Source organism: Scleropages formosus, chromosome 16 (assembly GCF_900964775.1).
Source record: "Scleropages formosus chromosome 16, fSclFor1.1, whole genome shotgun sequence".
In the NCBI taxonomy this organism is placed as follows: Eukaryota; Metazoa; Chordata; class Actinopteri; order Osteoglossiformes; family Osteoglossidae; genus Scleropages; species Scleropages formosus.
In genome coordinates, this window is record NC_041821.1 from 21,328,696 (window position 1) to 21,450,591 (window position 121,896).

Sequence of the window (121,896 nt, forward strand, 5' to 3'; positions counted from 1 at the left end):
AAGGTGAAGAGTCAAACAATGGTTTTTAAAGAGATTTAAACAGCATACCCCTCTGTTTCTTGTGTCTGGGATTATTAAATGTGTTTTAGAATAAAGATGACACCGCAAGTTGCCTTAATATGATTCTTCTGGCCGTTCTTCATTGGCACTAACGGTAGGGGTCCTGTTGTAATAAAGGATATTGCTTCAGTAAAATATGCAACTGCATAAGGAGGTAAAACTTGGGTCCGGAGTCGAGATTTTGAATTTCGATGCACGAAATTCAGTAATTCAACATGAGGTTAATAGCATACAATGGCGTACAATTTCTGTGAACGTAATAACAAAATTAGCAGAGTCTGTTAAAAGTGTACCTTCAGACAAAAAGTAGAGGTTATTGCCGGCGCCTTGTTCGTGATTGTGACATTACCTAGATGAGTATTTAGATGGTGTTTATTGCTGTAATGTATGTACACGCTTACAGTCTGCCAGGGGAGGCGTGAAGCTCTCTTGTGTCCTCGTAACTAACAAGAAGAACAAATTCCAAAATTGCACGATGCAGCTGTGCTTCTCCGGGACCCCGAAGCACCGGTGGTGGGCAGGCCGACTGGGGGGAGCTGTCAGGATGGCTCGGCGGGCGCCGGCGCTGACGTGCACGTTTCCACGTTTTTGTCTTTCGGGGCAAGAAGAGGTCGCCTGAAGGGGCGAGACCTGACACTGCGTTAATAAACACAGAGAGGCTGCAAGGCCTTGGGCATCCACACACAGCTCATCGAGTCGAGTGGCTCCCGCAAGCAGGCGCACACGGGCGCACGAAAGCACCGCTCGTATGAAATGTCAGCATAATCAACTTTCTATCGTATTTGTGTGTGATGAAACTGTAATCAAAAAGTAGAAATTGCATCTTCGCATCTTATCTCTGATGCTTGACTAGTGAGGGTGAAAGGAAGGGTTTATGGAGGAACTGTTTTTTTTTTTTTTTTAATGCCATCATTACCGTCGAAAACCTTGCCCGTTTCCTCAGCGCCTCGCAGTTTAAGGTGCCGAATTTCACCGTGAAGCCCGTTAAGAATTAATTGAATTGTGGCGAGGAATCAGTCTGATACAAACGCCACATGCTCATTAGTTTACGAACAGAAATTCAGCCTTTGCTTGATAAGACTTTCCCTGGAGGGATTCTTGCAACCGACGCTTCTGCAAGACCCTCTGAGGAAAACTGCAGTCCTAACATGTTCGAATCTTCAAATTGTCTGTTATTGAGCGATTCAGTCGTATTCGGGGAACTTACAAAAATAAGATCAGTCATTGCAGCGTTCCGCTTGACTGAAAGTTATTTCATGGCTGGCACATTCATTTTGCTAATATTGTTCTCAACAGCGCTGTAGATAACGGTTCCATTTATTGTCGCCGCCAATGGAATTCGCGTGTAACTTCTTATATAACAATATTTGCCTGTAATGCAGCTATGACATCTGAAGATACTGCCAGCATTGTGGTGTTAAATGAAGTTCTTGCCCCCTTCGTGGTTCCCACCTTCTTTTCTAGTGTGCTCTCCAGGCAGCCCTCTCCTGCCAGGCACTTTCCTCCCCCCCAGTCCATGATTTGCTCTCCAAGTGAACTGTTGTCTTACAATTTTAAGCTCTTTTGAGTGTCCTGCAATGAACTGGCTTCCTGTTCACTGCCTCCTGTACCAGACTATGTCTGGATCTTCATGGCCCTGCTTATCAAACTCATTTCAAGGAAATGAAGGATTTGTTGTTATTGTTTTCATTTGGTGGGCTTTAATTAATAGGTCCTTCCCACCAGCCACTACCGACGCTCTGTCATGGGCTTTAACAAGCATAACATTCAGTTATGCCATAATAATTGCTGTTTAAATTCTTAAACTGCATTTTCTGTTTAGCTGAGTCCCTCATGACCGATAGAGAAGGAAAATGTAATTTTTACATCCGCAGGACTGTAGGTTTATAGCGCTGTAAATTGGAAGCTTAAAAGTAAGGAGGGGGTTCTGTGTGAAAGAATTTTCCTGATTTTTGTTAACAGTAAAATAAGCATGGGTAAGGATGGCGGTTCTTGGCATTTTGATGGATTAGTGCGTGATCGGCTTCTTTCTGCAGTCCGCAGTCATAATCACCTACCAACCACGTATGCATCTATGTATATATTTATTTACTTATTTATTGGCTTGTTTGTTTGTTTGATTGGTTTCCTCCTAAATCCGTATACAAGTCTCGATACAGGAGTTTCTCTCCCACTGATTTTTTTTTTTTTTCTAGCCTTTGCAGTCACTGTTGGCAGGCAGGTCCATGCCCACCATACAAGGTGGCTCTGCTGCAGTAAATCATGACAGATAGAATAATCAAAATTTTGGCCAGACAGTTAGCAGTGATTGATCCATTTGTGACAAACTCATGCCAGTCATGTCCAGACTGTGGGAGGAGGCAGGTGGATTTGGCTCTTCCATGAAATGTTATCCCTGACACCAAGAAGATGGTTTAATGTCATTTGCTCTTTCAGACTTGTTTTGCTGGCTTTAATGTGCCCTGTAAGCTACACTGATATATTTGTGCATCCAATTATTTGTGAATTAATGCTGAAAGTGATTTATTTCTTTTATTGTCTGAGCATAATGACCAGTATGGAAACTTTTAACGAGTTTGCAAATAATAATGAAAAACAGTGTTTGCACTTTTTCTCATTTGCCTCAATAACACAAATACAGCAGGGATGTAATTGCTATAAAAATGGCAAGACTAATTTACTTTTATCAGAAAACGGGTAGCAAGTGACATAGGGGTTAAGGACCAAAAGGTTACTGATTTACTCCATGCTGTAATAGATTTCACAGAAATGACACATACAAAGCTTATTTGTTCATTAATTAATTTAATTGGACCTGTTTTGTGAAGGGACTGACATTTTTCATAGCAAAGTAAGGTCTAAAAGTTTGTTTTACTGTTATTAAATACCATAAAAGGCACAAGTACTAAAACACAACCTAAATCTCAGCCTCACTTTTGTTCTAAAAAAACTACCGTTTAACACCTTTTACATTTACCTTTACATTTGTTCATTTCACCAAAGCGACGTACATAAAGAAAAATACAATGAGTACATTACATGAGTGCATTTTACGTTTCCTGTGTCCCAGTTCCAGCTCAGGATAACAGACATTAAACATTTTCTTGTGCTGGGCTCTTCCTAAACACTGACAAGATTAAGTCCAGAAACACATGACCAGCATGGACATTATCACCATGGTGATATTACATTCCATTTGCCGAACAGATTGAACACAGATGAGAAAAAATTCAGCTGCATCTGATAATATGACAGTGTATGAATGTGCTTTAAAAAATCTATCTGTCAGCTGCGGCACATGTTAAAATGTATTCATGTTATAACCTGGGACATCATCTCTGCAGATCTCAGCCTTTAAATATTGCGTTGCAGAATGTATTGAAAATCAGAGTAAATTTTGTGGAATTAGAATTAGTTTTTTCACAAGACATTTGGTGAACAATTTTGTGTAGGAAATTAGCTGCCCTGTCTTCCCAGCTCTTCTGCAGCAAGATGAGCAAAGCAAAGCTGTAGGACACTCCTACGTTGATTTGCTTTCACTCTGCTGTCCAGTTCATCCCATACCGGTACTCTCCTGGGCTCACACTTTCCCTTGGAATCAAGTAAAGTGTTTCTTTTTTTAAATAGCAATAAAAAGGTGATATAATGCATGTGAATCCAGTCAGCTAAAAGAATGAGAAAATGCAGCTTCAACTTGTACAAGATAATAATAATAATAATAATAATAATAATAATAATCACGCACGCACATTGACTGAAGCTTCTTGTCCCTCGCAGGGTCGCAGCAAACCGGAGCCTAACCCAGCAACACAGGGCACAAGGCTGGAGGAGGAGGGGACACACCCAGGACAGGATGCCAGTCCATCACAAGGCACCCCAAGAGAGCATGCACAGGCCAAACCCGCTGCGCCACCATGCTGCACCGAATAATAATAATAATAATAATAACAGAATAACACCTCAGGAGAAGAATAGAATGAAAAAAATTTCTTTAGTTACATAAGAGAGCTATTAGAAGTGCGATAGAAACTGAACTGCAACAACAGAGTGAACAAACTGCTAACTGAAGAGGCAAGCTGTTCAATCACACAATAGCATAACTGTCACAAAACATTGTATGTATTAATTGGAGCGTTTCCTTGCATCATTGCAGGGGTACATTATTACTGTATAATTTGTCCTGTTTAGACAAAGTGTCAAATGACTGAGCAGAAATGAAATGTTCCCTGTTACTTATTTTCATGTTAAAAATTCATGCCAAAACTCATAAATTCTAAGACTGCCAGTGAGCTATAATTTGTTTGTCAGCACTTTAGCTAATGACCTAATACAGTAACCAGCTACAACAAGTATGCGTTGCTCAGAAAACCTTGCATAAGGTCACAAAAGGATTTTATTTTCAGAAATATAAAATGAACCTTTTGAAAGTATGATAACATTGTAGGACACTATAAATAAAAAAATTATTTCATGTCAGAGATAAAAACATTGAACTGGGATAGCAGTTAAAGGTTAGATCTTAGGATTAGATCAGCAAGGCCTACTTGAGCTAAAGGCAGAGAGAAAGAAAGAATAGAAATAAAGAGAGACCAGTGAGTGCCCTTCTAGTGTGATGAAATGACATGAAAACACAGACACAACATAGCATGGGCAAGGACACAACTTGGACACAACACAGACACAACTTGCCAACAGGTCACCATGTGTCTAGAAGCTCTTGCCTCAGCATCCATATGGAAATTCTCCATTTCACGACCCAAAGTCCCAAAAATGCCCACCGGGACAGTCAAACCATCAGAAGAGCTTTGGAAGAAAGGAAACTTGAACATTTTTAAGCTCGTGGAAAACTTTCACCTGGTGCCGACAGGAAAATTCTAAACAAGCAAGAAATTTTGCATGACAGGGTACCGATAACGTGCTTAGCATACGATTCTCTACAGTTTCTTTGAGTTCAGTAAGATTATCCTCAGCAGAATGTACTTTATATTTCAGACAGTACTTTTCTGTTTGGAATTCTCGTAATATTTTTAGCCTTTTCGTAGAGCGGTGTTTAGACAAACCACATCAGGCACCGTCAGCAAATTAGAAGCCAGTGTTTTTACTTTAATTGGGGTCCTCTTAGAGCTTTTCATTAAACCATAATGGTTAAACAAAGCTTAAGAACAGGAAATCAATATTTCACAAGCCTTCGGTCTGTTTTCATTTGCAGGAGGGCAAGAGTTACGATTTTGAGGGGTTCGATAAAAGCTTCTGTTACAGCTTGTTGGTCCCCTTGACCTCTTGACAGAGCATATGAGCTACAAGTGTAATTTAGCCAAGGACTGCGCTGCGAATAAACCCCAGAACAAGGGGGAAACTCAGCCGCGCTCTAAGTCAACTCGTGCCACGGACTTCCAGTTTACACGTTCAATGGTTTCCGTGTACTCAAAGTCTTGGATAAGAACAAGTTTTCAATCCATATCAGCATTCGTCACCAGCAGTTGACCTGTAAGGAATTACAACACAGTATCTTAGTGTCCCAGAGGAGATATACCGCGTTATGCACAGCAGATCCATTTTGAGATAGTCCAGTATTGTTTTCGCTTGCTGTTGACCGCACCATACATCATCATCTGCTGAAAATGTGCAGCGCAGACGATTCTCGTTTCGTCGTATTCAACGTGCCCTGGTTTGTTTAATTAAATGGAGAAATTCCTTATTTTCGATTTTGGCCAAACATCTGTTTACAATCAGTGGGGGTTCAACTGGAGGTCATGCAGAAACACACAGATGCTGCTGCCGTTCTCGACTTAAGAGGATCTGTAGCGTGAGAAGAGCAGGATCCAGAGCTAAACCCCTGAAACTGTAAATGTAATTAAAAAAATTAAGAGACTCAGTATGTTTATCATAGAATAGATAAGTCAGGTCAATACAAAAAATCCAGTTTCTCAGTGACCAACTACAGTAATCCGGTTTGCCAAGAATTATGGTGCAGAGAACTGAACATCACATAAGTAGATATGAAATAAGAAATTGATTTCACACTGATGCAGAAAGCAATTCACCTCCACACAGCACCCACGTTCACCATTTTAGCCCTTTCTGAAGAGAAATGTAAAAATGCTCGAAATTTGGGTTATCAATAAGGGCGAGGGCGCGAAATAAGATTGCACATTAACTTTAAATAATCAAAGTACACACACAAACACAAGGGCAATTAAGAGTTGCCAGTTCACTTGAAAGACATGCAAATACTGGGAGAAAATTAAAATTTGTTTTTGACTCTGCCAGGTTCAAACCCATTACCATTTGGGTATCCATACCTGCATTTCAGGTTTCCAGTTCGGAAAGTTGTGCTTACATTTAAATTTATTGATTTAGCAGATGGATTTCCCCAAAGCCACATTTGGAAACACTAATAATAATAATAATAATAATAATAATAATAATTAATGGTAATGTTCTGAAGTCATTATTCTGACCCACAAACTCCTGAATCCACAGAGGACACGTTCCCTAATGGTTGTGCAGTCGGATGCGCAGTCATCTCAGGGAGCCCTGGAGGGCCACGCTGACCTCACTGGTAAGGAGTCATTCATCAGTGGCTAATTCTTCTGAGTGCCTGGGGAGGTAACGGGTGGCTGGGGCAGCCTGGCAGCAGTGAGGACATGCTGGGATGCTGCAGATCAGCGGGGGCCTGTGCGTAATGCTGCCAGCTCCCTGTTAGCTAACTCACATTTCCATGGCTCTTGTCTGTTCTTCTCATGGTCACGTTACCTAGCGGTGATTGTCTGAATCATGCTCGCCACCACCGGATTCAAATAATTCGCTCATTTCTTGACTCGAACCAGGTAACTAATTCGTTTTGTGAGGTCCGTGATTCAGAAACCTGCCGTTGCTGTGCTGCACTGATATAAAAGGCTGAAAAGCCTTTGTGCCATATTTATATATTCCCTTGTCCAGTCATTCTCCGGAGTATGTTATAGTTTTACCATAGAGCGGTTTCCTCACAGCAGAAGATCCTTAACTGTTGTTGGCGTTCTTGTGTGCTTGAATCACCCTCTTAATTTACAAGGATAGCTGTCTTTTATTGATTTATTGATGACAATATGTACAGATAAGGAATCAAACATATTACTGCGTTATTGTTGCATTGTTTCATATCTTTTAATTGCCTGACAGATTGTACCACAATAATATAAGGAGAGTGGAACAGGTGCCATGAGCACTTCATTACATTTATTCAGACAGGCTTCCAGACAATGAGGAAGGAACAACACCGATAAACTCCCGAAAAAGAAGGCATATGAACTTATAGAGAGATTTTAATGTAAACATTTACATTTGCATTTATTCATTTTGCTGACGCTTTTCTCCAAAGCGACTTACAATGTTAAGGTTGCAATTATCATATTCTTACAGTCATTTACCCATTTATACAGCTGGGTAAACACCAATAGATCAAAATTTAAGCACTGGAACAAGTGACTGATCTCTTCATCCATTTATGTGTGTTGAATTCAGGGGTGAGGTGGTACCAAACATGGGTGAAAGGTTAAAAAAATACAGTGAAATAATGTGGAATTCCATGGTAAAATACCAAATGGTACTGGCTTTGATTCAAGCAAGTTGGATTAAAACAGTTCAATAATAAAAATACTGTGATTTATATTGACCCAGAACTAGGCTACTTTTGATACAGTATTTTTTTCAAGTGCTGTGGGCCTGAGAATAGAGTCCCCTATTAAGTATGTGTGTATGAATGTACGTCTGTATGTATGTATGTATGTACTCACTCACGGCATCATCCATCAAACAACATCCTCCCACCAGGAACATAAATACTCTTACCCACTGTACATCTGTCACGCACTCGTTACCCTAAAAATGTGGTTTTCCAGCAATATTTTTGTAGTTACCACAAACATTCCTGCAGGACATGACTTTTCAAGGTTCTCAAAGAAAGACAGCCAACCTTGTCGACAGATGGGGTACTTAATGAAGAACGAGGCAGCGGAGCCAGAAGTCAGAGTAAAGGGGATTTATCCAGTCAGTGCTGTAAATACAGTGCTGGGTAGACACGAGGGCGACATCGTTACCCTCACCCTGCTCTCCGCCTCCTGACGCTCGTCCGTCTTATTTACAGCCGAAGGACAGAGGTGGGCGATGAGCACTTGCTGGGAATAATTAGAGGCATGGACTGAAGGCGCAGCGTGGGCACAAGCACTGAAGGGGACTTTTACACTGATTTAGGACCTTTAGGTCTACAGTGCGGATAAACAATTTCTTAGCCTGGTTGAGGATGTCAGTCATCCTCTTTCACAGGTACGATTACAATGTTGAAGTGCAGATGATCAAGTGATGACATGTGGAAGGGGGATCTATAAAGCTCTAGGCAGGTGATGTATCGGTTAAAACCAACAGCTTGTTGGTTCGACATCCAGCTGTAGTCCTGCGGTTGTAATGTTGAGGAAGGGCTAATGCGGGCAGCGATTTAAAATGAGCAGCATCATTAAAAACATCTAGTTTTGCAACTGGACAAAAAAAAAGTGAAATGACTTTTTACATAAGCATAAGCACGCACAAAACTAATAACAGTGAAAGACACAAGTTCAGTCTCAATTGCAGAACTGGGGATTTGCGGAACACAGCAATTGTGCAACATTATAATTAAAGCAGACAGGATCTCCGATATGTGTCTCTGGACAGATAAATGTGTGTCTGCGCACACGCGCACACACAAACACGTACACCTGTAGTCTTTGAACACAATGTTCTCTATCCTTAATGTGAACTATTAACTGTTGGGGGGGGCGCGGGGCGCGGAGGCGCAGTGGGTTGGACCGGGTCCTGCTCTCCGGTGGGTCTGGGGTTCAAGTCCCGCTTGGGGTGCCTTGTGATGGACTGGCGTCCCGTCCTGGGTGTGTCCCCTCTCCCTCTAGCCTTTTGCCCTATGTTGCCGGGTTGGGCTCCAGCTCCCCGTGACCCCGTATGGGACATGCGGTTCAGACAATGTGTGTGTGTGTGTGTATGTGTGTGTGTGTGTGCGTATGTATTGACTGTGGGATTTTTCACAGCTCATAACATTGCACTTGCAAATAGGGAATATGCAGATTCTGTAAAATATGATGAAACTAGGAAGGGCCCTTGTGACGCTTTCCTCCCTGTCACCATGGCTGCATATACCGTAAAGCAAGCTCTACTCTACCCTTGGCCAGGACCCCAAACCCCTGAGACAGTGGAACAGACACTCCTGGAAATATTTAATGTGAAACCCTTAGGCACTTTGCCGCCCAGGTGTCACTCAGCTGTCATCCTGTTGCTTTTTTAAATACATCTTCCTTAACACCTACCATTGATTATTACAAAAATGAGATAAGCTTAAGTGATTTCAGCTCATTAATTTCTAATAAGTGTACCCGTGCATGAGACGGTGTCTAACAACGCTTACTGGATTCCCATTTCAACCCCATTTAAACATCACTTTCCAGTCTCATCGGTGGCAATTGCAGTCATTACTTATTACAGAAAGTAGCATAGCAGTTAAGTGCACAAAGATTTCCTGTTTTAGGTCCACAATAGGAACCACTCTTTTACCTTTTACCAGTTATCCAGGTTAATTTCTGCTCTAAAAATTGATAAAGTGTATCTTATGCTGGTGTTTCAGGGGTGCAGAGGGTATTGCAGTTGTCAGGGCCGTTGGCATTCAGTAGAAGGACCTAGGTTTAAATGTCCTCCTGTTGTAGTATCCTTGAGAAATGTACTTAACCCAAATTGCTCCAGTAAAGATGACCCAGCTGTATAAATGGATAAACAATTCTAAGTTGTTCAATACACAATCCTAATGTTGCAAGCTGTTTGGGGTAAATTTGTCAACTCAATGGTAATATAAAGTCACTTCAGTGATTAATTACTGGAAAATTAGAGTGTGCTGTTGGCAGGCATACCGACCTACTGCTCTAACAAAGAGCAAATTATATTAGTAGTGTGTGTGGCCTCAGCAAACATCAACCCGGTTCTGTTGACTTCGCAGAGTCAAAGGTCAAACTGCCAAGGGGGATCCGAGCTGCAGATCTGACGATGACAAGGGTCTTGCAAATCATCACTCCTGTTAAACCGACCCCCCGGTCAGCCAATGGCTCTGCCCTCATAATTCACAGAAACCCCAGAGAGAAGATTAAATAAAAAGACCCTATGGATTCCTGTCCAGAGACCACCAGGTCTCCCCGGAATTACCTCTCGCCATTCCTGAAGGCTCTCCACCAGGTATATTCCTTAATACATAAAGGAACATTTTTTTTGAATCTTGTGATATTTTACCTTCTGAATTTTGAAGCGTATTTAATAAATTTATTTAATTTTTATAGTGCTGTTTCATCAATCCCTATTGCAAAGGAGGTGGAAATGTACTGGGATCCAATGAGAAAGCAAAACAATAGTAAACACAATGCCCATATCCTGGCCATATATTTCGGCGCCTGTAGATTTTCCTTTTTGCTTTGCCATCGAGGTTTTTTCCTCTACAGTTTTACTGCCATTTCCCCTGTCTGCCCAGACAATACACACACAGTCTGAAACCACCTGTCCCAAGTGGGGTCACGGTGAGCTGGAGCCTAGCCCAGCAACACAGAGTGTAAGACTGGAGGGGGAGGGTACACACCCAGAACGGGACACCAGTCTGTCACAAGGCACCCCGAGCGGGAATCGAAGCCGCGACCCACCGGAGATCAGGACCTGGTCAAACCCGCTGCACCACCACACCCCTGCCTACCCAGGCAGTAGTCTTTGCTTATTTCAGCTTCCTCAAACTACACAGAGCTTGAACTCTCACAATCAAATCTGCTCTATGTTTCCCTGAGGCTGTGTCCACTCATTCATCCCCTTCTTTCCATGCCTTGGTTGCTGCAGAGGTGCTACTCCACGGTACATTATTTCCACGAAATTTCAAGAAAAATTTCTAAACCAGTCCTCTTATGGAGTACAATGTTTCATAAGTCGTAAAATTGGCAGCTAAGAGTCCAATCTGCCCACGACTCAGTAACCTCATATATTTACATTTACCTGTATTAATTTAGAGGACGCTTTTCTCCAAAGTGACATGCAGTGTAACATTTACCTGATACTTTTATCCAAAGTGATACCGCCTGAACAGTATGAGGTCCGAACACTGAACACTGAACATCGGAGAGTTCTGATGACTGAAGATACAACAAATGAGACTTAAAACAAGAGGTTCAGATGAACCAATTACCTTGGTAAAGCTCTGATAGACTACACAGAGATTATATCTTCAAATGTGGTCTATTAAAGCAATTTAGGATAAAAATGGTCTCGTGTAATCCAGTTAATTAGGAGATGCTTTATCAGAGATGCATACGTTTAAGACTGAAAAGCACACTATAAAACAATACGTACTTTGATTCCCATCATTGCAGCAGACATTGCTTGGTGCTGTACAAGGCTCATTATTGAAATGCAATAGATGTGTTTGTTTTGATGTTGATTGAATAACAAATCTGTCAGGAGAATACCAGTGACACATGAGAGTGGTGTAAGAAGGGCCTCAAAATGTGTGGAGAACCAAGGAAGCACAATCAAACTAATTTCTTGTAAATCAAAACACTTAAAGAGGAAGCCCCCCCACACACACACACACAGACATGAACACAAAACAACATTATTTTCCCCTCCTTCCCTAAAGCCACACTCTAATTTGGTTCTGATGTCTCCGAACTGTATTTCACCCATCCCTACAAAGGAGAGGAACCAGATGTGTTTAATGCCCTGTCACCCCTCCATTATTGATTTCACCCATTAATTAGGACCCTCATACCTTGAGGAACTGCAGGAAAAAACATTTCTTCACCTCACAACCAACGGTGTCTACAGTCAAATTAATGGGCTGTGAAATACATTGCCAATGTGTCGTTACAATAATAATAGCGTGAGTCTATCCATCCAGCTATGACCTCTTATTTCATCATGTGTAATTGAAAGACAATCTTGGGGTGTGCATGTTTGGAGAGGGGCAATGTCAGACAGATCAAATCAAACACAAACGAGACTTCCCTGAAGCTAAACAGTGACGTGCAGATGCCTTTATTGAAAGCGCAGATTGCATAGATATATCAGCGATGTCCTTGTGAGGAATTATCACAAGCAAGACATGATGCAGGCATTGGTTCAATAATGTCTATGTAGCTGTTTATTAATGTGGACATCTTCGAACTGGGAGTTTGTTTCTCATTCCAAGGATGCCTGGATTCGTATTCTCATATTCCACTCCTCCACGTGCATTGCTGTTGCGCTCCATAGAACAGAGTACAGGTAAGATGAAGTATCAGTTAATTTGAAAACATTTGCAATATTGCCATAATGAGAACACAGAACAAATAAGAAATCTTTCTTTAGGCACTAGCAGAAAAATGGAAACCCATCCATCCATCCATCATTAACAACCACTTGTCCCGAGTGGGTTCGTGGCAAGCAGGAGCCTAACCTGGTAACACAGGGTACAAGGCTGGAGGGTGAGGGGACACACTCCAGACGGGGCCACGCCACCACGCCCCCCTTAAAAAGAGAAACCATATTTTAGTATATGTTAGTACCTATACTTTCCTCTGCTGCTTTACATTCGCAAAGCAGAAAGCAGAAGGTTCATAGTTTTAGTTAATCATTAAATTGCAACATTAAGCCATAATGTTTTTGCCTTTTATCACATGATGACATGCTCAAATAATATCATCCAGAAAGTACGTATCACTGCCCTCTCCTTCTTTTTCTCAGATGAAAACTCTAAAGATTATATAGCAATTTCAAAGGATATTATCTCACTTCTATTGCTTAATGTAGGGAATAATGTACAAAATCATTTTTGAGTCTGCTTAAAACACCATTAGGCATTATGTAGTTGCTTTTTTTTTTTTTTTTTTGATGCCTTTCTTTCGTTGTTTTGCTTGCACAGTTCCTAGATGTCCCTCTCAAGGTATGACTCCCATGCCAGCTGAGAAGAGTTGAATGCAGACTTCCTCCGACATTCTGCTATTCTCCTAAATGCTCTCAGAGCTTTGAAAGCACCAAGCTGACCTTGAGCATTGCCAAGATCAATGAGGAGGGATGGACACCAGCCTTCTGATGCACACTATAGAGCAGGGACTAGTTTGTGTTTCTTGAGACCCCACGACATGGGTGGTTCACGTGGTGGACTTTGCTCACATTGCATTTACCAAATTGTCCTTACGGTTTACAGCACTCATAACCACTGGGTCGCCATGCCTTGAATTAACATGGCATCTGTTATGCCCATCATCTTGTCAATGGCTAATCCAACTGTCTGTAGATACAGTTTACAATTTAGAAGTATTTTAGTGTGCAGCACTGGAAAAATAAAAAATAAATGCGATTGGCCCAAACTGTCACTGCTGCAAAGAAATGTGTTTGCTTGTTTATCTCAGTATTTAGGCAGACCTGCAATACAGAATGCAAATATGCCACAGAGGAAGAATGTAAACACTCTTTGTTCTGTACCAGCAAATGGTATTTATTAAATTCAATGTTACAATTAATACTGAGATTCTTCCAGTTTTGACAACAATTTTGTCCTGATCAGGGTCACAGTGATCCGGAACTTATCCCGGAAGCAGAGGGGGTACAGCCTGGATAGGACACCCATTCCATTGCAGCATAGCCGCAAACTCACAGTCACTCATCCATTCACACACTAAGGGCAATTTAGAGTCACCAATCCACCTGAACAGTATGTCTTTGGACTGTGGGGAGAAACCCACAAAGACAGAACAAGCAAAGAACAAGGAAACTCTATACAGACTACACAGAAAATTATCAAACCCACGTTCTCTTGCACTACCAAAGTGCTGTGAGGTGACAGTGCTCCTCCCTGTGCCGCTGCACCACTGTGCCACCACTGCTAAGATTCAGGGTTGTGAAAAAAGTACACAGAATACTTCTCAGGCCTTATGTTAACAATATTTCACATTCTAATATTCTGAGATTCATTTACGATATTCGAACTGTGTAACAGAAGTGTCAGTGTAGGCAGGTAAGCATACAGTAGGTGTTTATGCAAGTACGTTTAGGTGTTTAAACACAGAAATGTGCCTCATATGTCTTTGTAGACTTTTTTATGTAGTGGATCTGTCTCATAACCATAAGCTTGACCTTGTTACAGTCTATAGTCTGACAGGCAGGAGGGATGCACTCTATTTTATTACTCAGAGCAAGGTTTAAATAATACTTTAAGAGACAATGCAGGGAGACATCTGCTATTTTAATTATAGACCACATTTGCTCTCAGTGCAGCAATAATTGAAAGCATCCCAGTCTGATTTTTTTACAGTTTCATGATAAATTCAGATGAAGGATTCTGGAGGGAGGGACCAATACTGTTTTTTAAGACAAGTAGACAACACTTTTAGGCAACCAAGATTCATGGTCTGCATGAGGGACCAATGCAGAAGCTGGCAGCGTATTTCCATGGTAGAGAAATACACACACATACACATGCATATATATATATATATATATATATATATATATATATGCAAAAATATGGCAACAGTACCTCTAAGTCATAAAACATGAACCTGAATTGTTTCAGGTTAAAATATTGTGGAATGCATGGTGCAAAGTGTATAGTAGTCATTTTGAATCAAAGCAAAGAAATTAAATCAGCAAATAAAACTACAAAAAAAAAAAATTCCAAGCACGGAAAGGAACAAAACTGAGATCTGTGATTTTATGCAAAGCAACGTTTTTTTTTACAATTTATACATTTCAGAACTCAGGTCAAGTATTTCAACGGCGGCATCCCTTCTGGAGCTTGATCTGTCGGATTTTGGGCTGCAGTCTGCGTTCTCATCCACTGTGCTGCCCGTAAACCCTCGTGAGTGTAAAGGGAAACCCCTTAGGGAGGTTCTGCATGTAGACCACCGCTCAGATATTTGACGTGAACGGAAGCCGTGTCCGAACGCGGAACATGGAATACGGCGCAGAAAATACGTGTTCGCATCCGATGGCCTGTCTCCCGAGAGCAGAGCACTTACACTTATCTCGCTTAACCCTGACCACTGCTGCAATGGTTGCAGTATAAACATGCATCTCATTATACCCTCTGACAGCAGCTATTGTGCTTCAGCTGAAACAGCTTGGCACCACCAACAAGACTAACTACGTGGAAGAAAGGTGAAAAAGTTTGGTGCGCGCTCGCTTCTCATGCTCACGCATGTGAGTCCATGTGGAATCTTAATATGTTGTAATAGATGCTGCTCACCCAGGCTTGAAATACAGTGCAGTCCGTTTGATTAATGGCCTGTGATAGTGACTGATTCAAGCAAACATTTAGCTTGCTGGTCAATATTTTGATTTCATAGATTGAGATATGGCTGGTTGTACTCTTGGAATACTGGAACTCACATTAGGGGCTGTAGTTGTTTGTACTGAATGATCAGGCAAGGAACACCCATTCATTTCAGAATAGACAGCTGGCTCTCCCCGATACCATCCTCGGGAGTTCTAGCATAGCACAGATTTATAGGCCAAGCAATAGTTAGTTGTTCAACACACTCCACACCTCCACTTTAAACATCATTTTAGTTCTGTATTGAGATGGGTTGACTTGGAAGGAATGGGCTTGTTGTTTGAACTGGTTGCTCCATATGGGGTCACAAGGAGCCAGAGCATAACCTGGCAACACAGGGCATAAGGCTGAAGGGGGAAGGAACACACCCAGGACAGGACGCCAATATGTCGCAAGGCACCCCAAGCAGGACTCAAACCCCAGACCCACCAGAGAGCAGGACCCGGTCCAACCCACTGCGCCACCGCCCCCCATTGGGCTTGTTGTGAGTAGTAAAAAAAAAGTCTGTATTCAAAATGGGCCTCCAAGTCATCTTTTTTGGACCTGTTTCACTCCTGAGCTCCTGAAACCTCTGTAAAATGAGTGCCTCACCATCTGCTACTAACTGTTTCATATTCATATTTCATTTAAATAGGTAGCTATTGGAATATGTGTACTATGACAACAGCTGCACTGAGCAAACAAGTTGTGCGTCAACAATAATGCCCACATATCTAAGTCCTCTGACTGTCGTGAAATGTCTTCTTTTTTTTTTTACTTTGACTTGTACGCCACTTTGAAGAAAAATGTCTGCCAAATGCAGTGGTGTAAATGTACATGTAACCCTGAACCATGACTCATAAAGCAGGGTTATCACAACCAGCCTCAATAGCCTGCTGTTGTGTGAGGGGTCCTAAGGTGGTCCAAGAGAAAGCACCAGTTATGGACCATCTGCCAATGGAAAGAAATGATATCTTGTCTCCTTGGAGCATATAGGCTCCAGGCTGTGACTTGCAAGGCAGTTCCGGCTGCATGGCATCATACTGTGGGGCTACATCACACACAGAAAGTGTGAGTTTCATTTTTTAGGGGTTCTTTGTCCTGACATGACAGTCACTAACAGATGCCTACAGACATGCTTCAGCTTGCAGGGTCCTAGAATGAACAAATCAGTTTATCTGGTCTCATCAGACTCCTCAAACCTTTGGAAGTTGATAGTCTGAGGTTTTCAACAATACATGCATAATCAAGATAAAACCACCAGCATGTAGAACTTATCCTCCCAAACAACCAGTGCTGCATCTGTAGTAAACACTGTGCTCGTGACAGCGGTTGTTGTTAGGCGCCATCGAGTTGGTGTCAACGCACGGCGACTCTATGGATAGCTGTCCTGAAAAGCATCCAGTCTTCCACCAACTAGTTTTTGTGGCAAGATATGGAAGTAGATTGCCAGGCCTTTCTTCTGCACAGTTAATGTTGATGTTGCTGCCGTTGTCACTGAAATGTGATCCTCCGCCATCAACGCCGACCCATACTGCTACTGCCCAGTATGAGGTTGACTGCCCTTTGTCTGACTGCTAACCATCGGTTTTCCTGACAAGGTTGAACCCAAAGGAGTGTTACTCCAGTCAGTGTAGCCCTTCGGGTCACGGCAGTGCAGAAGCCCGACCACCAAGACGAATTGACCGCGATTGATCGGGCGTGACAACAGTACGTATTTAAATTTATCACACGCATTTCTCCAAAGTGACTTCCAATGAACACTGTGCAGAAGCGTCAGCCCATACCTTTTCACTCTGACTTTCAATGAGTCAGTCATCTATACACCAGTGAAACACACTATTTCTGTCACACACACTATAGTGAACTGAGAGTCTCCAATTCACTTTGGACTGTCTGAGAAAACTGGAGCACCCGGCCAAAAGCCATGCAGACACAGGAAAAACGTGCAAACTGCACAGATTGAGCAGGCATCAAACCCACATCCTTTTGCATCACCCAGATGCTTTGAGCTACTTGCTGTGTCACCGTGCAGGACATATGCCAGATTCAAGAATGACACAGAAAGACACATGCAAATGCTATAATTAAAAAACTGCAAAATAAGTATTTGAAGTGAGCCTGCATTTATTAAATGCCTTATGTTTAACAGATGGAGAGAAGCTTAATTTAATTTTAAAACTGAACAGCGGAAAGAAATACAAAGGAGAAAAAGTGATCAAGGCAGTCAGGATGTTCATATCCCAGCCCATTTCGAGTTGCAGTCCTGTTATAGATATGGCTTACAGAAACTTTTATTATTATTAGCTGATGCTTTTCTGCAAAGTGATTTAATGAAAGATCTAAGCCACTTACTGCAATGACTGACCCCATTTACACAGATGGGTAATTTTTTAATGTATCGGTTCAGCATAAGTACTTTGCTCAAGGGTACTACAGATGGAGGTGAGATCTGAGCCTACAAGAAGTCCAGAAGCTCTAAGCACCATATATCTGCTCTACAGCTGTGACAGATACCTCAATGATATATGTTACTGACATCATATTTCTTAAAAGGCAAAAGTGTTTGTTACACCTGACACAGGCAACAGGGCCTACAGTAAATCATAGTGCTAGAGGTCCTGACAGTGTCTCCTCCCAGTGAGGACCAACAATAGCTGTTCACCCTGCCTGAGTGATCTAGTGGAACAGGCAGTTTTTTCTTTGGGTTGCATGATGCCTGGACTGATGAGCATCCATCACACAGCCTTTACCCACAATGAGATTATGTTGTTTGATTTATTAATACCTTACATTTATATTTATTCATTTAGCAGACGCTTTTCTCCAAAGCAACATACATCTCATAGAAATACAATTTGTGCATTACATTAGGAGAAAGAGTTATAGCTGCAGATGTGTGATTCTTCAGTACGGATAGTTTGTTTCCTTCACCATATACACCGATGTTCATCACACTAGTAGCTGCGTAAAACTTTAGCAGAATAATTGCCGATTTCTAATCACCTTCCTAATAGTTTTTTTTTTTTTTTTTGGGAGATGCATACTTTTTACGTTACATTTCAGGAGTGGCACTGTAAAGGATTGATCCGAGTATAATCATGAAGATATACAGTATACCTTACAGGCATGAACGTTTATACCTTACATGAATTTAAGAGATCGTGGGCAAAGTGAGTCCGGAAGAGATCGGTTTTAAGACCCTTTTTAAATGTGGCTAAAGATTCAGCAATATCTTTCATTCATACTTGCAGTTTGTTATAAAAAATGCTGCTCGAGAAAATAAAAGTAGCATACAGTGAAGTGTGCTTTGATATTGCTGGTTTTTGCATATTTTCCTACGTAGTACGGGACGTTGGGTTTCTTATACCGAAGAAGTATTCAGCCCCATAAACCCCACACAAGTATTGTTTCTAGCCCCAGTATTATAAACGGGCTGAAAAACCAAATGCCCCATCTCCATTTAGGTTTAAATATATTTATCTGCATATCTAATTGCTTAAACAAATTCCATGTATAGTATGAAAGTATACTGAAAGGAAAATGTGGCAGTTTTATGAATAAAATCATTAACACTCTGTTCAAATTTATTCATCTAGCTGATGCTTTTCTGCAAAGCAAATTACAATGTAAAGCTGTCCAAAGTTATTTACCCATTTATGCAACCAGGTAATTTTGCTGGAGCAATTTAGGATAAGTATCTTGCTCAAGGGTAATACAACAGGAGATGGGACTCAAACCTGCAACCTTTAGGTCCAAAAGCAACAACTCCAACCACCACACTAGAAAGTGTCTCAGTTTGCCAGAATGACACATTGTTCTAGTAATAAAAACAGTAAGATTAAATACAATTTTCTTTAAATGTGAATATCTATTAACATTGCATTATATAGATACGGTATACACACACACATTTTCAGAACCGCTTGCCCCATACAGGGTCACGGAGCCTACCTGGCAACACAGGGCGTAAGGCCAGAGGGGGAGGGGACACACTCAGGACGGGACGCCAACCCGTTGCAAGGCACCCCAAGCAGGACTCGAACCCCAGACCCACTGGAGAACAGGACCCGGTCCAACCCACTGCGTCACTGCGCCCCCTATAGATACGGTATAGTGTAATATAAATGAATAGAAATGTAGCATGCTAACATGTTACTTTTTAATGAATTTCACCCATCACTGACAATTATAATTATTTTTAGAGAAGTAGAAAAGAGTGCAAATGAAAAAAGTGCAAATAATAATTAAAAAGTAATACTGACAGCACCGTACAGAACTCAGGTTGTCCTTCAACACCATAACGCAGTAGTGCCAGGTAACCAGTTCTGCATTTCAGGCGGGAAAATGCTGCTTTGTGATGTAGCTTCAGAGTGTTATTCGGGAGAGTATAAGCCATCAAAATTTAGGAGAAAAGGCAGACCCAAGCTGAAAGGAGACATGATTGCTGCTTCTGGCCCTTGTCAGACAAGGTAGTGTTGAATAAGGCAGCTTGAGTACACAGCTTGAGTCCTTACATACTCAAGGTCAGTGACCTTGACGGCTTTAGGATGTGATAAGGTTTGACAGAGTAGACAAATCTAACCATTAACAATCTCCGAGTCCGCATACAAGCAATTTTCGTACGCCTAAGTGACTGATAATTTGTTATTCTTTCATGTACTATGTATTAATACAAAATAAATAAAAGATTATGGGCTTGCTTAAAAGCAGCCAAGCACAAAGTGGATTTCAGTAACACCTGCAGACTCTTAAATTAATTAAATCTGCATTACAGATTCAAATCACAAACACTAATCACCGCTGACATGACATCAGAACCTTTTCTTGAATTTTTATTTGTGGTTTGCGGGTCACCACTGACAAATAATGGTGCGGAAAGTTCTTCAAAATATGGAGAGACTACTTTGATCCAATGGCTGTTCTGTTTCCTGCTTCTCACAGCTTCATTGCATTGCTTCTAATAACAGCCAGTACTTGACAAGGGCTATTCTCAGCCCAGGTCACAGGGTTGTCAAACAGTACTTGCTTACATTACAGGCAGATGGATGCTGCGGTGAACCCAGGTGAATAATGGAATATAAGTATGGGTGATGTACTTCTCTCGCAACCTATTAACTGATGTCGCTCATCCAAAACATTTTGATCACTGATGCTTCCTACTGGTGAGGGGTGTGGTGGTGCAGTGGGTTGGACCAAGTCCTGCTTTCTAGTGGGTCTGGGGTTCGAGTCCCGCTCGGGGTGCCTTGCAACGGACTGGCGTCCTGTCCTGGGTGTGTCCCTTCGCCTTGTGTTGCCATGTTAGGCTCTAGCTCCCCAAGACCCCGTATGGGACGAGCGGTTCAGACTGCATGTGCATGCTTCCCACTGAAGGTTTCATATAAATAGACTTAACCAGTAATCAACAAGTCCCAAGCACTTTACCCCACAGGGTGAAGCATTCAGGTCCTAGAAACAAGGTCCAGTGTCAGGGCTCTCAGTGAGAATTTTAAATTCGTTCATTCTGCTGCCTAACATATAGGGGGTATGCAATGTTTCTGAAAGAGCAAAGCTCTAAATCAGCAGTGGGCAAAACCAGCTCTCCTGAGGTCTAAGGTCAACTGTATTTTTCTCTTTCAGCACCTTGTTTGGTTTTCCGGGAGGTCATTTAAATCCATTCTGCATCATCCACTGGGGCAGCATGATGGCACAACACTGGTGTCCTCCAGATCATGGCCTGTGTATTTAGAGGCATGTTTGAATACCGCTCAGCCTGTATGGCGTTTGCATGCTTTTTCTATGTTTCCGTGGCTTTCCTCTGGGTCCTCCTGTTTCTTTCCACTGTCCAAAGACATGTGTTTCCAGTGAACTGGTTTCCTAAACTGCCCTTACAACACAAGCCTGTACTGGGCCAATGTTTATAGATAATGGAGAGATGAAAACCAGCACTGGGTTTGGATCTTAAAGATTGATCCTAACTACACCATTGTTCTCTCTGTTATTTTGAAAATTATTTCACAGAATATACAAATTCGATTCAGCTGAGAAGGGAGCAATAAAGTAAAAAGACATTCCTTGTTAGAAATCTCTTTATTTCTCAATCTTTGCCTTCTGATTTATTCAGATCATTTTAATATTGTTTCTAAAAGAAAGATTAATCCATCAAAGCACACACCTCCTCTCCTTCATAATGGCTGGCTGGATCAAAAGTGACAAGTAGTTTTTCAAAGTAAAGTACCAGAAGGCTTTCCCATCCAATGTGACTCAATCAGCTGTTTCTTTTCCTCACTCTGACTGAACAAAAGTATTTCTCATACACCACAATTTCATTTGGAAAAGAAGAATAGTAGGCATGAACTCCAAAGTCTGCTCTGTAAGGCTTAGAGTAGCAGTGTGTCTAAAAAAATAAAAAAAAAAAAAATAAACATATGAATTACACACGCACTACCTGAATCGCTTGTACCATACAGGGTCACGGGGAGCCTGAGCCTAACCTGGCAACACAGGACGCAAGGCTGGAGGGAGAGGGGACAAACCCAGGACGGGACACCAGTCCATCACAAGGCACCCCAAGGAGGACTCAAACCCCAGACCCACTGGAGAGCAGGACCCGGTCCAACCCACTTCGCCACCACGCCCTCCTTTAATATATGAATTAATGTAAATAATTTACAATAGATATACAGCATGTATTATGGTGCACTGCGAGTATGATAATGTAAGTCTGCTGCACAGATGAGAATCTGTTTCCTCTTTTTTAAAAAGTATGTTAGACTTGATTGCATCTCAGACGTTTTGATCTGTTATCGTTTATAACCACAATAAGTCCAAAACGGTTATTTGAGAATTAGAGAGTCCCCTGTCAGAGAGGCCACCACACCGCATCTGCATTAATACGTAGAATCCGGTCCCGTGTGCTGTGTTTCAATTCATGGTAAATGCCTTTGTCAACAGTACAGCAGCAAACTCAGTAGATATGTTTGAGTAGATGATTTACAGAGCTGGAGTGATTGTTTAGAGCCAGCTGTCAGAGACCCATCAGACCTAAGGCCTGGTGACATTTCCATCCTCCAGACATAGAGGTTCTTCTGAGCTGGGGGTCTGTCAACTCACTCATCCACCCGCCAACTGGTTCACTGAGATCCAAATGTACCATCGCTGGAGTGAATAGGGTATTCGTGGCAGATTGCTTTGAAATTGGCCAGCCTGGAACAAAACCAAAGAAGCCTTGGATCTGCCAGTGATTGGCTGCACTCCCTGTTAGAGATGGTGCAAGGTTTTGCCCTCTGACAGCTCCAAAACACAAGAGGCATACAGTGCAAATAATAGTTGAGGGAACTGTCCAGTGCACAGAAATAATAATCAACATATTCCATCTCTTTGTAAAAATTCTGCAAAAAATCAGTATAGATTATTTTTGCTCTGGCCCTAATGGCATTAGAGGTATTTTGTGAAATTATATAAAAGTCAAATGTTGTGTTTAGAGCATAATATGTTTCTTTATAAAGTTTATAAATTAATAGCATATTAGGGAAGAAATTCCCAGTCATAGAATATTATGCCTATGAAACGATCTTCACAGTCTTAATTAAATGTCTCTTGAAGAATGTGTGTCTTTCAGAAAATAAAATCCTTTCTTTAAAAGGCTCTGAATTCTCACAGAACACGTCACACTAGAACTTCACACGATGGTGCGCCACATGAGGAAAAGCTGGGGTAAAACTGCACCCGGCATTTAAGCTCTTTTAGCTATTTGGATGACATGAACTGTGAGCACAAGGCAAATCTTATGTCTTGAGCTCAAGAGGCAGCTCATTTGCAAATTGTTTTTCACACACACCGGTTGAAACCGCTTGTCCTGACCGGGGGGGGTCGCGGCAAACCGGAGTCTAACCCGGCAACACAGGGCACAGGGCTGGAGGGGGAGGGGACACATTAAGGATGGGATGCCAGTCCATCACAAGGCACCCCAAGCAGGACTCAAACCCCAGACCCAACACACAGCAGGCCCTGGTTAAACCCTCTGTGTCCCCTTGTTATACAAAGAGGACCCGGCAGAGAGCGGGACCCGGCCAAGCCCACCGCGCCACCGCACCCCCCAAAATGTTTTCCAATGGTTTTTAATTTTTTTTTTTCATTTTCATATTCTTTATAACATATCATACTGTACATATTTAAACTGCTTTTCCTGGGGTACTACAAAAAAACCTATTGATACCTTTGCATCTTAGTTGCCACAAGAATCAGGGTCTCAAGAGACTTTCTCTTAACCGCTAAGTCAGTGGAGCATAAACTAATGGATCGCTCACCGGAACATGAAGAGGACAAGTAAGGCAATTATCAGGACATTTATACATATATAACCCATTTATACCACAAAAGAAATGCTGCATTTACACTGACTTGGCAGATGTGTCCCAAAGTAACTCGACCATATTCAGAGTTCTGCAAAGGCAACCGACATTACTAAAGCAAACATTCAATTTCAAGCTTAATCAATTTCAAGACCCCAGTGGTTACCAACTAGCTAAGTCAGCTCAAGTTCCCTCTCAAGACAGTGTGTGCTGATATTAAAAGGTTGATTCGACACTTAGAGCCCGAAAGGTGGAGAGAATTCCAGCTGCCAGTTCCGTATTTCTCAAATCACAGAAGGTGAAACAAAGATATAACATAAACACATTATTCTCCTATCATAAGAGCACAAACAGATCATTTCCATCAGCACAAAACCTGTATTGTTCTTAAGAATATCTTTGGTCGAAAGGATTTATATACAACGAAATTTTTATACATGTATGAGAACAACGAAAAATGACCAGTAAACATTTGAGATGTAGTTCGCTTTTTTGGCCTGATGCTACATGTTGAACGAAAGCATTTCTTTGCTTCCATTTTAAAAAGCTAAATAATTATATTTATATATATAATTATATTTTTCCTTGACCTATGCTTTCTATAAAGTTTACCACATAATATTACCAAATTAGTCAAAAATTTTCTTTGTCAATTTCCTTTTAATCATTACTGTGCTCCAGAAAATTCTGCATGCTTTATTTTAAATCTTCCCTGAAGTCATCCATCCTCTTTTCTTGTGCAATGTGTTTTTAGAGGTATGACTGATTAAGATACATGAATTTATTTTCTCATTTGGGTGCAAATCTCCTTAACCTGCTTCAGAGCTAGTTACTCATAAAGTATAGTGACTTTCTCTGTTATGACAAACTTAGTGATTTGAATAATCCTGCGTTGAAACACAAAGTTAAATCACTTCTTACTATATCCTGAAGTGTTTCTCACATTTTTTCACAGTAACTAATACAGTGACAGGTAGGTGTAGCTGTTTGCATGTGTCTGTTTGTGTGGTTTATGTGGTTTTATTATTTTATCAAAGTCTCAATAATGATCACTTAATATCAGGGTTTTTAGACCAGGTCTCTGCTGGATGAGGAAATTACATCAAAGACACAGCTGCTCATAACAGGATTGCGGCCATCTGTCCGTATAAACCTCTATATCACTGTTGTCTGTCCTTCTAAACCCTCGGATCACAGCTGTCTCTCCTTCTAAAACTGTGTCAAAGTTGTCTGCCTTTCTAAACTTTTGGATCACAACTGTTCATCCTAAACCTCCGTATCACAGTACTGTCCTAAACTTTTGAATCATAACTGTCTGTCCTTCTAAACCTGTGTATCAGAGTTGACTGTCTTTCTAAACCTCAGGATCACTGCTGTCTGCTATTCCAAACCTCTGAATCATACATGTCTATGCTTCTAAACCCTGGTGTCACAGCAGGCGGTCCCTTAAACCTCTACATCAGAGCAGTCTGCACTTCTAAAGCACCGGATCGTGGAGGCTAAACAGGTTCTTGCCAAACTTTTCCTACTGCTAATGTTTGATATGGAGTTCAGACCACCTACTGTGAAATTAGTGTTTTAAAGCAAACGCGAGACATCTGAGACATGGTGAAGAACAGCACTCTGCACCTACAAATGATTCACTTCAGCGTAACGTTGGGAAAATACGAGACACCTTTTGTGATACTGTGGGGAGAGATAGGAGAGATAGGCCACGCTTCCTGTGTCGGGGTTTTTTGCGACTTGCTCGCGCTGGCATCCGTGGCTTGGGTTCCTCTCGAGGGGGCCTCTCGAACCCTGCTGCGTGACGACTCCTCTGAAGAGTCCAGGCCTATAGGCAGCAATCAAGGCAGGGACCCAGCTGGTCTGCAATGTCACAACCAACACCAGCAGGGATCCAGCATCACTCAGTGGGAAGGTGATTGTTGTGGCATTTGTGTTTGTGTGCATCGTGACAAATGTACAGCTTTGTGGGACAAGAGGACACTGCCTTAGACTTTCTGGATTCGATAGTCTTTATTCTGGAATTCTCAGGTGTCAGGGAAATGAGAATGAGGACAATCGTCCTTCTCTGTCTCTTGATCCAGGCCTAGTCCTTCCTCACCATTAAGCAGGGGTATAAAGAGGGACTCACGGCAACTGTGTGTTTGTTAATGGGAACTAGATTTATGTGTTAGAGCGCAATGGTTACCAGCATGGTAAGCAAGTATTGGTGTGTGCATAATATTCCCTATATGGTAACGGTAATGCATAATGCTCCATGCGGTACGTCTATGCTGTTTTCAGTATATGCATGTGTTCTCTCAGTGTATGATTTTTATTATATCTTCTTTCTGTCTCTTTGTTTATCCACCTACACGTTGGCTTTCCACCCTGTACCTCTGTGTCCAGGGAATAAAAGGTAGTCCTCGGTAAATTAAAGGCTCGAGATGTCTGAGATGTTACAGTGGACATAATTAATTCATAGCTTTGGATCTGTGTTCTCTCTCCTGTACTAGATCAAAGCCCTAGGCTCATGTCTAATGTTTTAGTTTCTTCATAAAGATGCCCAGAATCGTGGAGATGTTTGTCATGTGACTGACATGCCTGACCCAAAACATGTCCTCATCCACCCACTGAGATGTAAGAGGCTTACTGTTTCCCTGAAATAAGAAGCACCATGTGCCCATTTTCACATCACAGCCCCCATTTGCGGACACACTCCAAACAGCCAAACACACCGAGCAACTCGAAAGACTAATTACACCCCCCAAAAGCTATATGGGAAGCCCCCGCTAATGGACTTCATTAAGATGCATGGTGTCTGGCATTGATTTAGAGTTGTCATTACTAGAGATGTGTGAGGGATGCTCTTCAAGGCCAGTGTGGGAAAACATAAAACGCTCACATTGCATTTGCATTGGATAAAAGGTTGATATTTTTATTCACTCTTTCACATGTCTACTTCTTCTGTGTGCTGAGGACTCCATGACACACTCGCCCAGCATGTGAGGTTAACCTCCATATGTTGATTTGCAGTCAAGGGTGGGATGAGTCACACTTTAGGCTGTGAGCCCATTGTGATGCGTAGCTATCAGCCCCAGTCCATACCAGACCTTCCGCAGCTTGGTGCTGGGACCAGGATGAGAGGGCATCATTAACAATTGTGAAGTTAATGATAGCTTCAGGCAACATGGACGTCTTTGCCATTTTCAATACAATGTAGCATATAATAGCAGCAACAGTCATTTTTGATAAATTCATTCATTCGTGATCAAAAATGGCTTATCCAATACAGGTTACAGTAGTCCAGAGTCTTTCCCAGAAAGATAGTGTGTGAGAGAAGTTTTTTTTATGTCTCTCTTAAATTCCATCGGTTTTATTCAAGTTAACGGTCCAACTCATTCCCATAACCATACACTCGATCTCGTCATAACGAATGGCATAAATGTTCATCATGTCAATATTATTCCGTTAACCAAGACTATTTCTGATCATTACTGATTAACTTTTGATGTATACCTGCTGGTGCCGCCTGACAACAGTAAGACTAAAATCGTGTGACATATTAATGAAAATACTGCTGCTAAAATCGATTACATTAGACAATGTGATTTTGGAAAGAGCGCAGATATAGACCAAAGGCTTTTGAGTATAATAAGACCTCAGTAGGAGGTCACACCTTTAGCTATAAAGAGCCTATATGGTAAGACCTGAGAAGGCTGGTCAGCTGTTACAGAAGCACTCCATGCTGACTGAAGAAGGTAAGCAACTACCATGATGGACGAGACATACCTTGCTGAACTGGGAAAACAAACTACCATACAGGAACAATGCCATTATTACCTCTAAATTGACTTCAAAGTCTTATTTAATCTAGAATACCCAGGAGGGGTGGGTAGCCACTGGCACTTGGACCCTCAGCGGTTTTCTTCCCCTCGCTTGACTTTCAGTTGGAAGTTTTTGTTCCTTTTCTCTATGGGCAGTAGGCATACTTATACATTGATAATGTATTATGCTGGTCCGTAGTCAACTGTCTGTTTCTTTGATTTCTTTCTTTGACTTATGCCTGTATTCAAGCACTCTTTGTCACTGCATGAGAAGGGTGCTTCATAAAAATAAGATGAGTGGTACATCCTGGTTGGAACCCAACTCTATTACATAGGTGAGAGAAAAAAAAAATAAAAAATTCCACCACACACACTTATGTCAGCAAACTGTTGGAGAGAATTGGAGTAGCAGGGGAAACTTATGTGAATGCATGTTCCCCTCTGTAAAGACCACACAGACTAAGCCAGAACCCACAGCAAAACCCTCAACCAAGCTATCAATGCTACCCATTGAACCACCATGCTGCCTAACACATTTACTGTGAATACCAAATTATTATTTGTTACCAAGTTTAAACTTTGCTCCTGAGTACATTACATGCTTACCCTTTTACTTAACCCATTATACTTTGGACTAGGTACTACTTGTTTTTAAATGGAGCACCTCCCTATTGCAAGGACATGACCGTAACTATTACTTTGCCTTCTGTCTAAAGTACCTCATCTGGAACCTGTACAAGCAGAACAGGCCACAGATCTAAGATGGTAAATATACCAGTAATGGATGGTGTAAATCACAGGACTTGCATAAACATCTCAGCATGCAGAGGAGGAAATCTGAGCTGAAAGCTCACTGAGATGCTTCCATGTTCTGAGACATAGAATTAAAGAAAATGGTTGTGGTATGTGCGAAAGTTTGGACACTATAGTAAGTCAGTATTTAGTAACACCTTCTTTGGCACATAACACAGCTTGTAAAGACCGTTGGTATCCAACTAAGAGTTGTTCAAATCTTCGTGTAGGGATTTTTGCCCACTCTTGCTTGCAGGTCACTTCTAATTCTGAGAAATTCTTGAGCCACCTTACATGCACAGCAATGAGGTTTTAGGGAAGGGATAGTGAGGGCCATTCCAAAAGCTTCAGCTTGCTTTTCAGGTATGTTTGGGATCATTGTCTTGTTGTAGAAGCCATCCCTTTCCGGCATCAACATCTCAGCCAACTGTTTAACATTGGCATCCAAAATTTGCTGATATTTAATGGAATCTATTTTTCCCTCTATCTGTACAATGTTTCCTGTGCCATTGGATGTCACACAACCCTAAAACATAATGGACCCACCCCCATGTTTAGCGGTTGCGTGAATTTTTTTCTCCGCCCACCTTGCCATTAAATGCTGCTTCTTTTCTCCAGGCAAACCTTTGTTGACTATGGCCGAGTAAAGTTTTTTACTTCATCAGTCCCCTGCACTTGTTTCCAAAAGGCCTCTGGCTTGTCTAAAAGCTGTTTCGCATACCTCAGATGTTGACTTTTGTGATGAGGTCGCAGTTAAGGCTTCCTCCTGATGACTCTTCCATGCCGATCATGTTTGCACAAGCAACACTGCACGTGGAACAGTGCATCACCACTTGTGTGTTAGCAAACCTTCCTGCAGGTTCTTTGCACTCATATGAGGGTTTCCCTTTGCCTTTCTGGCCAGTCAGTCCTGTAAAAGTTTTTATTGGTCTTCCAGATCCTGCCTTGACTTCCACAGTTCCCTTTAACTGACATTCCTTGAAATATTACAGACAGTGGAAACTGCAAGCATTTTGCAATCTTTTCATAATTACCAAATTACCTAAATATGTAATTTGGCCAGGGGTACCCAAACTTTTGCATACAGTTGTATCTTACAGTAATCTACAAAATATCCGATTCCCAGGTAATTAACCTTTGGAGCCTGGAGGTATGTAACCTGTTCTCCCAATACTTGTAATATGTTGTGCTACTACCCTGCTGGGCTCAGCTGTAGAAAAGGACTTTCCTGCATGAGCGGGAACTACCGGTGCTGTTAGGTATCCTACCTCCATATCATTTGTGTACATTGTCTGCCAGGGTCCGTAAGGGCACATCATCCCTCTGCCTCCGCTGACATCTTGAAGCCGTCTGGATATTGCCTTCTGCATTGGCCATTTGACCTTTCAGTGTTATTGACTTTCAGGGCAAATGTTGTTATTCAGGGGAAATGCGAGGCATTGTTGTCGTGGAGAAAGGTGTTATGAGGTTATGACTATCTGCTTGTGATGCACATTAGGTTTATGAAAGGCACATAGAACTGAGTGACGGATATGACGTAATCCTGTATATTGCATTTATGTTTTTCTTTTTTATTATTTTTTTATCTACGCTGTTGAGACAGCAAAGGTGTACACGTAATCGAAAGTGATGATGATACTAACTGGTGTTTCTTTGATTTTTCTGTGTTACACACAGTAGTTCAGAAGAAGGACCTGTGATTTTATTTAAATTTATATGTGACATTTTAAACATACATAATTATGGTTATTCGAGTTCATAAAGGAGATCATTACAAGAAGGCTAAATCTTGCTGGAAGTCCAGTATGTCACAGCTGAGGTTATGTTAAAAATATCAGTCAGTACTCTTTACCTCCCAGCCTACACAGAGACAAAAATAAGTATATTATTAACCTGCTATTAATGCTGTACATCCACACACAATGTGTGCAACTGCTTGTCCCGAGCAGGGTCGCGGTGAAGAGGAGCCTAACCCAGCAACACAGGATGCAAGGTTGGAGAGGGAGGGGACACACTCAGGATGGGATGTCAGTCCATCACAAGGCACCCCAAGCAGGACTCAAACCCCAGACCCAACACACAGCAGACCCTGGTTAAACCCTCTGTGTCCCCTTGTTATACAAACAGGAAAAGCTGGTAGTGTAGTGGTTCGCACTTCTGCCTTTGGATCCAAACCCCACTTCTGGCAATAGTACCCTTGAGCAATTTATTTGCCCTAAATTACTCCAGTTAAATTACCAAGCTGTATGAAGGGGTAAATGCTTGTAATAATTGTAACCCTAGCTTTGGAGAAAAGCATCAGCTAAAAGTAAATATTATTTACTGACGCACATTTCTTCCTTTTCTTTTGTCACATCATTCATGGGCTATGTTTCCAGATACAGATTCACCCTAGTCCCAGACTGAAAGGATTTTCAGTGGAGACTCTCAAGTGAAAGTATAATTTACTCTAATTCCTTCATTGTTGTCCAAAACAACAGGCCCTTATAAATGACTCTTATTTACATCCTTAATCAACCAAATTGGCTTTGCCTCCTTGTGTTCTGATATTTAAGCAGTAAACAGACATAAGATAAATCAATCAAATTATCACTAATTAAAGAAATCAGTGGTAAAAACTAACCAAGCAAGGAACTGAAGAAACACAAGGAAAAGTATTTAATAAGATTAATCTTATTATTTATTATAATATTGAAAATTCAATTCTTTATTAAATCATTTTTCAGCATACAGTTTTTAATGAAGGCTACCTATGGTTACTTCTCCTTAACACCCAAAAACTGACACTGCACAGCAAAATAATATTAATCGCATTACATTTGCATTTATGTTTTTGGCAGAGATTTTTTCGTGAAGAAAGACACTCTTTATAAATGACAGGTCAGTGACGTATTTCTGATCAGAGGGAAGCACAGCCATATGAAAGAGAGCAACTGACTGCTGCATGGATGTTTTTCGCTATTAGTGAAGCTCTATTTGTCCTTGGAAAGCAAATGACTGCAGTGAAAAACACAAACACGGAACTGTGAGGGTGATGTACCTTTGCGTCTGTATACAGTTATTAAAAATTTCGCAGACGCTAAACATCTGTTTCAATAGCAGTGTACAAGTCCGGTGCATTCAGTATTTACAGGCAAAAGTGCAGTCTCCCTTAATATAATTTTTGCACTGATTATTCATATTTCATATGTTACAAGTTTACACGCCACTATGCGGCCATAACTTTTCCTTTCCTACCTAAAATAAGACAATCTTAATTCCAGACTGCAGATGAAAGAATTATTCACTTTAACACAAGGGAAAATGGTAAAAAGTGAAGATGGCCCCTTGCGGCTCATTGTTTCAGATCGTATTTAGAGCTGCTGCTAGAAAAAGGTCCTGTTTCCTCTAGAAGCATTTCACTTCTTCACCACATTTACTCGGGTAGCTGATTAAAGTGCTCATTTACTTAAATGTTCAAACGACGCAGCACTTTCTTACCAGAGAACCTTCTGGTCCTTTTATAAAATATCATGGACTAAATGTTCCCTAGCCTAATTAAAGACTCCTTTGCAGAGGGGTTGTCTCTGAAAGAGAGGTGACATGTCCAGTTTCTTAATAAGCAGAAAAATGCAAAGTCATGGGTAGCCTTGTGTCTACATCTCCTCCCCCCCCCCACCCCACTCTTTCTCGCTGTCTCAAAAAAACTCCATTCCAGCAAAGAATTGTACTGAAAGTTATTTTTTTTTAACTGCACACACATATCTGAGGTACATAATATACTAATACTGATACAGATGTTTACCCAGCTGCCTTGTTTTAGGCATATGAGATAAAATATTGTACATATTACGTATTCTAACTATATGACGTAGTTATGCAATAAATGGGCAATGTACACACATCCTGAATGACCAAGGTATTGTGCTTGCTGCTGCTTTTGTTTGTCAGAATAAAAAAGTAAATTAAGGGCTTTGTGTTGTCAGTGTGGGGGGGTGGGTCCATGTTTATTCGTCAAGGCAAATGAGTCAGGAGGTGTCAAGTGGCCTCTGGTTTGCTGACTAACATGAAGTGCTCCCCCGACTGCTGATCAGTCACTATTCGATCCTGATATCGATCAGAAGGAAGGGGGGGGGGGGGGGGGGGGTGTGTGTGGAAGAGAAGAAGGAGGCTTCGTGCACTCCTCCCCAAGTCCTGCATCCACCCTGCTGGATGACACTGTAGCTCCTTCTCCAGTCCTGGATGTAGCAGTGGCAAGGAAGATTGATGACGGTGCACCACCCCCCCGACACACACACTATGCACCAGGCTATACACATCACTGTGCAAAGCACCTCATTTTCCACACAGCATGGAGATCTAGATGAGACGTAGCATGTCACTTTCAAATAATATTGTAGTCATCATAGACCAATGTCCCCCACTCTGGTAATCTCAGAGGTGGGATTTTTTCAATAGTAGCAAGGGGGGGATTCAGGTTCACGATCTTGAGGGTGCGGTTTGCATGTAGGGCAGTGAAATGTGTTCCAGTTCATCCCAGAGGTCATGTGGCTGCAAAGCGTAAGTATAAAACTCTACTGAATTCAATGAAAAATAAAGATGTAAAGATGAACGGAAATTCCACAAATTTCTAAAACCCAATGCCCATGGGAAACCGTATTAAATCTAGAATGGCAGGAGGCAGTATTGCTTGCTAAGAGTGCTGGGAACCAGCAATTTGTTTGATTTTTCTTTATTATTGACTGTTCTCTGCTATGGTTGTACCTCAGGACAGCTGGTATATCTACATATTTAGCAGATGCTTTTCTCCCAAGCAACTTCCAGTGAACTCTATGTAGTGTTATCAGCCTATACACCTTATTCACCAAGGTGAATTACACTGCTAGATACATTACTTACAAGGAGCTACTCATCCATCCATCAGTGAAACACACACTTTGTGACACTCACACACTATGAGGGAACCTGAACAGCATGTCTTTGGAGTGTGGGAGGAAACCAGAGCTCCCAGAAGAAACCCACACAGACAGAACATGCAAACTCTACACAGACTGAGCAGGGATCGAACCCATATCCTCTCACACCACCCAGGCACTGTGAAACAGCAGCGTTACTTGCTGCACCACTGTGCCGTCACGGTAGGGTAGCAGTTCACACTTGTGCCTTTGGCCTTTGAGCTCACAGGTTCAAGTTCTGTTTTCTGTTAAATTACCTTTGAGCATGGTACGTACTTTCCCTGAATTAATACAGTAAACATTATCCACCCGGTGAATTAACGAGAACAAACTCGTAGGGATCTTAACACGGTATGTTGCCTTGGAGGAAAGTTGTCAACTCAGTGAATGAATGCAAGCGTAATATAAATGCATCAGGTTATTGTTGTGTCCCTTATGATGGACAGTGATGTTCCAGTCCCCTTCGTTACAACAGTAGCCATCTGTCAAGAATAGTGCAAGTAAACACAGATTGGTCAGTTACTCGTTGGCTGTGAGAAATGTCTGGGGTTCTTACAGTGGCACCAGCAGTCAGCCAGCCACCTACAGCGATGATGATGAATTTGTGCAAATGAAGTTCTTCTCTAGCATTACATGAAAAGAACAAGGGCTCACCACATGTACATTGGCAGAAGTGTGTGTTGTGCTATAGCCTCCTAAGACAAAACAACTGGGGAAATACTGGTCATTAAACTTTTGCGGAAAGTCTGAAAATTTTCAAAAACAACCGTTAATTTTACGACTTATATGTCAGTTGCTGTCTGTAAGTTCAATCGTTCCCAATGTGAAAAGCAAAGAAGACATTCAAGATCTTTTTTGTGTATGCATATACAGGCAGTCCCCGGGTTACGAACGTTCGACATATGTAAAACCCGTAGTTACGAACCACCAGCCCCCCAAAAAGCCTACTATATTAACAATTTGAATTACATACAATGATTCGTAATAACAAACGGGCGCTACTTTGCGACGCACATCAAAAAATTACACGTTTACAACAGTTCATCAGCTCGTGGGCGCATGGGCCCGAGGTGCGACTAAGACTTAGTTCTTTTCAGTCGGACCACGTTGTTGTTAAGTGTCTCATGTGTTACTGTATTTGGCTTTAATTTTTTTTTGTTTTTATCCTCCTAACCATGGCACCAAAGCACAAATGTGATGCAAGTGATGGTGATGCATCCAAGAAAAGGAAAACGATCACCATTAAAACTAAAGTGGAAATAATAAAGTGATCAGAAAGGTGAAACGCCAACAAACACTGGAAAAGCGAACATTAAAGTTTCTTTAATGTTTTTATTCCTACACACACATTCTCTCTCCTCCTCTCTCTCGCTATTATAAAAGCTGTAGTAACAGTTATTCTCTCTTTCTATGTCTCTCTCTATTATAAATACTGTACTTACATTCATTATTATTATTATTATTATTATCATCACTGTATTGTTATGTTAAAGATGTTTCAGTGTATCCAAAGCGTTTCTTTAATGTTTTTTATGCATAGCAAGGTACACATTATACTATGCATAAAAAACAAAACGTGAGTTAGTATAAACCTTACCTAACTGTTCTGACACGTAGAAAACCGATTTAAAGGCAGACTGAGGAACAGAACTCGTTCTTAATCCGGCGACTGCCTGTATGAGACCTGAAGGATGAGTATTTCCTTTTGCCTTGGAATTTTCTGTAAATTGTCCTACTTAACAGTATGGGGAATGATTGCCATCCCCATGTATCCCTGGTAGTAGAATTTCGTGTGTAGCCAGTTTTACCTCTGAGTTTTAAAGAAAATGCATGAGTAGCTGGGGTTTTGAACCATCCATCAGTTTTCATTAACCACTTGTCCTGGTCTGGGTCACTGCATTCCAGAGACTATCATGGAACCAGTGGACACAAAACTGAGGAGTGGATGCACCCTGTATGGAACGCCACACCACTGCATGGTAGCCACCCACCCATTCACACACTACAGGCAACTTAGTGGTGCCAATTCACCTGAACTGTATGTCTTTAGACCGTTGGAGGAAACCAGAGCATAATCACGAAAACACCAGGAGAACATAAAAATGCCACATGGACTGAGTCACATTTGAACCTACATCCAAAACAAGCCAGGAGCTGTGAGACAGCAGCGCTATTGCTGCACCACCACGCAGCCTGAAAATTCATTAAATGAGGAAAAATTTTGTTTTACATACTACAGCTTCTTGTAACATGAGAATTTTTGCACAGCCCATCCACACTGGTTTGAAAAAGATGATTTGGATGTGCCCTGATGAAACCCGTACCCATCATCTGTGATCTATCAGCGCTTTTGACACTAACACGGCCTAACAGAGTCCGGATAGAGAAAATTAAATATTTTTTTTAAAAATGTGCTTTATGTACCATTTAATATCTTCTCATAATAGACCAAAAATATTTTCATTTCAGAGAACTAGCATAACTGCCGGCTCCATTATAGCCAAAAACATGTTGCTCAGAGTGTAGCTGTGCTCAGCAGGACAAAATATACGCTTAACAACCCTTAAAGTGCAGTCTCTTTGTAACAGTGTGATTGAAGTGGAACCCTCATTTTATTTTTTTAATAAATACAATTGGTATTCCGAAAACGCACACACTATTTGTCATGTAATTGCACTTTTAAAGTTTTTAGAGAAATCCAAAGCTATAAGGTGGGACTCTGACCTTATTGTTAATTGGGGTGAAGGTCTGATTTAAATAATAATTTATTTTATCAGTATTAATGACTCTGAAAGTATTCTAATGAGCGGGAGATTTTGACTGCGTTTAGAATCTGTATGCATAAGGCAGATATCATATGCTTTGAAGCAGACAGTAAATCTGAATAACTAGTCACTTCCTTCTGAGAGCCACGTCTCAGGTAATGAGCTATTGGGCAGTGATATCGTTCATGCATTCAGAGTTTAGTTCTGTGTAATCCAGATTGTCTTTGGAACTGAATAAAAGCAATGCGCTTATGGTTTCCTCTCTTCCAGGCTCATCAGAACACACCTCATGCATCATTACTATTACTCCGCCATGGCGAGAGTCTCTCCTTGGAAGTGATTGTAAGTTTTGTATTTAAGATGTTGAATGGGAAGAATGCTCCCTCACCTCGAGGCACTGCTACTGTTCAGATGGAGGTGACTTAATGAAATCTTGTCCCGTGTTTAACCTTTTGTCAGTGCAGTTAACTCTGGAACAGGGACTGCACCTCAGAGTGATGTCCTTATTCATTGATCAAATCTCTGTTTGTGGTTGTGCTTGTCCGTATGAAGAATATGTGCGTAGTGAAGCTACCTTTGATTATGTTCACGTTATTTTGTGCATAATATTGTTTGACAAAGTAAGGGATAGGTTTCTTTCTCTAATCCTCAGCCACCCCCTAAAAACTGCACAATGGAGCATTCCTTGACATCTTCCTATACTATAACCAGTCTGGATACTTTTGGATCCTAATATGTTGAATGAATAAGTACATACAGCATAAATTCTCTATGTATGTAGTTTGTATAGATTTTGCCCAAAGGTCTTATTTCAGTAGATGAAGGTTTTAGATCATATTAGTGTATAGATCGCTGTAGGAGCTTCTAGGTGTGTATGGCTACTTTCTTTGGCTTTGGGTTCCCCATGTGGGTCCATCACCCCAATCGCAATAACCTAAACATTGAACACAGGAGGAGACAGTGTGGAAGGGGGAAATTATGACCAAGCTGACATGAAGCTGAAAAGACCTATGTGCTGTATACAATTTCAAAATAAAGCAGCTTTTGTCTGATTTATTGTAAAACTCTGCTGAGCCTTGATTAAAAACTTTATTTATTGCACTTTGCTCTCTAATATTTGCAGTTGTCTTTTATTTACAGTTAAGCAGAAAATATAAATAATTAGCTTGTCGAACACATTCATCATCCCTATGGGCAAAACATCGAGGGCTTGTACTGAATTAACATTTGCTTAGGCTTCTTGAGAAGCTGCTGTTGACTGTGTCTGAGCTCAGTGTGCTGTTGGGACCAAGGGCAGATGACAGAAAGGAACGAGATAATTGAGTTTTCTATGTCTTTGGCTATTGGTGCGTCTTTATCACATGTTGCAAAGTCATTTTCACCAAGCAAAATGAAGACTGCATGTGTTGATTTCAGTGCAGTAAGAATAAAACTATCTGTTGCTGTTAAATGAAAAGGACGTTTGCTGTTGTCATCTAAATATTCCAGTTTAATTTATTAATTGCTCTCTATAAACCTGTCCACCACAATTATTATAAGCGGAAATTACAGATAAGTATTATGCCTTTAACCTACTACTTAAGCTAGTAGGTTAGAAGGTAGCATAAGGGCTGAGAGCACAATCTTATAACTGGAAAGTGCCATAGAGGGTTCTGCTTTAGTACCCCTGACCATTGTATTTCAATTTTTATTGCTCCAGTAAAATTTCCAGCTTGGTGCAATTTTTGCTACAGATGTTCACTGGAATAATGAAACTGTAGAGGACATGAGTTAGTATCTTGCTTTAAGGAGTCCCAGAATTTAGTCACTGGACCACTTTTTTGGCATCACCATATAGAGATCTCTGGGCTTGTTGTGCATGCTTTCTACCTTGGTGTAACTCTCCAGCAGCAGAGTGCTGTTATAAATTAAATTCATAGAAGGGCTCTGGAAGTTTTCAACAACTCTCCTGGGCAACATCTTTACCTAATGATCTACAATCGATTTGTTCTTCATAACCAGCTCAGCTGGTATATGGAACTATCACACCGCATTTATTGCCATTTATATAATGTGATCTCTTATGGGATATTGCTCACCGGTTCACTCCTCTTTGTAAAACAGCTAGAGAACATTCTGGGCATTTTGAAGGCATGCATTCAGCTAGAATTCCTTGGCAGATCCATATAACATGACCTATGAATAGAAAAAAAAAAACCATATAGGACCAATATTTCCAGAGAAATCTAGCCTTAACAGGAATTCAGTCAAATGTTAATAATTTAATATACATCACTTAAAAATCAGCTGTGCTGTTCCACCATTCTAATTCATCTTTCCTTGTTTTTTTCCAACACATTCTCACCTAATCAGGCTGCGTGTGATTAATATCCCAGAAAAAAATCTAATAAGAGCCACAAACTATCCCAATTAAACCAGCAACACAATCGCAAGTGGATTACCAATTATGAATGTGGCGGCCCTTTCAGCTCCTATTGAATGCATCCTCGTTATTTCATTTAAGAAGTAATTGCCATATAGTCCAGGAGATAACTGTGTTCTGGGTCTTTGTTGCATCATGTAGCAACAGACTTTTCATTCAGTGGGTGGAGGATCATTCATCATTTTTTGGAAAACAAACATCTCCACTGAGTCACGGTATAGACATTTGTGAATGAAATGCTTCTGTATCGTTATAAAACCCTTAATGTTTGATTCCGAACACAAGGCTAAAAATATCGCACCTGTTTTGTCCCTAGATAGCATTGCATACTTCAACAGAACCATTATTCCACTCTTCGTAAGCACAGAAGTGGAATAATTAGAAATGATGCTCAGTTGGTTCTCGACAATGAGCAGTTTGATGGCGAAACCCGAATAGAATGATGTCATTGTGCTGGTCCCAGATTCCCCAAAGATCAGTCTTGGTTTTTTCCTCCCATTTCTTATCATCTGTGAGACATAGTGAAAATGCATGCTGCTTTTATTTAGTTGCCTGCAGCGACCTGCTCTATTTGGAAGCCAATGATTGACAGGTGGCTTTGTGCAACCACGGTATCTGTTCTTCCCGCCTTCCATAAGAAACCCTGATCTTTGCAGCAACTGGGACGTGTGTCGTGTTTAAGTTTGCTTTGGCTTTGCGCTGAAGAAGAAAGCGACGTTTGACAAAGCCAGGGTTAGACATCATTTAATGAATGCATTAGCACGCTGTCTTATTTGAAAGTCCTGAGCATCTCTGCGGCAGAACTGGGTCTTTTCACAATGTCTCATGGGCTTCAGTAGTGGCAGAAATCAGCTTTGCAAGAACTGTCAAGAAAAAGGTTCAAAATAAAGTTAGTAGCAAAGGGAAAACCAAGCAAACCACACAGCACACTATCATAAACATGCCCATTTTCTCTGTGAAGAATGGGAAAGCAGACAACCCACTTAGCTTGCGCAAAGAAGCGTGACGATGGGCCATGTCTGTAGGCCGTTTAAACTTCAGGCAAACGTGTTTTAAGATCACCTGGTTCTCCTGGTCTCTGGAGGTATTCCAGGCTTATGTCTGCTGGCCCTGTTGGCACCAGATCTCCCAGCCTACTGAAGACTGTAGGCAACTGCTGAAAAGCACTGCTCTTGGTGAAACATCCCCCTGTGACACTGTCTTGTTTTTACATTACCTTGTCCCTCATCAACAGCAAAGGCTGTTCCTACACAAAGCCATCTGGCCTTTTTGAGAAAACATGCTCACCAAACATTACAAGATGTTTGTGGAGATAAGGTCCTGCATCAGGAAAATACGTCAGTGATGTGCAGACCCCCGACTAAGCCTTCTCTCCTTTCTCTGTCCACTGCAGGGATTCTGCTTCCTCATTGAGCGCCGCTTTGGACTCCAGCAGAGAATCGATTGCACACCATAACAGGTGGGGAAATCAGGCACCTAAGTTGGCAATATTTACCTCAGTTGAAACAAGTTTTTTGCCGTTGCGGTTTTTTTATTTAATGACTGTTGGGGCACTCCATCACGACACACATCCTTGGCAGTTATCAACCAAGTCGCAAATCCCCCCTCCCTGACCCACAGTTACCCAATCCACATCTCCCATCAGGACTGCTGTTTAATCGATGCCGTACCAAATGGTTCCAGGAAAAAACCATTTATCTGTGCTGTTGACATATGGCTCTAGCAGAAGATAAAGCTCTTTGCTTTGCTTTCCTCTGGTAAAAGAAAAAAACATCCAAGGATGAGCTGAAGTGAAAATCAAGATTGTGCCGTGTAACCTGTTTGTAATAGACACTAATCCAGATCCAGCGTTGGACTGATGCACAATTTGAATATAGCTGTCTTGATGCAGGACAGATTTGTTAAAAACCAAATGTTTTTAAGTATGTTCAACTAATGCCTTAGCATCAGCCAAGTATTCATAATTTTTATGTCTCATATCATGTATTTAAGATAATCATCCATGCGTTAATCCATTCACCCATAATAAATAATCACTTGTCCGATGATGGGTTGCAGTGGTCCACAGTTTATCCCAAAAGGTAGGGTACACTTTTGATGAAAACTTTGCACAGAACAAGCTGAAACTGAACCGATGTACAAACCCATAGCACAAGACTTCTTAGGGTAAATTGATGAATTATATTATTATCAAAATAAAATGTATCAATACTGTTTAATGCTGACGGTTCAAAAAATATACCGTAAAGTAATTGGTTATTGTCATATCCAGAGCCTTTGAAAGAATATTGCATGGTTCGTGTCAGTTTTTCAGTCACGTACGCAAGTTGATTTGCATATGGAAAAAAGGCAAATGAAAGGTTAGCACAAGACATCACCTTGCAATTAATGAAGACTTACCATTACACACAATTAGTAATGTCCTTGCACGCATTGTTGCACCCATTAAAAGTTTTTTGCTGAGACTACAAATGTCGTTCTCAATCCCCTAATACTTTATGTTTATTGAAAAAAAAATTAATGTTAAAGTACTGAGCCCAAGTAACTTTCCAAAAGCAGGTTATTTTTTACATTATTGATTCTTCTATTTTATTAAATATTAGATTTTTCTATTTGCAGAAGTTTTATAATTTGTAGTAATGAAGTTATAATGTTGACAAGAGATTATGAAGTCTGTTCATGTTCTGTCGCGTTCGTATGAATAAGAGTAAAGCCTGAAATGGAGAAAACCTATGTAAATGAAAACAGTTTTGGAAGCAGCACTACAAATAAATCTGCCTGACCATTACATCATAAATTCAGGGCAATAACTGAAAGGTTTATTCAATAATTTATCAATCTTCAGAGCAAAAAAAGTGTGATTTGCACACATGGGAAATGAAGGAAAGTTTTACTTCTGAGCGAGCCTTCTTCATTCAGATGTAGGTAGTGGAGAGCTGATGGGAGCTTTCTTGGTGTGATAAACACCAGGGAGTAGAGACAGAGTAAGTAGGCGAAGGGAAGGAGGAAAGAGCCCAGGGAGTAATCGTGCACCATAATGCATAGGAGACGTGTACAGATCTGACATGCAACACGGTTGGCTGTAGACCCGTCACATGGCAGGGCACTCTGCAGGACTGCAGTAAGTCTCCCCGTGGTCATGGGAACAGGGCTCTTTCCTGATTGCCGCCCTGAGCACCGCACTCCCAACCCAACGTTTCATCAGTTACCATACCAAAGGTAGCAGAAACCACGTGCAAAAAAAACTATTCTCATTGCATCTTATTAGGCTGCTGGATGCTCGTGCAGGGTGAAAATAATGTTGTGTAGCATCAGCAATGCTTTTGAACATCAGAAATGCCTTTCCGCTGTATCACAGAACGCTCCCCAGCAGTACTCACGATGGCTGTTGAGACTGCCTTCTTTGTCTTCCATTTTTTTCCATTTTTAATGCGTTTCCTTTGTGACAAATGCTTACAAGTAAGAACACTTAGCCACTTCACTTTTACCCCCACCCCAGTTCTGCACGTGTGACAAAGTGACACCCAGAAAAGAACTTTTGAAATGCACGAGTGAGGAATATTACATAACAAATATAGCAATGGTCACATAAACCTGTCGTTTCCATTTTATTTTTCGGTGCTTCTTTTATTTTTTCATAAAAAGAACATCAGCTTTGTGACAAAATAACCTAATTGTCTCTCTGCACTAAGAAATGAAGGTGTTTCTTTTATTTTTTTCTGAGAAAGCTACCGCATTAAATAGATAATGCATAATACACCATGTGGTGCTGGGATCTATCAGGATGGTGAAGCCTAGCCATCAGCGTGAGTCCAAATTTTGGGATGAGGTCAGCTTCAAGCTGTGAAATAACATATATTACATTTTTCACATAGTTATTGTAACACCCTTGGTGACCTTTAAAATATATAAATGAAAAAGGTTTACATAAAAATGTATGAGTATGAGTCACTGTGTCTGTGTGTATATTCATATAAATGTCCATTTATTACTGTAAGCACAATGTATTAAAAAGCAGAAACGGAATATACACATTTTCCCATGATTTAAAGGAAATTCATGAAAGATCCTGTTAATCTCAAAGTCTCCACTGAGAGTAATGATCTGCCCTCAAATCTATATTGTAGAAAAAGGCCTCACTTCTTTTAGAAGCCATTTATATGAAGGCCACATTGACACTAATTGAACTGTATCTTTTAGAATCTTTTTCTATAGTATTCAAGTCTACGTGGGCACAGAGTTTGCTCATAACACCGAGCAACAAATGAAATGCAAAACAAATTTCTTTAAAATCCACAAGGTAAATGTGAATTGCACTGTGATGTTTCTACTCTTTTTTGTGATAGAGCACCACAGTAGATGTATGACTTGATCTTTGAATTACACGTTGCCAGGAAAACCTTTTAACATTAACTGAATAGCTAAAAATACACAGCTCTTAGTGTATGGAGGTAATGCAAAACATAATACTCTTATACAATAATAATGCAATATTGTTAATTAGCAGGAAACAGACATTTAAAAATGTTCAGCATGCATGAAGACATTACACTCTTAACCAATATTCCATTAGGGGCAAAAATGCTACATATTTTCTATATGTGCTGCAGCACAAATCATAATGTTATTGTCTTCTTTGAATGATTCCAAAAGAAACAGCATGTATTTTATTTGAAAATTGATATCAAAAATGTGTTTTCTTTTCTCTTAAAATGTCCTTCAGCAAAATCAAACTTAATGGGCTTGACTTTCCAGTAAACTTTTTAAGTATGAGGGCCTTAAATTGTACAGTAACATAATAATAAGAAGAAGAATAATAATAATAATAATACAATATACTGTATACTATAAATTCAACATTTGCTGTAGCAAATTTTTGTAATCTTCTCGTGTCCAAAATCTTAAACTTGGACCGGTGCCATAGAAGTATTCTTCCTCATTGTTGTTTGTCGGATAGTAATGGAAGAATGCATACATAAACACACACACACAAACACACATTGTACTAATGGATTAATGAAAATGGTTTTATTCAGATGTGGAAATACATTTGTATAATCAGCTGCTGTTGTGCAACAAGAATACAGCATGTCTGTGTTTTAACCCGGCTGCACTTCTTAGCTTTTTTACATATAACTAAAATGGAAAATAACATTGCCTGCGATCACCTATTTTTGGAGTAATTAAAAACCCGTGTTTTCTCCTATTCGGTAGAATCCCAGTGGTATCCTTTGGGGTAAAATAAATGTGTAGTTTCTTACATTGCTCCCCTATTATACTCCAGGGCTGGACTCCCTCATGCAGTTTTCTGGTGTAAAATGTACCCTCAACCACCTCTTATGCGTTTTCCTTTAGTACAGGAACAATAAGTCTGCTTATAATTGGCAGCTTACAGTACTTGGCAGAGAAAATGTGGTGCAACAGTGCTGATATTGGCCAGCTTTGTGAAAGGCTACCGGAATCATACTGGGGGTAGGAGGGACTGCTCCGCTCCCGGGATGATGGTTCCTACAGCTACATTTTGTTAGCTTGAAAAGGCTTGTTTGTCACACATCATCTCCTCAAGGACACATCAGCATAGCAGTGCTTAACAAGAGAGCAGCAGGTAGCATAATGGTTGGGGCTACTGCCTTGGAACTTAAAGGAGCAGGGTGTGAATCCCACCTCCAGCTGTAGCACCCTTGAGCAAGGTACTCATCCTGAGGTGATACAGTAAAAAATGACCTATCTGTATAAATGGGTAAATCATTTTAGGTGCTTTAATATTATAAGTCACTTTGGAGAAAACCATCTGCTAAATGCTCTGGATGAGTAAGGGAAGTGAAGCACAATTTCTTTGTACTGCTCCCAAGGCACATGACATCTTTCTATCGTCATTTGAATGAAGTTTTAAGAAAAGCTTTGCCACTTATCTAATCCTGCCCTTAGTAGGTCAGGAGTGTACCCTTGCCAGAAACAAAGAAATGTCCATTTGCATATAACATGATTGTGCCGAACTGTACAATCTCTCTGAAGAGGTCTCATGGAACTGCTTTGTTTATAGTTTGAATAACCATGTACAGTAATTGCTTTCTGCTAATGTAGTCATTTATAAAACTAAAATAATGAATAGCATTTATGGGAATTAGTATGAATTTTTGGATTTTTGTTTGTACTTGATGTCTGATTGTCAAGACACATATACAGATCCATTACACAAAGCATTGTAATAAAGCCGAAGCAGATTTTCCCCCCACACATTGTGAAGAGCTGTAGATGATAGGGAACAATAGGCTTCATTTTGAAAAATACAAAAATGCTATTACAGAAAAAAAAAGTTATTTTCTGCAGGAAAATAGTGTCTTCAGCCTCACTTCCTGTAATATAATCTTTGTAGATAGTATATCTCTCACAGCCCTGTGGTTATGGGATAAAATATGTTATTCTAAAAATAAATATGTAATCATCTATTGTTACATGAATATGATTGTGCCATGCTAGTTCAAATATTTCTGGCAACACCCAATAGCACCCACATATCATTTCACAGAAAGTACATTTCAAGACCCAAATTACTTAGCTTTACATTCAGAAGAAGTAAATTCTCTAGGTGAACACTATGTCATATTTTGAAACTTGTCAATCACATGGTTGTGGAAAACATAAAATGTTCTCGCTTATCAGACATCAGGTTATTTTCTGCTCTGTTTGGTGGCTTTATAATTGTAATAACTATTTGTGAAGTACTGTCAGGTAGCCGGTACATACCAGTGACTGAGTCATCTGTTTTACTGCAGCCAAACCCCTTGTTCTGTTCTGGATCATTTCTGCCTAATGTTCACGGAAGTTGACCGCCAATAGCCCACGAATTTCAGCTCAAGTGAAGCAGCATAACACAAAGAAAAGAGAATGCCAAATACATTCCAGAAATAGCAACAGTTCTTCTACCTAAGTGCTTAATACTAAACCATTTTGATCTAATCCATTGCTGGATCTGAGACATTTATATGACGTGTTTTTTTTTTTTTAACTGGTCTTGGGAACCTTGCATGCGGAAGAGACAAAAATACATTTAGCAGCCCAGTGCTAGCCAGCGACAGGTCATGTGGTCTTCAGGATCTGAATAGTTTCCATTGTATTCCAGCTCTTGGTTTATTAATTGAAGCCATCGTTTGGACAGAAGGAACATCACCTGGCTTTCTGCAGGCAAACAATTATTTGCTGCCTGGAAAGTAGCCCTGTCAGTAAAGAATTCACAGCTGCAAAAACCAGGGGATGCTACTTTTTGTCCAAATAATGGCATTAATTAATCAGCGGCATGTCCGTACACAATAAAAGCCAGAAGGGTCAATAGCTGGTGTAGGCCATGGTTGAGCACTCCTGTGCTACAGCCTTAGCCTTAGCCTTAGCCTTAGCCTTCAACCTGAACTTAAGTCCAGCTTTCTGCACTCATTATTTTGTGTTTGTGAAGTCAAACTTTTGCCCATCATCCATTCAATAGCAGACATTTATCGATCCGAGACTGAAGGAAATGCAGAATCAAATTGCAAAGTACATTTCTGACGTAAAATGTTTTGCTGTATCGCCCGGGATAGCAGCTATTTTGGGACTCATCTGTCGGCATTCGATCACTCTGAGGTTATTAATAGTAGAAGGAAAGAGACTGTTGTGTGCTCTTGTACAGACCTGGTGTAAACTGCTATAGAAACATCCAAAAGCCGGATGAATTAGTTTGCTTGCAACCGTCCGCATAGATCTGGATCCATGCTGGGAAGTGCCACATTGACATTGTACTGTTCTTCGTGCATGCATCACCTGGTCCTAGGGATGACCTACCAAAATCCCTCTCCATCTTCCCATTCTCAAGGGCAGCAGATAAGCATTGTGACGTCACGTGCCTGTGATCTGAAGGTTGCTAGGTCGCATCCCTGTGGGGACCTAGTATTTCCTTTGTCTTCCAGAGCACACTGGATAATAAACAAATGTTAGCAAAGCTGTTTTGTTTGTATAAAAGTCAAACAATATGCATTCAGGAATTTTTAAATTACTAATAAAATTTGTATTTTATTCTGGCTTCTCCTCTCATGATAATTAAAATTCATATCACCTTCTACATAGTAATTTCACATTATGTAACACCATTAAAAATTATAAATATTATTTTCTTTACACTAGAGTGCACAGGTGCAGCATTGCTGTTGTTGATGTAGAGTGTAAGTGTTTTAATCTGCCAGCCTCTTAACACCCCTTTGATATCAGGTATTTCTTTAAGTCTACAACTATTTCCCATAGAATTTGCCCAGCCAACCAAGGACATCTCATCATATAAATAGGCAGTCTTTGTGTTTTTCTTTTACTTCTTTCATGAACCACTAAACATTTTCTGTTTCTATTTCTAATTTGTGGGGGCGCGGTGGTGCAGTGGGTTGGACCGGGTCCTACTCTCTAGTGGGTCTGGGGTTCGAGTCCCGCTTGGGGTGCCTTGCAATGGACTGGTGTCCCATCCTGGGTATGTCCCCTCCCCCTCCGGCCTTGTGCTCTGTGTTACTGGGTAGGCTCTGTGACCCTGTATGGGACAAGTGATTCAGAAAGTGTGTGTGTGTGTGTATTTCTAATTCTAAGTATGGGCCTAAAAACAATTTGTGTCCTGTGTTTAGTCTCTTATTGTTTCCTTCCTTCCAGAAAGATGGTAAATTTATAAGAAGTTAAAAATTAGTGCAAGTTATCAATCTGCATATTTCCAGCTTTCATATATTACATACACACACACTGTCTGAAACCGCTTGTCCCAAGCGGGGTCACGGCAAACTGGAGCTTAACCCAGCAACACAGGATGCAAGGCTGGAGGGGGGAGGGGACACACATCCGTCATAAGGCACCCCAAGCAGGACTCAAACCCCAGACCCATCGGAAAGCAGAATCCGGTCAAACTCATCATGCCACCGCACCCCCACTATCTTACAGCTTTGTTCAGTATACTTAAGAGTCTGTTTTTGCAGTGTTAATCAAGTCACTTCTGTTTACAAGATCAAAAAATAAATAAAATAGGGAGATAATGTTCTGCATCATCATATGTCTGGGATTTTGGCTTTCTATGATGCCTCTTTTTTTAGTTTAGCCATTGTACTATCAAAAGAAATTTTACCAAATGTTCAAGTGCAATTTATGTAGCTTACTGTAAAGAAACTATTAATACGAATATGACTGATTAACTGACACTGACATGACCGTACATGACCTGGTTTTGAAAACCTGAAAGAGAGCTTTATTCCATCTTATTCATTGTTGTAGTATCAGCCTTTAGCTCTCCTCTGCATTTCTGAGTACAACACCCCAGACTCGACCGGCTGATAAGAACCTCTCAGGCGGGCAGTTACATCCCCGTGACCGTGTGTGTCAAAAGGCTCAGTGACGCTCATTGGATCTTTCATTCTGCCCACAGTATTCTTACTACACTGCCATTCAGATACTCTCACTCTTTTCACCTTTGTCCCTTTTATTCACTGTTTCATTACCATTAGCCCAAGTTTCCCAGAAAGAACGATCAATTTTCAAGGTCCCTCTTTGGTGAAGATGTATAAAGTATGCATTTTTTGCACCCTGCATTCTTGCAAAGGATTTCTGAGCGACGACCATCCCTCTGGATTTGCATCTTCCATCTGCTGTAATTGTACTGTCGGAAGAAATAAATGTGTTTACTTGCTTGCCAATGCCGTTTTACACCTGGATGTTGTTGCACTATGATAGATTTGCCATTTGGTTATTGCCAAGGTTTCCATTCCCCACATCTGCTCATCCAGTAATGTGCCAGTATCTGCTGCTTCTTCTTCCCTCCAGCTGTACCTTAACCCATGGGTTCTACAGTACCACTCTGGGCTTGCCTTACTGAGTTAAGTGTTTGTTACATTGCCATGTAGATATATAGGAGACACACACCATGTGAGTCTTCTTGACTTCCTGTCTCTTCATTTTTGTACAGCTTAACATAGGGTAACTTTAATAACAGTATTTCAACCCTTAATTTGTACAACTCATAATCCTGGTATGCCAAAGTTAGACCTTTGCTTTCAGTAATGGTTTAAACTCATGCTGTTTTCTTTTTTTTTTTGAGAGTAAGACCAGTATAAATTCGTTCTTAGTAAGTCAGCGACACGACAGAATCCAGTGATTTTGCATTGTTCGTTCAATAAATTGAAGTCTGTAGACATTTCAACACCTGAAGAATCTCTACAGCCCCAAGGGACTGGCTTCAACATTTAAAGAGTTTGATTATTATTTGTCTTATTTTTTGACCAGCTTCAGGATAAGTGCATCACTTGTGTACTGCCCTACAGCGGATAGGTGATTTTATATTGTAGAGAGCATTTTCCTACCAAGGCCTAGATTGGTTCATCAGATTGAAGGCAAACGTAATTATACTTTCCATTACATTTGCCATTACATTACCATCCTTAGCAATCATCTACTTCCCATAATGCACATTTTTCCCTGCTGGGAAGGATGTCTTTCAGGAAGGTAATGCTCAAGTCCACAGGGCACTTGTGTAACAGGGTGTTATTAAGGAGCATAAAGACAAAGGTTACTCATCTTTCATATCCCTCCCTGTAGGCAGGCCTAAATCCCATTAAGCATTTGTGAGACTGGCAGGGGAGCCGACTAAAACACCAGAGTCCCCTCCAGTAACCACTATGAAATGGAGGTCTTTAAGGAAAAATGGTGAGAAACAGTTACAGAGCAGATCTGCCTTGAATACATGCGCAGCATTTGGATGTTTCATGCTAGCATAGAAATGGCACATGGAAACATGTATACATACATTTTGACAGCCCAGATTTAAAGAGGTCTTAACATCTATAATAAGGGGTAGAAAGTTGTCAAAGGCAATGTTGCTTTATGGAAAATAAGAGTAGGATGCATACAGTACCATTTAAAAGTCTGAATACAGCTGGTTGAAATCAGACTTCCCTGAGCTTTATGGACCAATGAGTCCAAATCTAGATATTCATTTCAATATATTTTAAATATTTATAGGTATAATAGGCTGGTGTTGCTTTCTTAGGCACAGAGTTTGTGATCATCGCCAAATCCATGGCAGTCTCAACCAGCATGGCTGCTATAGCATGTATCAGATGCATGTTACTCCTTCAGGATTACAACTAGTTGGACAGTGCTTTTTTTTCTTTAATATGACCCAAAACACACTTCACAGTTGTGCAAGAACTATCTGCCAAAGAAGGACCATGAAGGACAACTCAGCGTAATGACCTGGATGTAAAACGTTGTCAATTATGAAACGTCTACATTCTAGGATACAAATTCTTGATTGGTACTGTATTAACTCTAAGGATACATGGCTGTCCGTGAACTGAAATTGGTTCAGAAGAAATCCTTTCACTATATTATATTGGATAACATATACACTCCTTCTGAGGATACTCAGCTCATCTTAGTAACATAAAATTGCTAAGTTGCCCTAACAAACAGCAGCAGTGTCAGCTCTGGAAGCCATCCATCCATATCATCACCCTGAAAGGACAATAGTTCTATGAGCGATACTCAATTATACAATATAAGGAGGCGGGAAATTTTTTAACATGGCACTAGGCCTCAGTTTTACCTAGTGTCCCTTGCTAACCTGTGCTGCTGTTGTTTATCTCCATTATCGTTGCTTTCTGCGGCCTAAGCAAGAGGGACATTTAATGGTGATGGGTCTTGGCAGTTGTGCAAGCAGGAACAGCGCTGCCACTGGAGTGGCCTGGAGTGGCGCTTTCCGGCTCAGCACGTAATGACTCTTGGGAAAGCCAACAGACCAGCAGCGAGCCCCTGCCTTAACGTGACTAATCCAGAGACGTCGCTGCTCAGTGAACAGATGGTGGGAAGACACACTGCCACTCGTTTCCTACGGACCGGTTCCACTGTTTGTTTGGTGAAATAAATCACCACAGAGCCGGAATGCAGCATGAAGTTTCTCACACTGGCACAGTCAGAGAGTAAGGGGGGGAGCGTTATTTCCTTGTTACGCCAAGACTATGACGTTCATCCAAAACCTGGCAGTGTCTCTCTTCTGCATCAAGACACGAAGAGCAGTGCAACTGCAATAGAGATGGGGACAGTTGAAGGAGGTACGTGAGCTTAATATGGAACACACTCTTTTGAAAACATAGCCCCCTTAGTTTCCTGATTTAGCATCGTACCTGGAGTTCTGTCCCTCCTGGCAGATGCCATGGTATATCGGTGCTGGCCTTCCTCAACCCCTAACTGGCCAGTCTGTCCTTCCAGCACTGTCCTTCTCCTGCCAGACCTGGCACCTCAAAATGAGAAGAGCTGTCACTTCAGTCCAGGTCAATGCCACCAGTAAAACGAGAGAACCATGGCTCCAACTAATTCAGTCATGTACATATATTCATTTCTTTGCAGTCACATTAATGTATCAGTGCTTGTGTTTATATTGTATTAATAGTTTCATAACTGATACAACATGAAGGCATTAAAAATAATGGTGAATTTATACATCCATCCATAGTCAGTAACCAGTGCAGCCTATAGTCTTATCCGGGAGGGAGAGGTTATGAGGCAGGGTACAGTCTGGACAGGACACCAGTCAACTGTTGGACAATCATACATAAATTCACGCATACACCAAGGGCAAGTGGGAGTGGCCAATTCACCAGAAACACATGTTTCTGGACTGTGGGAAACCCACACGGACACAGGGAGAACGTGAAAACTTAACACGGACAGTGTACTACAGTATTTACCAGTGAACTGCCACCATCATTAACAGTGCCTAATTAGGTGGTAATTTATAATGTAGTACCTGTTTGTGGGAACCACTCTGTGCAAGGATGACTGGACTGTAGACCCCAGGTCCATCCCTTTCCCTATTTCCTACCGCTTCCCCCTCCACTCATCCAGAGTGGGGATTTACATTTACATTTATTTACTTAGCTGATGCTTTGTTTCAAAGTGATTTCTAATGAACTCTGTGTAGTGTTATCAGCCCACACACCTTATTCACCAAGGTGACTTACACTGCTAGATACACTGCTTACCTCGATTTACCTCTCTGTGACAGCTTTGTGTACTTGGAACACAGAAACAAGGCTCCAGCTGTAACTCCATGAACCACATGTCAACTACGCATTCCTTGCATGGAGCTTGCTGGGGTTCTTCTTGACAACTCTTCCATTTCAAACCAAAGACAGGAAATGTGTCATACCATGAATCTGAGACTGTTTTATACCATATAGGCAATTCAGTTGTTTAAATAGAGGATAAATTCTACACTAATGCAATATATGCTGCAATTATTGTATGATCCAGGCTTGATGCAGATTAACATATTGTGGCACGCAGCGCCATGGGTTTGGATAGGGCGAAGAAGGACGCCGAGGCAGCGTTCATAACGAACGATTTATTCGAACACCCGCACAAGGGAAATAATGCTCTCAGTCCGAGGACCCCTTCTTCTCCAGGACCTGCGCTTGCAACCAGCATGCCTTAGCACCCCTAATCCCCCCAACACAGTGGCAGACACAGTCAACCCACCATTTCCCCCCCGAAGTGGCCCCAGCGGTTACAGACATTATTTACAGATTTCCCACAATGCAACTATTTACATTACATCAGTAACGCGGGTCGTTACAATACATACGACATTTTTAGCTGATCATACCCATATTCTTAACCTGATCTGTGTGCTTTAATGAGTTACAACTTTAAAAAAGTGTGTTTGCATTGCCGTTGTGCAGTACTGAAAAGGATAAATCTATACTTTTATGTATATTTTATATGTGTTTCCTGTGTTTTGCTAAGGTTTTGCTTGCTTTAAGTATGGAAGTATGGCCTATAATATGAAACTGTATGGCCTCAAAATGAACAGACAATGTCCAGGCCACACCAGCTCGCTCTCCACAATGGTCGAGCGCTGCTGTCAGAAGCCATAACATCGGCGTAAGCCCAGTCTACTCAGCACCTGACAGGCCGGGTCGGTACCACCAGTGATGCTGACAAGGCTAAACAGCCTCTCGCTATTGCGGCACTTTTGCATGGCATTCCCCGCTCTGATTCAGCCATCAAAAGCCACAGTCCATGGACATCACTGGTTTGATCCAGACCATGCTCACAAATTTCAAACACAGTAATATTTACTTCATCAAAACAGTGCTGGGCATCACGTGCGGCACCATGACCGTGGTACTAAGTGTATATAATGTGAGAAAAAAGCCATTAAGTTTTATAATCTCCCGCCTTACTCTTCTCGACCAAATTTCCATCTTCTGTATATCTACATCTTGGTCTACATTTTATTCAGTTTACCTACTTGTTTTAGATTTATAGTTTTATATTTTAATTTTAAGTTTTCTATTTTTTTAATTTATAAAGAATTTATTGGCAATAGTTGACCAGGTAACCTCAGAAAGTGGTAGAGTTCAGTTCAGTTCAGGTTTTAAATTCAGGGACAGCTGGTTGCATAGTAGTTAGGGTTGCTGCCTTCAAACCCACAGGTTGCATGTTCAATCCTCAACCGTAGCAGTAGTACCCCTGAGCAAGGTACTTACCCTAAATTGCTCCAGTAAAATTACCCAGCTGTAAAAATGGGTAAGTAATTGTTGGTACTTCAACATTGTAAGTTGTTTTGGAGAAAAGCACTAGCTGAATGAATGCAAAATTTTGTGACTTCCTAATTTCCAGACTAAAAAGACAAAATATATCTGTTGAATATGAATACTGAAAAAGTATGGGGTTTAAAATCCTACCAAATCAAGTGTTAGTTACCCTAAAAGGCCAGACAATCATGGACATCATACACATAGCTAAGGAAAAATCTTGAAGTGTTTCTTTTCGAATGCATTTGAACTGAGACCGGAATCAATGAAGACTGAAAGAGGGAATGAAGGTATTTTCGTGGCGCTTGACACCAGGACAAAGAACACACCGCAGTGCTCTTGCGTACTGTTCTTAATACAGTAGTCCATAGCTGCGAGAAAATTATAGGGTATGGTATTTGTATTTCATGTATTCTGGGAGGCTGATTTTGACGTTGTTACACGCAGCTATTTAAATCCCGTGGGCCTTCTTTCTGCGAGATGGAAAACGTGGTTTGCTGGCAGCACCTTTACCACAGCTCTCCCCAACGCTCGCTTGTCTGGAAAAGTCTACTTAAAATGCCCCTCCATGGTATCTCAGTCTGCAAACAAATATCAGGTGCTTCTGGGATGCGGAGGGAAACCCTCAACAAGTCGATGCGAGGCACAATTAAAATTCCTGGAGTGCCACTCAAGTCATCTGTTGGATTTACTGCGCAATTTAACCGCTGCACGCACCGTTTTTCCCGTGTTTCAGCACAATCTGTCACGCTAGCGCACCGGTGGCCCGGAGACAAGGGTCACCCCACACCCGTCAGTTTCGTTGCTTTTTGACTCCATGAAACGTTAGCTGCTCTGCCTGTCAGACAGGGGATGGCTTTAGTCTAAGACACACAGCGCCTTCCCATGCGCTCGCTGGGAGAAGCGTGGTCGCACTACACAAAAGCAATACTTCTTCTCCCGATAGCCTCACAAGACGTTTGCTAAGGCCTTACCTTGCATCCAGCACATGAGATACATTTCTAAGAAGCGACTGCTGTTTAATAAACAGTTGCCGGGGAAAGTATTAAATATTTACAGGTATAAATGTATTCAGCATTCACTCGGCACGCAGCAAGTCTTTCCTCCTCCGGTTAACAACATCTCAGGAAGTGTACACTGCCCACGTTCTGTATAGCCTCACAGGGAGACATTGGACAGAATCAAACAAAATATCTGACATACATCAACTGCATGTTGCATTGGTGTACAGTGGTGCAGCAGGTAGTGCAGGTGTCTTCTAGCGTCTGGCTTGAGCAATCGGATGTGGGTTTGCTCCATGCTCAGCTTCTGTACAGTTTGCATGTTCTCTGTACGGATTTCTTGATAAAGACATGTGTTTCAGGTGTACTGATGACTCTAAAACGCCCGTAGCGTGTGTTTTATCGGTGGCTGAATATGAATTAGTGTAGTGAACTAGGTATAGTGCAGTGTTTTAGGTGGACTGGTGACTCTAAACGGAACTTTGTGCGTGGATTGTGTTACATTGCTCTTTGCTGGGGATGGGTACACACATGTAAGTAGCTCAATATAGTTTGTGTAGCATTTCAAGCATTCCCTAAAGGTGTCAGCTCAATGCCTAATAATATTTGTATGTCACTTTGGAGAAGCTCGTCTACTAAAAAAAATGTATACTCCTCAGAAAGGCGGCATTCTTTCAGATTTACCAGGTTAGAACTTCTCGATCTTCCGACACTCGTATAATTTCCATTTATCCGGCAATGGAGAGAAGGCATCTGTCAGTAGACGTTCTGAAGCTGATCTCTGATGTTTTCATCCCTCCAAAAAGTGTATGTTCCATGAGGTAACTGTGTCAGTGATTGCTCTGCCATTCCACTTTCTTTTCCACAGGTATTGCATATGCAGGAAAAAACAACCACGTAGATGCACAGACAGTCACTCAGAACCTTCTCCTTGCAGTCAAATCAATGCTGAGATGTAGGCTGGCTGGTGTGGAGGTGTTGCACACATGAAAACCACTATCTAATAATGCATCGCCCTTGTTGGGACAGTTTGTTCATTGCTTCAGACTAAGGTAACATGACGGGTCTATTGCCTTCCTTCTTGTCCACGGTACAAGGAGTCTCAGTTATACGGAATTAATGTAATTATCTGCATCTTCACACTAGGGTATGGGATTGGTCTGTACCTGCTGGATGCCCGCAGATTTGGCTGATGACTGAAGACTCTCTAGCAGCAGCTCTCTGGGCCATTTGCAGGCGTTCCTGTAATGCGGCTAGATGCCATCGAGCCCAGACGGCGATCCCGTCACTGCACACACAGACGGTGCCAGCTGGCTCTGCGGCAGTGTTCTCACAGCAGCCTGGAACTTGTGCCTCGCACTCTGGACGCCCACAGGCCTTGTCATTAAACTGAATTTTTAATAGGAGTGTGGACCCAACAGGGGGGCAGTTGATGCCACCTGCCCATGTGGTCTTCGCATGCCGAATCTGAGCGCAGTTGCACCGGTGGCCAATGGACTCGACCTTGCCCCAGTGGCCTTCATGAGAGCGGGGTGGGGCCGTGCTGCATTGCAGCAGAGTGAGACCGGACCCTGGGCTCCCTCTGAGCTCCTGGCAGCGATATGTCTTAATCAGCCAGCAGCATCCCAACCGGCCCACCCCAGCGGGTCCCCACCCCCATCTTCCTCTCTGTCCCTCTGAAATATGCTCATCAGCCAGGAGGTCCGCACACACACCTGCACACACACCATGTCCTTCCAGCCTCAACTTGCCATTAAGGTTCAGAGGTCATTTTGTATCCATGACAGGGGCAAGACATCTGGGGCGGGGTCACGGCAAGCAAAGAGGTGGGGGAGCATGGTTCGTATAATCCTCCCATTTGAATATTCCTCTTTCTGAGCTGCTCCTCTGTACTTCCCGCAGCACCGTATCGCTTCGGCAAAAACGGCACGCATTACAATGGAATCGATACGCTCGCCTTACGAATATCAGCCAGCGCAGCACCGGAGGATGTGTTAAGGGGTTGCATTGTGCTGAATCAATATCTGACCTGACTTTAATGAATGCACAGTATATTAGCCACCTGCAGCGCCACTCATGTCTGAGATCCCCTTATAAGGGAAGCAGGATTCCTTTAAAAAAATCACATTCGTGTGAGATAAACGTGCACATTCACAGCGCCCCACGACAGAGGTTTCCAGTGTCAGGTTTACTGAGAAACAACAACCTTAAACCTAAGCTTTTCAGCAGATCTGAAAAGGTTCAAGGTGATTTATCTGAGGGAAAGCATGTTAAATTTGTTAAGGTTGAGTCTTTTAATTACAATTACAGCAGCAAGGAGGTCAGAGACCTGCTTATTGTCTCACAGAGAAGTGATGTAACACAGCCCTTATCCATCATTTCTAAACAGCTGAGTTCCAGATTTTCAAAGATAAACTTTTTTTTCATTTTTTCAGATTATTTATTTTTAATTGCTTTGTCTTATCTGTTGTCTAAAATATGTCCATCGTAGAGCAGAACCCATGTTTCCACTTTGCATCGTGTGCATACCTAAATCTATATATATAGTGTATACACACATCTATATATATATATATATATATACACATAAATACAATACATACATATACATGTACAGAAAATACATGTATACATATATACATTCTATACAAGATTTTTTTTATGTGGAAGTCAAGAAGGGTCTTGAAATACATCTCGTTCAGACCCCCTTCTCTCCTGAACAGCTCTGTATATTTGTATCTCATCACTTTTTATTTTTGTTCAATTCTCTCTGCAGCTCCTCACATATAATATGAGCTGGCAAAAACAGAGGTATAAGACAAACTGACTGTTTTGACAATCATATGTCCGTATCTAAAGCTCGTTGTCTGTCGCGAAAAGCACTTTTGTTTACTCTGAGCTACATGTGTCTTTGGAGAAAAGAGTTAATGAATAAAGGTAAATGTAATTTACTATAGGCTCATGAAAGACTTTTAGAGAAACTAACCCGTAAATAAATTGAGGGATGCCAGTATTATTAAACCTTAAATAATTGCGACGTTGCGGTAAAAGTGACTTTGGATTTATGAAAAAACCAGGTTATGAAAACATTTCTAGTCCCCTATTGTAATGTAACTTGTAATCGTGTAAATTGTAATGCAAACAACCTGTTTACTTATCGATCCTTGCAGAAAAAAGGTGAAAAAGTTCTGCCTTAATCCAGTCAACGTTTACTCTATATCTGGCATCAGGTGTTTACAAACCATTTCTTGGTAAAAATCAAGAAAACCACTACATTTAGTCACTTAAACAGGAGAGACTCGCCTACTCCTACACTCCTCGCTCCCCGAAGTGATTTGACTCGTTTCTTACAGAAATGTAGAATCCTTGAAGCACCTGCTTAATGTGACACCCTGGAGAATACTGAATGCATAAGTAAAATATTCCATAACTCTCATAAGCTGGAAAGTTGCCAGCATTTTTTTTTTTTTTTTTTTTTTTCAGTATGCAAAATTCATACTCTTTCAAGGATAACCATTTTACATAAAGATTAATCTTTATTAGTTTATACATACATCTTTCATATAATAATTGTTATTATAATAATACCTGTAAGTGAAAAATAATAATTATCATATTTAAAAAACTAATCCATTAAACTACTCTTTATTTTTATTTTAAAAACATAAAATTTAATTTTAACCTCTGTTACTTTTTTCTGTCAACAAAAATAAAAAAGATCACAGAAAAAAGAAACATTACAAAGCAGCTATTGACTATTGTAGAGGGGAGGCTGTCCAACCCATTCCCCTTAAGAAGAACTGAATAGTTACGGGTATTAGCAATACCCTTTGTGAAGATTAATATTCTCACACACCAGAAGAGAATGGAGCATAGGCAAAGGGGAGAAGCAGTGGAATATTCATTTACTTCGTTTTCTTCACCAGTCTGAAGGGAAGAGTTTCCACAGACAGAGGAACGAATAGACAGAGCAAGGTCCTGATTTATCCAAGTGTGTAATTCACTCCGGTTCACTTCTAGCTGTAAACAATATGCTTAATTTCTCAGTGATGCTTTTCTTTTATGGAAGAGGTAGGACACTTAGACGTTGGCAGAGGAGGACCTTGTACCTCAAACACATCCACCGGCAATCTCGGGGATTTAAGCCATGCTTCTGCAACACTGGCAAATCCAGGATGTCTGGTATGCAGGAAATGAAACGTACAGGAGATATGAGGGTTTTGGCCTGATGATGCTTTCAGACGTCACGGGGGTGGGGGAGGGGTTAATCCGGTGTCGCCTAGGGCCGGAGAAAAATCTTCCCCCCCCTTCCCCAAGCATCCAGGAGACCCTGTGGTCAAGAGGATGCGTCAAAGCTGCAAAGAAGAAGAGAATAAATGCTTTTAAATGACTTAGTAAACTGTCACCTTTGAAAAACAGAGTGGGTGGTGAGGTACAAGTCGTAAAGTCAATTAAAATATATTTACATATACAGGCAGGTGTGCAATGGTAACAAAAAGATAGCGATTGAAATGTCTTTGGGAAATCGGATGCATCGCGGATCATCTGCTCCTGCCTTCACTTGGAAACCCCAACAGGTCAGCAGAACAGCAGACGTAAGTGCTATATTAATTTTTACATGCTTTGTTATGGTAATGAATCAGCCATGTGAGCACTCCATTGTTTCGGCCACATGCGTTTCTGGGTTCTTCAGCAGAGCTTCGAAGGGGGACATTTCCCAGGGGGCAAATCTCTGAAACATTAAATATTAACACGCCAATTGCCTGTTCCCAACTGGATCACATTTGAGGCACGACTAGTGAGTTGAACAACTTCTAGTTCCCCCTTCCTGAACCCGGCTTCATGTCTCAGTTATTTCGCCCACATCCTCCATACTCCTTGGAGGACAGGCCACATCCATCTCATTCATGCTTTAAAATAGAACCCTTGCTCCACCTGAAAATTCAATAAATCATCACACCCGTGGAACTCATAATGGGGGAGACACTGGTCTTAATCTGTACAATTGGGTATTGTATTATTATGTGCAGCTGTTCTTTAAAAGGGTGACATTCTTACAGTGAGCAGTACTTTTTCTTCTCATTTCTAACCTGGATGTCTTTTGGGGCTCAGGCTGCATTTAACCTTCCAGAAAACCAAATAAACCATACAGGTACTATTCATATATTAGAAAAATCCCTACAAGTAAATCACAATTAAGCAGTGAATCCAATACTGGCTGCAAATCAAATTAAATCTGAAGCTTCTCTCATAAATCTGGCAGATTTGACAAGGGAGTCCAGCGTCATGATATTCTTACCTGTCCCAGAGCTTGACACTTCTACAGTTGGTGGTGCAGCAGCCAGCAGATATCAAAGCTGGAGAAGATGACATGAACACAATCAAATAAGAGACCCAAAGTTCACTTCAGACTACATGAGCCATGCATCTCAAATAGAATATGTTACCATGGTGGTTATTTAATGCGTTCATTAATCCAAGAAGGCTACTGTGAAATCACACATGTACATATGAAAATAGATGAGGATGATTTTTATCATGTTTTAATGACTTAATCAGGGACAGCAAGTAGTATGGTGGCTGGAGTTGCTGCCTTACATTCAAAGGGCTGAGGTTCAAATCACACCTGCTGCTGCCATGCCTTTGAGCAAGGTACTTACCCTAAACCGATACCTTAAAAGTTACCCAGCTCTATAAACGGCTAAATTATTGTATGCGGTTTAACATTCTGAGTCGATTCAGTAAAAAAAAAATTAACAACTCTGTTTACATTTATTCATTTAGCAGATGCTTTTCCCCAAAGTGATGTACATCTCAGAGAAAAAATAGAGTGCACTACATAGAAATAAACTGCAAATGTGTAAATGTGGTCTATTTGTATTCAGCTATTCCCGACACTGGTGTCAGCTAAATAATAAAAATCAAATATTTTCAGCAGGAAAAATGATTTACTGTTAATATAATGCCCACCAACACCAATGATGCTGCATTACTCTAAACAGCACTCTGCTTTAGCAAGCACCCACTCTGAGAAATCAGAAGTATGCTCATGAGCACAATTACACAGTCAAAGTAATCACAAAACACGTCTTATTTCCCACTAGTCTTCCACCTACAAAATGAGACAGGGCAGGAACCTTTATCATCACCACCCAAGCAAATCAAACCACGGATCTGAAAGAGGCTATTCATTGACTTCTTCTCAAGTCCATCACCGCTGAACACTCAGATGAACATACTGCATTTGTTACTACTGCTCCTTTTCGTACTTAAGGTCACAAGGTATGCGATTGCTTTTTCCCTATTTCTCCTGATAGAGATCCAGAGCTCTTGGAAACCATATCGTTTTCTCCTACATTTGTTACGTGCGACACTCAAGCTTCTGGGACGGCTTTATCTGAATACAGAAAATTGACATTACTGTGCAATATCTGCTATCGCTGACCATAACTGTGTTTACACACTCGCACATAAGTCATCTGTAAACCATAAAGGAAATTATTAGCACACATATGTGAAATTCCCACCGTTTACCACCAACTGGTCCCATTTGAAGGATATCCATTACTAATAAAATCAGAATGGCACAGCTGTTGCGTTCTTTGAAGAATTGCCTTAATAGCACACATATACAGCATGCAAGTGTCAGCAGAAATAAGGTACCTTGCACTGAGGGTCAAAATATCTTTGATAAATGACGTTCATGTAGCAAGAGGGACGACTACCAGCTATCGGCTGAAAACAAAGGCGAATTTAAAAAATGACCCAACGCGTTGTGACTTTCAGTACTATGTTAAGAGTGCTTGAAGGCTGACAGACAATACTAACTCAAGAAACTTTAGGGAGGACGTATATATAATTTATCTTTATTTTTTAGAGATTGAGAGAACCCAAGCCTTCCCTTGGAGTTTTATGATAAGACTTTTGATTTGACACCAGTCTTGAACGCCAAAGTGATGTCTGGCCACGGCATTTTTCTCCCACCCTATTTTTAATCTGTCTTGGACCAGCATTATGACATCTACCAGACTTCTGTCTTGAGAAGCCTTCAAGCGAGATTCAGCTGTTATTCTCTGTTGCTTTTTCATCGGCCTCACACAAGTGACATCCATTTTTGTTCCCCTTTCACTTCAATTTTGGCTTCTCGGAAGTGGACAAGAGCCCACGAACAGTAAATATGTTGTTGAAAAGTGCCTTCTGTTGGTGTCAGCTGCTCTCAGACAGACCCGCAGCAAACACACACACACACACACTCTCACAAACATACGCAAACAAGTCTGCACATTTTTCGCTGGTGAAACATTCATCACATTGACTCATTTAGTGCAACAAATAAATAATATTCCTACACCAACAAAATAAACCTATGAATGTCAAAAACAAACAAAAATGAGCAGTAATTCTAGGGAATGCGATGTAACATTGTCAGTCACCTTGGAAACATGTGACAGTAAAATACTAGAAGTAGAATGTGATTTTGGATCACAGCATCTGCTGAATGACTAATTGTAAATAAATCTAACCAGCTCTCTTCAAGTCTAATTAAATGGTCTGGACATTTAAGAGTATTTTAATGAAAGCTTCAAACCAAATGAAGCATTTCGATTAAGTCTCGGTCCAGGTACGATATCTTAATCCGGCAAAGCTTTGATTACACAGCTAGAGACAAAAGTGTTTCTCTACATACTCACACACACACACTTTCTGAACCGCTTGTCCCATACGGGGTCGCGGGGAACCGGAGCCTAACCTGGCAACTGAGGGCGTAAAGCTAGAGGGGGAGGGGACACACCCAGGATGGGACACCAGTCCATTGCAAGGCACCCCAAGCAAGACTTGAACCCCAGACCCACTGGAGAGCAGGACCCAGTCCAACCCACTTCGCCACCGCACCCCCTCTCTACATACTCTAGATTAGATATTATTTCTCAACTTTTTGTTTTTCAGAAGTTAAGGTGCTCGTAGCCACTGTAAACAAAACCACGATGATGCGGAAAAAGCTGCACATGTTTCAATCAGCCAGTCTAGGAGTCAAGTAAAATGTAAAATCATCACGGGGGGGGACTAGCTCACTAGCTCATCTTTTTTACACATCAGGTTAGGAACAAAAAAGTAATATTTTCTGACTTATTTAAAAAGCTCTCATGGGTGGACATCTGCCACTTCGGTGGCATTTTTACTTAAGAGGTCTGGAGCGCGCTCGACCTGAACTCCCCATGCTGCATCACTCAGCCTTTCTTGTGGGGTGTAAATTGCCTGGATGAAAAGGCCAGACGGCCACCTGGCAGCGCTGCACTCGGTGGTGCTCTCAACCTTGAAGCTGGCAGCCTGAGCTACAGACTATCAGACCAAGCATGTGCATCCACAGCTGCCATGTCCGTGACGCATTTGAGGGCACGCTGAGCATGTTTGTCAAGGATTCCAATAAGTGTCGCGAAAAAGAACCTGTCGCTATGACAACACCTGAGTCCCACGAGATAGAAGGGATCGTACAATTAAGCGATTGTTGCAACTCTGTTCTGCCCCTTCACTGTCCTTGACTACAGTGAGAATCCAAAAAGCAAGATGTGTGCCATTCTTTTAGACTGTCTTAACCCTAGAACCCAAGGGATGCAATTTCATAACTCTTTTATTTATCACCTACTTAAACGTGAAAGCAGAGGTAGACGAACCTTGATTCTGAACAATTTTGGTTTGCTTCCCTTGAATGTAATAATGAATTACGGGCAGCCCCGTAGCGCACCCTACTTTGGTTTTATGACTTTTAATAAAACAATCAGATGTTTATTGCATTGGTCAAGTTTCTGTCCCTCTATTTATCAAAGCTGCAGTCACCGACATCAACACCCTGTAATTTACCTTTGAGCGGCTCAGATCTTTTTAACTATGCATCATCAATTATTTATACCGTTTAGAAAAAAGCCACAAAACACACTGTGGACCTGGTAGCTGGCATTTATCGAGTGACCAGTTTTCCAGCAGCAGTCCTTCCAGTAAACATAATGAGCAGTGGTACAAAGAAACCTGCGGTAACATGTAAAGGGTGACACCTTCACCACCCTGGCAAATAAACTACGGAGAACAATCACAGTATATGCAAAGGATTTTTAAAGCTGTAAATATATATGGGATACAGTGCTGTTGGAAAGGAACCCTGCAGGAATGGTCATTATTCTTGTATAAAATATTAAAATAACCTCAAAATCTAAATGTTAAATCTTAAATAAATGTTTAAAATGAATACATGATTACGATTCACACACTTGAGTCTATTTACCTACTCGGTTTAACCAGTACAACTTGGGCTTCACTTATTTTTACACCTGCACTACTTGTGTGTTTCTACTACACACATAATTTCCTCTAAAGCAACATATGGAACTGAGTCATTACACACCTGTTATGTCACATGAGAAACACTGATTCTCATTAAATAACCATTTTGTGGTAAAACTAAGGGACACAAGGGCTTCACATATTTTCAAGTAGCCTTTCACCATGTACGTGAAACTATGTTCCAAAAGCAAATATTGCTCTGTTGTGAAATCATTTTCTTATTTAGCTCACAATGTGTACACAGTAATTTAGGCTATGTACGTTCACAACGGTATAACAGCAGGGCGTTCTCTGACTTGAAATACCAAGCCTTCGGGTTACAAGTCTGTGTTTTTAACCGCTATTCTGCCGCAGCGCCTCTTTATTTCATTACGGCCCCTATTTCTCACGACCTTTAAAACAAAGCGCAAAACGCAAGACAGCGACAACTCGCTTTTTCCCTCCGCTTTTCAGGGACGCTTACATTACAAAGCTCCAAACGTGACTCGGAATTCCAGGTTGCCAAAACGAAGCTCAAACGGGAACAGCAGGATCGTGTCGCTCTCGTGTTCGCGCAGACGTTGAGACGGATTACCTCCGTAAGGCCTTTTGGTTTTCTCCTCCCAAAGATTTACATGTCGTTGACCCTGCCGAAGTGACCTTGGAAACGAGACTCGGCCCTCGGCCCTCTTCCTCAACGCAAACCCGCGGCCTGGCAGTTTTAAAGGGGCAATAATGACATCAGAGGTCTCCATTTCATGAGCTGCTCCCTCCAGTCTGGCACAACACTGTACATTCTTTATACAAAAGGTCAGGCGGTATAACCCTGGATGAAGCGTCGATGCAATTACTTCCTCCGGTACGATCATCTGTCAGCCTGCCATGGATCTTAATGGTCGGTCAGGATGGCAGAGTTGCCCTGCCATATAAATCTTTCCCTAAGCATGTGGTATGAACAGATGTCCTGCAGAAGGGAAAAAAGGGGAACCGTTTGCTATGAGACTGACCAAAGGCTACTGTCGCCAACCATGCACCATCGCTTATTTGTATATTCTTGTGTCCAACACCCATCCATTTTCCTGTATTTCTGAAGTCAGATGCCCTCGATGTGGCTCCCGTTCCTGTCATTGGAGTCGTCTCCCACTCGAGAGGAGGTAGGCACCCAAGGCAGCTCATCAATGCCCGCCACGCTTGTACGTGGGAAGAAGAACATGCTCCAAGTCACTGAGCTCACCCAGGGACCTCTTTTTCCAGTCCACCATCCTTGGGCCAAGAACCCAGCATCTGGAGACATAATGAAGCAAGGGGCATTGAGTGACGCATCCGCAGCCGCGAAAGGGACTGCCCACGAAGGACACGGAGAAGCCGGCGTAACGTGCAGATTACGGTGGAGTGGCCTATTTTCTTCCCCCAACCGTCACACATGTCAGGGCGGCGGAGAGGACACGGGGGGTGGGGGGAGGGGCATCCTCTCACACTGCTGTAAGCCTCCACACTCATGCTGCTAATTTATGCTGAATACATAAAGTTGTTATAAATAGAATATCACTGGCGCTGGAAGTGATGTCAGCTTTATTATCAGTGGAGTTCCTCTACTGTATTGTTTGCGTTAAGAAAAGCAGTGATGCTGCCAAACGTCAGTATGTGCATGGGAGTGTTAAAAGTCAGTTTGGTATGTGGCATGGTGGTGCGCTGTATGGCCGCATAACCTGAAGGCTACCAGAACTGGTCAGGGTATTGCCAGTGCCGTATACCAAAATATTAAATTAATTACTGAAAATACTGAATACTGTCCAGTACCCTTGATAAAAGAAGCTAAACTGTTTGAGCAAACTGTACAAAAAGTTAAAATTCTAAGATGCTTTAGACAAAGGTGGCAAAAAGCAACATGAATGTAAAACTTAAGTGTCAAAAAAAACTGTTATAACTTTGCTCCCTTGGTTGATTTGGCAAGGTACTGTGAAAATATGTAACGGCTACTGTCTAGCGCATCAATTTTTTTTTTAAAGAAATTTTCCTGATTTTTTTTAAAAAAAGAGAAAAACTACAATATGGAACACACACACACAGGCTGAAGCCAATTGTCCCAAGCAGAGTCGCGGAGAACCAGAGCCTAACCTGGCAACTCAGGGCATAAAGCTGGTGGGGAAGGGGACACAACCAGCACGGGACGCCAGTCCATCGCAAGGCACCCCGAGCAGGACTCGAACCCCAGACCCACCAGAGAGCAGGACCCAGCGAAGCCCGCTGCACCACCGCACCATCACACCCCCTAATCAATATGGAACACAAATTCTTAAAAACATCAATTAATCTCAGCATCTAAAGTGATCGCATGCATAACATTTTAAAAATAACATGAAAAAATATTTTATTAAGCTTGCAGATTTGGTAATGTTGTAAAAACAGTGCCGGCATCATGATCATTAGTCATTTTTCTCTTGATTGGTTGGTTGATAAAAAATTTCAAATTCAATTTCAAATGATTTCCAAGCATCAACGCTCAACAGAGAGCATAAAAATATGCATATATTTTGGACTTAGAAATGGAGGACTACAAAGAATTGTATTGGTCCTGATTCCTTCCTCTCATTAAGATCATTGGTAAAATAAATAAATAAATAAATAAATAAGACAGCATACATTGCATACATTGGAATGACCTGTCTGTCGCATGATCGAACCACCACTCCCATTTGTCCAATCACGCGAGGATGAACTGTAAATACATAACTGCGACTCCTAATAAAGAGATTAATAATACAGCCACACACACATAACTGTGACAATGAGAATAACCTCTTGTTGCTGCTACCCTCACTTCTCCCAACCTTCTGTAACACCTCAAACACCTGAGGTCCAAAACTGATGAAATTCTCTTAAAATATCTCTGGGCTTTAAGACCTCGCTGACCTGTCTCCTGAAAGGAATGGAAACGCTTTACAGCTTTATTGCAGCTCACTGTGAACCTCTTACTCTTCTGCTGGTCCCAATGCTCCAATGAAGAACGGGTAAATAATCTGGCCAAACAACACAGGTAAAATCAGTCCGGTCCTTAATACACATTTTTGTCCGTGCTGTATGTTTGTGTGCCTTCTGTCCATCCTTCGGCTGTGGCCGGGCGTATAATAAGAACTAAGAGCTGAAGTTTACAACAGCACTGTTAAAGAATTCGAATGTAAGTAATTACCGGAGCCTAGTCTCAGGGGGGCGTGATGGCACGTCGAACAGCACTGACACCCTGCAGCGCTTGCGTTGTTCGAGCATCGGTTCGAATGCGGCTCAGTCTGTGTAGAGTTTGCATGTTCTCCTCGTGTTTTTGTGGGTTTCCTCTGGGTGCTCTGGTTTCCACGCACAGGTGAATCGGTGATGCTAAATTGTCCTTAGTGTGAGTGTGTGCATCTGTGTGGCACCCCTGCGATGGACTGGTGTACATCCAAGGTGTACGCCCCCCACCCCTGACCAGGACAAGGGAATGGAAGGATCCAAATTTAGTAAATTAAAATTAAAGAGCCCCACATAAATATGTACTTAAGATTTGCACAAAAAATGTTAAAATATATTGTAACATATGTTAACAAAATGATTATGGCAATATTGTAATTAAGTGAAGCATGTGGACAGCATGTTATGTAGTGTTTAGGGCTGTCACTTTGCACTTTGATGGTTCAGATTGCGGATCCCTCAGGCTGTAGTACCCTTGAGATCAAGGTACTTACCATAAATTGACATAGTAGAAAAACTGTGCTGTATAAAAAGCAAAAACATTATACATTTGATTATTTAAAACTGTAAGTCACCTTGAACAAAGGAGTGAGGCAACTGGAGTTTATAAAAATTACATTTCCAGATAGTAGTATTAGAGCAAACCCCTGGCCACACCCAGCTATCAATCATGTGCAATATATATAAATGCCACCCAACCCTTATACTCCAGAATGTGCTTTTTTGCATAAGCCCATCACCACGCCAACCTTTCTCAACAGAAGATGTGAGCCTTTCAGTGGACTTGAAGTCAAAATGATAAGTACACTAAACACAAAAATGCACAATCACAGCCTCAACCTTCCATATCCTGAAATGAAGATTATTATTATTATTATTATTATTATTATTAAGTTTTATCATAAACAAGCACAGCTCACCTCCATTTAGAAATATAAGACTATCTACCCATACCATATCTACAGAAATAGAGGTCAAACTCAAAAATATTAAAATATGAGAACAAGGAGAAGGTATGAAAAATGGAATGCTGCAGCTGAATATAAACTTACATAAGAGCTCTGTGTAACAGAAGCCTGCTATGAAAATACGTAACACTTTTGTTATACAATGGCTTTTTGATCACTGTTGTATTATATTATTATATTCTGTACACTGGCTTGTATCAGGCATTTGAATTACACATTTTAAAGCTGAATTAAACACTTGGTGTTTCACACCCAAAAGGTTGTTGCCCTCAGTGACATTTCTCTCGTTATCTTCCTTTAGTTCATTAACATATTCACACATCTTCCGTAACAAAACCAACTATATACTCCTTCCTTCACACTCCCTATCAAATTTACAATCTCAAACAATCACAACCACCATTTAATGAAAATATGTCACAAACAAAAGCATATTCTCTTCTTTTATTATTCATTAATTTAGCTGATGTTTTTTTCAAAGTGACTTACAATATTAATGAAATTGCAGTGATTTAACCATTGATACAGCTGGGTAATTTTAATCTTATCAATTCCAGGTAAGTACAATTATCAAAGTGTACCCTGCCACACACCCTATGCTTCTGGGACAGGATCCAGACCACCATGACAATACATTGGAAGTGGTTATTCAATGGATAAATAAAAATACAACATAAGATTATAAGCCAAAAGTAAAGGTTTTGTTAAAAATAAAATATGTTGCAGTTATCTTTGTCATAAATAAAACTACCTATTATTTTGGTATTTTAATTAATTTTGGCTAATCAATCTAAGGGGGGGATGCAGTGGCTCGGTGGGTTTGGCTGGGTCCCTCTCTCTGGGGTATCTGGGGTTTGAGTCCCGCTTGGGATCCCCTGTGGCAGACTGGAGTCCTGTCCAGGGTGCGTCCCCTTCCCCTCCGGCCCCACACCCTGCATTGCCGGGTTAGGCTCCTGCTCACTGCAGCCGCACTCAGGACAAGTGGTGTGTGTGTGTGTGTGTGTGTGTGTGTGTGTGTGTGTGTGTAATTAATCGAAAAATTTTTGACTGGAAACCTTTTTTTCCATAAGAAACAATGGTAATTCCTTCCACAACGGGAATTTGTGTAATGGAGTGATTTCACAGAACAAATTAACCCCATTATGTGAGAAGTGAGTGTATAAAAAGTACCATATGAAGAATAAATATGACAAAAATTAGAGGAAGGTTTCATTAAAGTAGCAGAAATTGAATCTGAATAATGACGACCCTGCGTCAGTTTCCTTAAGGTGGAGGTCCGGTTTCTCAGGTACTTCTGCACGCAGCTTGATCCCTCCCCACGTCCCTTTCTGTGCCCCCCATCCCCCACGCAGAGAGGGCTCACGCCGCATTTCTTTCTGACCCGCCCCCTAAAAATACAACCAGGAAACATTGGAACCTGAGCTTGGGTGAGTAATCGGCTACGAGTCTCTCACTCATTCATCCACGGTGGAGAAAGCGGGTGTTCCTTGGGGAAGAATGGCAGGTGCCACTTTGGAGAAATTTAAAGTACCATATTTTATATCTGCACTTACTAGATAGTTATCACTGCAGTGATGAATACAAAAATGCATTCTTTTAAATGATCTTATCCTATATTTTGGTCATATTAATTAGTGCCTGAGGTCATTTATCCAACGGGGGGCATGGTGGTGCAGTGGGTTGGACCGGGTTCTGCTCTCTGGGGGGGTCTGGGGTTCGAGGCCCGCTTGGGATGCCTTGCGACGGACTGGTTAGGCTCCGGCTCCCTGCGAGCCCACATGGGACAAGCGGCTCGGATGATGTGTGATGTGTGTCATTTGTCTATGATACCACAAAAAGTCTTCGAAATGACTTGAAAATACATGAACACACAGTTTACTCCCCCAATAAAACAGAATGTATAATCTGCTGAACAAAAGCCTCAAACTGGATTCAGCAGTACACATGGCTGCATTGTAGAAATACCCAAGAATAAAGAGTAAATGACTCTGCATGCTTGTGACACACTGCAAATCAGTTCTCTTTAACTCCAGCATGACCCAAAAAAAAAAGCAGATGAGCATAATACACACTTCGGTGAACCACGTGCATGTTTTTTGCATGCACATGTATTTCAAAAAAAAAAAAAACCTGCGCAATTATGCAAATCCCAAGGCAAGTAAATATGGTTTAAAATCTGCCTGTGGCTGAAGTACTGCGGAAAAAAGGGAATGTGTCACATGTTTGTATGGATCCCTTTATGGGGAAAAAAAAGCAAGGACACCTGCAGCCAACAGTGCTTTTGTCCCTAGTCAGTAGCAACATAGTCCCACTTACTCTGGTTACTGAATCAGAATGAACTAGAAGGGCAGCGATTCTTGCCTCTGCCATAAATCTAGTTGTCTCATTGGCAAATCTGTACAGTGAAACCCCGCCCCCCCCCAAAAAAAAACAAAATCCCATTTGAAAATCACATTAAAAATACAGTGGAATGACCGGTCAGTTGCATGACCACGCTAGGGGGGTTTCCAAGGATGGACTGAAGCTATACCGTGAGTCACACGGTCACTGAAATGGATGAAGCATGACATGTGCAGAAAAGCCAAAAATTTCATCCCATCTCATCTGGGGCAGTAGGTAGTGGCAGGAGGGCAAAGCCCAAACCTCCATTCATACGAGCAGCAGTGCGAGCGGTAGGCCACCAGGTAGAGTAGTGCTTAGCGCCACAGCCGTCTGTACTCAAAGCACTCGGGCTGGAACACCCCCGTTGCTGTAGTACAACTCACCATGGTATTTCCTCTGAATTAGTACTGTAAAAATTGTCCTGCTGTATAAATGATGGATATTTAAGTGAATTTTGGGCAGTACGGTGGCACAGCGAGTAGCGCTGCTGTCTCACAGTACCTGGGCGGTACGAGAGGACATGGGTTTGATTTGCACTCAGTCTTTGTGGGGTTTGCATGTTCTCCCCATGGGGTGCTCTGGTTTCCTCCCACACTCCAAAGACATGCTGTTCAGGCTCACCCATAGTGTGTGAGTGACAGAGAGAGTGTGTTCCACCGATGGATGGATGAGTGACCCAGCGTAAGTAGTGTATCTAGCAGTGTAAATCACCTTGGTGAATAAGGCGTGTGTAGAGTTCATTGGAAGTTGCTTTGGACAAAAGTGTCTGCTAAATAAATAAATGTCATATAAAAAGCATCAGATAAGTAAATGTCCAGCAGGCTGCCGTGCAGCAAAAGCGGGAGTCTGTTGCCTGTTCCGTGCCCTTCATTATATTTTTCACCACTTTCCCGTTTTTACCCACAGTGATTTTTTTAAAATGAAGCCAACAGACGTGCAATTTGGCAGCATTAACGCTGCGGAAAAGCCCACACTGTGAGTCCCACTCTTCCGAAACGCAGCGCGGTCAGATGTACGGCGCAGCCACTTCACAACCTTCAACCTTGTTATTGTCTATTACTTTTGTCCTGTCAAACTGTGTGCTGCGCGGAGCTTCCCTGAGCGATGGCCTCGGTGACGTTAACGCTCGCTGTAGGACGGTGCATGCCGTCAAGGCCAGATCCACGCGCGGTGCTCACGGTCATGTGACCCTGAGCTGTTAAGCGGCTTTGGGAAGCAGAAAGAGCAGTGAGGATCCTGAACCAGTGTTGCCACAGTGGCGGCTACAAACACCGCCCTCGCGCCTTACTTACCCTCTATCCATCCGGCTCCCCTTTGGCCCCGGAAAGGACACGCGGGCGGGGAGGGGGGGGCGTTTCTGCACTATGCTAACAAGGAGAACGAAAGGTCAATATTCACACTCTGCGAATATAATGAGATCCAGTGGTTGTGTTTTCAGTGCTGCTGCGCAGGCAGAACAGTGTACACATCATAGTCATGGCATCACATGGCATCGCTGCACTGCCCCACCAGCATTCCCTATGATGTGTGGTAGTGGTTCGAGCAGCCAACTCTAAATTCAGAGGCTGTGGGTTTTAATCCCACCTCTGGTGGTAGTGTCTTTGATCCATGCACCTACCCTACAGCGTCTCGAGCACAAAAAATTACCCAGCTGTATGCACGGGTACATCATTGTATGTAAGTGGCTTCGGTGTCAGTGTCAGTTATATGAGCAAATGTCATGTGCGGCTCACATCAGTGTGCACCGTGATGACGAAGATATCTGGCTCTCTTGCTGTTTGGTGGCCGTTGTCATTTCCAACAACATCAAAACAGCACTCCGTGAACATGTCCCTTTCTCCATTTTCATCTCAAATCAGCCTTTCAAAGTTTCTGCGCTCTGAATGGTGATGGATCCCATATGCTGTTGCTCGATCCAAGTGTGGTCCTGACAATCAGCCCCACTCGGTACTGGCTACAAACACACAAACATAGAACCATACGCAGACACACATGGCAGACTGTGCACAAAAGTGTGTCTTGGAGTCCTTCCGTGTCATTCTCCATCACTTGGTGCACTACTGTCCCAGTGTGAGTCAGAAAATGTCTCATATCTCAGCACGTCGTCACACCCGGATGCTGGAACTGGGATTTTAAAAGCAGCTTTTATCGTTTTCATCACTTACGTCCGCACATTTGTTGCTTGCTAGTAAAACCAGCTTAAAAAGAGTTTGTTTTTTTTTTTTAAACCTGATTATTTGGACTGTAGTTTTTACCCATTTCAGAAGAGGACTACGCTGTGGGTGCTGCTTTGGCGAAACGCAAAACCGAAGTTTATTCTGTTGCTTTCTGTGAGCACTGACAGGATGCATAACTGTAAGAAAGCAGAGGAAAATGACAGGTAAAAAATGTCATTAGGGTCAGAGTGCTCTGAGATTTATAGAAATCTCACACACACATCATCTGAAGCCGCTTGTCCCATACAGGGTCGCGGGGAGCCAGAGCCTAACCCGGCAACACAGGGCATAAGGCTGGAAGGGGAGGGGACACACCCAGGATGGGACACCAGTCCATTGCAAGGCACCCCAAAAGCGGGACTCGAACCCCAGACCCACCGGAAAGCAAGACCCGGTCCAACCTACTGCGCCACCGCACCCCCTTTGTAGAAATATGAATATCTCGAAAAAAATTCTACTCCCAATGTTCAGTTTAGCACAGTCTAATCAGAGCTACCAGCGAAACGCATGCAGACAGTGAGCATTTTGAATTTAGTGCATGAACCCATTAGCTGTTTTTGAATAATATACATGGGATTTTTGTGTTGCACTGATAGAAATCTAAGAAAAACTTTTAATTAGCTGTTAGTTAAATAGTCTGCTGTCTGTAGATTTGCATGAGGGATGCAGATTTTCCCGGTTTTCACGAGGGCACGAGAATGATACTCACTGCCCACACACACACTCCCAGTATCCACCTGGGTATTGATGCCAGCGCTCACACCAGCACCCCTGCTTTCATTGTTCTACAAAGATGTCACCTCCCCGTCTGCCCGGTCCTGGCACATCACCACTTATCTATACGTGGAGGTCAGGTCTCTGCTCTCTGGCCTCTCAGAAGAGTCACACTGAGGTCAGAGAACCTTGTGCTCAGGGGGAGAGACAGAGGGAAAAAAGATGGAAGTATAAATGAAGGGAACATGAGATTAAGAAGGAGAGATGGTGAGATTCAGATCGGGGAGGAGGACCATTGGAGTTGGAGGAGCAACCATGAGAGTCTGGGAATCTCTTTGGAGGAAGGACATTTATTCATTTAGCTGACACTTTCCTCCAAAGCAACTTAGTGTTAAGGTTATAATTATTTACACATTTGAACAGGGGGGTAATTTTACAGGAGCAATTTTTTTAGGATAAGTACCTTGCTCAAGGGTACTATAACCAGAGGTGGGGATTAAACCTGTGACCTTTGGAGCCAAAGACAGTAGATCTAACCACTATGCCACCGGCTGTCCAGGACTCTGCGGGAGTGGCTGAGAAAGGAGGGACTGTGAGGGTTGGGCAATCTCTCTTGGGGAGGAACCACGGAGGATACAAGGAGTCATTGAGAGAAAGTGAGCTGGGGTATGAGGGAAGTCATTGTTGGGAGGGACCATGGGGTTTGGAGCACGTGAAAGGGGCGGAATGTGACGGTCGGGGGAGCGACGGGGGGGAAGAGCCTGGTGATATGGAGAGACAGTGCTGCACGTGCACATTTGCGTACGGGTCAAGCCCCAAGTCAGCAGCGTGTGACCGTGTCCTATTTAATGCAGTGTGTGCTTTGGGTTTAGAAATTCCCAGAGCTGGGAGATGTTTAAAATGATTACCTCAGCATACCTCAGGAAATGCATAAGGTCACGTCTCCAGAGTCCACGGCGCACGCACCACAATAGCGGCACGCATCCGACTCCTAGAATGCAAACCTTAATGCTCGCTGCAGGATCTCAGGGCGTCCAGCTTACTAACAGCGTTTCATACCTGATGAATTTAGCTGCTCCACATAATGACTTAAAATACCCACTACTTCTGCTCATTTATTTATTTATTTGCTGGCTTATTTTTAGCAGTGTGAGTTCTTGGGAAAATAGGTCTTTAACCAGGCGTGCTGCCTTATTGCCCACCCTCGAACTCTGAAAATTCGCAGGAAAGGGTTGTAGGCTTGAGGCTGGACAAAGCCACATACACATATAGATAACTTCTCTGTAGTGACATTATATTACTAGTAATGGTTAATTCTATATTTGCCCAAAACTAGGAAAAGCTGGGTGCATAGCATATTTTTTCAGATATCAGTTCTTAGTGTATGGATTCTCGGGGAATCCTGGATGAAATGGATGGGTGGGTTTAAAGAATGTCACTGGGAGGTATTACTTCTTAAAATATCACTGAAGATTTTACCCAGAAGTATCACATTTTCAGCTCTTGCAGTTATAATCCTGTCACTTGTGAAAACGTTCCGTACCTGAAGACTTCTGTGTTGCTCTGAAGAGTAAAGCCTTTCGGAAGGTCAACAGCAGCACCATGTCTGAAACCATCCGCAGAATGTCTTCAGACAGCTCTGCAGTGCTCCCTAAACACATACTCATTTCAAATCCTGTCTTTCCTCACCTTTTCAATCTGTCAGTTCAAGGATCCCCAATATTTAAAAAAAAATACATTTCAATAAGGCAGGTGCATTTTTTGATTTTGTTATTAAAACAGAGAAATCCCCCTTTTCTTAAAATATTATTCTCTGTCCACGACATTAGTAGATTCAATGAATACAACGTGGGCCATGGAGTGGGCCATGGAGTGCAATATGCGTTGTAGGTCTCATAATAATAATAATAAGAAAAGATAGATTAAAATTATTATTATTATTGTTGTTAATATTATTATTATTATTATTATTATTATTATTATTATTATTATTATTATTATTATGCGCTCATCAATGCACTGATAGACCTGAGCTCAGCAATTCTGTCAGCTGATAAAAATGATAAACCTCAAACCCCTTCACTGCTGTCAAGAAATCTAATACATTTCTTGGGATATTTATAGATATACTGTAGGCCCGTCCCCAGTGCTGTCTAGAAAAAAGACAACAAAAATAATTTCCCTTTGGACAACGTACAATAATAGGGCAGTATTATCTTCAGTGGACTCTTCCCAAGTTTTCCCAGAGGTAATGAGGTTGAATATTGCCGGAAGAAGATAGGATCAGGATCTCGCAGGCGTCACAAAGAAAAGGTTCAACTTCTTTCCGGGGCTTTTAAATTTAGCATTCTTTTTTCAGATTCGCTCCAGACATCGGTCGAAAGATGGCCTGATTAAAAACAAATTACTTTAAAACAGGCCCTTGATGTCTGCAGCCTCACATCATGATATAATGGTAATCTATCCTAATTTAATAACTCCACCGGTGAGGAATCCTTCAAACCGTTCATGCTGTGCACATTCGCACCGCACCAGGGTATGTATTAATCCTCTGTTCTTATTGTTAAGTGCAAAAGATCACAAAGCAACCTGGAAGGAAGTGATAATAAAACATTGCCATAGGTACAGTAAATAGTCTGAACTACAAACGTATTATGTAGCCTCACCTGTATTAGCTCGAGCAGTGAAAATGGTTGCAAATATTGTGTTTGCGTTTCACTAAAATATAACACATCTATTCCTTTGGAGCTAGTATCTGTTCCATATGGGGTGTGCGCAACAAAGTGCACCGTGTGAAGAATTATGCCTGAAAACATGCAAGCTGAGCTTTCAAACAAATCAAAATATTTGTCTGTAACCTTTAAAAGTGTGAGTATTGTCATTCTTTAAGAAACAAACAAATATGAATAACTACAGCAAATGTGCCCAGCGAACAGCTTGAAAGTGACCGTGACCCAACCCAACAAGTTTCAATCACTTTTCTCATCGTGGATCATGGAAATTCAGAATTAAATGGCTTAATTCAGTATTTTCAGTATTTAATTTAGTATTTTGGTATACAGCACTGGCAATACCCTGACCAGTTCATCTCCCATTCATTTTAATACCTGGGAGTGAGTGACCCCATTTTCCTCAAATAAGACCACGTCGCACTTTTAACATTCATAGAGTGTGTTTGCCTTCCACTTGACCACTAAACCTTCTGCTCAGTTATCACAGACTTTGGCATGTCCACCTTCCCGGAAAGTTAACTAGCATTATGGTTCTACGAAAAATCCTACAGAGGAGCAGATGCTGATTCTAGTTCTTATGAGCAATTAGAAACTTCATATCAATAGCAACTGTACTTGGGTTGGGAACCGCAGCTCCAAATACACTGGCTCCACAACTTCCAGTCCAGCTGGGACCTGAACTTTGCTAGAAACTTGATTTGTTTGTAACTCTTAAGTCACTTTTACCTCTAAATCACATTCAATAAAAGCTGTATAACACAGACATTCGTACATTAACTCACGGGATAGATTCTGTAAAAACCTCAGATAAGGCTGTGATAAACAGAAAATACTCTGTAAAACTTCTGTCCATCCATCCATAATCAATAACCACTTCTCCAGAAGGAGCATAGAGAGTGAGGCAGAATACACCTTGCCATCAAAATGCAACACTCTCATTTTTCACTTTATGTATTATTCATCATTATTTGTATTACCATCAAACTGCACTGAAATTAAAATGTACTTCTTAAAATTATTAAAAATTAAATTTCAATCAAAATTTAAATTAAATTTAAAACTATTAAAAATCCATTTTTGGAAAGTTACTGGAAATAAAGCCACATCATCTCCACAACCTGTTCAGTCCTGATTGCTACCCATTTGATCACATAAGTGTTTCCAATATTTTTCAGTTCCTGGTCACTTGCAGCTTTCTTTGTTATTTAGACATGAGACCTTCAATTTATTTAAAGGTAAAGCTCTGTAAAAGTCTTGGATATAGCCATAAAACACTTTGAAAGACTTTTCATTATTTTTATTAACCTAGAGATGGATTAAAATTAAAGCTCATTTTAAATGACTGAAAATAAAAATACACCCTCTCCATGGACTCACATTCACTGCCAATTGTTGGACAATTCATCCCACAAATGCGCAATGTTCGTTCTTTTTATACTGATCATCAACACCCAGGAACACCAGACACAAACTGTAAACACTGTGGAAGCAAGCTGAAAAGACGACCTTACCACTTTCCTGTTTCTCTTCTGTCTGAGAGCATTTTTTGGAAAAACACAACAATGACGACAATGCATTTAAAAAAAAATAATTAACAGGAAAATGTCCGAATGTTGAAAAATTCATATGCAAGTAAATGTGACCAATAAGTAAAATTTTAGACCAAAATACACAAGAGCTTAATGAAAAGGCCACTTAAGTTATTAAAAGAGAAAAATAATCAACATTATCCTGAGGGCACTTGCGTGCATGTGGTTTAATTATACCATTCTAGTTATTCACATTTTTCGCTGTGCCAGTTTTGTTCTGTCATATTCCTGTTAGCTGAGCCATTTATAGAAAGGGCCTTCACAGGCACTACCTTAACATACTACTCACAAATGACCACATGGTCGAGAAGAACCGGCAGCCTGATGCCAGTCATAAGACCTCACGGCAAAACACATTCCTGCAAACTGGCAAAGCAGCTGCTTTGTATTCACTTCACATGATAACCGCTTGATATTCCAATCAAATTACTGAACTCCGAACCTGCGTCTTCCCACAAACATTCATTTATCCACCCATCCTTTTTCATTTCATTTCCAACTCTCGTCCGACTCGCGATCGCGGTGCTCGGAGGCCCCAAAAAATAATGGCATAAAGAGCTAACGTATCGCAACCGTATTAATTGCGGTAACGCGACACAATGTTTTTTTATTGTTGTTTTAATCGAAACAGGGAGGGAGACCGTGTTCCGCAAATCAGACAAGAGCGAAGCAATCGCCTGCTCGCCTATATTTAGACTGCAAAGCAAAGGGGAGTATTTGTCAAGGTCACAGCAGAGCAGAGCAGAGTAGTAGAGATGCAATCGGTCAGTATCTCGCTGAGCTCAGGGCAGACGCGGCCCTACCGGAGGTTTCGCTCGTGCACCACGTTCCTCCACTCTCAACCCCCGGCTTGAGTTTAGACGCTTCTTCACACGGGCCCCTTTTCTCCAGACCTCCAGAGTACCATTACATCATTCGTGTTTCAGCGGGAGCCAACGGCAGCGCCGGTGCTGTGCACGATGCGTGTGCACCGTGCTCTCGTTTTGCCTATGCTCTCTCGATGCCTGGGGCAGCTCGAGCCAGTCTGCTGAACGTGTAACTACCAAACATGATCGCACCCCAGGGGCTTTCCTCGGTCTTGACTTTTGGACCGTCACCAACCGCTGGACTCTTCATGCGAGCTTATGCTGAGAACTGTAATTCATACTGGGGGAACCACAAGTCCTGGCAAATGGCTTTGTCTTTTAGTGCCTTCGCTTGTGTGGCCCCTGGGGACGTGTTTGCCCTTGTCTGCTCAAAAATAGGCCTCCAATCAAGAGAAATTATCACCCTTCGAATGTGTTGCTTCACATCTTCCACAATTGAGGAACAGCGTACCATGACTACATTTCCTCACGCAAGCTGTGCTTTCACACCACGCTCAACGCCGTCCTCTTCCGCACCCTCCTTTTCAAGTGACACTCTGCCCAAGAAATTAGCATCGTTAAAAAATAAATAGCTTTTTAAAGGTGCGGGCCTATTATCCGCTATTGACGAGTTAGAAAAAGGCAATAACTTTCGGAGTCGCCACAGCGAGGCCTAGACGCTCTTAAATTGAAACACAAAAAGGCCGCCGTAAGTGACGTTCCTTATTGAGAAGGTGCTTGGCAGCAACATTAAATAGCTTCAAATTGCTCGAGAAAAAAATTTCTGAGAACCTGCCATGATTCAGACCTTCACAAGGAAGCAATAACTTCAAGCTGCAAGGGACTTATGCTGTGCTGGCGCTCAAGTCTTCATGCCATGAAGGTACTCTACTCCACACTACAACACTGGGTATAAAACTTTTTACCACAATGCCATTGAGCACTGTAGCAGTGGCACTCGTGCTTCACATAAAATGAAGTAATTCCTTCAAAAACCTCTTAGAGGATAATCCCTCGTGGACACAAGGAACCCAGTAGTTAGGGACATTGCTGCAGAATTTTAATTCTGCCGTCTAAAAATGTTATCTGTGCATCTGACATAGAGCTGAAGTGCAAATCTGTGGGGTAAAAGCAGGGTAATGGCTACACCAAAGGTCACTTTCGGTGCATAAAACTAATAAACCCCCAGTGCAGAGTCATTCTAATAACCCAGACATTGACATTATGCTCTTCTTCACTATCTTATGAAACAAAAGTATACACCAAAGAAGGCGAAAAATGTCGCAACTCTACGAAACCCCACAACTGATCATTTTTTTCTGTATATGACAAATATGATTCTTAGTAGAAAGCCAGCAATAAAAACCATGAGGAAAAATGAATTACCAGCTTTACGTAGTGCATTTAACATTTTTATCAGGAGATTACCTCAACCAATCTTTTTCCAGGCGTCACTGAAAAACCGTTGTTGCATCACTATTGCAGATTTATTGTATAACATTGCGTCTAAGCAAATTTCCTCTATGCACTGGCTCCGATGGGTCTTTTCCAAATACCCATTAAAAGGGCACGGCATTATAAGGTCCCTGACCTGTTTTTATTTCCGCATTTCTGAGCAGACACATTTCCGAAAACAGTATCCAGTTGCTTTCATAAGGCCTGCATGCCTTTTCTCTGCGGACGAGACACCGGTGTCTTTCTTTTATTGCAATGTAAGGCAAACAGTTCACCTCCAGGAATGTGTCCCGTGGCTTCAGTCGGGTGGGCCACTCAGCACTTTCCCCTCCTGCAAATCATCATCCACCATTAAAGGGTACAGAACCATAAGCCCGGCGAGAACTTTCGATACTTTTTTCCTGACTCTCAACTAAAATAACCAAGTAAAGTCTGAGCAAAACTGGCGATGCTGCACTCGATCGCTATGAGATGTGCGCAATGTTTTTTATTAAACCTTAGGAGACAGGGACTTAGCAGAGAATTTCCAACTCGCATTCAAGCCATCTCAACTTCCAAAAAACAGGATGAGCTGAGCCAAGAAATCAATTACACCCTGGATCATTTAAAGCAATTAGAAGTCCGTGGAAAGCATATTCTTTTCTCGTAATGGACCATAATGACACAGCTTCATGGTGTTACTGTCCTAACCTCAAGTCACTTTCGAGCCTTTAAATAATGAACACCTTTTCTTCGTTATTATCTGTAAAATGATCATTAAAACACATTTTGAGCTAATAAATAAATGCCCTTCATGCAGCAGCACTTATACTTAGAACAAGCAATGGCATGGTTGTGCTGTATGATCCATAGTTGCACTATTCAGTATTTGTACTGGTGTGTGTGTGTGTGTGTGTGTGTGTGTGTGTGTGTGTGTGTGTGTGTGTGTGTCAGATGCTGATCTCAGCAGGCCGCTGTTGCACCTGCAATGAATCCAGACAACCCCACAGAGAGGGCACTGAAGCTTCCTTGGACCCTGTTAGAGAGCAGGAACATGTTCTGAGGCTTACAAAGAAGCACCACCTACTGACTTCCCTGCCCTTCTGTGTGCATGTGGGTGTGTGTGTGTAGGGCTGGCTCAGCTTTGGAATACACAAAGTTCTTCTCTGACCCACCGTTCATCCCGTTGTAGATGCTCCGGTGGTGCGGCGACAGCTCGTCTCCGGCCGGCCTCCTCAGCCCCGCCTCCCGACCCGGGCTGCCAAACTTTGTGTGATCGGGGCTGGTGCTGTACTGGTGCCTGAGTGACTCCTGGCTCCCCCCGCCAACACGGCCTTTGTGCAGGAGCTCCGGCGTGCTGCTCAGGGCCTGTTTGGGTTCAGGGCTGCCACACCTGCTTCCAGCGCTCCCCCTGTGCTTCGGAAAGTGCTCCGGGCTGCCTAGTCCGGACCCAAGAAGGTGCTTTGGTGCTAGCATCTCCGTGCTGTGCTTGGGGTGCTGCTCCGGGCTCCTACGGCCCACGCCCTTGCCGTGCTTCTCTGGACTGGGGCCACGCAGAGCCCTGTGGTCAGGGCTGGAGATTGACCCACACCGAGGCCTGCAGGGCTGCGGCAGACCCAGTGGGTAATCCAGGCTGGTGCTCCTGTGCCTGCCAGGATGCTCAGGACTGGACCCATTAACTGGCCCCCCTCCTCCTCCTCCGGCCCCAGCCTTGGGCTTCTGAAGGTGCTCAGGGCTCCCTCCCCCGGGAGCAGCCAGGAGCTGCTGCTTGTGGTGTGTGTGATCAGGGCTGTCTGTGCTGCCTGCGCTGGAGGTGCTGCTGCCGTCACCCACGTCACGCAGCAACCCTGCCGCGGGTACCGTCAGGCTGCTCTGACTGTCAATGGAGCTGCGGCAGCCGGCCACCCCCGGGCCAGGTGGCCCCACTGGCCCTGCTCCCTTCTCCTCATCCAGCATGAGGCACATCTCCTTGAGCTCCAGGTTCTCCCTGATCAGATCCTCCTGGCGCAGCTCCAGCTCCTTCAGCTTCTGCAGGTACAGGGTCACCTCTTTGCGCATGATGCTGGCGCTGTAGCGGCCCAGGCGCTGCCACTCCCGGGACACCTTCTTCCCCTTCTGCCTGTCGTCGTCCAGGAAGCAGCACAGATCACGCAGCTCCTGGTTGTCCTCCTGCAGCTTCTGGTTCACATCCTTCATAAAGAAATGGAGATTAGACTGAACATTTGCAGTGATACACACCGTTCCTTACATCCCTTTAGCTGGACTCCTCTTCACACTGGGATCATTTTCAGTCAGCTGCTTCGATCTGCCATCTCATTCCCCCTAATAAGCTGAAATGTTTTAGCTTTCGGTCTTACAAACATGGCTGAGATCCCAAATGGTTCATAACAGTCTCTGTGCTGGCACTAATGAACCGGCATTTCAAAACCAAGGCTCTTAAATCTGCACCATGGTAAAGCTATGTTCTCACAAAACCAGCTGTCAAGTCTGCATCACTTCCTTGCTACTCTTTCACGATGCCATACGTGCCCCTTCGCAAAAAAAGAAAATATCCAATAAGCTTCGCAGGGGTCGCTCTCAAGAACTGTTGGAATAATCAATATTACATGTTTCTCAGAATTCCTTCACCGCTTTGAGGGCAGCAGGTGGTGCAGTGTTTGAGGACACCGACTCGTAACTTGAAAGCCAGAATCCCAGGAAAACTCTGCTGCATTTCCTTTAAGGACGGTACTCTGTCCAAATTTCCCATGCAAGAATAAGAACTGTTACAAAAAAATGAGTTAAAACTGGAAGTGGCTGTGGATGAAAAATGTAATCTAATTACCACTGAAATAACGAAATAATACACAGCAGTGATGGAACGCTTTATTACACAACTGTTGATTTCTGTATTTATTTATTTATTTAGCTGATCAATTTTCGAAAAGATCCTTTTAGCAGAGCTTTTTTTTTTCTTTTTTTTTTGAAATTTTACCACTTGTTATGTTCAGACGTCTCCCTTGTTCCAGAAATATTCCTAAGACAACAGGTGTTCCTGTGAAGTAGGTTGAAACAAGTTCTTCTTGTTCATGGCTGTATGCAGCTACATGAACACACAACATACAACATACATGCACACATACCGGCAGGAAATAATGTGGCAGTTACACATTTCCCACCCCGTCCTTAGCCATTTTGATGCGAAAAGCCCGTTACGTAACACCTGCACAAACTTGGAAATGTGAAAACGCACGAAACATTTTGCATTTTTTTTCTTTTTATGAAAAGCAGGACTTCCAAACGCATGTAACAAATACTGGTACATCTGACAGATGTTTTGTGCCACTGCAGTTCCGCTTGATCACTTGACCGCAGCCCGACGGGCTTCGCGGGTCCACACAGTCAGTGTTACCGTGTTACGGTGCTCTCGGGGGGGGGGGGGGGGGGTGTGGAGTGAGGCTGGGGGGAGGGGGGGGGGGGTTGCGCGCGGCGACGCTCACCTTCAGTCCCCTGATCTCGTTGAGGTGGAGCTGGAGGCTGCGGTTCACCTCGCGGATCAGGTTGCCGTGGTCCAGGATGATGCTCATCTTCTCAGCTTCCGTCCTGCGCAGACGCCGCACCAGGTCCTCCTTGGTCCACTTGAGCAGCTCCTCGTCGGACAGCTTGGAGATGTCCTCCGGAGGACTGTCGGAGCTCTTGGACATCGCGGGCTGGGGCTGGGGCTGGGGCTGGAGCTGGGCTGGCTGGGCTGGAGCTGGGGTTGGGGCTGGGGCTGCGAAGCCTTCTCCATCCGTTCGGTCCCAGCGCAGGAAGAGGCAGCGCGCTGCGTGGAAGGTGACAGCCGACCTCTGCACGCTCGATCAGTCCGAGTCGCTGCGTGATGCTCAGATCGCGCGGGTTACACGCACCTCATCACCGGCGTCTCCCCGCAGCTCATCCTCGCTCCCGTTTCAGTGGAAATCAAGCAAAACCCCGCGACGGCGTTTTCAAAAGGGGCATCAGAATTAAACAGCGAATAAAGAGAACTCCTCCGTGGATGACATCATAAATGGCCGGTGGAAGTTTGCCGCTCTCCTATGGGATGCGCACGCCCTGCGCGGAGGAGGGAGGCTCGCCGGTGACAGCGCTGATGATGGGCATGACTCCCGTGTGGCGCACCGCACGCGCACCGCCGGGGCATGGAGGTGGGCACGGCGCGAGCTGCCAGCATGGGCAGGAAGACAGGGTGACGGCAGCGATGGAGCCAGGAGACTGGCACATAGTGGAGGGATGGCCCCTCTCTCTCCCTCTCCTCTCCTCCCTCTCTCTCTCTCCCTCTCTCTCTTTCTGTCTCTCCCCTTACCACACAGCCTTCATATACCCTGCTGGAAAGAAAAGAGTCAAGTGGGATAGGTTGAATCCCAGCGCCATCTACAGCACCCATACTATGGAGATGTAGCTTTTTTTCTTTCTTTTTTTTTTAAACAATTTCTCAAAGAAATAATATAAGGTGCAATAGTACTAGCTTCACCTGGTATAGTACCGCTGTGGTTGAGCACATGGTACCACTCTGCTCTAGTGCCCTTAATCAAGGTGCTTACCCTGAATTTTTCTGGCATTATAGCCTACAGATTCTCACTGGTAAAATTTCCTTCACAGGTTCATTGGGTGGTGCAGTTCCAACACAGCGCTCATGCAAAGAATCATTATGCTGAGTACAGTTACGTACATAAATTGTAATGTTACAAAGACTCTGAGTTGGTATTAATTTTCCTAATGTACATACTTATGTACATTACAACATACAAATATAGCTCACTTTGCCTGCACTTGCCATTATTAGTTTATATCTCACAGATTATTTAATGCATTGTCTGGATTTGGTATCTTCTTTGGGATTTACTTAAAATGAAAAATAAAAAAGGTACTTTGTAATACTTCAATAAATGTTATTGGACTGCACATTTCAGTTTTAGAAAGAAAACACATTCAGATAAATTACACTGATATTTAAGTTAAAACACAGGTTAATCCTGGATTTAACTTTACTAAGTGGGCTCAGTGCAATCTCAATCATAATAGTACCCAAGCTTTCCAGGTAGCCCAAAGTAACCTCTAAAAGCACAGCAGGGAGTATACCGATAACATGTGGACTTGTTGGTTCGAGTCCCAGCCAGGTTTCTGCTATTGTTCTCTTGAACAAGGTGCTAAAACCAGATTGCTCCAATTAAATGTTCAGTTGTGTAAATAGTGTTACTTTAGATGAAAGTGGTAGAATTTACATGGTAGGGCCATGTAAATAACAGCAATACAGCTCACTACATGAGGTGAAATGTTGACACAATCTTCTTATTTTCTAATTGCTTATGTGGCAGTATTTCTTCCATTTAGCTCTATCAAGAGTTATACACCCATTCGGGTTATGAAAACTCAGCTTTATGACAACTTTCATTTAATACCCCTACTTGAAAACTTCAGTACTTACCAAATATGTATTTTGTGCACCTCCTGACAGCTGAGTGGCATGAAACCAGTGCCATCATGCACTCTTCTTCACAGTGATTGTTTGGCTCATGCTTTGTTAAGTTCTCAACTTCCATGACACCTTGCTTGATAGCTTCACCTGTTACACACACACACACACACACACACACATTTTCAGAACCGCTTGTCCCATACGGGGTCGCGGGGAACCGGAGCCTACCCGGTAACACAGGGCGGAAGGCCGGAGGGGGAGGGGACACACCTAGGACGGGACACCAGTCCGTCGCAAGGCGCCCCAAGCGGGACTCGAACCCCAGACCCTCAATCTCAGTATAATCATGTCCCCTGTTTCCACCATCAAAAATGATGTCAGCTTGTTCAAAGAGTGTGAAGTCATGTGCATTGTTTTCACTGAATTCTTTTCTCTTTACTTGTTTGCATAAAATGTTGAATTAATACATAAATATTGAGTATTTGTCAGGGTTTGTTAAGTGTCTGGTGTGTTATAGCTACAAAAGAGCAATACCGGCAGAATAAGACACCAATATAGTGCTACAGAATAATTAAAGAAGGGAACCTGCCTTGTTGTGTGCTATGGTAACTAATGTTAACTACTGAGATAATTGTGTCAGTTTTAAAGGAATTTAGGGGTACTGCAATATGAACGGGTGTCAATTTTTGGGCTCAGGAACACATAAACATGTTTAACATTGACATACATGGGAATTATGTCTTTCATTTACCAGACTTCGCCTTAATAAGGGATTTTCTGAAATGAATTACCTACAAAAGGCATTGAAAGTATTTATTAGGAGAAGGTGAGTAGTACAGCAGGTAAGTATTAAGACCTGATGGTTTGTTTTTTTTCTGTTTCAAGTTCCACTTTTCACCACTGCTAGGTACCCTGCATTGAGGTAGTTACTCTGAAATGCATTAAAAATACCCTGTGAAGGGAACAAACAGGGAAAGATGCATTGGATCCGTGGCTGGAGTTACCTCTTTCATAAGCGCAACTTACAGTAGCCGTTCCGCATGAGAACAAACACCATAACTAGTGCGGTAAAAACACAGACTTTTTTTTTTTGGTAAATTTACTGATTCTCTTTAAACCTATGAGGTTTAGGTAACAAATTTTGAACAAAGTGTAGCCCAAACAACTAAACCTATACAGTTGATCATGTGTAGCCTAAAACAATTTTAAAATCTAAAATGCGTCACGCTATATACAGTACATAACCTGTTAGAAGCTACCAGCATTACATCAGTAAAGTAGGGTACATTAAAATAAAAACGTGGACCTAATTTTTCTTCCTAGATGTAATTCACTGCATGATTCACCCACTTTCCTCTTTAAAGACTGAATTTTGAACCTTTTTAATAATATGTATGCATGCAGAGACACTGGGATCTTCTTGTAAACCCTGATAAACACAGTGACCCAAACAAGTATGGGTCAGGTATGTGTAAAGCCAATACATTGATTGAGTTGTTCATCAAGAAGACTTAAATTTTTATGTGAAATACATAAAATTTGTCCTGGGCGTGAAAGGGTAATTGCCCATGTTCGATGGGTATTGATATTCTTATTGTATAAACAAAGTACTGGTTGTGTGTGTCTACTGTACTGTGTAAGTCATCCAGCTGAGCTTGGCACCTATTATAAAGTACCGCCCAGTCCAGTCGGTTTTCTAAATAACAAGAAACGAAACCATGGTGATACACGTCACTTGCTCAATTGACACAAGCAGCCGCCAGAAATTCTACACGTTCCCGAGATAAGTATCTTACATGAGTACTGTATATTCCATGTCGTAAAGGGGTGGGGGGGGGTCATATTTCCGGTGACGTCAGAAGCGGGGACATCCAATAGGAAACTGCCAAATTTGTCGAACCGCGTCACTCCCGGAAAGTGTTGAACCGGCAGAAGCATCCGGCCCGTTTCGCTTCACGCGGAGTGTTGTGACTTAGTTAGTGTGTCGTTTTCTTTTGACGTCGTAAATGTTTTAACTTGGATTCTTTCACTTTTTTCTAAAAAAAAAAAAAAAAAAAAAAAATCCTTTTCCCCAACTTTAAGCCGAGGGTCAAAGGTAGGTAAATGAGAGTATTGGTTGGTGTGTTTTCTCTAGGAAGCAGCCTGAGTTGTCTGCCGTCGAAAGATACTCTGTGTCGTCGTGTCGACAGAATGAAAACTTTATCGGTGAGGATTAGGAGGATAGTCTGATAATAATTTGGGACTTTGTAGCATCTTGTAATAAGATGATGCAATTTAAAGTATATATGAATTAATATTAACCGTTTTAATAAAATAATTTTAGCGAAAAACAGGATAATTAACGTGTTTTCTGAGGAGGTACGAAAGTCCTGTGCCTCCTGCGGTTGGCATTAGTTTTCTTCTGCGGAAATTTAATGTTGGAACCTGTAGGTAGCACAACTGTTTTTTTTTTTCTTATGGGAAAAAATGTCTTATGGGCAGAATTAAGCAACGTGCTCATGCCAGCAGCTGGCTTCCTGACATATTTGTGTCGGCGGTGGTATTTAATAAAGGAGGTATGCTATCTATGGGCCATACTGGGTGTGAAGACTATTTGCGCAGGCAGGTGGCCTAAATACTATTTAAAATAGTGATGCGGAATAACTCCAAGATCAGTGTATCAGAACCTGTCCATCAGGTTTCTTTGACGCACAGCCTTTTATATAGATTGGATTCAGCAATACTCACTGTCATTTGTTCTTCTACCACTGTCATGATTATGTTCTGCTGAGAGATGTAAGTCTGTAGCATTTTGAGAGCATCCACTGGACTTGAGTAGAATCTAAATGGTTTTTTTTTTTTTTTATGAAGTATTTGTTTTTGTTTGAGCTCTTTGTTTCTGGCTCATAAGCAGCAGTATTGACTTGTCTTTAGGCAATGACACATTTTGCTGTGATTTCTCACTGCTCAATTTATTTCCGCTACACTTCTTTTTTTTTTTTTTTTTTTCTTTTCCTACAGATTGAACGTATTCAGATTTTATGGCAATGTTCCAAGAATTCATTCAGCAAAATGAGGACCGTGATGGGGTGCGCTTCAGCTGGAACTTATGGCCCTCCAGTAGACTGGAGGCCACCCGGCTGGTGGTCCCGGTATCATGTCTATTCACCCCACTAAAGGAGTGCCCGGACCTCCCTCCGGTGCAGTATGAGCCCGTTCTTTGTGGTCGTCCGAACTGCCGGGCTGTGCTCAACCCACTGTGGTGAGTGTTGCTGGTTATTTTATTTATTTTTACACGATATTCATAAAGAATTTCTTTTATGTGCTTAGTGGTACGTTTGTTGGATTTTAGACTTTTGACACATCTTGTCTTTGTAGTCAAGTTGACTTCAGGGCCAAAATCTGGGCATGCAACTTCTGCTTCCAGAGAAATCCGGTAAGTGAGGAAGTGTTTGACATTCTTAATGTTTACAGGAGTAATGCCAGACTGTCATCTCATCTCTGTCAATGCTCATTATCTTTCAGTTTCCCCCTACATATGCTGGAATATCAGAAGTGAACCAACCTGCAGAACTTATGCCTCAGTTCTCCACAATTGAGTACATTATACAGGTAAATGTGTTTTTATTTTTTTTGGCAAGATGCTTATGGTAGACACACATTATATAGAGGGGGTGGATCTTACTGTTGGTTGTTAGTACATAAAAAATATACATATAACCTAGAAGTGTTATATTTTTAAAGATAGCAGATTAATTTAATATGAGATCAATTTAAAAAATCACCAGATATTAAGTGGTATTGGTAGCCTTTGTGGCAGCAGGGCAGCTTGGGAGAGCAGATGGTGCAGTAGAGCCATCATCTTGTAGTCAGAAGGTCCTTGGTTTAAATTTCACTCTGACTTCAATACACTGGAGCAAAGTGCAACTACCCTTAATTTCTCTAGGATTAATAAACCCAGCTAAATAATAATTGGAAATAAGTAGCTTCTTATACATAATATTTTAAATGATTTTCATAATATTTTAAATTATTTTGGACAAAGATATCAGTTGAATGAATGAATGTAAGGGTTTACTTGTATTTCTTTGACTTAAAAGTTCTCTAAACGCCCTCCTCTCTGCTTTTTTGCAGCGTGGCCCACCAACGCCTCTAATCTTCCTGTATGTAGTGGATATCTGTCTTGAAGAAGAAGACCTCCAGGCATTGAAGGAGTCTTTACAGATGTCCCTAAGCCTGTTGCCCCCCAATGCTTTGGTGGGCCTCATCACCTTTGGCCGAATGGTACAGGTCCATGAACTTAGCTGTGAGGGCATCTCCAAGAGCTATGTCTTCAGGGGCACCAAAGACCTCTCCGCTAAACAGATCCAGGTCAGTTGCCATCTAGCGCACAGACTTCTCGGCACGTAAATGCGGATATCTGGGGCTCAGCAGGAAGGCTTGAGTAAAAGATTTCTCTAACATCTTCAATTAACAGATAATATAATGTCCATGGTGAAAAAGCGAAGATTTGAGGTTAGAGAAAAGAAAATGTATATTGATGGTTGTAGTGTCCACACCCAAATGTGTGGGTTTGGTTTACATTGTTAAAATTCATTTTAAACCAGTTTTGGTGGATAATGAATTGAGTTATGGGTGTGGACTTGTAGTTTTGAGAAACCTTAATACCATGCAATAACATATTACTAATTTTGCTGTCAACTGTTGTTAGGTTTGAGATATATAACAGGGTTCACAGTTTGCTTTGTTTCGCACTAATTTTAGCATGCATCGAAATGTCATTTTCAGGAAATGCTAGGTTTGATGAAGCCAGCACCTGCAGGACAGCCTGGTCGTCCACCTGCAGCTCAGGAAATGCAGCCCACCTGCAGGTAAGATAAAGGTTTTTCTTCCATGAAGGCAGAGTATTCTTTAATCTTAACCCTTGAGTTGCAGAGGTTAAAGTAAAGCTGTGTAAATGCATTGATACCAGACTTTTTGATTATTAAAAAAAAAACCAAGCTAGAATGTTGCAGGTACTGGATGTCACTGTTTGCTCTCAATATTGTTTTGTTAAAACAGCTAAAAACTTCATCAATCTCAGTAACACTTAGCATGTAAAGATAAACTTTACATAGGGGACTTGAAAATGTACCCGTTTATTGAAATTCTAAGTTTCTTTCTCTGCAGGTTCCTGCAGCCTGTGCACAAGGTTGACATGAACTTGACAGACCTTCTGGGAGAGCTGCAGCGGGACCCATGGCCTGTATCTCAAGGCAAGAGACCTCTGCGTTCCACTGGCATTGCCCTGTCCATTGCTGTGGGCCTGCTGGAGGTATGACATCGCAGCACTCCTGTTAAGCCACACTTCATAACCTAGAAGGCTATGTCTCACCATTCATTTATAACTGCTTTTTCAGAATGTACCAGTATCTGTCACAAGTATTAATCAGGCAATTTACGGTTCGCTGAGACTAGTGATTTTTTTTTTTTTTTTTTTTTTTTTTTTTCCCCCCCTCTCCCCCCGCTCCTCTTTTCTGGTTTTTGTTTTGTTTTCCTTTGTCTTTTATAGCAGGGTAGATTAGTGTACCTCAACATTTAAGTTTTTTCCTTTATTTACTATTGGGGAAAAAAAAGTAAATTAAAAATTGATTTATAGTGAAGATTAGACTAATAATTGCCCATACCTGTTTGTTCACAAAGTGTTGCTTATCATTGCTCATCTAAACAGTGATTTTGCTTTGCTAGGGCACCTTTCCCAACACAGGAGCTCGTGTAATGCTCTTCACAGGAGGCCCCCCAACACAGGGGCCTGGCATGGTGGTAGGCGATGAGCTGAAAACACCCATTCGTTCCTGGCACGACATCCAGAAGGACAATGCCCGCCACCTGAAGAAGGCTACTAAGGTGAGAGGCTTTTTGTAGATGCAGTTGGAATGTGGGTTTAGACACAAACTGACTGACTTTATTCAGAAAGCCTTTCACGTGCATGGCAATATATATAAGGTCATGATTTTGCATTACCCTGGGAAAAATGTATTTGTTTAAGGGAAAAAAAAATGGAAATATCCAAGCTTAACAAAAAGTTATTACATAGATATACAGTGTGTGTGTGTATATTATTTTTATATATATATATATATATATATATATATATATATATTATATAAATAAAATCTAGTTACATGTTCTTCCATCCATTCTTAAATGTTTTTTTGTGGCTGCAGCACCTGCATATTGTTTCAGGTGTTTTTTTAGCTGTATGTCAAGCACTCTGCAAAAAACCAGGTCTGTGTAACAAAGTGGCTTTGTAATATGTAGTACTACGAAGCCTTGGCAAACCGCGCTGCTGCGAATGGGCACTGTATCGATATCTACGCCTGTGCTTTGGATCAGACTGGCCTGTTGGAGATGAAGTGCTGCTCCAACCTCACCGGGTCAGTACTAATTAATTATCATAATTTTCTATTCAAAATAGATTGTGACAAGGGTAATGTTTTAACCTGAACTAAGTTTTTTGTCTCAAACTCCGCTGCTGAATTTTTCCTTTTGTCACTGCAGTGGACACATTGTCATGGGAGATTCTTTCAACACCTCCTTGTTCAAGCAGACCTTCCAAAGAGTCTTCAGCAAAGACTACAACAATGAGTTCCGCATGGCCTTTGGGGCCACTTTGGAAGTGAAGGTAGGTCATTGCTTCACTTGTTGCTCCTTGATGTGATCATTTACATTTAACTGTGCTTGCACTGAATTTTATAAATAAGCTGTAAGTAATAAATTGTTCTGCTGTCACTTTTTTCCCCCAGACTTCAAGGGAATTGAAAGTATCTGGTGCTATTGGTCCTTGTGTCTCGCTGAACTCCAAGGGGCCTTGCGTTTCAGAGAATGTGAGTATTTTTTGTTATGACTAACAGGAGTTATCCTTCAAACCCCTTAGTACTCAGACTTTTTGGAGCTTAAATTCTGACTTTGGTCTCTTCTTTTCTAAAGGAAATGGGGGTGGGTGGTACAAGTCAATGGAAAGTGTGCAGCCTGAATCCCTCAACTACACTGGCTATGTACTTTGAAGTTGTTAATCAGGTATGCTTAATTTTCAAATATCTTTTTCACAAGGACTATTATGTGTGGAATGTGACCTCATTCTTTTGTTGTTGTAGCACAATGCTCCAGTTCCACAGGGTGGCAGAGGAGCCATCCAGTTTGTCACACAATACCAGCACTCTAGCACGCAGAGGAGAATTCGTGTCACCACCATTGCCAGGAAGTAAGTTACTGAAGGCCTTTGTTTTTACAAGGCTTTCAACGCTGTAGATTGAACATAAAAAGAACAGGTTTTTGCTGTAGATTTTTTTTTTTTTTAAGTGTTTTCAGTATTTTGGGGGATGTATTGCTGAATTGTATCACCTGGCAAGTTTTTAAAACGCATACCATCAAATGACCTATACCTTGTAAGCTTCTTACACAGGGGGGGAAAAAAAAAAAATCTGTTACACTGTGGTAATGTAGCAATAAACATCACAAGCCTAGAATAATATTTCTAGTGACAGTATATGGTGTGGTTCTGACACTTGTTTTCTGTTTCTCCACTAAAGCTGGGCAGATGTACAGTCTCAGATGCAGCACATTGAATCATCATTTGACCAGGAAGCATCTGCAGTGCTCATGGCCCGATTGGCTGTGTTCCGCGCTGAATCTGAGGAGGGTCCAGATGTCCTCCGCTGGCTCGACCGGCAGCTCATTCGCCTGGTAAGCACACAGTAACACTTCTTTTAAATGTACAATGAAAATTGAGTGGCAGCACTGAGTAGAATGGATTTTTTTTTTTTTTTTTTTTTATTAAGGCTGGTTTAATTCATTCATTCCTGAATCAGTTAATTGGTGATACAATTTCTGTACAGGCAGTCCCCGAGTTACGAGCATCTGACTTACTTGGAACCAGTACTTACGAACCACCACTTTACTAACCAGAAGCTAATTTTTTTTATGTGCCACCCTTAATTAAAAATCAAATGAAAACTGCATAATTAAGCACATTATATTAAAAATTCAAGTTACTGTATATACAATGGTTCGTAATAATAAATGGGCATTACTTTGTGAAGCATATCAAATCATTGCGCAACTACAGAGGTTTATTGGCTCGTGATCCCAAGGCAGGACAGACTTCCTTCTTTTTCTGCTAACAGTGTCTCATGTTACTGTATTTGGCTTTAATTTTTTTTTACCCTCCTACCCATTGCACCAAAGTGTAACTGTGATGCAAGTGATGGTGATGCATCCAAGAAAAGGGGAAATGATCACGACTGAAATTAAAGAGTAAATAATAAAGTGAAAGTGAAATGCCAATGAACAATGGAAAAAGCTAACATTAAAGTTTCTTTAATGTTTTGCTCTCTCTTTCTCTGAGAGAGCACTTGGCTACAAAAGACACTCTGTCTTAAATACTTAGTAAGTAAATACTGTAGTTACATTTATTATTATTATTACATTGTTTTCTCCAAGTGATGTACATCTGATATTATCATTACTACATTGCATTATATTACTGTATTGTTATATTAAAGATGTTTTAGTGTATCCAAAGTGTTTTTTTTAATGTGTTTTATGCATAGAAAGGTATATGACATACTAAGTCAAACATTTGACAAGCTGACGTTAGATAACCCACCATACCTAACTGTTCCAACTTAAAGACGGACTGAGGACACGGAACTCGTTCGTAATTCAGGGACTGCCTGTAGTCAAGTGTAAAATGTATCTGTATAGCATGTAATTACCTAAGGTGCAAATATTCATTGTCTTATTACAGTGTCAGAAATTTGGACAATTCAACAAGGATGACCCAGCATCCTTCCGCTTGTCTGAGTCTCTGTCGTTGTACCCACAGGTAAATCCACAGTTTATGAAGTCTTCCAGTAAGAAAAGCCTAAATTGAAAGTTATTTTAGGCTTTTATGATAATACATTTACAGTTTTTCTCCCTATTTGTTTTCAGTTCATGTTTCACCTGCGGAGGTCACCATTCCTTCAGGTGTTCAATAACAGCCCTGATGAGTCCTCCTACTACAGGCACCACTTCATGAGGCAGGATCTAACACAGTCTCTCATCATGATCCAGCCCATCCTCTACTCTTACTCCTTCTACGGCCCCCCTGAGGTCAGGCTTGACACACCATCTGTGGTGTTAGTTATGCTTGTTTCTGCAGTTGTAATTGCCACTGTCCTATCACAGTATGTTGTAATTTTTATTTCTTCTTTTATAGCCAGTGTTGCTGGACAGCAGCAGTATTCTCCCAGACCGTATACTGCTCATGGACACCTTTTTCCAGCTGGTCATCTATCATGGCGAGGTAGTTATCGATGAAGATATTTTAGTACCTTGTGTTTGTACTTTTACACTTGTATTTGAGACTAAAGTCTCAAACTGTAATGCAGAGGTGTTTACACTATAGTTTTGATCTCATATTGAGTATGTCTTTTTTCACAGACTATTGCCCAGTGGCGCAAAGCTGGGTACCAAGAGATGCCGGAGTATGAGAATTTCAAACAGCTGCTACAGGCGCCTTTGGATGACGCTCAAGAGATCCTGCAGACACGCTTCCCCATGCCCCGTTACGTAGACACTGAGCATGGGGGCTCACAAGCCCGTTTTTTGCTCTCCAAAGTCAACCCCTCCCAGACCCACAACAACCTCTACGCCTGGGGGCAGGTCAGTTTTGCGCAGGTTACCTCTTTTGCACTTTATAAATCTTTGTCTTGCTTCAACTGGAGAAAAGCAGTAATCCCTTGACAGTAATATATTTTTTGATTGAGTCCCATTTTCATAATTGTTTTGCAGTCATGTCTTCCATGTAGTAAATTGTTTTTGTTTTATCATCAGGAATCTGGAGCCCCGATCCTCACAGATGATGTGAGCCTGCAAGTATTCATGGATCATCTCAAGAAGCTGGCTGTGTCAAGTGCAGCATAGGATTAAATTAAAGGATGTGAGAAGAGGAGGTTGTCTCATCTGTTAAACATTTCAATTCCTTAAGACTTATTTCTTCAGTGTTTCTAAATGGGGAACAATCTGTGACTCTTGTTCTGAAGCCAGACTTGACCTCATTCTAACCTTTTGAAGCTTAGCTTTTATCAGAAAAGTCTTCACATTCCTTTTGTTAGTTTTAAGGTGTAATAATTCTTTTAATGAATAAACAAAAAGGAAATATATGGCAGTTGAAAGGCCTTGCTGCTTATACTTGTTCTGTTGGAATTTTTTTTTTTTTTAAGGATAAACTGATAAATTATGTGATCATTCTCTAACAAATGCAACTGAAGTTATTTGGGATGCATGAAATGAAGAAAAGATTCCAGATACAAAGTCAACCATTATCCTTTAAATAGCAAACTTGTATTCCTTCTTAATGTATGTTAAACATTAATTTTGTTACATGTGTTAATACTGTAAAAGTTAGAATTACTGATTACCCTAACAAAGATTTAATATTTAAGTAATGATATCAATTAAAAAATAACTTAATTTTTGTTGTATGACTGGAGCAAATGTTGTACACCTGGTACTAACATTTAATATATTTCTATATTTGTTTACTGTATTATCTTGGACAAAAGGTGTTAGCAAAATACTGCATAGTAGTAGTCATTGTGCATCACTTTGGAGAAAAGCATCTGCTAAGTATATGTACATTTATTGCACACATTTGTCCAACTCACCTTAAAATCTCAGGTTTGTATATTAAGCTGCTTTCATTGGCCAACTCGTTTTTACAGCTGGGTGACTTCTTACTGGACCAGTCCAGAGTAAACAAAAGTATTGCAGTAGAAGCAGGATTTGAGGCAGGAACCTTTAGTTTAGCTTAGACAGTCCTAATCACTGTGCCACCTGCTTCCCCAGTATCCAGAAAAGGTTCTTTGGTAGTGGCTGTGCATTTGCATTTATTAGTTTAGCAGAAACTTTTCTCCTAACAGATGTCTCAGAGAACAACACAAAAAGTATATCAACAGAACCAGAGATTTGGATGCAGACAAGTGTTGCTTGAGTACAGCCCTTTTGTCACATTCCACTATTCCACCATACATTTACATAAGTAGCTGCATATAGGCTGTTACACACATTTTCTGAACTGCTTGTCCCATATGGGGTCGCGGGGAACAGAGCCTACCCAGCAACACAGGGCGTAAGGCCGGAGGGGGAGGGGGGACATCCAAGACGGGACGCCAGTCCGTCGCAAGGCACCCCAAGCGGCACTCGAACCCCAGACCCACTGGAGCGTAGGACCCGGTCCAACCCACTGCACCACCGTGCCCCCCCTAGGCTGTTACAGTATTAAAATATTTAAAAATTGTTAAATGTAACAAATACGCTTTTATTGAGCACTTTTGACACCAGGGAAGAAGTGAGTCTGAAAGAGGTGAGTTTTGAGACCCTTCTTAAATGTGGAGTGGGGGGTGTCATTCCACCACACTGGAGTCAGAACTGAAACCCTTTGTGCTTATGATTTTGGATGTTTTGTGCGTGGGACCATCAGACAGGCAGATGTGGAAGAGCGGAGCAGTCTTGTTGGGGTGTAACGAGTAGTCAGGTCTTGTAGCTATCAGGGAGCACTTTCATTGATAGTTTTGGAGGCTGTAACCATAGTCTTGAATGTGATCTGCGCAGCTATAGGAAAGCAGTGCAGAGTGATGAGGAGGAGAGACACATAAGAACACTTTGGCAGGTCAAACACAATTCGTGCAGCGGTGTTCTATATCACCTAGAGAGTTTTGATGGCAGAAGTCAGAAGGCCAAACAGGAGAGAGCTACAATAGTCCAGGTGAGCTATCACCATGGCCTGGACAAACTAGCTTTGGGTAGTTTGTTGTGAGATGGGACAGATCCTGTGGATGTTCTGGAGGACTGAGTTGCGGTTTCAAAATACTGAGAGGACAGACTTGAGTCAATCATTAAATATTTGTTCCAAGCTCTCAGTTTACTTTTCGTGTTGGTATTACTTGACAGATGAAGGGCAGCCCTGTTTTTTTTTTTTTTTAACATAAGTGCACCTGGCATAATGCACAGGGCTTACATCCATGTTATTGGCAAGTTGAGTAAACATCCGTTCAAATTATCTAAAATAAGAAAAAAATATATAGCTTAACCTTCCAAAAGCATTTCCTACATTGTTCATGTTTGAAGTGTTTTACCAATTAAATGTTCATAAACCAAACCGATGAACACTAACACTAACAGCCGTGTTCAGTTTCACTAGCTCAGCGTTTCATTCAGAGGAACGATTTCCGGCCGGCGACGGATTTAACGTCACGTCTAATATATTTACTTCCGGTTCTGAGCGGTTACGGTTTTTTTGGTTTTACTCAAATCTGTATCGAGTGGTTCAGCAACACGCTTGTAGCTGTTTATTTTATTTTCTTTTTTTTTTTTTCTTGTGGTGAAAATTTGTATATCGACAGCGGCTTTCTTACGTGAAAAACGGAAAAGCATCCGCGCGGCGGGCGGAAGGACACGTTTGAAGGTGACGAATGCGAGGACAGCCTAATGGCTGCGCCCGCGCCAGTGGAACGACTGTGATGATAACGGGGAGTGTGAGCGCCTTTCTCTCTAGTACGTTTTGATAAATCACACATGAATATTGAAAAGGCGTGCGTGCTGTTTATACTGCGCTAACGAAGATGAATATGAAGGACATTACGAAGTGGAATGCCCGGGTGTCCCTGGTCTACGCCATTGGCATTTGGACCATGTTTGGGGCTTTTGGCTACTATCAAATGACTCGACCACAGCCCAGTAAAAAGGACGAACAGCAGAACTTGAGTGGTAATGGTAACTTGTACTCTGATTATGAAAAGCAGAAGATTCGCAAGCATATGAGTTTTTTTTTTAACTGCAATATATTGAGCTCATCAGTCAGTGATGTCTTAATCTGTTAATCCACATAATAACTTGTGCATAAAATACATCGCTACATGCTGCTCCATCACTGGCAAAAATGTGCATGTATTTGTGTTCTCATTACTATTTCAAATGTGATTATAATTTTGTCGCATTTTCAGACACCATCCCCGAAAAAGAACTGAAAAATGCTACAGTGGAGGAAAGGAAAGCAAGAGGCATCACAAGCACAATTGTTTACCGGGAAGAATTTGTGCCTTATTCTGAAAGGATTTTAAATTTTATCAAGTCATTAGCCAAAAATAGAGAGGCAACAGAAAGCCAAACCAGTCAGAAGTAGGCATTGCAGAAATCGCGTTTGTATTTTTTGTTCTGTTTTGCATTTGTTGTCTTTTTTTTTTTTTTTTTTTTTTTTTTTAAATTTTCCAACTAATTCCTAGATGGATTTCCACTTCTTTTACTTTGTGACCACACTGAATCTTAAATTTTTCATGTGATCCCCTGTCAGGGGCCAGGGACTGTGCAGTCTTTTCTGTCAAGTGTGACTCTTGGAAAACTGGGAAAGATGGGGTTTATATGGTTGATCCAAATTCCATCTGAGCACTGTTTCTATTTATTAAACTGGGCAAAATGTATTAGTCTCTGGAAAATGCTCTACTATAACCACCCTTCATTTTGATTGTTTTCTCTACCAAATTTCTGTCGATGCTCACATTTATTAGAATGATTTAAATACCCTGAAGTTGAGTTAACTGTGGAATGCACATTAAAGCTTGAAGTATGGTCTCTTTTTTTCCATCTTTGCTTCCACACAGAAATGTAGTGATATGATGGAAAGTATAGGTGGTTTATAAAGAACTGTCATCCTTGTAACCAATGAGAAATAATGCAAAAAAATTTTACATATACATACTTTACAAAAGTTTTCATCTTGCTTTCTGCTGTTAAGTTAGCAAGTGCATATATGAAAATATTTTCATATAAGAAGGAAATCATTTTATCCAGTGAAGTTTCTGTGATGGTTTGTTTTTCAGTATAAAGCGATGATCATAGTAGACCATGTTCTGGCTAATGTTTATGTACAGAAATATCAGAAATTACATATTTGGGTTTGATTTCCATGTGTTTACAACAGCAAAACTGAAAAACAGTAAAGGTAATATTGTATCTATAGGTACTAATAGTAAATGTTTTTCCATAAACTGTAGGACATAGTGGTAAACTACCAATCACAAACACTGAGCTATAATAGAGCTCATTCTTTTGGGTGGAAAAGTATAGCACTGATGCATGGGAATATTTAATAGTACACTGCATCTCCAAGTGAGCTTGTTTTTGGCATAAGGCAATGCATGCATTTGACTTCATATTTCAGTGTAAGATGGGGAAATCAATTCACTGAATTGGAGTGTTTATAACTGTGATTCCTTTTAAGTGCAAAATAGAACGATACTAATATCTCTAGTTTGGCATGGACTTTGCACTTGGAGTCAATGTCAAATGTTTTACTATTATTGACAAAAGACAACAGCACAGAGGAGAACACTATAAAGATACTAAAAAAGGAGTTGGGGGATACAAATACAGATTACAGTTTAGATGAAAATGTTAAATGATTTAAGAATAATAGTTTTAATTGCTTTTTTTTAATTGGAGTCTTGGACAGTAGTAATGTGTTGTTTAATTTCATTTGAGAGTACTATATAGTCAGGATTTTTATTAGGGAATTTGCATTTATGGATATGAAATTTCATTAGTAAAATTAGATTGAAAAAAATTAATAGATTGATAAAAGAATAAATTTGTTGTCCTTGCAGCAATCAAAGAACCCAAACAGCACATTCCCCACAATAGAGACAATGGTTTGCGATGATGAACATTTACACTGAAGTACACTTTTACCAAAGTGGTACAGTAAATGAGCAATGCCAGAAAAAAAGTGCAGAACAGTTTCAGATTGCTCATCACAGAATACACAGTTGGTGTCAGTGTCTTTTCTCATTTCTGAAGACAAAAGCTTGTTGGATAAATTCGGTGGATCAACTTAAATGATACCTCTTTAATCTTATTTATATGAGATACTTGTGTGGTAAAAACCATAGTTTCCACATTTTCTATATTTCTGCACTTTTAACTGTACTGACAAAAATAGAAATTACAAAAAAAGTAGGATCATACATTGAACAAGAAACAAGGTCCAGATATTACAACAAACAATGCCAGAGAGAATATAACAAAGATAGATAGATAGAAACACAGAAACACACAAACTGGGTAACAGAAGCACAGCTGTCAGAGATGTGGGGTTTTCAGATTACTGTATTTAGAATAGTGTTCTTGTAATGTTTAATTTAAAGGAAAGGCTTCTAACTGCTGTATTTACACTTATCTATGTACCACTGGGTAATGAGAAAATAAGGTTGATTATATGGAATTGTATGTTATTTGTATGAAAATCATCGGCACACAGCTACCAGCAGTCCAGGACACCTACACCACACGCTGCCTCAGAAAGACGATGCGCATCATGGAAGATCATAGTCACCCCACACGGGCACTTTTCTCTTTTCTGCCATCTGGAAAGCGGCTCAGGTCTATTCGAACCCGCACTGCTAAGCTTTTACCTAACTGCTGTAAGAGTATACAACACTCAATGTGCCACCTTTTGCAACTAGAGTTGGACTGCTCCTTCCAAGCACATTGGTAGATTATACTGTCACTTTTAAGCATTCTCACGTTATGAGTTCTCTGGCTGTCTACCGTTATTTATTGTTATTGTTATTAGAATTACTTATTGTCATTGTCATTATTGCTTTGTTTTGTGCAGTATTTCTATTGTTATTGTCCATAGTCTGTGGAGAAGCATTCAAAAAGAATTTCATGATACTTGTACACAGTACTGGTACCTATGACAATAAACTTGAAACTTGTTACTGGACCGTCCTCTTAAGTTTGCAAAATCCAAAGACTATGCGGTGCTCATGCCGGCCGTTACAGCTTCCGGCGCTGTTACAGGCACTTCCGGTGCTGTCCGGTTGTGTTTCCGGTGCTCTTCGCTCTCGTTTCGGGCGTTCACTTGGCCTGGCTGAGGGTGGCTACTTTCCAGCCGGAATCCGGCTGCCGGTATCCCGCGTTTCCCTTTTCACCGCGGTGCAGTCAGTGAAGTGAACGGCCCTTCGAAGCCGCACCGGGAGGGATTCCCTGCCGCCGCCGCCGTTTGTGAAGGACTCGGAGGCTGGACTGTGCTCACAATGAAAGCAATCATTCAGAGAGTGTCGAAAGCGAGCGTCACGGGTCAGTAAAACAGGCGCAGTAGTAGCGCGCGCTGAGTCAGTTCTCGGTGACCGGCGAGACTGAGAGAGCGCCTCAGTTACGAGCTCCCCTGTCTTAAGTTAATAATAATAACCTCTGCATGATGTATTCACATCTGTGTGTGTGTGAGCGGTGTAAGAACGTGCGGAGGTGCTGAGCTGCCTCGCGCTGCTGTTATTATTTCACCGGCGTCTCCACGAGCGAAGCGCTCGTTCCTTCACGAGCTCCACCCCATTTTTACTGCCAGAAGTCTAGCTGATGGGCCTTGGCTAGTTACTTGGCTCATCCTTTACACTAATTAATTAATTAACAAACATTAAGCAGCAGCAGGTTTTGCAAGTTGAAGATACGTCTTTCTAATGCGAAGGTTGTTGGTTCGAATCCCACCTCCTTCTGTGGTACCTTCAAGTTCAATGGAGTTACTTGACCTGAATTGACGCACTAAGAATACAATGCCGTTTAAATGTGTATATCGCAGTAAAGTTGGCTGTTTTAAGTTCCAAGTCACCTTGGATAAAGGTGACAGTTACAGAGAGGTACATAATTAATATAGAGTTAAGCTGTATTGATAATGAACTGATGCATCTCCTGTAGATGTGGTTAGCAGTCGCATAGTTGGTGTGGGTGCTGGATTAATATCGAATGGTTTTTTGTAGGAAATACTTTCAGGACATTATTCTTGACAGAATATGTGACAAACACACCTGTGTTTCTTTCTCTGTGTGAGCACTGTGTTCTTGGGAAGATGAACTATACGGTGCCCAACTTCTTGCCCATTTAATGTGGAAATCATTATGTTGCCCACAGTCTATATTGTGATGTTCTTCAAATGATGACCATTACATTTTTTCGTATATACTTGACAAAGCTGTCCTTCCTCAGCATTTTTTATATTAAATCTACATCCCACATTTCATGCTTGTAAATATTGACCTTTATTTTACTCACAGCTTTGTTCAAAGTGACTTTTCAGTGTTACTCAACTGTCAAAGTGATCTATAGGTTTACACGGTAGGATGTTCTTACTCTGTCAGTTCGATGTAAGTACTTTATCAATGGTACGGCAGCAGGACTGGAGTTCAAACCAATAGCCTTCATATTACAAGGCCAGTCTGAAACCGTAGGCAACTTGCTGGAATATTGTTGCAATTTAAGATAGCTCTTTGAGTGTTTACATTTTGGTAATTCGTGACATATATATATAATACTGATGCAAGCAGTCAACGAAACACGAGTGTTTAACATCTCTGCATCATGGTAAAGTCCAAATAAGTAAATTGTTGACAGTGAAGGATTTATCCTGTTTGATATATATTTTCTTTTTTGGTGTCACTTTCAGTTGGTGAGCAGCAAGTAAGCAGCATCGGACGAGGACTCTGTGTTTTGCTTGGGATTTCTGTGGATGATACGCAAAAGGACGTTGAATACATGTGAGTTTTTACAAAGTAAAATGTGCCCCATTAACATTAAAGGTCATGTGACTGGAGTGTGTGTACTGTACATCTTTTGTATTTACCATAACTATTAACATAGTTTGTATCTTTATTAAAATGTGTGTTTGTGTGTACTCTGAATGGAAAAAGAAGAAAAAATAATTTAACATCAGTACATTCATGCTTTTTTGTCTTCATTTTTCGTGTTTGTGTTGAAAGGGTGCGGAAGATCCTCAACATCCGGCTGTTCGAGGATGAGAACGGTCGGGCTTGGAGCCAGAGTGTAGTGGACCGGGAGCTGGAGGTGCTGTGCGTCAGCCAGTTCACTCTACAGTGCTACCTGAAGGGGAACAAGCCTGACTTCCACGGGGCCATGCCAGCCGAGCTGGCACAGCCTTTCTATACCAGCATGTTGGAGCAGATGAGGAGCGCTTACCGGCCGGAGCTGGTCAAGGGTGAGGCGCCGCAGTGGTGGGAAGACCCCAGCGCTGCTGATATTGTGTTTTCACTGTGCGCTAGTGGGCAGACCTCCACACCACTGACACTGTGTTGTTAAACTGCAGCGGAGGACTCCCTGTCTTTCATGCTCCCACGCCACTGTCATCGTGTTCTTAAATTGCACTACTGTGCAGCAGCTCAATGAGATACAGAGACTGCACACCACCAACCTTTCACAAGCACCCAAGCTTCACCAGAGCACGTTTTCTTGAATAATTCATTAGAATAAAAGATGGCTTTGTTGCCGTTCAGTATTGTCCATGCGGTGTGAGGAATGTGTGGTTATGAACGGAATATTCTTGGTTCTAACAGAAAATTGTTCTCCTTTTTCCGTAATGGTGTGGGGATGCATCTAATACAATACTCTACTTTGGTCATTGCTCAAAAGCATTGTAACATTACAGTGGGTGGCGTAGTGGTTGGAGCTGTGGCCTTATGGTTGAAAGACTTGATCGACTCCTAACTCCTGCTGTAGCACCCTTAAGCGAGGTTATTATGCTGACATTACCTTGTTTTTGAGGGCATGTTTCCTTGAGGGATCACATGGATCGAACGATGTGATTAGCGATCTGATGGTTGTCCGAAATGTGACAAGCATGCTCGTTCACTTTGTGCTGTAATGGGTGTGTTAGCACAGGGTCTTTAACATTTACATTGCATTTATATCTATTAATTTAGCTGACGCATTTCTCCAAAGCCATTTGCAATCTGAGCTTTATACTCATTTTGTGCATCAAGGTAATTTTTACTAGAGCAGTTCAAGGTAAGTGCTTTGATCAATGTTATTTACAAGAGGTGGGATTTTGAGGTACAAGAGAATAAATTTATCCACCATCCATGGTTGTTTTGATCACTGCAGCCCCCTAAGGGCATCTTCAGTGATGTCTGCTGTCAGACTAGCAGAGATTGGAGAAACTCCTTGCTGAAGGTATCCTGCTGAACAGGCTTCCTGGAGAACATAAAGCAGTTTCAGATGTATTTTAAGACATTTTATGAAGGTACTTTTTATGCTTCCTTCCGTTTCCAGTACATTTTTCTAGTTAGTTCTGTTGTTTTTTCTGTGCTCCTAATGTAGGTCATCTCATAGCTGCCCTTCAGAGATTTCACCAGTAGTTGTATCTGTGCAGCAGTTTCCGCAGCCTTTGCATTCACCTACATCTCATGGGATATGGGATTCTTATTTTGGGTCCCTGCACTATACTGGGGGGGGGGGGTACGCTAAGTTTGTGTGGGCCGCGCTGGACAGAAAAGTAGGCCAGATCACCAGAGAGTGAGTACGGAGTGCACGCTCTCGCCATGGCTGATGGAGCACTGGCATAACTGCCTCCTCAACTTCTTCTCCTGGAACAGGAACATTTGTAGAGTTTGTACTTTACTGCATTGGATCTGCAGGTTACTGTGCTATCTGCTAAATGATCCTGTCACCTGGACAAGGGAAGAGCCTGTCATACTTTCACCGTTTTGTAGTACTGGTTAATTTACGCAAACAGTTCCACTTGAGCACATCACTAAGAGTCAGCTGGTAAAGTTTCGAACCATAATCTTACAAGACCTTGTCCTTGTGTTGCAATCTCTCCAATTATTTTTGTTGTTTTGTTGCTGTCTGTTTTAATTCAAACCATGTATAGCATTTGAGCCAGCCATACAGTTGTGTGTTTTACTGGAGTAATTCAGGGTGTGTATGCGTCACGGAATGATCGGATGTGTATAGGTTACAGCTGTCACCTTGCAGTTGAAAGACCCAGGTTTGAATACCCATACTGGCTGCACTACACCTGTGCAAGGTATTTGCGCTGAACTGCTCCACTATAAAAATTGCCCTGCTGTATAAATGGGTAAATACTTTTAAGAATCTTAGAATACAGGCAGTCCCTAGGTTATGAACGTCCGACTTGCGTACAACCTGTAGTTACAAACTACCCCCTTACTGACTGGAAGTTATTTTTGTCACCCTTAAGTAACAGTCAACTGATAACTTCATAATTAAGCCTATTATGTAAAAAATTCAAGTTGTTGTACGTACGATGTGCCATCTTGATAGATGGAAAGCCGAGGAGTTAAGGAGAACCCAGTAGCGGGTGCATTTAATGCAAACAGATTAAAAGGGCAGGCAAAAAACTGTAGTCGAGGACAGGTGTGGGTCAGGCGATGAGCGGACGTTGTTTCTTTGGATGAGGCGAGGGACGTAGTTGGGAAACACTGCGAGGGTCAGAAGCCAGGAAACGGAGAATAAGAAAGGGTTGACAATGCTAAGCATGTGGGAGTTGCGGTTGCTCGAGAGGAGGTTCTGCAAGCAGGTGTAGAGTCCCAGCCCTTTTATACCATACCTCCTTGATCAGAAGCAGGTGTGGGTGTCATGCGTGTGGCCATGTGCGCGACACAGTGGTTCATAACAACAAACAGGCGCTATTTTGCGACTTGCATCAAAAAATTGCGTGTCAACAGCAGTTCGTCGTCTCCTGAGCCCAAGGTAGGGCAAAGATTTCCTTCTTTTCAGTCGGACCACGTTACTGCTAAGTGTCTCATGCGTGACTGTATCTGGCTTCAATTTTTTTTGTTTTTACCCTGCTAACCATGGCATCAAAGTATAAATGTGATGCATCCAAGAAAAAGAAAATGATCACGCTTGAAACTAAAGAGTACATAGTAAAGTGAAAGGTGAAATTCTAACGAACATGGGAAAAGCGAACATTAAAGTTTCATTAATGTTTTACACGCTCTCTTTCTAAAACACTTCTCAACTTCTTCCCAGTTGCGGAATCTCACTCGAGACAGTTGTCCCGTCTGCGTTCTCAAACCGACCGCGCTTTTCTCTTCCAAGTCCTGTCCCTCATCGTTCCCCAGTCCAGTTCCACGTCTCTTTGATAACGACCGCCTGCCTCGTCTCTCGACCACAATTTTGGATCCTTGCCTCTGTTCAGTTCGCCGATCAACCGACCATTCACCCGTCCTCGACCACGAGAGCCCGTCTAGTCCTTTGTTTCTGAATAAACAATCCTTCCCTTGGGTCCAGCCTCTTCCGTGTTCTCTATTCATCATCACCGTACTAACATTTATTATTACATTTATAATAGAGATATTTATGTCTCTATTATAAATACCGTAGTTACATTTATTATTATTAATCATTACATTATTACTGTATTGTTATATTAAAGATGTTTTAGTGTATCCGTAAGTGTTTCTTTAATGTTTTTTATACATAGAAAGGTACCCGATAATACTAAGACAAACGTGATTGATGTTAGATACGCACCATACCTAACTGTTCCGACTTATGTCAAAATCCGACTTAGACTGAGGAACGGAACTCGTTCATAATCCGAGGACTGCCTGCACACAACTCGCATTTTAAGTTGAATTGACGAAAATCTTAAATTACTGTTTAAATTTATTCGTATCAGGGTATCGCAGCAGTAGCAGTGTGATACTGCACAATCGGCAACCTTCAATTCCTACCTGCTGCCCTGCAGTAAATGATTCACTAGTATAGAGGATGCAGGGAACATCTTGTCAGGGTGGTTACCTTGGCAAGAAGTTTTTTTTTTTTTTTTTGTGTGTGTGTGTTTAGTAGGATTTCCCTGCCGATATGGTACAGAAGTTAAACACCTGACTCTTGCTTTCCTCTCTCACCTGTTCTCTGTCAGATGGCCAGTTTGGGGCCCGCATGCAGGTGCACATTCAGAACGACGGGCCAGTCACCATTGAGCTGGAATCTCCCACTGGGCCCATGGATTCTAAACAGGTAATGTGTGTCACTGTCCAAGTGACAGGGATAGTGCATGTGGTTTTAGGTGTTCATTGCTTTGGTCATGTGCAAAAGGGGTCTATACCGACTCCTCGGTGGTAATACTCAGAAGTGTCGCTCAAATTCAGCTTTTCTGTTTACTGTACAATCTTTTGAATATTTTGTGACCTTGTAATTCAAGCCAGGTGGAATAGAAAAGAATGGTAATTATGTTCATGTCGAAGGACATGGTTTTTGAAATTTAATTATGGTCATATTTATACTACAGTTCTTTCACGCATGACCAGAACAATTCAGGGGTGGAGTCTGGTTACATGAGCTACTTGTCATAACCTGTATTGTTTACATGATTTTTTTTTTTTTGAAGACATCTTTTTTACATTATAGTTGTTTTATGTAAATAAAATGTTTTATTTTAACAGAATACAGCATATGATAAGACAATGGAATAGATATGCCATGTTGGAAGAGAGTGTAGAGTTTACAACACATTCGTAATGTAATATTTTAGTTGAAAATTATATGCAAAATGGGTTTTGTTTTTTTTTTTTAAACAGTTTGTGTTCTACTTTGTGGACTGTTTTTTGAAAATTATATGGAAACAATGTGATACACGCAACTCTTCGGTCATTTCAGTATCTGCTCACGTAAGGTGCGGTCGTGCATGGATGAACTGCAGTCCATTTCCTGTAGACAACTGAAATTTTATAGCTAAGCATTAAAGAGTGCAGAGACTTTCCTCTTACAGGAGAAGATGTCATACAGTAGATGGTGCTGTAGTCTTTCCCCCCAAACGAGCACAACTTAACAGACCAACTCTGACAGGTCTGTGATACAGTTAGTCAAGGTACAGAAATATCCCACAAGGCCATAGCCAGTGTGAAAATAACATTGGACCTCTGGCCAGCTTATTGAGAATGAAAACACGTAACGTGGTTCCCCTTAAATCAGCCATCTCTCAGTGCTGGGTCAAAGGGTCGTTTGGGGGGGGGGGGGGGGGTTATTGTTTTGCCATGATATGTCTTTTCTCGATGTAGTTTCCTGTGGCCTTGCTGAGTGTGTCAACTGTGTGCCCCGCTCTCATTCAGACCCTTTAATACCTACACAGAACACGATAAGATCTGGGGATGGATAGATGGAGCTGTGCTTGATTGGTGGGACTGGATTCAACCCAGCAATCACGACTCAGAACAGTACCGCTGCCTAGCTGGGATCTAGCCACACCCACTCACATTTCCATAGAGACAGGTTTATGGTGGGAGGTCATTTTTTAAAGTGTGACCTCTCATTTATTCTTACGCTATCGGGTGCGGGCCCGTTTTGCTGAAATATAACTCTTGTCTAGCTTCTTTCAGAAGATAACTGTTGCATGACGAATGAGATGCTCACCTGTACATTTCCCGAATTTGTGTCATGATGTTGCCCAGAGCCAAAAAGCATTTATTTTCAGCCACTTTGCAGTGAGACATTTTGGGGAATGTACAGATTGAAGATGCGTAAAAGTTTGAAGGGATGTCTGTGGAGTAGATGTGTGCAGTTGAGAACGGTGCAGTTGACATGGGGGTGTTATGCAATGAGGTGGTGTGGGGCTGGAACGCCAAGCTGTAAAAGCAGTTCAGGATCACTAAGTTGTGTCCCGCGAGTCATCCTGCAGCAGCAGCAGCCGCTTTAGGCATGCGGAACCTTTCTGCTTGTACTTGGTCCATCAGGAGACGTTTGAAACGTAATTTGTATGTTTATTTTTATCTCGGTAGTGATTCCAGCCGCTTTGGCGCAACTCCCCTGGACAGCCGCATTATTTAATTAACATCTTGCCAACCAGCCGGCAAGCCTGTGTGTTGCGTACAGGCAGGGGAATTTTAATCTGTCTCATTTTGGATGTTATACCCTGGATGCATGGTGGCCTAGAGCATGTATTGCAAGTTAAAGTTTAATGGCAGAGCGCAGCCTGACGGAGAAGCCCACGGCAGCTCGTTGCTTATTGATAACATTATGGGGGAGTGAAGCTAAAAACATCAGTAGGAGGTTTTCATGGATGTTGTACAAGCTTTTGTGAACATAGAACTTGACACCACCTTCCTTCTGTTAGTGCAGCGTATGCATGTGAGACTGGATGAGCCCTTGGTGCGGTCACCCGTACTGTCAGCCTCTCAGTTGAGTTTGGGTTGCTCATTGTCTTCGGTCCTTTGGCCGGTCTGCTCATCCTCCCGCTTCTGGGAGAAGAACTGTGTCTCCACTCAGAAAAGAGGAGGGAAAAAAAACTTGTGAAAAACAATTGCTTGCAAATGTGTAAGTAGGGCAGTGCAAGAGAGAACAGTGGTGCATGCAGATTGTTGTGCGTAGCATTTCTGAACAAGACAGCCCTCTAAAGAATACAAAGTCAAATGTAGTTTGTGTGGATAGATGGAAAGCGTGTTCTCCCGTAGTGTCTAACTTTAGTGAGACCATACATTTTTAATTTTTCCCTTTTAGGTGTAACATCTTCCTAGTACTTAATCTTTTTAATGTAACGGGCCTTCTTTTCAATTAGAGCTCATATATACTGTGTGTCTATGTGTGTTTGTGATGGATTGGCATTTGGTAGCATAGTGGTTAGGGCTGCTACCTTTGAACCCAAAGGTTGTACGTTTGATCCCACCACTGGCTGTAGTACCTTCTACCAAGGTACTCACCCTAAATTGCTCCAGAAAAACTATCCAGCTGTATAAATACGTAAATAATTGTAAGTAGATCAACACTGTAAGTCGCTTTTAAGAAAAATAGCAGCTGAATTATTTAATGTAGGTGTAGTCCATCTACAGTGTCTGTCCCATCTCATACGCTCTGCTACTTGGTTAGGCTCCTTGCCATCTCCATTGGACAAGTGATTTATTGATTTCTAAAGCAATTTATTTGTTCTTTAAAATCCAAAGACCTGAATATGAGGGGTGGATGGCATTTCTACACACTCACTCTCCCACTTTCAGGGGTGTGAGTTTGAATCCAGCCCCAACTTGCCCTTCAGTTGAGTGTGTTTGGTTTCATACCATACTTGGTAGACATGAGGTTGTGGGGGTTGATGAATAGTCAGCTCTAGGTTGACTCCTGTATGTGGATGTGTGCACTGGGGTTCCACCCCAGGTGTATCATGCTGTGACCGTTTTCTTTCTAGTTTGGATCAACATAATCCATTAATTAGATAAGCAGTTAGGTTAAATCTGTGGGCGGAGCTCAACATTGTACCGTGTTCCATGAGGTATGTCTGTACATCCTATAAGTCTTCACTTGTAGTTATTGGGTGTTAATTGCAATTAGTTTCTCTTTCACAAATAGCAATGAAATTCCACATCTCAAGTCAGAGAATTTATGGTAATGAATAATAGAAGGGACTTTTATTCAAAGGGGAAGTTATGATTAATATATGACATTTAAGCCATAAATATTTCCTTGGCATTCATAAAAGTTTTAGTGCCATGTCCAAAGCTCTCTGCCTTTGTTCTGGTTTGCTTTGTATCTTGAAGGCTTGGTGAAGACAATACCGAAGCACGGATTTCCATCAGACATTTATTACCGCCGTTAGGCACATTTTATTTTTCATCATCTGTTTGTTGTGTCATATAACCTCACTGTGGGGTTAGGGTTTTGTGGTTATCACAAAGATTCCAAAGGCCTTTTCAGGAATGGACATTTTGATGTTACATTGATTCTAGGGCAACCTGAGATGTAAGGAGGAGTGGCGGAGAGAGACTGTCATTGCACTGGCAGTCAGGGTTTACCCACTGTGGAGAATTTAAATTGGGTGTGTCCTCACGATGGTCGTTTGCCTCTCCTAAAAAGTTAATTTCCAAAAAAGTTTCCATGTCTCTCTTGCTCTGTGGTTTGCTGTCATGCAACAATGTGCAGAAAATAAACATGGGAAGACAGGATGCAGGCATTTGAAAAGTTTCTGATGCTGTTTTTCTGTTTGACATATTTAGGGTAAAAAAATTTTACCTTTAATGGTTTTTTGCAATCCCCTCTGTTGATAGCCCATAATAGTCCATCTCTGTAACTGTGACACTATTGTAGAATTTACACCCCTCTTCCTTCCATCCATCCGTTGTAGTAACTACTTGTCCTGTGCAGGCTCATGGTGATCCAGAGGTTGTCCTGGAAGCACAGGGTATGAGCCAGGGTACACCCTAGATGGGAAAACAGTCCATCTTATGACAGTACGTGCATCTTATTTTCCTGAAATATTTAATCAGTCTGAAGCCACAAACAAGAGTAGCACCCTACAGACATCAATACCATAGAAATGAATGTGAATATTTTCCCACATAAGAAATAAGCACCATTTATAAAAATAGTTGCAAAAGTATGTGTTTGGCACCACTATTCTGGATGGTGTCTGTTGAGTACACAGACAAGTGTGAGAGAAAAGCATCAGCTAAATGAATGAATGTAAATGTATCTCAAATGTAGACGTGGCTGTGAACACAGGCCGACCTTCGTGTTCTCTGACCCGACAGTGAAACTTGGTGTTCTGAGAGTCGGCGGTCAGACATCGGGTTTGACAATACGCGCTCTTGTCCGGGAAGACAGGACAGCCGTTCTCCCACTCAACCTACAATGCCGGCAGCCTTGCCGCCTCTGGCTTACATGCATTACGCTCTGTGTGTGACCCGCAAAACTGGGCGCGCACCGGGATCCCGGAGGGCTTGTTGGAGAACATAGCTGCATCCTGGGATGTCGCAGCAGGACATGTCTGATGTAACGGGCACGCAGCAGAGCCCGCACAAAACACAGACTACCTTCTCAGCCTGCCAGTGCTCTACTAAGGATGGGATGTACAGGGAAGTCCTGCTGAAATAACATGTGGAGGATTATTTAGTGGTTTATCGGCAGTAAGCCAGTGCTGCTTGATCAGCTTGACACTGACATGTCTCAGAGCGGAAGCAATTGCTCGCCACTGTCTAATGTATAAGTTTGTAAATAAATAAATAAAGCAAATAATTTTCTGTTAGTCTCTGCAGACTGTGAATGGTTGCTTTGTTTAGTGACACAGCATTCTGACAGTCCCCACACAATATTCATCATTCGTCTTAGCTTCTCCGCTTTGGGCTGTCTCTGTTTTTCTGCTGTTTCTCAACTGAAATTTTTTTTTTTTTTTTTATTGTTTCCCATCTACCCTCTGCTATTTCCCCCCCACCACCTCAGCTGGCTAAGCTGGAGAAGCAGCAGCAGCGAAAGGAGAAAACCCGACCCAAGGCGACCTCCGAGTCGGGCAGAGAGAAGGCTGCCTCGCGGCCCAAGGTGGACCCGAGCGCCAGCAGCGGGGCCGAGGGAGACGTGTCGTCCGAGAGGGAGCCCTAAAGCGGCTGCCTGGTGAGCATTGGGTCTCTGCACAGTCCGCGGGTGTGGTGATCAGGGCGCTTGTCAACCAGAGTGTAGTCTGAGTCCACGTCTCTCTTGAAAAGAGTCTCTGGCCACCTGCAGCCGAATCCACAGTCCAGACGCAGGGGCTTTTTTTAGCAAGGCTTTCACAATGACTGATAGGAATTCTCAGGGCTCCCGCATCAACTGGGGGGACTGACAGCCTTTTTCTCTTCTGCACGAAGACATGTCATTCCCATATTTAAATATTTTACAAAGATTTAGATGGTGGAAAAGCTCATCTTTTTGCTCAGGCTCCCGGCTGGAGACACGATTACGCAATGCGTCATATCTCTATCTGGATTAGAAGTCATGTCTTGCTGTGTAATAAAAGGAAGCTTACCGCTGCTGGGCCAGTCGTTCTAAGCCTGGGTTCGACCAGGCTTTAATCGCCTCTAAGTATCAGCGCATGGTTGCACACCAGCTGCATTTAATGTGTTTTATGTATGCATCTGAATGATTGCTTTGTTAATTAGTAAATTTAACGGATCATCCATAGGAACACCGGGTTATTGTGGTGAGCGAACAGGATAAATGTGACTGCATCCCTTTTTGTATCGTACCCATTGTGGTTCCAATTTTCTGCACCATCGAGCACAAAGAATCAAAAAGCCACAAGCAAGTTCTTATGCAATCATGCATTTCCATGTGGATTACCAAAGTCTGCTTATGTTTTTTGACATTGTAATATTTTTAAAACTTTGGCTACTGGGAGGAAGAAACGCAAGCAGCTGCGGCGTGTACCATGACAGCCAGAAATGCTGCTGCTGACCGTTGTGCCACTTCATGTTGCACCAGCGGGGGGCAGTCTCCTTCTCATTTGAACAGAAGGCTTGCAAAATGACAAGGGAACTTATCATTTACATTTATTCATTTAGCTGATGTTTTTCTCCAAAATGATTTACAGTGTTAATCTACCTACAGTTACTTACATGTTTATACATCTTGGTAATTTGACTGGAGCAATTTAGGCTAAGTACCTTTCTCAAAGGTGCAACAGCTAGAGGTGAATCTTGAACCTGAAACCTTTGGGTCCAAAGGCACACCCATGTCTTTTTTTTTTTTTTTTTTTTATTATTATTAATAAAAGCACTACCTCCCTAGGAAAGACTCCCCATCAGCCTAATCAGTATTAAAGTGTGAAGTCTTCATAGTGGTAAAATGAATAATGTTGTTTTTCAATCTTTTTTTTTTTTTTTTCAGAAGGTCACATTTTCAGGACTAAAGGACCTGGTACCCTGAACAGCTGTCATCCACTGTAACCCTGGGTTTTTGTGGGCATCTTTCTCAGGGGGCCATGAGGCTGTGGGTTACATTATACACCAGGAAATCCACGTACTGTTCCTCCTCTCTCTTCTCCATCGCCTTTGTACATGAACACAGGGACGGCAGTAGGATTCAGCCTAAATGCATGTAACTATGGCAATGGTGGCAAAAGAATGTAAAGAAACTGGGTGTCCAACTTTTATTTCCTCTTTTGGGGGGAAAATATAAAATGTGGATATCAGCTTTTTTGCATTCACTTTTTTTCTTATAAATCTTAAAACTATTACAGAATATTTGCTCTTTGGTATTGGTAACGTGGAATAATTTGAAATCACACAAGGCTGTGAAAAGATTGAGTGTTTCGCTCTGACTTGTCAGCCAGTTTCATGGTGTCCATATTAGTCTTGTGAAAGGAGAGGGAATCCTGCCATTGCAGCGCTGCCACTTTGTTTAGAACTGAGTACGTTTTAATAAATAGATGTTTGTGTGTAAGACATTCAAGAGAAGATATCAATTCTAAACTCAAATCACCTGCCTGTTTTATTCTGAATCGTAAAAAGTCAGATGAACACTTTTGAACAGACACTCGTAATTTAGATTTGCAAAATGTATCAGGGTAATTGCTAAGAATGTGTTTAATTTTTGAATTTGAAAATTGTCTGCATACATGTGTTTGGACTGTAAACTTGAAACATAATCTGCCATTTTGTATTTATTTGTATCACTTTGAATTTAAGCTTGGGTGTATATTTTATAAAGAATATAACAAAACATGTTACATGTTTTCTAATAAGTTATGTACTGCTGTGTACATGATTTATATATACATGGTAGGTACAGGAGTGTGTTCGCTATGCTTTGTGCGTGCGCCCGCATCACTGATGTGTGTTGCTTGTACACACACGTCTGTGTGTTCATTAGGGTCCCTATCCAGTCTTTCCAAAAAGCAACAAGCTAAGCACTGGCTCCACACACACAATATGCAGTGCTCCTTAGTTCACAAGATGTGAATTTAATTTAATTTGCCCTCTCTGTCATGGGCCTGTCAGGTTCTTGCTATAAGTTGCCCATCAAGCCGGTTCTCTGGCATGTTCGCTGCACAATAGTTGTCCCTTTCTTCTGTCATTTTAATTCCGTGTGTGTGTGTGTCCGTGTCCTCGACCTCATTGCAGCACAATCAGGTCATCCTCCAAACAAGAGGAAATAAACACATTGAACCTTTGGTGAGATGCACTCATGGAGGACAGTTTCATGTTCTTGTTCCAAGTGCTTTAAGCTAAATATTCAAATGCATTTGTAAAAACTGACAATAAAGGGATATTGATAGAATGTTCTGTCTCTTGAAATTGTTGTCATGTGACGTTACTGTTTATCTGACGACTACCGTGTGTATTTGTCTGTGCCCCAGCTGTTCCGGTGACTCATGACTTTGCATCAGTCACTAGGTACAGTACACTATGTACCCATGCCATTTGGCACCATTTATTTTTATTTTCCCACGTTCAGTGTATGAAAAAGTGCAGGTGTGGAAAGGATCATTGACCGCAACACGAGGTAATGGTTTTAAAAAGCTTTGCGTTCTTGCATGTGCGACAGAAACCACGGGCAGCCTTTGAATTAGAAAGGTCGAAGTTTGTCCGAATATTCGAATGCTTAATGGATCAGCGATGAACCGTTACTCTTCATCTCCTCTGAGACATAGATGGTGTAAAGCTCTACTGAGACGAGCAGCCGGTGTCGTCTTGCATGTGTTTGGGGCATCTGGAGCCAACGAGGTATAGCAACACAGTGGGAACTTCATTTATCGGTGCTGAGAATTTGTTAGGTTACGGTTAATCCATTCAATACCGGGTCATCGTGCTCCAGAGCCTCTCCCAGATGCACAGGGCACAAGGTAGGGTCTATCCTAAGTGACTCCCCAGGCCATCACAGGCTAAACACATGCACACACTCATTTGCTCACGTGTGTGCTTTCTGAGGATGACTTACTCATCAACGTACCTGAAAGGCATCCAGACTATGGGAGGAAATCAGTCCCCTGGTATCTCCTGCAGACCACCACAAACCTGCATTGAAAAACGCTTCATGATAATGGAAGAATGGATTTGTCACCTAAAGGTTATTGCTTTGAGTCCAAGGAGAGAGACAGCTCGAGTTCCCTATGACTGTGGTATTTCACTGAGATTTTTAGTGAAATTTTCAGCTGCGCAAATGAGTAAAAGTGTTCGGTCGTACTGGATGAATGTGCCAGCTCGACTACGGAGCAATAATAGGGTGCCGCGCGGAGGGAAACGGGTTCATGTGTTTTTGGATTTCTGTTTTGACAGCAGCCATGTTATCACGGAACATCACTGTGCAGTGCGGCGTTGTGCGTCTACAAGTTTCGGCGGTAAGTCCGACTCGGCAGCTGCGCCGAGCTGTGCGTACCGCGGTCGCAGATGGGCGCCGATCTGAAAGGCGGAGCGCGGCGAAATCGCAGGCCTCTGTGGAATCGCTGTGAATCCAGCCAAAAAAAAAAAACTCCGCATAACCCAGATACTCACGGACACGAATGCAGGAGCCGCGTCGGAAGGGCGCGTTTACGTAACCCCTGGCGCCGCGGTGCACTCGTGACGTAACGTATTGTGTAAGGCGGATGAGCCGTAACGGAGCGCTCCCTCGCCTGTTTCCGCACCGGCGAAGATCACGCGAGTCCTAGAGGAGTCCAGCTTCTCCACCTGTCAACTTTTCAGCTATAATATACCTGTAAACAGCGTGAGACGAAATGAGGCCATCACGTTCGTTGGTGTGCGTGAAAGCAGGAGCAACCTCTCGAGCGGCGGAAGGGAGGGATTTAGCAGCGACCTTCGGAGTGCTTCCGAAATGACGGGTGCAAATCAACCGCGATGTTTCCCTAAAGGCTTAAGCAATTCGTTATATTGCTCTTGCATGGCTGAACCGCCGGGCTCCAAAATCAGAAACAAAAAAAAACAAATGTTGGTGCATCACGCAATATCGTTGATAACGGCGGCTGCAGCGAACAGGGAGGCCGTGGATTCTGGCCTGTCGAAGGACCATCCGATGAAACGCAGCTGAGAACTTCAAGCACCAGCTGACCACACGAGAGGAGAAAGTGCGTAAACTGGATGCTGGCACGATAGTCCAAAGGTCTTAGTCCAGCCTTATATTCTTAGGATAAAGAGATCCTCACAACAAGACTGGCTGATAAAGGGCTCAAAATCAGAAGTCCCTACCTGCTCAGTTTCGACCCCTGATGTGTGCAATCTGAGCTCCCTCTGTGCCTCAGATGTGCTGAATCCCATCCAGAATTCGACATGGATCCTAAAACGCATCCTTTTCGCACTCCTTTCTCTCTTGACAGCTACGTTAATTAGTCCAACTGCCTCTGCTGTTACAGCATTTGCACATTTGTCATTTTAACGCCGGTTCCACAGAGAGTTACACGATTAATGTGTACTGTTCAAAAAGGGGGTGTCGGACAGAGACGCTGTCACTTGACAACTGCGTTTTTAAGCTCTTTGCTGTAACCTGGGTTGTTCATCGCTTTGGTGAAAAGTGTCCGCTAAATGAAAAAATGTAGTTGGTTTTTGACCCAAAGGCCGCAGGTTCAAATCCCACCTCCAGCTGTAGTACCCTTGAACAAGGTACTTACCCTAAATTGCTCCAGTAAAAATGACCCAGCTGTATAAATGGGTAAATAATTGTAAGCTGCTTTGGAGAAAAGTGTTGGCTAAATGAATACATGTAATAACAGCGCATTTAAATTAGTTTATTTTTAATAGTCTTTTTCCAGCCTCTCCTATAGGGGGCGCTCTTGAGCATGGATGGTGTGAACTGGAGCTTCAGTGGCATATGTTCTACCATGTGAGGTTGACATGCCTGGATAATGTGGGAAGAGTGGACGACCTTCCAGCATACATCACTTGTGTTTGCGAAAGCACACATCCACTGTAATCGCTGTCCTGTAGAATGTGTCTCCCGCCGAAGAGTATATAATGGCGCTGCGATGTAAGTGCAACGTGTCTAAGTGCTCTTCGGTATGCAGAAACCATCTAATCGGCAATGCTAACGGTCTGGCAGGTACAGCTCACGTTACTGAAAAATGAATATATTAACCCTTCGGGCTACAAGGGTTTTACAGTACGGTGCTCTTGAAAGTATGCGGAGCCCTCGTGTCCCTTAGTTTTACCACGAAATGGTTATTTAATGAGAATCAGTGTTTCTCACGTGACATAAGAGGTGTGTGACGATCGATTCCATGTGTTGCTTCAGAGGAGGTCATGTGCGTAGGAGAAACACGCAAGTAGTGGAGGTGTGAAAATAAGTGAAGCCCAAGTTGTACTGGTTAAACTGACCAGGTAAGTTGATGAATCAGGTGTGTGAATCATAATCGTGTATTAATTTTAAAAGTTTAAGATCTGGATTTTTTTAAGGTTTTAGATCTTTAGTTCTCTTTGGAACTTATTTATAAGAGTGAAGATTTTATTTAGATTTCATTTTAATATTTTAATGAAGAATAATGACCATGGCGGGTGCGGTGGCGCAGTGGCTTGGACCAGGTCCTGCTCTCCGGTGGGTCTGGGGTTCGATTCCCGCTTGGGGTGCCTTGCGATGGACTGGCGTCCCGTCCTGGGTGTGTCCCCTCCAGTCTTGCTCCCTGTGTTGCCGGGTTAGGCTCCGGCTCCCTGCGACCCCGTATGGGAGAAGCGGTTCAGACAGTATGTGCGAATAATGACCATCCATCCATCCCTGTGGGGTCCACACTCTTCCGAGCAGCACTATACGTGCATTTAGGTGTTGGTCTGCCGTTTGAATCATGTCAGCTGATAGCAGTTTACTAAATAGAATTTCATACGAAGACACTGCAGTGAAGGACATCGCTGCAACTGCACGCATGTCACGCTGCCATGTTCCGTGTGTCAGTGATCGTCGCAGATTGATGTTCTTCTTATGGTCTCTAGTGAGGCTGCTCCTCCCCTCTTCCCATCCGGTGGGGTGATGATGAACCACTTTTCTCAGAGTACCTCCCCATCGGCGCTTTCATCCCTCCGGAAGAGTCTTAAGGAAATGTTTTCTCCTCGTCTTCTTCCGCAGGCACCCGAGCAGAGAGATGCGGTGCGGCCCCGACCCCGGCTCTGGGCGCGCAACCCTCTCGCGGTCGGACGCGTAACGGCGGTATCTCCGCATCACGCCGGCCTGCGTCGCCTTTGCGTGCGGTGATCGCCAAAGCGATCCTCAGACGTACCGCTGCATGGATGCCGGAGGAGGAACGGGGCCGGGAAAAAAAAGGAGCGAGTGTTTCCCCCGGTGGGTACGACCCTATTGTGTCCCGTCTTCGCAGGAATTTCCATTAGTCGCGCTCACGTGAAAGGGCTGCTCTTGGGCCGAACAAGGACCTCGTGCGTTTTAAGCTCTACGGTACGCTACAATGGCGGGCCCCGAGCGCTCGAGAGCGGCGCATTAAATCCGTAGCCGGTGGCTCGACCGCGCTGAGTGGGAGCCACAAAGGTTATTGCCTCTGCTCCGGTCTCTAGAGCCGAGCCATTACCGTAATGAGGATGTCAGAGCGATGCCCCCCGCCCCCATCCCACCCCAATCCCACCCCCATCCCACCCCCAGTCATGCTCAGTCCACTTGGCTGAAGAGCATTTTCTCTGTTTTTTCCCCACAATAATGCAGGCGCACTGCGTGCATGCACACACACACACGCGCACACACACACACACTCGCAGCAGTGTGACTTCATCACTGATACACGGGTACCTTTATCGTTAGTGAGAAAAACACACGTGTGGCGAGGGAACGTACAAGTTGTGGTGACGGAAAGGACGGGAGCTCCGCAACCGATACGCAAAGCAGGAAGAGACAGCGATAGCGGAGCGTGGCGCTAAGAGGCGAACCGGTGCTTTGCCGAAATGGGGGGGGGGGGGGACCCCAGGCCACCTCCCCTCCGTTGTTACAGTTAAAAAATGTCAAAACGGAACCACAGGCTTGGCCTAACCGGTGGGGGCACAAGTCGAGGGGCACAAGGCCTCGGTGACGTGGGACGTGTACAGCATGTTGCCATGGCGATTGCCGGCGTGGTCCAGTGAATGGCGTGGAGCGGGGGAGCCAGAGCAAGGGGGTGGCAGTGGCACAGGTGTTGCTATGTAGGCCGTCTTCAGAGGCATCCCCCCCCACCGCTGGTCCTGTCCTGGCTTAACCTGGCAACCGTTACTCCGTGTCCCCAAAAGCTGGAACCATGTGACACGGAGACGTGCTTTCACTGCGCACGGCTCTGCGCAACGTGAGCGCTGAGAGATGACCCGAAGGTACAGGGGTCGGCTCTCTCCGAGGGGGCGTGGCTTTTTGGATCTCTGATCCCCTGCAACCTGTCATCGGTACCGGTGTGCGTCGGACTTGAAGCGTCCCTCCACCGCAGCCGCGAGTCCCTAAGATCTAGGGAGGGTCGTGTCAGAGACGGCGACCGCAGGAGGAGTTGCGCTCGGGTAGAATTCATGTCTCCCTTACTTATTATAGTCATACGTGTCCAGAAACCGCTCGTCCTGGATAGGAACAGGGTGATCGAGAGCGACTCACGGGATCCATAGAGCACAGGCAGATTAATCCTAGGACAGGGCAGCAGGCCTTCACAAACCAGGTGCAGAACTTCTAGAATATTCTGATGCTGAGCAGAGTGAGACTAAAGGTCATTTGGGGACATGCTGTAGAGTAGGAGATAATCGGGGAATGTATTGAACTTGGTCGGATTCGAGGTCTGGGTTCCTCTTATATGACCGCAAGAAGGTTATTAAAAGGGTCCTGTGATTAAGCGGAGGTCGGGGTAGGTCACCTGCCAGGAGTGCTTTACCGGGTGGTTCCGCAGGTCTGTTGTTCAAAAAAAACTGTGTTCTATTATTGTGTAGAAGGTTCTCGAAGGCCATATGACTGATCCGCGATCGTATTAATAAGGTCACACAGCTCTTTGTGCGTTAGTGCTCACGTCCTTCTGCAGAAAGAGGCAGAATACAGAACCCGAAAGCCATGAGGTCGTAGTGTGACTCTTTGCATCGCCATGGTGCCCGTCTCTTACTGGTGGGATTCAAACCTGACTCTTTCGAGCGAAGGGTTGCAGCTCTAGCCACTACGCCACCTGCTGGCCCATCTGTGGGCTAACAAGGCGCATTTGAACTGTGATTATTGAATCCTACTACAGTGTTTCCAAGAGGCTGGGCAACTTGTGCAGTGAACATTGCGCCCACTGAGTGTGTGTGTGTGTAATATTATAATACGTCACACACAGAACATATCATGTACGCTCTCGGCACAACAGCACAGTACAGGATCCGTAAGTGAACATTACATCGCTTTATTTGGATCCAGTGGTTGCAGGTTCAAATCCCACCTCCAGCTGTAGTACCCCCGAGCAAGGTACTTGCCCTGAATTGCTGCAGTAAAACTTACCCAGTTGTATAAATGGGTAAATAATTGTAAATACCTTAATATGGTAAGTTGCTTTGAAGGGAGCGGTGGCGCAGCAGGTTCGGCCGGGTCCTGCTCTCTGATTGGTCTGGGGTTCGAACCCTGCTTGGGGTGCCTTGTGATGGACTTGTGTCCCCTCTACCTCTGGCTTTACGCCCTCTGTTGCTGGATTAGGCTCCGGCTTGCCGTGCCCCCCTCGGGACAAGTGGCTTCTGCCAGTGTGTGTGTGTTGTGGAGGGAAGCGTCAGCTAAACAAATATGTGTCACTATTCTCACACACACACACACACACACTTTCTGAACCGCTTGTCCCATACGGAGTCGCGGGGAACCGGAGCCTACCCGGCAACACAGGGCGTAAGGCCGGAGGGGGAGGGGACACACCCAGGACAGGACGCCAGTCCATCACAAGGCACCCCAAGCAGGACTTGAACCCCAGACCCACCAGGGAGCAGGACCTGGTCCAACCCACCGTGCCACCGTGCCACCGTGCCCCCCTCTGTCACAGTTCACTTAAATACAAATGGTAGCTGTGTTTCCACTGACACCCCTGGCTCCCTGAGAAGTTTGTGTCAATGCTGAGAACGCCGCTCGCTACCAGATGAGTTCATGACCCAAACCGAGAATTTGCGCTCGTCTGTGCTGAGACTCCAGCCGTGCGGCGACTCGGCCCGGCGGACAGTCTCGGGCCCTCAGCTGTGCGTTTCGCCGGCGAACCCTTATATTGAGTTTAGTCTGAGCGTTTTCACGTACGAGGACAGGACCGTAAAGGCGTCGATTGCACGAGAAGTGTCGCCTCGTGCGTGTCTGCGCTCCGGGGCGGCGGGTGTCCCGGTGCACGGCAGCGCCACGGCTGGCCGTCGGGGCGAACCGGGCATCCCGTGGATTGTCTTTCGCGTTACGCCAAAGTGTGGGCTGGTCTTTTCAGCCCCCTCCCCTTTCGTGTGCGTGTGTGTGAGCGCGCATATGCGTGTGTTCCCCTCGCCAAGCCCGCTGGCAATGGAAAAACAATTTAGCTGGGCTTAATTTTTTTGTCCCCCCTTCTT

General features: G+C 42.3%; 3 protein-coding genes and 1 long non-coding RNA gene across 6 annotated transcripts; 2 read left to right on the top strand and 2 right to left on the bottom strand.

Moving 5' to 3' along the window:
• Positions 1-57,788: 57,788 nt before the first annotated feature.
• Positions 57,789-83,179, bottom strand: LOC108933651 (coiled-coil domain-containing protein 85A-like). The gene is made up of 4 exons (XM_018750842.2): positions 82,938-83,179; positions 80,634-81,648; positions 59,338-59,395; positions 57,789-58,393 (listed from the first exon to the last, which is right to left on the bottom strand). The coding sequence occupies exons 1-4, from the start codon at positions 83,139-83,141 to the stop codon at positions 58,375-58,377; spliced, it is 1,296 nt and encodes a 431-aa protein (XP_018606358.2). The 5' UTR covers positions 83,142-83,179; the 3' UTR covers positions 57,789-58,374.
• Positions 83,180-86,800: 3,621 nt separating this feature from the next.
• sec23b (SEC23 homolog B, coat complex II component) lies at positions 86,801-95,444 on the top strand. 3 transcript variants are annotated; one of them, XM_018751132.2, is made up of 19 exons: positions 86,801-86,987; positions 87,893-88,133; positions 88,250-88,307; positions 88,397-88,483; positions 89,006-89,242; positions 89,660-89,742; positions 90,041-90,185; positions 90,599-90,757; positions 91,172-91,287; positions 91,412-91,535; positions 91,657-91,737; positions 91,841-91,930; positions 92,008-92,114; positions 92,443-92,596; positions 93,660-93,737; positions 93,845-94,006; positions 94,113-94,199; positions 94,337-94,558; positions 94,730-95,444. In XM_018751132.2, exons 2-19 carry the CDS (start codon positions 87,913-87,915, stop codon positions 94,817-94,819), a joined length of 2,301 nt encoding a protein of 766 aa, XP_018606648.2. In that variant the 5' UTR covers positions 86,801-86,987; positions 87,893-87,912; the 3' UTR covers positions 94,820-95,444. The 3 variants fall into 3 exon arrangements, with proteins under 3 accessions (XP_018606648.2, XP_018606650.2, XP_018606649.2); XM_018751134.2 differs by lacking the exon at positions 86,801-86,987 and adding an exon at positions 87,016-87,097; XM_018751133.2 differs by lacking the exon at positions 86,801-86,987 and adding an exon at positions 87,613-87,667.
• A 5,331-nt stretch (positions 95,445-100,775) lies between these two features.
• Positions 100,776-114,698, top strand: dtd1 (D-aminoacyl-tRNA deacylase 1). The gene is made up of 6 exons (XM_018750674.2): positions 100,776-101,032; positions 102,390-102,480; positions 102,703-102,938; positions 106,629-106,726; positions 111,908-112,075; positions 113,327-114,698. The coding sequence occupies exons 1-5, from the start codon at positions 100,990-100,992 to the stop codon at positions 112,061-112,063; spliced, it is 624 nt and encodes a 207-aa protein (XP_018606190.1). The 5' UTR covers positions 100,776-100,989; the 3' UTR covers positions 112,064-112,075; positions 113,327-114,698.
• LOC108933534 (uncharacterized) lies at positions 110,863-115,946 on the bottom strand. The gene is made up of 3 exons (XR_001966074.2): positions 115,817-115,946; positions 115,391-115,455; positions 110,863-110,889 (listed from the first exon to the last, which is right to left on the bottom strand). It is a non-coding gene; the product is annotated as an uncharacterized LOC108933534 (long non-coding RNA).
• Between the last annotated feature and the right edge of the window lie 5,950 nt (positions 115,947-121,896).

Excerpts from the sequence above, each read along its gene's own strand:
- LOC108933651 (XM_018750842.2), bottom strand. The coding sequence starts at position 83,141 with ATGTCCAAGAGCTCCGACAGTCCTCCGGAGGACATCTCCAAGCTGTCC. Across the intron at positions 81,649-82,937 it reads ACGAGATCAGGGGACTGAAG|GATGTGAACCAGAAGCTGCA; the intron begins GTGAGCGTCGCC and ends TTCTTTATGAAG. Across the intron at positions 59,396-80,633 it reads CATCTACAACGGGATGAACG|CTTTGATATCTGCTGGCTGC; the intron begins GTGGGTCAGAGA and ends CATCTTCTCCAG.
- sec23b (XM_018751132.2), top strand. The coding sequence starts at position 87,913 with ATGGCAATGTTCCAAGAATTCATTCAGCAAAATGAGGACCGTGATGGG. Across the intron at positions 88,134-88,249 it reads GCTGTGCTCAACCCACTGTG|TCAAGTTGACTTCAGGGCCA; the intron begins GTGAGTGTTGCT and ends TTGTCTTTGTAG. Across the intron at positions 88,308-88,396 it reads TCTGCTTCCAGAGAAATCCG|TTTCCCCCTACATATGCTGG; the intron begins GTAAGTGAGGAA and ends ATTATCTTTCAG.
- dtd1 (XM_018750674.2), top strand. The coding sequence starts at position 100,990 with ATGAAAGCAATCATTCAGAGAGTGTCGAAAGCGAGCGTCACGG. Across the intron at positions 101,033-102,389 it reads GTCGAAAGCGAGCGTCACGG|TTGGTGAGCAGCAAGTAAGC; the intron begins GTCAGTAAAACA and ends TGTCACTTTCAG. Across the intron at positions 102,939-106,628 it reads CCGGCCGGAGCTGGTCAAGG|ATGGCCAGTTTGGGGCCCGC; the intron begins GTGAGGCGCCGC and ends GTTCTCTGTCAG.